This window comes from Panthera onca (genome assembly GCF_046562875.1).
Source record: "Panthera onca isolate mPanOnc1 chromosome E1 unlocalized genomic scaffold, mPanOnc1 haplotype 2 h2.Chr16_ul_1, whole genome shotgun sequence".
NCBI classification, from domain to species: Eukaryota; Metazoa; Chordata; class Mammalia; order Carnivora; family Felidae; genus Panthera; species Panthera onca.
Window position 1 is genome coordinate 379 of NW_027675808.1, and position 136,248 is coordinate 136,626.

Genomic DNA, 136,248 nt, shown 5'->3' on the forward strand with positions numbered 1-136,248 from the left:
AAGTTGATAGTCAAACATCAACCTGAACTGTAAAGCTTGTTAAACACACACACACACACGCACGCACGCACGCACGCACACATACACCTTGGCCATGATTCAGATATTCTGGGTTTTTAACAAATTCCTAGGTAGTTCTGATGTAAATCAGTCTGAGATCCAATGCTGTAAGTCCTACTGGACTACTTAGAGTTCCTTGGCTTCTCCATGAGCTTTGTTCTTCTGTACTTTGTACATACTGAACATTCCTTCCTAACTCCTTTCAGCCCCTTTCCCTGCACCTGCAATTCTTGGCTAGTTCCTACTCATATTTCAAAACTCAACTCCAACAGCATCTCCTCCAAACAGCCTCTCTGACTACCTTATCCAACCCTGTGTGGGTTAGGTACCTATTGTATACGTTCCCATAACACTCTGTTTACCTCTGTCGTGGTATTTAACAATTGGAATTCGCGTTGTTTGTCATCTTGACAGACTGTAAGCTCTTTTATCTTTATATACTTAGTGTCTAGCAAGCAACAGTGCTTAATAAACTTTCATTGAATGAATGAAATAGCTCACCTCTGAACTCTCATACAACTCACTATCATCACTTGTGGAGGAAAAAACTCAGTCCTCCTCCTGTGTTTCTTCTTTACTCTCACTCTACGGCCACGCTTACAGCACTCTGACACTAGATATGTGGGGGGTTTTCTCCCACCAAGCAATTCTCTGCAACACCAACTGAGTGTCATACAATTTAACGCAATTCTGACACTATCTACCTGGAGATGGCATCAGGTCTCACAGGTTAAGGGTTCAGTCCCATGAGACTGCTCCCCCTCCACTGCAGATGCCAATCACAAGTAGTAGGTCCCCAGGTTACCTACAACTTCTGTCCAACTTGGCTACAAATTGGAGGTTCCCATGACTTTCTCTCCCTTGGACTCAATTATTTCCTAAAATAGTTCACAGAACTCAGGGAAATACTTAACATTCATCAGTTTATTAAAGGATATGATAAAATATACAAATGAACAGCCAGATGAAGAGATACATAGGGTCTGGGAGGTCTGGGAGCATCCCAAGCACGGCAGCTCTGTCCCTGTGGAGTTGGGTCAGTTATCTTTCTGGTATGTAGATGTGTTCACCAACGTGGAAACTCCCCAAACCCCATACTATTAGGATTTTATGGAGACCTCCTCACATAGGCATAATCAATGATTCACTCCATTTCCAGACCCTCTCCGTTTTCTGAAGAATGCGGGTGGGGGATAGAGCTGAAAATTCCAAAGTTCCAATCATGGCTTATCCTTATGGTGACAAGTCCCCACCTAGAAACCAGAAGCCTTCCCAGAATCACCTATTAGAACAACAGATGCCCCTAGAGTTCTCATCACTTAGGGATTTGCCAGTGTTTTAGGAGCTCCGTGCCAGGAATGGGGTTGAAGGGCAAATATATATTTCTTATTATAAATCACAACACATCACATCACTATGTCCCTGGCTATTACTCAAGTACTGCCATATACCATTGTAAATTCACTAAACTTTTATCTCTTATATTGTTATATACCCTTTTGTTGTTTACAGCTTGCCTCACCAACTAGACTGAAAGCTTCCTATGAATATTTTATATTTACTCGATTATCTGACACATTACATGACCCCTTACATATCAAAGACACTCAGGATCAGGTCTGTCCCATAGTCATACAGGCCAGGCACTGCCTAACGCTGAAGGGTGCTGTTTACAAGCACCCATAAGTTGTGCTGTACAGCGGCTCCAGTCAATATGATTAATGAAACAATGCTTAAACCCATTTAATAATGGGATAAAGAAAATACTTTTAGGAACTGAATTTAAATGAATAAAAGAACCACATAATAATTGGCAAAATTTGAAAATTATACATTGTTTTCTCTGAAACCTCTTAGGATTCAATCAGTCTCCTCCCACAAATGTCTCCTGCAGAGGGGAGAAAGTCCTCCCTCAGTCTCTTCCTGGCTCAGAGCAGTTTCCCTTCAGCACAGCTTTCACAGAGAATGACCTTGCCTTCCCTGAAGATGCTAAAAACATACACACAGATACACTCTGATGGAATCAACACAGGATACTTCATGGGTCATAAAAAATCTTATTAATCTTATTCAAAGATTTTTCTGTCAAGATAAATCTATGATCTCAGTAGACACGCTCTCTTAGAGTACTTTTTCCATTAGGATAATAAAGAAAAAAATTATTGGGGAGTGATGAATGGAGGATAGGGAAGGGGAATGGAAAATTTGCTATCACTTTATTTGGAAAGTCAACGTAGTTATATATACCATCAACATCAAGCGTTTTCACTAACATCTGGTGTTCTTCAGGCTTTACAGAAACACTGAGGTCATCAAAAGCATCTTTCAAGTCACCAATCTGAATTCTGTTGCAGTTCATCAAGTTGACAGTTTGGAGGGCAGTACATAAACCTGAAAACACAGGGGGATTCTATAGGTCATATATTTCAATTAATATTATCATTATGATTCCAAAATTAATAAGCCAAACATCCCTTTATTCCAAGCATATTTCCCTGAGATGTTCAGTTATTTTTGTCTCAAACTAAAAAAACTAAGATGACTCAGTTTTGTTTTTGTTTTTTAACTTAACTGCCTTACCAATGAGTTACACAAATCATCATACACTCAAGGTATCAGCTTCTCAAAAGTTAAAATAGGCCATTGCATCTTTTAGGGAAATGTTTCATTGTATATGCATGAGACAGAATTTGGGGCTTACTTCTGTCTATATGAAATAGCCCAAATTTCAGAGTATAAAAATATTAGTCCTGAATTTTCTTCTGCTTATTTTGCTACTGCTTTCATTTTTTGCATATTCTTCATAACTTTCACTCTATTATTAGAAGTCCGCCAAGGAGTGTGGGAGTATTAAGGTGCCCCATTCCCAGCTCTTATCTAAAACCTCTAGGGATTTTCCCTTCTAAATGGGGTCCTTAGGATTAGAGCCAAGCCTCTGTCTGCCTTTTCAATGACTCCCACAAATCATGGTACACTCAAGGTCACTGTTTGGATTATAATCTCTAGTTTATCTAAGAGAATATTTAAAAGGAGGCAAAGTACTGGTACTCAAAAGAATTGCAGGAAAGAGTTGTACTATTTAGTAAGACATTATTAGATAAGACATTTTCCAACAAATCCTAATTCATGAGTGCCTTATTTCTCCAATAAATCCCAGCAGGGTTTTTTTGTAGACATTACAAACTGATTCTAAAATCCACATGGCAGTGTAAAAGTCCTAGAATAGTCAAAACAACTTTTTTTTTTACATTTTTTTAATGTTTATTTTTGAGAGAGAGAGAGCGCGAGAGAGCGAGCGAGCAAGCAGGGGAGGGGCAGGGAGAGAGGGAGACACAGAATCCGAAGCAGGCTCCAGGCTCTGAGCTGTCAGCACAGAGCCTGACATGGGGCTCAAACCCACGAACCATGAGATCATGACCTGAGCTGAAGTCGGACGTTCAACTGACTGAACCACCCAGGTGCCCCAGTCAAAACAACTTTTTAAAAGTAGAACAAAGTTAGAGGGCCAATACTACCTGAATGGTTTCAATGTTTATTGCAAAGCAACAGGAGTCAGACAATGTGGTTTGTGTAAAAACTGACAAAGATTAATAGAACAGAAGAGAGAATCCAGGAAATAAATATATATGTATATTTATATGATTTGTTACAAAACTACAAAGGAATTTCCGTATAGAAAGTATAGAGAAAATACAATCTTTTCAACAGTGGTGCTGGAACAAATGAAGGTCCATATGCAAAAACAAAACAAAACAAAAAGGAACTCTGATCCATACTTTATTCCACATATAAAGATTAACTCAAAATAGATCACAGAGCTAAAATACAAAACCAGAGGTGCCAGGGTGGCTCAGTAAGTTAAGCATCCGACTTCAGCTCAGGTCATGATCTCCCCGTGAGTTTGAGCCCGCCTCAGGCTCTGTGCTGATAGCTCAGAGCCTGGAGTCTTGCTTTGGATTCTGTCGCCCTCTCTCTCTGCCCCTCCCCCACTTGTGCTTTTTCTCTCTCTCTCTCTCTCTCTCTCTCTCTCTCTCTCTCAAAAATAAATAAAAATATTAAAAAAATATTTTTTAATGCAAAACCAAAACCCATAATACTTTTAGAAGAAAATATAATAAAACATTTGTAACCTTGGGTGAGGCAAAGATTTCATACATGTGACACCAAAAGCACAATATATAAAAGAAAAAAAAAACTAATTAACTGGACTTCATCAAAATTAAAACTAATGCTCTTGACACTTAAGAAAATGAAGACACTCAGAGAAAAATGTGCTCAGTAGAAGACTCGGAGAAAATATTTGCTAAGTATATATCTCATAAAGGACATGTATCCAGAATACAAACAGAAATACAAAAAAACCCATCCAACTTTATTTTTTTTTATTTTTTTTTAACGTTTATTTATTTTTGAGACAGAGAGAGACAGAGCATGAACAGGGAAGGGTCAGAGAGAGAGAGGGAGACACAGAATCCGAAACAGGCTCCAGGTTCTGAGCTGTCAGCACAGAGCCTGACGCAGGGCTTGAACTCACGAACCGTGAGATCATGACCTGAGCCGAGTCGGACGCTTAACCGACTGAGCCACCCAAGCGCCCCAAAACCCATCCAACTTTTTAATTTTTTTTTAACGTTTATTTATTTTTGAGACAGAGAGAGACAGAGCATGAACGGGGGAGGGGCAGAGAGAGAGGGAGACACAGAACTGGAAGCAGGCTCCAGGCTCCGAGCCATCAGCCCAGAGCCCAACGCAGGGCTCGAACTCACGGACCGTGAGATCATGACCTGAGCTGAAGTCAGACGCTTAATTGACTGAGCCACCCAGGCGCCCCCCCATCCAACATTAAAAAAGATCTGTACAGACACTTTATAAAGATACACAGATGACAAATAAGCACATGAGAAGATGCTCAACATCATTAATCAGTGAGGAAACACAAATTAAAACCACAATGAGATACTACTACACACTTATTAGAATGATTAAAATTAAAAAGACTGACTCCACCAAGCACTCCCAAGGATATGGAGGAATTGGACCTCTTCATACACTGCTGGTGGAAATGTAAAATGGTGTGGCCACTCTGGAAACCAGTTGGCAGTTTCTTAAAAAGTGAAACATACACCTACCATGTGAACCAGCCAATCTTTGGTAACTACTCAAGAGAAAGGAAAGCATATATTCATACGATGAATATTGTTGTACACAACTGTTCATAACAGCTTTATTTATAAGAGCCCCAAACTGGAAATAGCCTAACGAGCCGCACCAGGTAAGTAGATAAACTTCAGTGTATCAGCAAAATGGAGTGCTATGCCAGTAATAAATGACAATGAACTGCTGATACATCCTACGTGGATGAATCTCAAAATAATTATGCTGAATGAAAGCATCTAGCAAAAAAGAATATACCCATTTTATAAAAGTCTGGTAAATGCCAATGGATCTATACTGGCAAAAAGCAGATCAGTCGTTGCCTACGGATGAGGAAGAGGATGGGAAAAAGGCAGGAGAGATTACAAAGGAGCATGAGGCAGTTTTGCAGGTCAGGGATGTGTTCATTACCTTGATTGTGATGACAGATTTATAGGTGTGTGCATATGTCAAACTGTGTACTTTTAATTATAAAAATATACAGCTTTTGAATATCATTTATAGCTCACAATACTGTTTAATAATAACAAAAGGCAATGGGAAATATGACCCACCTTCAAATTCAGGAGCTGGCTTATTTGTGTTCAAAGCCTCCAAAATTTGTTTGAGACTTACTTCACTATTTTCTAAAAAGTAAAGTATAAGGATTATAAAATGGCAAGGTGTCAATATTAATAATCATCATTAAAATAACCATGACAGGGAATGGTGTGTGTGTGTGGGGGGGGGGGGGTGGGGGGGGGGGGAGGGGACAAATTTTGTTAATGTCTGAAAATTAGCCAGATAAAAACTAATCAATTTAAAATAATTTTACCACGAATCTATTCCCTTAAAACAAGAAAAAATTCTAACGGTATTATTTGTCTTAATTAAATATTGATGTATACATTTTACAAATGTGATGCCAGACAGAGGGTGACTCTTAAAAATATTTCCAAGAGTAAAAAAATATTAATTTTAATTTGTTCTCAGTATGCCTACATTCTCATTATGTTTCTAAGACCTAGTTTATCTAAAACATACATATATAAAACATATCCCAAGCACACAGTAAAACTAGGACTTCAACAGAGATTGTTCTTTTAAAAAGGACTCACCATCAATAGATGCTTGACCCAGAATTTCCTGGAACGTCTTGTTGCTTAATAGAATTCTAGCCTTCCGGAGTTGGGACCTCAGCTCATTTATAGGCATCTTATCATTTCTGATCTTATCAAGAGTTGTAATCTCTTTAAATAAATCTGTAAACATGTCAAGAATAGAGAAGTGATGAGGAAGTTGAGGCAAAGCCCTTTTTTAGACTTAACACCCTAACCTGCACAGAGTAGATGCATTACAAAAGGAATTCTGAGTTAGAGGGCTTTCAAAACATGTCAGTGGGCTCTGTTTTCAGAAGTCACTTAAACAATAAGCAAAATTTAACATACCCCTAGCCAGCTAAAAGTTGAGTTTCTGCAACATTTTGTAGAAGTTTGCTTTTATTTATTAACTATTTCTCCTCAAAGGTTTTTCTACTACATGCTCCAGTCTTTCATAGACTGTAAAGCATTTCAAGAACAGCTTGATAATAAATAGCTCTTAGAATGAAGTCAAATATCAAAAATAGAACCCAGCTAGTTGGCAAAAGGAAAACTGAAAAATATAAATCTGTTATACTCTGAAAAACAGTCACACCCTCTCCTAGGCATTAGAAAGCCTCTCTTTCTTGCTAGCCTACCTACTAGTATTACATGCAGTAAATCCTTTTTTTTTTTTTTTTTGTACTTTTTTTTAACGTTTCACTATAGGTGAGAAAAAGAAGCATATGGAAATTATCGGAGGTGAGAGAAAATTGTATTAGATTCACCAGGGGAGAAAATGTGTACCTTATACTGGAGCATATACTGAGACAAACTATTTTGCTTTAAGAAAGCATATTCTAGGAATGTAATTCTAAATAATTCATTACAGTCAAAGCACAGATTAAATATGATAAGGAATAAGAAAGCAGATTATAACATCTTGATACAGCAAAGAAAACTTAAGGAATTAAAAATACAGGGGAAAACAAACTATATTTTAGAAAAAGAATACCATTGAATGATCTTAGAAATTTACTTTTAATTTTCATTCTTTTACTATACTTACTATTGAATGGTGTTGATGGTTTAGGTGAATTAATGAAAACATCAATTACATCTTTTAAGATCTTTTTACTTTCTGCAAAGTTAAGAAATAAAATGGAATTTAAATAGATTTTAAGCTCATTAAAGCAGGGATCTGGTATTGTTTCAATTTCATTCAGCTTTCAAACTTCTGTGACCATAATGCATGGTAAGAAATACACTTAGATTATGAGCATGTGCGTGTGCGCGCACACACACACACGTACACACACACAAAAAGGGAATGCAAGGAAACACAATCTGGGAATTGCAAGGTACAGTTAGGATTCAGACCTCCCCATCCCCTGCCCCGAGGCAGGTCATAAGACACTCATGTGAGAGATGCCCTTGCTATACCCAGAGGGAGGGTGCATCCTTATCTCTGAAGACTGAGGGTTGGAGGGACACCAAGAGGAATCTGAACGAACAGACCTTACTAAGTTTCCCCTGGTTTACCACGCTCAGCTCATCTCATTTTGTCCTATCACAGTTTTCTACCACTTTCCACACTTCATCAAAGCTAACACCAAAACATTCAGCTTTAACAACTCCTTATGAATATTCCCCTTTCATGTAAAATTTATATTAACTTTGAATGCTTTTCTCTTGTTGATCTGTCTCTTGTTACAGAGCTCCAGCTGGGAACCTAGAAGGGCAGAAGGAAAAGATTGTTTTCCCACTCCTACAGAAGCCTGCTTCAGGGGTCATAGGCTGGTAGCCCACAGACTGAATATAGCTGAGAGTCAGTCATGTCCATTGTCCTAGGGAGTGGTGGGGTTTTCTTTCCATTTGAATTTAACTATCTTCATCTAGGACACATGCTCTCAAGTTACCTTACAGTCCACACCCCTTCCTTTTGTCTTACAGCCAACTCATTTTATTAATTTTGCATTACGTGCCTGGCTACCGCAGGCATTTGAGTTAGCGGACTCTGCAGAGCCTGATTCAAAAGTTACCCTTCTCTATTGAAGTCTATTGTAATTTATCTAAATGGCAAATATTGGAGCTATGGCACTATACCTTTTGAAGTGGCAGGATAATTTGACCCATCTTTCCTATTCGAAGCAGTTAGCTTGGCCTTAAATATTTCCTCACTCCTGAGATTTTTGTAGACTGAGAGTTTTGGTAGGGACTATGTTTGCAAAAACCTAGAATCATTGAAGAAAATATGCCAAATGCCTAAATAGAGAGGAAGAGTTTGTCTGGAGACAGAGACAGAAGGAAAGAGAGGGACAGGGAGGGGTTGAGAGACTAGAGGTTTGATGGGAAAGAGTGAGAATTACCCTGTGGGAGCTTCCCTTCACACAGATGCAGGATTACCACAGGCTCCAACAACAAAGCATCAGTAGAAACACAATGCAAGGAAGTTTTAAAAGCTCTTCCTCTGTCTCCCACATTATGGTGTGACTTTGGAATGGGAGAGGGTGCCAGTAATCAACCACCCTGCCCCCAGGGTCTGATTTAATTTAATTGAAAGAAAAAAATGATTTCAATTTCTGGTATTTAGTAGCCAGATATCTGGATCAGCCCTCCTACTAAAAACAACTAAAAATTCTAAATAAAATTATTGCTATAAAAAAAAAAATCTTGGGGCGCCTGGGTGGCTCAGTCGGTTAAGCGTCCGACTCCAGCTCAGGTCATGATCTCACAGTCCGTGAGTTCGAGCCCCGCGTCGGGCTCTGTGCCGACAGCTTGGAGTCTGGAGCCTGTTTCAGATTCTGTGTCTCCCTCTCTCTTTCTGACCCTCCCCGACTCATGCTCTGTCTCTCTCTGTCTCAAAAATAAATGTTAAAAAAAAAAATTTTAAAAAAATCTTGAATTCATCAATGTGTTGCCAAGAAAGTAAGAAATTCCCAGACCAAACAACTGATGAAAGGCTGTAATCCAGAAACACGGCGACTGTTTTTACCCAAAGAGTGTTTGCCAAAGACAAAACAAAACAAAATTGGATGAATTTTAGTTTGTAGTTTCAAAGGCTCAGACAAAGCCTAAGTTCCTCCCAAAGTGGAGGGGAACGTGGGGTGGTTATCCTCAATTTACAAAAATGTTTCTCTAGATTTCAAGACCCAGAAAAAAATATCAAGAATAAGAAAACGTTCCTCCTTTATAGATAATTTGACTTTTCTCTCTAGCTACCTTTAAGATTTTTCTTTCTCTTTGGTATGTCACAGTTTCATCATGATAACCCTATGTATGGATTTCCTTTCATCCTATGTGGGATTCACTGGAATTCTTGTATTGGTAGGTTTAGGTCTTTCTCATTCTGGAAAATTCTCAGCTATAGTTCTCCAAATATTTTCTCTGCAACCACTCTGTCTCTTCTCTCCTGTGTGGCTATATATCACATCTTTTCATTCTTTCTTTTTCTAGCTTTACTGAGATATAACTGACATGTAACATTATATTAGTTGTAACTAATATATAACGTAATCAGATACACATATATATTTCAAACTGATTGCCACAATAAGTAGACCTCTTCATTCTGCCTTCCTTTTAGCTTCTTCTTCTTCTTTTTTTTAATGTTTATTTATTTGGGGGAGAGAGAGAGAGTAGGAGATGTGCAGAGAGGGAGACAGAGGATCTGAAGAGGGCTCCATGTTTACAGCAGTGAGCCCAATGCAGGGCTCTAACTCACAAACCACAAGATCATGACCTGAGCAGAAATCTGATACTCAATCAACTGAGCCACCCCAGCGCCACTAACCTCTTTCCTATATTCCAACTCTGTCTTTCTATGCTGCATTCTGTATAATTTCTTCAAACTCCTTTGCACTTCATATTTCTCTCTTCACCTATGTTTAATCTGCTAATATTGTTGTCTGCTAATTAATTTTAATTATTATATTTTTAATTTCTTTAAGTCCTGTTTCTTTCTTTTCAAATTTTAGTTTCCCTTACATGTTTTCAAATTTATCTTTTTTTAGAAGAGTACAGAAAGAGTGAAATTAAAAGAATAGAAAATACATATATATCCAAAAATATACTGTATTGCATATTCGCAGGTTGCTCAGAGAGTAAATCTTAAAATTTCTCAACATAAGAAAAAAACCCCTTTTTAACTATGCATGGTGACGTGTTAACTAGATCTATCGTTGTGATCATTTCATTCTCTATGTGAAATATATATACAAAATGTCACAAAATCAATGGTAGAGAAGAAAATGATACAGATGAAAACATAAATTGAGGAAACAATAAACACGATAGAGAGGATCAGAAAGCCAGGAATTAGTTAAGAGTTATTAAAATTGACAAACCGCTAGCATAAATGACCTAAAAAGAAAAAAGATGGGGCGCCTGGGTGGCTCAGTAGTCAAGCGTCTGACTTCGGCTCAGGTCATAATCTCGTGGTCCATGAGTTTGAGCCCCGTGTCAGGCTCTGTGCTGACACCTTAGAGCCTGGAGCCTGCTTCAGACTCTGTGTTCCCTCTCTCTGACCCTCCTCCACTCTCTCTCCCTCAAAAATAAATAAAAACATTTTTAAAAATCTTTAAAAAAGAAGTATCTGATTTTATTTATTTTTTAAAATGTTTGAAACATCTTTTTAAACATTTTTAATGGTTATTTATTTATGTTTGGAGGAAGAGAGAGAGGGAGAGAACAGGGGAAGGGCAGAGAGCAGAGAGAGAGAGAATCCCAGGCAGGCTCTGTCCGTCAGTGCAGAGCACTGTGAGATCGTGATCTCAAACCGTGAGATCATGACCTGAGCCAAAATCATGAGTTGGACGCTTAACTGACTGAGCTACCCAGGCACCCCAAGAAGTATCTGATTTTAAAACCTGGATAAAAACAGTACTTGTTTCTACTAGTCTTCTCCAAATAAAGAAGAGTATCCACACACTTTCCAAAAGGGTTACAACAATTCTCAGTAACCAGTTTATAAACATAGCAGTCCCATAACAATCTTCCTAAACCTATGGTATTAGTATTCTTAAAAAAAAAAAAAAAAAAAAATGAGCCAGCATGAACACGTATAGTCTAAACAGGAAAACTGAGAGGTAACTCAAGAACTCACCATCTGTTTCAGAGTTCAGTAACACCTCAGGTTTTTCTTCATTTAAAGGTTTCTCCAGGCCCTCCAACGCAGATAAAAGGTCTGTAACTTCAACTTTCCTATCAAAGACACTATTAACAACGTTACATGCATCTTCTATTCCTAAACAGAGACATGACAAAATACAAAGATATCTAGTTGGTCAGTCTATCCAGAGAAGCACATAACAACTTGATTTGGGTGAGATGTATTCATTTTCTAGAATACCCAGTCTTGAGAGATTTTGCCTCTCTGAAATATTCTCCAAACTGAAAGCTCTACAACATTTATAGGTTTACAATGCTTATATCAGAAAACAAGACACACTGAAATAGTTTACCTTACTAGTTCAACACAGGAAGGTAAACAAAACAACAAAATACCAAAATTATCTCTAAGAAAATAGTGCCATGATGGGGAAACAAAAGGGGGCACTTGGGTGGCTCAGTCAGTTAAGTGTCTGACTTTGGCTCAGGTCTTGATCTCACGGTTTGTGAGCTCGAGCCCCACATCAGGCTCTGTGCTGTCAGCGCAGAGCCAGCTTCAGATCTTCTGGCACTCTCTCTCTCTGCCCCTTCCCTACTCATGCTCGCTCACTCTCTCTCTCTCAAAAATAAATAAACAAACATTTAAAAAAAGGCAGCCCTTTCTGTCTTTATCTAAACATTTGGAAAGAATGACAGTGTTGTTGATGACATGCCAATAATTTGTTGCTTTACTAACTCAAGTGTTATTCATTTATATCTTTTAATCTCCCTTGTATCCAAGTTACAACTGTCTTCTTTATTATGTCCTCCCTATTTTTTCCCCTTCATCATACTTCCTAAAGAGTTCTTTATTAGTCTTTTGAAAGAACCAACTTTTGGTTATATGGATAAGTGCGTGCGTGTGTGTGTGTGTGTGTGTGTGTGTGTGTGTGTGTGTTCTATTTCACTAACTTCAACTTTCCACTTTGTTAGCTCCTGACTAGCACTTTTCAGGGGGATTGTACTGTTCTTTTGTTGTTTATGCTGCTGGTTAGCTCTGTAAACTGAACGTTTAAGATAAATTGTTCTGGAGGCGCCTGGGTGTCTCAGTCGGTTAAGCGTCCCACTCTTCATTTTGGCCCAGGTCATGATCATGTCAGCTGCGCTGACAGCAAGGAGCCTGCTTGGGATTCTGTCCTTCTCTCTCTCTGCTCTTCCCCCCCGTCATATGCACTCTCTCTCCAAAAATAAATAAACTTAAAAAAAGATAAATTATTTTTGATATTTCTTGTTTTCTAATAAAAGCATTTAATGCTATAAAATATCCTGTAAGATTGTTTTGGTCACACTCTACACGATTTGATACATAGTGCTTTCACTGTCATCATTTCTAAAATCTTTCAGGTTTCTTTTATTCTTCCACCAAGGAATTACTTACAAGGCAATTTGTTTTTCATCTTAAAAGCAACACTTTTCCTTTCTTTCACAAATAATTTTAATGTCACAACATCATGGTCAGACTATGTGGTCTGAATGACTTCTGATTTTCAGAATTCACTGAAATTTTTATTTGTGGCTTAAATACATCATCTATTTTTGTGGATATTCCATAAGTATTTGAAAAGAATGTGTATGTTTTTAGCATACAGAGTACTCTAATCTGTTTCTGAAGTCAACTTTGTTAATATTGTCACTTCAATCTCAATCTCTTTCTCAATTTCTTTCAATCCGTCTATTTCAATCTTATCTATTTAGAATTCAGTGTTTACCTGGAAATAGATATAAATATGGTTGTGTTTTATGGGCATTAGTAGAAATCCAACTTATATAAAGCATTCTTTGTTATACACGTATTCCATTTTTTCCTTTCTTCATGGAACCGTATTATTACTGAGGTCTCTCTCTGGTGCAAATGTAAATCTAGTTTACTGTTATGACGTGTATGTATGGACCATATTTTATTCAACCATTTCCCAAATCATGGACTCATAGATTGTTTTCATTTCTTCCCTCCCATAATGTTGCAGGGAGCATCCCTGTACATGTCTCTACAAGAAACTTCTCTGGGCTATTTATCTGACAATAGAATTATTGGATCATAAGAAATATGCATACTGAATTTGACAAGTACTGCTAGATTGCAATCTGGAATGCTGTACCATTTTACCTACTCACTAGCAATTTGCGAGTATTGCCAACTCTCTTCATACACATATTTAGCTATGTGGGTTTCTCCTCCTGTATACTAAGTCTTATATCCTTACTTATTTTTCCAATTGATTTCTTTCTTTCTACTGTTGATTTGCAGAATTCCCTTATATTTGAGATATTAATTTTTTGTTAGTTATCTTGTAATTATCTTCTTCCAGTCTGTTACATGTTTTAGAGTCCTTCATTTACCAGAAATCCTTAATTTTGATGTGATCAAATCCTTTTTTACCCCATGGTTGTGCTTTTGGGGAGTAACATCTTTAAGAAGGCATCCATAACCACAAGGCACAATAGTTTTTCTTGCATTTTCTTCCAACAGCTTTATAGTTTAATCTTTGAGATCCATTTTAACATTCATTTGATTCTTTGAAGGTTATTTTTGTATATGGTATGACATAGGGATTCTACTTCATTTTCTCTGCATTGTAAGGCAATTTTCTCAAATCAGAAGCTAAATAATACATCTTTTCCCCCACTAACTGATGATGTCATTTCTATCACATTCCGAGTTCCCATTAATAGAAGTCTCTACTGGGTTCCATATTGTGATGCACTGGTCTATTTTCACAGGTCTATATTAAAACAGCATTATGCTATGTACTAACATGTGACAAAGCAAGATCTTTATCTTTTTTTTTCCCAAAAGGGTCTTAGCTATTCATAGATCTATAATCTTCTATAATGAATATAGCATTAATTTGTCAAGGTTCCCACCAAACTTATCCTGAGATAGTGAGTGGAACTGCATTCCAAGTACAGATTATTTAGAGAGAATCCACTTATTTCAATACTTCTTTTAAAACCCCAGTTTTAGGACTACAGTTCTCAATCTCAATGTCTGTGGTCCAAGGCTGTTTTTAGTGTCCCCATGATAGAACTGTGCTGAAATTTCAAAACAAACCGAAAAAAGTTAAGCATTTAGCCAGTGTTTTTCACAAGGAGATAGAGAGCAAATGTAAAAAAATATATATATGAAGAAATAAACAAGAAAGATAAGAATACAGAGGGGAAAAGTCATTAGATGTGATTTAAAAAAGCAAACCTGTTACTTTGATTATAAGATGGATAACCCCATCAGCATTAGTGAGGACAAAAGAAAGAATATAGCAATAAAACACATGACAAGGAAGAAAGAGAGACAACAGAAATTTTTTTAAATAATTCAAGAATATTACAGTATGGAAAATATGCATCTATGTGTGAAAACCTAGAGTTTACAACATGAACTGAGTTTAAATGAGAAAATGCATAAAAGGGGGGTTTGGTAGAGTATATATAAAGTCTATATACACACATACCTATACATACACCAACCCCCAAAAATGAAGTTTCTGTTCATATGCATTTTGAATTTCATACTTACTGTGGCACTCGATAAATTCATCACTGTTGTTCAATTCTCTGATGAAATCCTTAAAACTCACCACTTCATCTTTTTTTAAAAAAGAAAAAAAGAAAGAATTTAGGTATTATTGTAAAAAGGACCATTTGATGTTATAACACCAGAGCTATAAACACAAAAATAATGGAGAGGACTGGTAATCCTATTGTGACACATGTGATATGCAGAATAGACCTAAAATAAAGCTGTCAGAGATGCACTTTGAACATCAATTCCTCTGATAAAAACCCGTAAATTGATAGACAAGAAACAACTTTTAATTTCTCTTTTAAAAGATATATGGCAGTATATTTCCTTTGGCATTTAGAGTGAAACTTCTGAAATATGCAAAATTTGTTATTTTAAATTGAAATAATTACTCACCGTTAGGATTAGTGTTATCCAAAGTCTCCTTTATTTTATCATCTGTTAGATAGATTCCAATGGCATTTAAATTTTGCTGAAGTACAGGAATGTCTTTAAGTTCATTTTTGTAAATGTTGATGTTGTAAAATTGATTTTTATTTCCTGGGAAGAGATAATCACCTTCAGTTAGAAAGGAATTTTCATGTTTCTCCTTTATATTTTAATTTTTTTTAATGTTTATTTATTTTTGACAGAGAGAGAGAGAAAGACAGAGCATGAGCTGGAGAGGGGCAGAGACAGAGGGAGACACAGAATCTGAAGCAGGCTCCAGGCTCTGAGCTGTCAGCACAGAGCCTGACACGGGGCTCGAACTCACAGACCGCGAGATCATGACCTGAGTTGAAGTCAGACGCTCAACCGACTGAGCCACCCAGACACCCGTCTCCTTTATATTTAAAAAAAAGTGGGGAAAAAAATCTCCCAAGATATAAAATTATACTTAAGAGAAAAGGCAGTATTTGTATTTATTTATGTACCTACAATAATTTAAAATAGGTGACAATAGGTACACAGAAATGTATAAATATAAGTAAGGAAACTGGGGGAAAGAAACAGAAGAGCAGCAAAAATAAGACAAAAGAGAGCAACAGACAAAGTACATTTCATAAGGTCATATACATTAAATTTTGCAACAATATCAAATGTGCATGCATCTAACAAGAGCCTTCCAAATATAGCAAAAACTTGCAGAATTAAAGGGAGGAATGCATGAACCCATAATCAGAACTGCAGATTTGAAAATCTTGCACTTAGTAATTAATAGAACAACTAGAATAAACATCAGGAAGAATTAAGGGCGCCTGGGTGGCTCAGTCAGTTAAGTGTCTGACTTTGGCTTAGGTCACGATCTCACAGTTCATGAGTTAGAGTCCTGTGTTGGGCTCTGTGCTGACAGCTCAAAGCCTGGAGCCTGCTTTGGATTCTGTGTTTCCCTCTCTCTCTGCCCTTCCCCTGCTCGTTCTCTCTCTCTCTCTCTCTCTCTCTCTCTCTCTCTCTCTCTCAAAAATAAATATTAAAACAAAAAAAATTTTAATGTTTAAAAAAAATCAGAAATTAGAATATCCAACAAAACTAGCAAACAATCTAACCAAATGATATTTATAGAACACTACCCAACAACTACAGAATATACATTCTTTCAAGTGCACATGGAATATTCACCTAGGTAGACCACATGCTAGTCTTTGAACCAAATCTTAATGAATTTAAAAGAATTTAAATTGTACGAAATAAATTCTCTGACCAAGGTGTATTACATTAGAAATCAGTAACAAGATCCCTAGCACATGTCCAAATATTTGGAAATTAAATAATATAGTTCTTTAATTTTTTTAATGTTGATTTATTTTTGAGAGACAGAGAGAGGCAGAGCGTGGGTGGGAGAGGGGCAGACAGAGAGGGAGACACAGAATCCGAAGCAGCTCCAGGCTCTGAGCTGTCAGCACAGAGCCCGACACGAGGCTCCGACCCAGGAACCATGAGATCATGACCTGAGCCGAAGTCGGACACTTAACCAACTGAGCCACCCAGGTGCCCCTAAATAGTACATTTCTAAATAACTCATGTTTCAAATGAGATATCACAAGGTAAATTAGAAAATATTTTAAATAAGTGATTATCAAATCACAACATATAAAATTTTGTGAGATGCTGTGAAAGTGCTCAGAGGGAAATTTGTAGTTTTAAATGCTGGAAAGGTATAAAATCAGTAGTACAAAAAGTAGTGGTATGAAATTCTTTTTTCTTAATGTTTATTTTTGAAAGAGAGAGAGAGCGCCCGCGAGCATGAGTAGGGGAGGGGCAGAGAGAGATGGAGACACAGAATCCAAGGCAGACTCCAGGCTGGCACGGGGCTTGAACTCACGAGCCGTGAGATCATGACCTGAGCCAAAGTCGGACGCCTAACCGACTAAGTCATGCAGGCACCCCTGAAACTCCTTTTTAAAAAATTCTTTTTTAGAATATAATATATTGTATAATATATAATACTCTACTGTACATAGAAACTAAAGTTTATTCAACCAACCTTCAATGTTTACACATTAAGTATTTTCATTCTTTTGCCATCTCAAATAATTCTGTAATGAATAATCTTATGTATCTATATTTTCACATTGTTGGAAGGTATCTTCAGGGAAAATTCCTAGAAGCAGGATTGCTGGGTCCAAAGGTAAAGGCATATGTAGTTTTGTTAGACATTGCCAAATTCCCTCCATTAGACTGGTAGCATGTTAAACGCCCACCAGCTATAGGTAAACGTCTTTTTCTCTACAACCTAACAGTTGTGAAGGTTTTCAATTTTTGCCAATCTAATGGGTGAGAAATTGTATGTCCATTTCAATTTGCATATTTCTTATTATGAGTAAAATCAAACATCTCTTAATATGTTCATAAGCCATTTAAGATCTTTTTTATGATTTATATATCCATGACTTTTGCCCATTTTTCTATTTTTCTTCTGTGATATACATTATAGTTTCTACCATATTGTTATTTGTTCTTTGACTTTACCTATGATATTGTATTAATAGATAAAATTGTTTTTTTTTTAAATTTTTTCCAAGATGGATGTCAGAGAGCTTACTGCCTATGTTTTTTCCTAGATTTTTTTTAAACGTTAAAAAAATTTTTTTAACATTTTTCATTTGTTTTTGTGAGACAGAGAGAGAGAGAGAGAGAGAGAGAGAGCGAGCATGAGCCGGGGAGGGGAGGAGAGAGAGGGAGACACAGAATCCGAAGCAGGCTCCAGGCTCCGAGCTGTCAGCACAGAGCCCGACGCCCACAGACCGCGAGATCATGACCTGAGCCAAGCCAGACACTTACCTGAGTCACCCAGGCGCTCCTCTTCCAGGAGTTTTATGGTTTCAGGTCTTACAAGAGCAAGTATTTAATCATAGTCTAAGATAGGAATCCAGTTTCATTCTTTTGCATGTGGTTGTCTAGTTTTCCCAACACCACTTATTGAAGAATCTGTCCTTTCCCCACTATATATTCTTGCCTCGTTTGTCATAAATGAATTGACCGTATATGCAAGGGTTTATTTCTGAGCTCTCTGTTCTGTTCCACTGATGTCTGTTTTTATGCCAATACCATAGAGTTTTGATTACTATACTTTTGTAATAAAGTTTGGAATCAGAAAGTATGATGGCTCCAGCTTTGTTCTTTCTCAAGATTGCTTTGGCTATCAGGGTTTTCTATGGCTCCATACAAATTTTAGGATTGTTTGTTCTAGGTGTGAAAAATGCCATTGGAATTTTGATAGGGATTGCATTGAGCCCGTATATCGCTTTGGGTAGTATGGACATTTTAACATTATTAATTCTTTGACTCCACAAGCATGGAATATCTTTCCATTCATTTGCATCATCTTCAATTTCTTTCTTCAATGTCTTATAGTTTTCAGTGTACAGGTCTTTCACCTCCTTGGTTAAATTTATTCTTAGGTATTTTATTCTTTTCAATGCAATTGTAATGGGATAGTTTTCTTAATTTCTTTCTGATAGTTTATTAGCAAATAGAAATGCAACTGGTTTTTCTATTTGATTTCATATGGTGCAACTTTACTGAATTTGTTTATTAGTTCTAACAGTTTTTTTTTAATAGGGCCTTTAGGGTTTTCTACATATAATATTGTGTTATCTGCAAATAGTAACAGTTTTATTTCTTTCTTTCCAATTTGGATGACTTTGTTTCCTTTTCTTGCCTAATTGTTCTCGGTAGGACTTCCAATACTATGAACACAAGTTGAGTAAAAGTAGTGAGAAAAATTACGGCATAGGGAATATAGTCAATAACACTGTAATAACATTTTATTGTGACAGATGATAACTACACTTATCATGGTGAGACGTGAGCAATACATAGAATTATTGAATCACTATGTTGTATGCCTGAAACTAATATAACATTTTATGTAAACTATATTTTAGTAAACAAAACAAAACAAAAAAACTGGCAAGAATAGGCATCCTTGTCTTGTTCCTGATCTTAGAAGAAAAGCTTTCAGTTTTTCCCCATTGAGCATATATGTGGCCTTTCGTATATGGCCTTCATTAAGCTGAGGTATGTTTCTTCTGTACACACTTTGTTGAGAGGTTTTTTTTAATCATAAATGGATGTTATCTATCATAAATTGATGTTTGGCAGTTTCTATCAATTTAAATATATATCCCAGCAATCCCATTTCTAGGTATTCAACTAGGAGAAATGAAAATATATGTCCACACAAATACCTGTACATAAATATTTATAGCAGCTTCACTCATAATCACCAAAACCCAGGAAACTTCAATAGTTTATCAATTGGTAAATATACAAACATTACATTCATGTAATGGAATAATACTCATCAATAAAAATAAACACACTGCATGCAAAAAGTTGATGAATGTAAAGTATAATATGCTATGTGAAAGAAGCCAGACTCAAATGAGCTTCATATGTTATGATTCCATTTACATGACAACCTAGAAAAGGCAAAACTTTAGAGTCAAAGAATAGATCAGGGGTCACCAGGAATGAGGGTTAGCGAAATGGATGGACTACAAAAGGACACAAAGAAACTTCTGTGGTGATACAGTCTATGTGCTGTTTAGTAATGGTTACATGACATTATTTTTAAGAATTCAAAAAACAATATACCTAAAAAAAGGTGAATTTTACTACACGCAAGTTATACTGCAATAAATATAAATTTGCTCCTCAAAAATATAGTCAAGAGAGTAGTTGAGAATACATAAAAACAGAAAAGATAGGTATAAAATCCACTTTGCTAGGTTGGTCAAAAGTTTTAAAGTTGTCTTCTTTTTATTTTTCAAATTTTTATTCAAATTCTAGTTAGTCAACATATAGTGTACTATTGGTTTCAGTAGAATTTAGTGATTCATCACTTACATATGACACCCAGTGTTCAACGTAACAAATGCCCTCAATACCCATCATCCTTTTAGCCCATCCCCCGCCCACCTCCTTCCACCAACCCTCAGTTTGTTCACTATAGTTAAGACTCTTCATATGGTTTGCTTCTCTCTTTCCCCCACCTTCCCCTATGTTCATTCGTTTTGTTTCTTAAATTCCACATGTGTGAAATCATAGGTATTTGTCTTTCTCTGCCTGACTTATCTCACTTAGCATAATCCAGTCTGGTTCCATCCACATTGTTGCAAATGGCAAGATTTCATTCTTTTGATGGCTGAGTAATATTCCATTACATATACATATACATGCACCATAACTTCTTTATTCATTCATCAATCCATGGACATTTGGGTTTTTCCCATAATTTGGCAATTGTTGACAATGCTGCTATAAACATCAGGGTGCATGTGGCCCTTCAAATTAGTATTTGTATACCTTTTGTGTAAATACCTAGTAGTGAAATTGCTGGGTCATAGGGTAGTTCTATTTTTAACTTTTTGAGGAAACTCCATTATTGTCTTCCACAGTGGCTGCACCAATTTGCATTCTAAAAATTATTTTCTCATTGTTTATAATATTCTAATAAATTCAGGTCAGATATACCTAGTGAATAATCTCAGAGAACAGTATATAATCTAATATTTTTCTAGCACTATCAAAGTAAAACCACCCATAACTTTGAGTTTGGGGTAAATTTAGCAGTCTTTGCCATATAATTCAAACACAAGTTATATAAACTAATACTGTATTGTTTTATCTTTAAAAAAATTTAATGTTTGTTTATTTTTGAGAAAGAGAGAGACAGGGAAACCGAGAGCGAGTGGGGGAGGAGCAGTGAGGGAGGGAGACACAGAATCCGAAGCAGGCTCCAGGCTCTGAGCTGTCAGCACAGACCCTGATGGGGGGCTCCAACTCACAGACCACAAGATCATGACCTGAGCCGAAGTCTGACGCTTAAACAACTGAGCCACCAAGGTGCCCCTATATTGTTTTATCTTTATATTGTTTCTTACTTACCTGTGCTTTATCTAATCCTGTGTGTTTTTTAAAAGATGTTTTAAAAAACATCTTTTTTTTGAAAACATCTTTGTTTGTTTGTTTGTTTACTATTTTAGGGAGAGAGAGAGCACAAGCTGGGGAGAAGGATGAAGGGAGAGAGGAAATCTTAAGCAGGCTTCATACTCAGCGCGAATGGATGCAGGTTGAGCCCATGACCCTGGAATCATGACCTGAGCCGAAGTCAAGAGTCAGTTGCTCAACCAACTGAGTGACACAGACGCCCCAATCCTGTGTTGTTTTAACATGAAAACCACTGCCTGTCCTTCCACACAGAGCCAGTAGATACATATTAAGTGGAACTCACCTGAGGCTTTAGGCATGTTCAATGTATCACAGAACTTAATAAAAAAATTCTTCAAAGGTAATCTTGCCATTTTCTGTAATGCAAAGTAAAATGTAGATGAAGGAATTACTGCTTCTGAATTAATCTGTCAGCAGTTAATAGTCAAGTTATAACAAAGGTGAAAAGCCCGGGGGTCAGCCTGTACTGTTCCTTCTTCCTTAACTTCTGCATACATATGATTATCAATTTCTATTCAATTATTTCCAAATACTGCTTGAATATATCACTATATTAGTTAATGCCTATGCTATTACAATAGCATTGCTAAAAATCTATCGCATCAGTCTCATTTCTCTCCATTTATTTTAAACAATGCAAGAGAGGTCTTTCTCTTTAAAAAAAAAATCTGGTTACTCCTCTGAATAAAACCCTTCAGTAGCTCCTACTTGTCCAAAAACTACAAAAGCAAAACAAAACAAACACACGGTGGGCAGGCAAAGAGGCTATAGGCCAATATTCCTTACAAATGTGTTAACATCTAAGTGAAATTCTAGAAAATAGGGTTTAGCAGTATAAGCAGAAACTAAAGTTCTAGATACCTTTAGGACATGCATTTTCACTGAGGGTGATAGGCTTTCAGGAAGGAAAACAGGTTCTTGGAGGGGAAAAAATCTTAGCCATTACAATGGTTTGTGGCCACAGTACATAAGCAAATATTTATTTTTGGCATTAAACATTCATAGCGTGTGGGATGGTGAAAAAGACAAAAATGTCTAAAAAGTCTCCTTAGGGGAGTGATATTTTTTTTTAAAGGTTAAGAAACACTACTTTTAGGATAATGGTAACCACCTAAATTTACTCTGGAGAAATCTAAGAAAAAGGCTTAGAAATCCATAGGACCAAAGATGGCATCTTGATGTGGAACTCAGTGCACAGAATTTGGTGGTGAAGGAAAAGAAAGAAGCAGTTAAAGATGAAGTCCCTACTAAACAGTATCAAAATGTCAGAAGGCTCACTACCCCCACCTCCCACCCTCTGCCCCAAAGGTGCCATTAAAGTAAACGGACTTCATTTACTTCAGTAGAAACTGAAGACAGAGCTCCACACTGAATGTGCCACCCAACACCCTCAACTCTTTCAACAAATCAGGATAGAAATGGACAAAGGAAGATCTGAGATGGGAGCCAACAACTCAGAAAATAGACTGTGTAGAAAGACCAAGTCAGCTCCAAAATAAAGACTCAAGTAAAGTAAAGGTACACAAGGTAGAATGGATATGACAAACTATAGTAAGGGACATAAAGGATAGACATGAAAAGAACCAAAAGGAAAAAAAAAAAAAAAAAAAGGAGGGGGAGAGAGAAAAGGAAGAAAAAAAAAAAAAACCCAATGCAAAAAAAAAAAAAAAAAAAAGTAGAAAAGTTTACAGCAGAAGTGACAGAGCCCAGAAATAAACCCCACATATGCTCAACTAATATTTGACGAGGCAGCCAAGAACATTCAATGGAGAAAGGATGGTCTCTTCAACAAATGGTGTTGGGAAACTGAATAACCACTTGGGATACTCCCCAAAATTACCTCAAAATGAATTAAAGATTTAATTGTAAGATCTGATACTGTAAAGAAAACATAAGGAAACAGCTTTCAGACATTGGTCTTGGCAATGATTTTTTGGACATGACACCAAAAGCACAAACAACAAAAGCAGAAATCAACAAGTAGAACTAGATGCCATTTAAGATTTTTCTTTTTTTTAATGTTTATTTATTTGAGAGAGAGAAAGACACAGAGCATGAGCAGGGAGGGGCAGAGAGAGAGGGAGACACAGAAACTGAAGCAAGCTCCAAGCTGTCAGCACAGAGCCCGACATGGTGCTTGAACTCAAGAATCATGAGATCAAGACCTGATGTCGAAAGCTTAACTGGCTGTAGTCGGACGCTTAACCGACTGAGCCACCCAGGCACCCCAGAACTACATTCAACTTAAAAACTTTTGTACAGCAAAAGAAACAATCGGCAAAATGAAAAGGCAACCTACAGAATGAGAGAAAATATTTGCAAACCATATATCTGATAAAGGATTATTATCCAAAATATATAACAAAGAATTCACACAGCTCAATAACAAACAAGCAAATGAACTATTTTAAAAATGGGCAGAGCAATAGAATAGGCATTTTCCCAAAGAAGACATCCAAATGACCAACAGGTGCATGAAAAGGTGTTCAACATCACTAACCATCAGGGAAATGCAAATCATAACCACAATGAGATATTGCTCAAACCCGTTAGAATGGCTATCATCAAGAAGACCGGAGATAAGGATTTGTGATGATGTGGAGAATGGGAACCCTCATACACTGTTGGTGGCAATGTAGATTGGTGCAGCCACTATGGACAATAGTATAGAAATTCCCCTCAAAATTAAAAATAGAACTACGATATGAACCATCAATTCCCCTTACAAGTGTATATTCAAAGGAAACGAAAACAGGATCTTGAAGACATACTCCTGTGTCTATTTCAGCATTATTCACAATAGCTAAAATATGGAAACAATCTAAGTGCTCATCAACAGATGAATAAACAGAGGTAGTGTGAAAATAGACAACAGAGTATTTTTCAGCCATGAGAAAGAGAGAAATCCTGTCATTTGCAACAAGATGGTAGGATCTTGAAGTCCTTATGCTTAGAGGAGATAAGCCAAAGACAAATGTTGTATATATCGCTAATATGTGGAATCTAAAAAAGCCGATCTCACAGAAAGAGAGCAGAATGGTGGTTACCAAGGACTTAGGGGGTGGGGTGATTGGGGAGATACTGTTAAAAAGTACAAATTTGCAGTTAAAATGAATAAATTCTGGAAATCTAATGCTGTGCTGATCTAATACTGTATTACATAATTGAAAGTTGCTAAGAGACTAGATCTTAAATGTTCTCACCACAAAAAAAGAAATTGTGATAATTACGTGATGTGATAGAGGTGTTAGATAACATTACAGTGATAATTATATTGCAATATATAAATGTATCAAATCAACACATTGGACACTCTAAACTTACATAATGTTATTATATGCCCATTATATCTCAATTTTACAAAAAGGAAAAGAAAAACTCTGTGGAGGTGGAGTGGGGGGAAAAAAAAGCTCTAAGTCACTAATATTGAGGATGAAAATGAAGGTATCATTACAGATGAAGCAGAAATCAAAAAAGATAAAAAGCAGATGTCAAGGACAACTTTATCCAATACATTTGAAAAGTCAGATGAAGTGGACAAATTCCTATAAAGACACAGCCTGCCAAAATTGACAGGAAAATAGAATATTTTCTTGGTAATACCATACAATTTCAGAAATTAAATCAATAGTCCAGAATTTTTCCATAAATAAAACTCTAGGCCCATAAGGCTTCACCTGTGAGTTCTGCTTAACATTTGAGGAAGAAAAAAAATCTCTTACAGAGAATAGGAAAGTAAAGAATATTCCCCAACTCTTTTGAAAACGTAACAAAAATGATATTCAACAATACCAGTCATTAAAATAACGCAGTTATTTTGTACATTTATAAACATCTGCTTCCTTGAGCCAATGCCGCAGGCAACACCCCCTGAGGTATTCCTGGATATCAGCATAGTTTACCTTCCAAAGGGTTAACACGTGGCGAAGGGCCTCACGGACTCTGTTGTACTCTGTGCATGGCATTCTGACTGAATACTGCCCGTGCCAGTCAGTTCACAAAGTGACCTCATCTCCCAAGTACCACCACCCACAGGGATAAAGTAGGCCCAGACTCACCCATCTGTTCAGTTTCACAGAGCTCAGGCTTGGCACACTATGGTGGCACTGGTGCTCACCAGTCATCTCACTGCAGCGCCCCCCCCCCCCCCCCCCAGGGTGCCCTCCATTGCTGTATATCCCATCCATACATCTCCCATCCCCACTGGTAGATGATGGCCTTTACAACTAGATGCATTCAGACTACTAACCATGTTCAGGTCCATGTCTTAATACTTCATCAAGTAAAACATTAGCTGCATGAAAGTCATTGTTCATCAATAATGCCTTGAGGCTAGAGACATCAATTAGATCATTCTGGAGAATTTGAATAGTAATGAAGAGTAGCTGTGTAACTGAGAAAAAAAAAAAAAGAGCAAAAACGTGCTTCAACAGCAGAAATAAGAGTACATTGTTCACTTTCACTTAATGGGCTTGAGTTGCATAAAAGAACTTTACATGAAATTACTAGTAGTTTTAAAAACCATTGTGTAGGGGCGCCTGGGTGGCGCAGTCGGTTAAACGTCCGACTTCAGCCAGGTCACGATCTCGCGGTCCGTGAGTTCGAGCCCCGCGTCAGGCTCTGGGCTGATGGCTCGGAGCCTGGAGCCTGTTTCTGATTCTGTGTCTCCCTCTCTCTCTGCCCCTCCCCCGTTCATGCTCTGTCTCTCTCTGTCCCAAAAATAAATAAAAAATGTTGAAAAAAAAAAAAAAAAAAAACAAAAAACAAAAAAAACCATTGTGTATTGTAACAGCTAGCAGTTACTGAACACTAAGTGCTGGAGACTCTTCTGAGTACTTCTACTTTACCTACTTAAGTCTATTATTACCTATAATAATTCCAAGATAGGCATTATTATCCCCATTTTTCAGATGAAGGAATTGAGGTTAGTGAGATTTAAAAAAAAAAATTTAATGTTTATTTATTTTTGAGAGAGACAGACAGACAGACAGACCACGAGCGGGGAAGGGTCAGAGAGAGACAAAGATGCAGAATCTGAAGCAGGCTCCGGGTTCGGAGCTGTCAGCACAGACTCCAACGTGGGGCTCAAACTCACTAACCGCGAAATCATGACCTGAGCTGAAGTTGGGCGCTTAACCAACTGAGCCACCCAGGCGCCCCGAGGTTTGTGAGGTTAAGTGATTTACTAAAGAATACACTGGTATTAAGTGGCAGGGCCAGGATTCAAATCCAGGCACGATATTTCCAAAGCCCATGCTCTTAACTACTGTGCCTTTCAAGTAGACGTATGTAACTGGTCAACCATGATGCCTACAGCTACATAATACTTCATATGTGGACCCTGAAATAATTGTGAAGCATTACAAAGAAGTTTACATCAAAACTTTATTGCCTTATTTCACTTAAAGTTATGTTACAGAGACAAAATAAGAAGAAGAAGAAGGTGCTGTTTCTGTAAGTCGTGCTCTTTATATTTATCTTATAGCCCCACAAATCTTGACAGCCTTGGTCACTTTCCAATGCCTTCAAACAGTTGTGGTTGTTGATGCTGTTTAATTTAATCCACATTTTACTAGCTGTTCTCAGCAGGAGGGTTGGTTTCACATAAGCTACTCCATCATAGTCAGAAGTAGAACCAGGTAACTCAAGCTTTATAGGTAAATTTGATGCCCTGCTCTGGTTGAAAATTACTGTTTAGGTTATTACTTTACTACAAAGCTATAGTGATTAAGACCATGTGGCATAAGAATAAATAAAAATCAATGGAATGGAACTGGGAGTCTAGAAATAAATCCATACATTTCTGATCAATTGATTTTTTACAAGGATGGCAAAACCATTTATTTAAGGGGGAAAAGAATGATCTTGTCAACAAATGATGCTGGGGTAACTGGCTATCTGCATGCCAAAGAATTAAAGTGGACTCCCATCTCACACCACATACAAACATTAACTCAAAATGAATCAAAGATTGAAATTAAAAGGCTAAAACTATAAAATTCTTAGAAGAAAACATTAGTATAAATCTTAATCATCTTGGATTATGTTTAGACATGATATCAAAAGAAGTGACAAAAGAAAATATAAACTGGATTTCACCCAATTTAAAAACGTTTGTGCTTCAAAGGACACCACCAAGAAAGCGAAAAGACCCATAAAATTAGAGAAAAGATTTGCAAATCATCTATCTGATAAAGCTATAGTATCCAGGACATAAGAACCCTAACAACGTGACAAATAACCCAATTTTAAAATAAGCAAAGGGTACATATCTCTAAATGGCCAGTAAACACATGTAAAGATGTTCAAAGTTATTAGCCATCAGAAAAATGCAAAACAAAACCACGGTGAGATACTTGTGAGACTAGGCTAGAATAAAAAAGACAGACAATGTAACAAGTACTGACAAGGATTTAAAAACTTTTTTTTTATTTTTTAATGTTTTTATTTATTTTTGAGACAGAGACAGAGCATGAACGGGGGAGGGGCAGAGAGAGAGAGGGAGACACAGAATCGGAAGCAGGCTCCAGGCTCTGAGCCATCAGCCCAGAGCCTGACGCGGGGCTTGAACTCACGGACCGCGAGATCATGACCTGAGCCGAAGTCGGACGCTTAACAACTGAGCCACCCAGGCACCCCAGTACTGACAAGGATTTAAAGAAATGTACAATGCTGTTGGGAATGTAAAATGGGGCAGCTGCTTTGGAAAATGTTCCAGCAGCTCCTCAAGTTGAATGTAAAGTTACCACGTGACCCAGCAGTTCCATTCCTAGGTAGGTACCTGAGAGAAATGTAAATGTACGTCCACACAAAAACCTGTACTCAAAAAAATGTACACATGTTCATAACAGCATTATTCTTAGTGGCCAAAAAAGGGAAACAACCCAAATGTCTATGAACTGATAAATGGCCAAAGAAAATGTGGTATAACCACAGAATATTATTCTACCACGAAAAGGAATAAAGTACTCATTTATGTTATAATGCAGGTGAACCTTAAAAACAGTATGCTGGGGCGCCTGGGTGGCTCAGTCGGTTGAGCGGCCGACTTCAGCTCAGGTCATGATCTCATGGTTTCGTGGGTTCGAGCCCCATATCGTGCTGACAGCTCAGAGCCTGGAGCCTGCTTCAGATTCTGTGTCTCCCTCTCTCTCTGTCCCTTCCTCGCTCTCTCTCTCTCAAAAATAAACATTAAAAATTAAAAAAAAAAAACAAACAACAGTATGCCAAATGAAAGAAGCCAGACACAAAAAGCCACAAATTATATGATTCTAGTTATATGATGTTCAAAAATCAACACAGATAGAAAGCAGACTAGTGGTTGTCAGTGGCTGGGGAGAGTGGGGAAATAAGCACTACAGGGTACAGGGGTTTTTTTGACGTGATGAAAATGTCCCAGAATTAGAGTGTGATGGTTGCACAACTTTGTGAATATACCAAAAACCACTGAATTGAACACCTTAAAAGGATGAGATTTGGGGCTCCTGGGTGGCTCAGTCGGTTAAGCAGCCGACTTCGGCTCAGGTCATGATCTCGCGGTCCGTGAGTTCGAGCCCTGCATCAGGCTCTGTGCTGACCGCTCAGAGCCTGGAGCCTGTTTCAGATTCTGTGTCTCCCTCTCTCTCTGACCCTCCCCCGTTCATGCTGTCTCTCCCTGTCTCAAAAATAAACATTAAAAAAAATTTTTTTTTAAAAAAAGGATGAGATTTTATGGTACGTGATTTATATCTCAGTAAAAATGTACATTTGATAAATAATGCCATTGATTATAAAGGTGTTCTAATTTTAGAGATATTCAAACGTGAAGAAAAAAAGACATTTGTTTCCCCAACGCATTTAGAAATACATTGTTGGCAGGGGTGTCTGCATTTGCGGAGAGTTCTTTGGTAGGTGTTCTCTGTAGACATGGGCGTTTAGGGAAAGATGCTGGTGTTGAAATGGTTTCCCTAATTTCAAGGAGCACGAGAGGAACTTTGGGGACAAAGACCAAGCAATTGTCTTTATGCAGCAGGGGCAAAATGATGTGGTTAGGCCACAGAAATGACATGGTAGTAAGAATGATACAGGGATTAATGGCCCAAGCATTTAAAGAAACTAGATAGATGAAGCTAAGATTTCTATAAATGAAATCAATGGCCAGTCCATTTGGGTAAACCTGAAAACTCCAAAGGCCTGTCTTGAGACAGCACAGAGGGTAGTGGTCCTTCACCCAATTTCCACACCTGATTTAATTCATAGATCCAGAACCCCTTGAGTGAAGAAAAATTTATCTCCTCTTGAGGAAGGACTTTATATTAACAGCAAAGGTATTTACTGTGTATCTTCTTCGACCCTGTTTTATTTCTTTTCCCTCCTTTATAACTTTGTCCCATTTTCACTTGTTTTTTTTTTTTTTTTTTTTATATCGCATAAGCTGCTTGAAATCCTTTTTGACACTATAGAGACTACAAATTAAACACTTGAAATCCATTTAGTGATTTTTTTTAAATGTGATTTCATTATCTTTATTTTACAGTCACTTCTTTAAACTGGAAGTATTCACTTACCTACGGACTCTTTGAAAGGTGGACTTCCTTTAATTCTTTCAAAGAAATCTTTTAAATTCACCTCATTATTATCTGGAAATATCAAAATCAAGCATATTGTCATTAAAACCCTGATACTCAGTCAGTACACAAAATAAAGGCTCTGATTAACAATACCTAAAATCTCATTCTACCTTATTTTCTCTCTCAAATGGCTGAAACTATTTCAATGTAATTTTTCATACTTTCAGGAACCACACCTATTGATCAGTTAATGATATTAATAGTTCACTTTTTTTGACTTCTTACTCAAAAGTAAGAACTTAAAATAACTTTTGAGTTCCTTATGTATACTAAGTATCCTTTTATGATGCTTCACATTTATTAACTAAAATATGCACAAGAATTCATTCTATAACATGCTTGATGTGCCTATCCTTAAAAGATGAAAGCAAAGAGAAATTAAATAACTTGTCTAGGTCACAAGAGCCAGAAAGTGCTCGAGGCTGTATTTGAACTAAGGCAGTCTAAGGCCAGAGGTGACAATGTTAACTATTGGGACACACACACACACACACACACACACACAGGAAATAAAATGCAGTAATGTAACCACAGCAGAAAATATAGGGCTATACCTACAATGAAAAGACTTTAACTTATAACAAAATGGCAAGCTGGGTAGCACAGGAATGATTACAAATTCCTAAAGATGCTGTATGAAATACTTTATTCTATAAATGCATTATCAAGTTGTATGAAAAGGAAATAATAAAACGTTAAGTGGGCACAGAGATCCAGAGGGGAAAACCAAGTGAATACTAAGCCTACAGCTATTTGGGGATACATATTAGATCCAAAAGCAGCAAGGTGCTTGATTTAAATGTTCATGCATATTCATAAAAGAAATCTTGGGTCCTGCTACACGGAGAGTTTGAATTTAGATACCAAATGAAACTGGGATGCTTAAAGAATTTCAATCCAGTGAAAGGGAGATTAAAATATTATATTCACTGGCCCATGTAAACACCAGGGTGACCTAAATCTTCCCAATTTTGAGAGGCAGTGGGTAAAAAAGATCACCTGTGAAAAATCTCCTGCAACTCATGTGGGCTTAGGGTCTAAATTTATACCACTCTCATGATATGAAAAACTCCAGGTCAAAACATAAAAATTGATTGAGGTCAATAATAATCTATGGCAAAAGCAATAACCAATCAATGCTGGGGAGGTACTCTTAAACCTAAGACATGCTCATGGGATTCCCATAGAAAAAACAAGCTGGTTAAGATAAACCCCAAATAAAAAGCCACCTAAAACTGGTAAAACTCACCAGCTTCTAGAAGTATTCCCACACGATTTGACACTTAAGAGTGGATGTAAATAGGAAAGGAGATCAAGTTCACAATACATGAAGTCAAAGATGGAAAACAAAGATAAATATGTGACCACTTGGAAACAATGATCAAGACTAAATAATTATTCTTCTGAGATGTAATGAAACCTTGGGTATTTCCTTTGGTTAAAAAAGCAGAATGGGACAAGCAAAATAAAAGGTGAAATTGGGTCTCCTCTGAAGAAAGACTGCAGATCAAAATGAAGCTGCTGATGTCATGTCTTTGTTTTATTACATAATGGTATTTTCCCACCCATGCTTACAAGAAATGAATGCTAATTATCTAAATAAGCATATGTAGAGTATGAACAGATAGATACGGTCAGTAAATAAATTAGCAGACTATTTTGGCTCTAATTTATATCAACCTAGGCCTCACTGCGACTGCCTTTAGCATTTTACCTCCATATAAAACACTCTAAAACTGGTTCCTATAAACAGGAAAAAATGAGCAGAATCTCAAGCCAAAAAAAATGCTCACCACCGATGTCACAATATTTAAGGGCTTCACTGACGTCCTCCTCAGCTAAATTAACATTCAAACTTTTCAGGGCATGCTCCAAGTTACGTATGCCAATCTTGCCATTATCAACACTTGTCAAGATATAAGCAGCTTCTTTAACTGCTACAAAGATAAATAAATATATATAAGATACTATTATTTTAAAAAATGCAAAATAGTTTGCCCAGAGTCCACTATAGGTGAACTCTCAATTTAACTATATATATTTAACTAAAATCTCTGCAGAAAAAAAGCAAAGTATTTTCTACTTGTAACTGACAACCTATTTATTTCAAGCAGCATTTAAAAAAATTAAGGGCGCCTAGGTGGCTCAGTCGGTTAGGCATCCAACTTCAGCTCAGGTCATGATCTCATGGTTCCTGGGTTTAAGCCCCGCATTGGGCTCTGGGCTGAAAACTCAGAGCCTAGAGCCTGCTTCAGATTCTGTGTCTCTCTTTCTGCCCCTCTTCCACTTGTCCTCTCTCCCTCTCTCTCCCTCTCTCTCTCTCTCTCTCTCTGTCTCTTAAAACTAAACATTTTAAGAAAAGAAAAAATTAAACCAAAAAATTATATGCAGAATATGATGGGTTACCTGAATCCACTCATCCATTAAATACTGAGTAAGCTGTGACCCTTTCTTAAATAATAGTAACATCCTGTACATGTAGATCTAAAGACTTCTATCAACTGATGAAATAAACGAAAAAAAAATGCTAAAATTTGAGATTAAAGCTCTTGATCTCCAGGGCCACTACCAGTCTATATTGTGCTTTTGTGTGAATTGAAAAAAGGCACCCCTCTCTATGTATCAATTACAAAGAGGCATACCTTCCTCTAGGTAGCTGCAATCTAGCATTGGTGGTCCTAGCCTGGAGAGCACAGTGGAATGTAGAATGCATTTCAGTCTCTACTTGTACCCTCTCAACCAGGCATCTTTGTGCAAGCACAACCCATACAACCAAATGTAGTCCTGTTGATACCACACCAATTTAAAATATAAAACATGATCATTACTGGGAGTTTCAATTTTTTGTCAATACCATTTCTCACCCCATTTCTCTCTCAACCCCAAAACGAAGTTGTCATGTATGTTTCCACAGTCCGAAAATCGTTGCATTATACTAACAGATCTAAACCTTCAGTTGGAAAGAATACCATAATACCATTTTAGACCTATATTCATTTTTACTAACATTTATCTTATAGCTACTAAGACCAACAATGAAAATTTCAGCCCTCTTAAAGAGTTTCCTTTAAATTCCTTGAAGACAGGGACTGAATTTGTCATGTCTGTAAATAAAATTATAATACATTATATAGTTGGTACTATGAGAAAAATGTGTGCCAGATATGAGCACTGAGCACTCAGATATAAAGCACTGAGACAGTTCACCTAACCTATAACTCTGAAAAGTCTTATGGGTTGAGGAGTGATGTTTGAGCTGAGTTTGGGGGGAAAATGTGAATTTGTTTGACAGAAAATATACAGAAAGGAAACAGCACATGCAAATATATGGAACCAAAAGCACATGGAAGATATGGAACCAATTTAAATTATAATAAGTAATATGGTTACAGAATAAATACAAATGCAGAAGTGATGAGAGATGAGGCTAATGAGATAAGAAGACAGATTTATTGTCATTCTTTAATTCCATAAATATTCACAATTATATAAGTCAATAATATAAAAGATTTGAAACAATGCCTAGCACAGTAAATATCATCTAATATTAGCTATTCAATTAGCTATTAATAAGGGGCTTCTGAAAGCCAAAATTGTGCTAGGATCTGGAGAAACAATGCTAGGACTTGTAGCAAAATGGAAACATGGTTCTTGGCCCAATGATGCTTCCAGGCACGTAAGAAAAAGAATCATTAACCAAATAATCAAAAATGTGACTAGAAAACAACCAGATTTTAACATGGGCAGAAGACCTAAATAGACATTTTTCTGAAGAAGACATACAGATGGCCAACAGACACACGAAAAGATATTCATCACCAATCTCAGGGAAATGCAAATCAAAATAACAATGAGATATCACCTTACACGTGTCAGAATGACTAAAATCAAAAACATAAGAAGTAACAAGTGCTGGCGAGGACGTGGAGAAAAAGCAGCCCTTGTGCAATGTTGGTGGAATGTAAATTGGTACAGCTGATGTGGAAACAGTATGGAGGTTCCTCAAAAAGTAAAAACAGAAATACTATTTGACCCAATAATTCCACTACTGGGTATTTACCCAAAGAGAACAAAAACACTAACTCAAAAAGGTATATGCACCCCTATATGTTTATTGCCGCATTATTTACAACAGCCATGATATGGAAGTATCTCAACTATCTATCAATAGGTGAATGAATAAAGATGTGGTATATTATGGAATTTGACAAAACCATGGAAAAGAATGAGATTTTTTTTGCCATTTGCAACAACATGGATGGACCTAGAGGGTATTATACTAAGTGAAATATGTCAGACTGAGAAAGACAAACACCATATGATTGCACTCATATGTGGAATCTAAAAAACAAATAAAAAAAAGAAAAGCAAAATCAGACCTATAAATACAGGAACAAACTGATGGTGGCCGGAGAGAAAGGGGGATAATGGGTAAAAGGGGTAAAGGAGAGTAGGAGATACAGGTTTCCAGGAATGTAATGACTATGTCATGGGAATAAAAGGCACAGGAAAGGGAATATAGTCAGTGATATTGTAATATTGTTGTATGGTGACAAATAGCTATGTTTGTGGTGAGCATAGCAAAATGTATAGAGAATCACTACACCTGAAACGAATATAACATTGTGTGTCCACCGTACTCAAATAAAAAAAGTTTAATGAGAAATTATATTATTTTGGTCTTAATGAATTAAGATAATTCAAAGTTCTCTAATATTTTTGCTACTTTTTTTCCTAAGTAAGCTCTACACCCAACATGGGGCTTGAACTCATGACCCTGAGGTCAAGAGTTGCATGTTCTACCAACTGAACCAGTCAGATGCTCCTACTTTTGTCACTATATAAGCTAAAATATATTGAGCATTTCTAGTGTCATTTAAAAAAATATTAATGGGTATTTATAGTATGAAGTAAATGCTATGAAAAAGACATAGTTTAATGAAAGCTTATAATAAAAGAAGCTGACCTCGACTAGCAGATAATGACAGGCTCCCTAGAGGAAATTGACATTCATTCAATTTTTTTTTTAATGTCTATTTTTGAGACAGAGAAGGAGACACAGAATCTGAAGCAGGCTCCGTGCTCTGAGCTGTCAGCACAAAGCTCAGCACAGGGCTCAAACTCACAGACTACGACATCATGACCTGAGCCAAAGTGAGACACTTAACCAACTGAGTCACCCAGGCACCCCATCACTCATTTGAAAGATGAGTAAACATTAACTAGGCAAAGAGTGTCAGGGAAAACTATTCCAGGGAACAAAATACGCAAAAGCTTTGTAGTTGGAGTTCTAAGGAAATGAAAGAAAGCCATTGTACTTGAAAATGCAGAAAGCAAGGGTAATGGTACAAAATTATACCAGAGAGCTAGGACATGCAGGATTTTGATCTTTAACAACAATGAAAAATGTTTAAAGAGTTGAAAATAGGGGGACATCACACAATCAGATTACTTTTTTGAAAAAAAAAAAATTACTCTGGCTGGAGTGGGAAGAATGGACTAGGAATCCATTGGCACCTGGCAATGATCCTAAAAAATAACTCCTTCATAGGGAATGCTTTCTTGTATACATATATAAAGTCCTTACCATCTGCTGTTGGTAGTTTCAGATTTGAAGACAAAGCCTCTTTCCTAAAGTCTGCAAATTTAAATAGAGAGATTATGCCATAAGGAACAGCATCCTGATTTTACCCAGTTTGGAAGAAAACCAATGGATAAATTACATACTTCATTTCTCAATAACATTTAGCATTGACCATCCCCTTCTTCTCAAAATCCTCCACTAGCTTCCAGAATAACGTTCTCTACTCATCTTCCTCTTACTTCTTAGACTCCATGGATTCGTCAAGCTCCACCAAGCTTCTTAACTGTGGCTGAGATTCTAATGTTACAAATGCTTCCTTTATCCCTAAGAGAACAGCTTAATCCCCAGGCTCATATATTCAATAACGTGTTTAATTATTAGTCTGAATTGTCCTTTTTTAGTCCTGCCTGCCTACCTATCTATCTAATTCTGGAGCTTTTCCTAAGGACAAGGTGCAGTTATACGCTTCATCCTATACATTTTCTACACAAATGCAAATTGATACAGAGATCTATTTGAGGGACAAGTGATAGAAACAAAATATGTCCATTTGCATAGATGGACCACATCGCAGTTAGAGAGCAGTTTAGAATAACTCACAACTAGTACAGGTATTACCTTGAAGCAAAAGGAGGTTAGAATCAAGATACATTATATTTACATTAATTTTTAAAATGTGATCCAAGCAGGATTAAAAAAATATAACTAACCTATTAAAAAGTACTTTCAAAATAGTAGGTTTGGCAATTTTACAAGATAACTCTAAAACAGAATTTCTCAACCTGAGCAAAATTACATTTGGGGCCAGCTAATTATGTGGGGGAGTGCTGTCCTATACATTATAGGGTGGTTAGTAGCATCCCTCACCTCTACTCACCAGATCCCAGCATTCCTCCCCCATCAGTTTTGACAATCTAAACTGTCTTTGCAGATTGCCAGTTTTCCCTGAGACACAGATCTGATCTCATTTTTTAGCTGAAGTTAAATTTAAAGGCAGGGGATGGCTTTCCAAGTATTGATAAAACCCATCTGGGTATATCCCAGGTAAGAATATGGATGGATCAGGTAAATTCTTTGTAAATAGAGCAAATAGCCAGATCAACACTTACACAGAATGTTATATAGACCAATGGTTTAATTGTTCAACAATAACTTGTATTTTTCAAAGAGCCTGTCACCTAAAAGAAAAAGAAAGCTAGACAACTATTAGGACCTCTCTAAAATTCATAAAAGGAAAGGGATTAACTTTGAAATGAAATTACTCTAGAAAGAAACATTTTAAAGCCATATGACAACATATATAAATACTTTCAGACCAAGTTTACAATGCAGTCCAAGAGATCATCCAGGAATTTGATACTGTAATAACTAAATCTCCGTGAATATAGAATATAAGATATATCTCTAAATCTGATCTGTAGTAAATTGCATTTCAATACATTTACAGTAGTATTTAGGAACTAAGTATTAAGATTTAATTAATTAGTATTTGGTAAAATATTTTAAAACCTTGGATAAAATTTTAGAAGAAATTTTTATTACAAGTTGCTGGTTATCTGCTCAATCAACTCACCGTCGAGCAAGGAATCATCCAACACTTCTTGAAAACTATTATCAGTGAAATAAATTCTATTGGTGTTTCCAAGTACATCTGCATAGTTGTCCTTGCCAGACTGATCACTTTCTTCCATACATTCCAATGTACCGATGATGTCATTCAATACTACAAACACAGAGAATATACATGCAACATGTAATTCAGTCCATGGATCTAAATTTTTGGAACATAACAGTAAAACTGATGGATTCTTCCAGTTTTGCACTGTCCAAAATGGCAGCCACTACCCACATGTGGCCATTTAAAAAGGTAGAGCAATCCGTTCTCCACTATAGTTTTCTATAGCCCCTTATCTTTATTCTTAAAATTATTTTGTTAAAACTCTGGGTTCTGCGTGGGCTATTCCTTTATGAACAAAAAAGTATGCCAAAGTTTCTCTAGGGATTCTATTAACGAGCTCACCATTTCATAAAAAATACCCTCCATTCGTCACACCTGCTCCCAAACTCCAATCCTTCCCTTTCTACTTTCTTTCCCTACACCCCTTGCTCCTGTCAGCTCACTTTACCCAATTTAGAGAATCAGCAAAGCCTATTATGTTTAGCATGATAATATCAAACATCTGAACTAGGAAATCCATGACTGACCACCCCCCCCTTAATTAAAACAAACAAAAACCTCTTCACATTTCTAAAGTACATGTCTAAAAAAATAATCTTTCAGAATTCATTAAGAGAAATATATAATAAATTACTTTAAAATTAGCTAATTTATGTGAAAGTATAATTTAATATATTATGTTGTTCCATGAGTTAGTCATTAGTCATTGGTAAGAAGTTTCAAAAATAGGCCATGTGAGGAATGGTTGAAAGGAAATCTGAGTCCAGAGAAAAGATGATTCAACATAAAAGAAAGAAAATATAAGAGCTCTCCTCCCATCCCTGGAGGGCTACTGACGGGGAAGAGTCCAAATGTTAAGTTTGGGAATGGAATTATAAGGCAGGATTTCCATCAAATATGTGGAACAATTGACTAGTTCTACAGCTGTCCAAAAATTATGGAATGCGCTGCTTCAAAGAGTCATAAGGATTTCCAAGACAAACAGTAGGATGAGTGTCCCTTACGATTAGCCTGTCCCTGAAGCCCACTAATGTGTTTTTTTAATTTTTTTTTAATGTTTATTTCTGAGACAGAGAGAGACAGAGCATGAGTGGGAGAGGGGCAGAGAGAGAGGGAGACCCAGAATCTGAAGCAGACTCCAGGCTCTGAGCTGTCAGCACAGAGCCCGACACGGGGCTCGAACTCACAAACCGCGAGATCATGACCTGAGCCAAAGTCGGACGCTCAACCAACTGAGCCACCCAGGCACCCCTAATGCGGTTTTTAAATAAACATGTAAAAATCGAAAAAACTCCGTATCTAATTAACACAGAAACTATCAAATCCTCTACTATAGACCTCATTCTCTGACCACAGTAAACTAAAAATAAACAACAAAGAGAGGACAATAATGAAATTCAAATTCAAATTTAAAATTTTTAAATTCATTTAAAATTTTTCAAATAATTGCTTTCAAATTTAAGGTTTTTCTCTTAGGCAACTCTTACATCAAGGAGAAAATCAAAATACAACTGAATATGCTTAGAAAAAAACAAGAATAAAGACTTTGATAAACCAAAGTCTTACTGAAATGAAAATTGATAGTCTTAAACATTTATTTCTCAGTAAGAAGAAAAAAGTAAGTTCATAATTTAAACAACTTAGAAAAACTACAAAATGGACAAAAGGGAACAATAGAAAGGACATCCTAAAGATAAAAGCAGAATTTTTTTTTTACTACAAATAGAAACACTAAAGATAAATCTAAGATGTAGAGCTTTAAAAAGAGAGATAATTAAAAGATCTGCTAGGAAATCTAGAAGAAGATATATATATATATATGTGTATATATGTGTGTATATATACACACATATATACACACACACACACACACACACAAATATATATATACAAATTTAAGAATGAGAAAATAACCAGACACAAAAAAATCAAAAGAATTATCACTGCATAGGATTGTACTAATATTCCCAAAAAACACTTGAATAAAATAAATTTCCTAGGAGAATAAAAATTACCAAAACTGACAAAATAAAACAGAGGATGGCAATAAGCAGTCCACCAAAATCAAAGTCAAAGATGAATAATAAACTAGAAAAAAAATGGCAATAGACAAGACAGAACATTAATGTCCCTTATATATAAAGAGCTATTTAAAAAAAAAAAAAGAGCTATTTATAAATTCATATGAAAAAGACAATCTAATTAAAATAAAAGAAAAGCATATTCGACAATCATATGAAAAATGTTTTACCTCACTAGTCATTAAAGACATGCATATTAAAACAATAATAGAATTCTTTTACCAGCAGAATTTTCAATAAATAATATCCATTACTGATAAAAGTGTGAATTTTTACAAACTTTTTGGAGGATAATTAAGCAGTAGCTGTTAACATCTCACATCTGCATATATTTCAGTCTAGCAGTGTGACTTCTGAGGGTTTTATCCCCCAGGAGAACTTTATGCACATATATACATACAACAATGCTCATCAAAATGTTTCAGTGGTGAAAAATTGGCAAATTTTCAGATTTTTAATTGGCAAATATCATCAAAAGTGTTGTGGATAAAATGACAGTACATCCCCCAAATGGAATATTATTGCAGTCTTTAAAAAGAATGAGGTTGCGGGGCGCCTGGGTGGCGCAGTCGGTTAAGCGTCCGACTTCAGCCAGGTCACGATCTCGCGGTCCGTGAGTTCGAGCCCCGCGTCAGGCTCTGGGCTGATGGCTCGGAGCCTGGAGCCTGTTTCCGATTCTGTGTCTCCCTCTCTCTCTGCCCCTCCCCGGTTCATGCTCTGTCTCTCTCTGTCCCAAAAATAAATTAAAAAAAAGTTGAAAAAAAAAAAAAAAAAAAAAAAGAATGAGGTTGTTTATGATACAATGGAACATGGAACAATATCTAAGATACACTGTTAATTTCTTTAAACCTGCAAGTCGTGGAATATTATGGACATGGTAATTTTATTTTAAATTTTTTTTTTAACGTTTTATTTATTTTTGAGACAGAGAGAGACAGCGCATGAACGGGGGAGGGGCAGAGAGAGAGGGAGACACAGAATCGGAAGCAGGCTCCAGGCTCTGAGCCATCAGCCCAGAGCCTGACGCGGGGCTCGAACTCACCGACCGCGAGATCGTGACCCGGGCTGAAGTCGGACGCTTAACCGACTGAGCCACCCGGGCGCCCCCATGGTAATTTTATTTTAATTAATTAATTATTAATTAATTGATTTATTTATTTAGAGAACAAGCAGGGGCAGAGAGAGAAGAAAACAGAGGATCTGAAGTGGGCTCTGTGCTGACAGCAGAGAGCCCAATGTGGGGCTTGAACTCACAAACCATGAGATCATAACCTGAGCCAAAATCAGACATTTAACCAACTGAGCCACCCAAGTGCGTCTAATTTTTAAATAATATCAGAATACACAAATATTCATAGATTCAAATAAAAAAGGCTAAAGGGATATTTACCACACTTTAACAGGGATATTTCCAGAAGGTGACATTACATGAGCCTTGCACTTTATATCTCTTACATTTCTGGTCACTAAATTTTTTTATAACAGTTTCAAAATTACCATTATTATATAATAAAATGTCCTTACTTTAGCTATTGGAAAACATCATAACCTTGTCATTTTCCCAATCTTTTCCATTCAAATACAAATTCTTAAATGAAAAACAAATGTAATCAAGTTTGCCATAACTGGAAGAGTTCAAATGTAGATGAAACAAACATTTGGCACAGATACTACAAAGAAGATCTGAGCACCAAATATAATGTTTGGCTACGTGACCTCTGAATGAGTCCTGTGTTGTTTGCCATTCAACAGTTTTACCATAAAGTTCTTACCAACAAAAGTGGAAAATTTCTGAGTGTCCTTCAAAGCCCTCATACAGTCTTTAACATTCACCACGTTGTCATCTGTAAGAGAGAGAGGGGAGGGGAACAGACAAGAATCCCTGGAAAACGTAATATTAAAAAGCTCATATGAAAATCAAAACCAGCATACAATTTCTTTACTTTACATACAAGATACTTGGGATTCATTTTCACCCACTGTGCCTTGCAATTAACCTTACAAGATTGTAGATACGCTAGTTCTGATTCTACCTGTAAGGCAACTAACCTACTAAGAAAGTTGTAAGTCCAATAACTTTACTTGGTACAAACCAGCAAAGCTAGGTTTTCTATTCACAGAGCTGGAATTTCCAAACTATGTGTTAGTCACTAAATCAAGATCTATCTAAAGAGAGTGGATACCAATGAGCCCACTCCCCCACAAAATTTCTACCTGCTTGCTAAGAGTATTCTCATTAACTGTAAAAAAGGACTTTAAAAGAAAGTCTCCTCTTTAAGGACATTTACAGCAATACAAGCAAATACCTATAGATATTAGCTCAAAGGAGCCCTATTCGCTTGAACAAAAACCTTGCACACTTTCTTCAGTTACTCCTACCCAAAACAAAAAAATGGATAATAATATTTAAATGCTTACCAGAAACAAGATCTGACTGAAGAATTTTCTCTACCTCTTCTTCAGGTGACTTAATCCCAATATTGCCTAGAAAGCTCTCCAAGTTCTTCCCAGATATCATGTCACCTTCAAGCCCATCAAGAGCTAAGACAATGTCTTGTAACTCTAGAAACAGAAAAAAGTGATTCGGTAATTGAACTAACCTCTGACTTAAAAAACAACAGTAGCCATCACTCAAGACTTTTGTCAGTGGTAGTCCATGAGTTATGATCACCTCTTGAATAAGAAATCTCAGTGAAGAATCCAGCCCTCAGGAAATTCTAAGTCCAGCAAAACAATATGCTTGGTCTGCCATGTTTCTTTGGTGCTAATATAAAATTGGCACAACCAAAATGGTTGCTATGGCTGAATTTTTCACTGCAATGACACAAAGTAGTTATTTTAAACTAGAGCTCTAATGGTAGCAAACAAAATTAACTCATCCTGGTGGAAGTGAAATAGATTTCAGAATCATGAGAAATGTAAAATTGTAAACACAAGTATCACAAAGACTCACTCACCTTTTCTTTTCAATTCTACCAAGATCCAGTTGTACTCTGGCATCTGGAATTTTGCTTTATTTCCAGCCCTTTCAAAGGAGGCAGTGTTAAGTACATTCAAATCCTGGCTCCAGGATTTGTGACCTGAAACTATCTGACCTTGAGCAAATTATTACTATTTAACCCCTCTATCAAATTCAGTAGTCTTATATCTAAAATAATTTAATAATACTATCTACCTCACACAGTTAATATGGAGATTAAATATATGATGTATGAAAAACACTTAAAACAACATTAGGTATATAGCAAACACTAAGTGTCATATTAATAGCAATAAAGTTACTATTATTATTATTATTATTATTATTATTATTAAGCCTTCAGGAATAGCTGCAAACAGTAATCACAGCTTCTTAGTACCTTCGATCCCGCTTCACTTTCTGTCCCCCTAACATCTCAGCGAGGCAACTGCAAATGACAGTCACCTAAAAACCTGTATCAGCTCTGCTTGTTTTACCTAAAGCTTGGTTCCCTTTAAAATATGGTTTCTTTGCACAGACACCTTAAGAGGAGTCTGCTCATCCTCCCATGCTCCACATAGGACCAGGAAGCAGAGAAACACTCCTAAGATTCTGCTGTCTGGCTATTTTAGTTCCACCTTCAATCAAACCTATCCCTCCCCTGAGATTCAGGCCTGTCATTGACCTACACTACCCTCCGGACACCATCATCTACTGACTTTCTGATCACTCTTTCACCTTCTTGGAGGATCTTTGGTCACCCTGCTCATAATCCTCCCTCAGCCCCATTTCCCATTATCATCTGATGACAATAAGAATGACCTTGACCTCTCAACTCCAAAAACTTTCACTTCCTTTCCAAAGTCATCCAGATCAATGGCTATCCTTAATCCTCATCAATACCTAGAACTGCCTGCCCAACCTCTAAAATCTTCAACTACAAGATCAGACACTGACCATAATCCCTTAAAACTGTGTGTATACTGAAGGAAAGCATAGAACTTGATCCACAATATGCCTGTTTTCTCAGCCCCTCCAAGTTTGTCAACAAATAGTCCAGGCACAGTGAACTAACCTTATCAGTCAGTAATGAAGGGAACAGTCTGAGCATATGACAGTCAACCTTGCAAGGAGACTTTTCTAAAAAGAGCAGTTTCAGGCCTGCTATGTTAACACTTTTCTTCCAGGGTGGCCCTTCCTCACTCTTCCCTGTAATTATTGGCCTTTTCTTGCACTGGCTGACAGATTCCAGTGTCAACCCCCAATCATTATGACCAGCTCCCAGATTCAGGTACCTAAACTACACCTTTCTCCTTTTTCACTGTTCTCCTTTCTCAATGGTTTAGTTTCCATTTTTTTTTTCCTTCCTCCACATAAAAAGTTATCTGTCCTGAATACCAGTCTTTCTGAACTCTGTTTTCTGATTTCAAAATTAACTACCATTTACCAAGTATATAGTATGTGCCTAATAATTAGATTATGTGCTTTATATGTGTTTTTGCAGTTGATCCTGACAACTCTAGGAGAAACGTGATTTTATTAGCTTCCTTGTTTTAAAGATGAGGAAACCAGAATGACCTACAGAGACTACCCAGCTGGTAAGTCAAAAACCCACAAACCACCATGTATCAAACTCCATAGCCCATGTTCTTTTCTACCTGTGTGCATTGTTTCCTATAGCACGGCTAATCTATTTCACTATACTATATTGATGCTAATTATGTTATGTGACCCAGGTAACATATTTATATGTCAACAGGGAATTATTAAGTACTTTTCTTAACCTAAAAGAGAAACAATGATGTTAAAAATTTTATACCAGGGCAGAGTGGTTATGAAAAATCTGAAAAGTATCTATCTACTTCTTTACACCCAGAAATGACTCCGCTTCCGTTTTCCTAAACATATACCTATGTTGTTATTCTTCTCCTGACAGCGCTCATTGACCAAACAGTCATTTGAATGTTATTCAAATAAATTACCAGTGATAATTAAGTTTTAAACTTATTTTCCCAATAGAAAAGTACACAAACTCCATGAGTATGATCTCCATTGGTTTTAGGTCTATGATTTAACTTTTAAGCAAAAATGGAAGTCAAGTGGTAGGAAATAGCCATGGTACCAAAATGCACATGGTCACTCTTGTATGTTAACAAAATCCAAAGAAAGGAACATGAGGAATGTCTACTAAAGGAAGAGGTAGAAGATTTCTGAGAAATTCTATAATATATAAGCCTTTACACAGGGTAGAGTCCTAAGTCTGAGGCTAAAAATGGTATAGAAAATTTTCATATCTGAAAAATTGTAAAGCTAGTATCTGACTTTACATAAAGTCCAGAACAAAACACACACACACACACACACACACACACACACACACACACACACACACAAATAACAACAACAAAAAAAGGGATTTAAAATAGGTTACACAGGCCCCATTCCAGAAAAAGGCATTTTTCTTTCATCATGGATGCTGCCAACTTTTAATCAAAATCAAGTTTTGCCTGCCTTAAAACAGATCAATGCCAACATGGTAAGCAGAAATTAACAGAACTAGAAATTCTAAAAAACAAAACACAAAGACATCCATTCAATAAAAGTAAATTTAACAGTCACAAATAATTTACTAGTTACCTTTTAACCTGGAGGCATCACGAATATCCTTTACCACTTGTCCAAATTCTTCTATTTGTACTTCATCATCTTCTGCAAGAAAAACATTTTTTTTCAGTTTATTTATTTATTTTGAGAGGGGGGGGGAGGGGAAGAGAGAGAGGGAGAGAGAGAATCCCAAGCAGGCTCCATCCTGTCAGCACAGAGCCAGACAAGGGGCTCGAGTCAATCAGATTCTCTATCCCAGCCCCTTGGACTCTGGGGCTGAGACTAGCCAGTCTCCATGACTGCTCAGAACATTAGCCCGTTAACTTGGGGGCAGCCACAGTCTGTCCTCTGGAATGGGGAGCAGAATATACTGCTCTACAAAGAAAGTAGTGAAGGAAATGCACGAGGAGGCAGAAACTTGTCAGGAAAGCCACACTGACAGTTCCCAGCTCCGCCTCCGTTCTCTTCCAGAGAAGAGACCCCTTGGGTAAGCTCGGTGAGACACCTTGTCCCCTCCGAAGCCATCTCCCTCAGCTAACTCAAGTTCCTTTGCTACTGTGTCCAAAACAGTTTTAATACAACATCAGAGAAAGACCCAGATCCCAAGTCTTGTAAGTCCCAGTTCCAAGCCCGCCGCTCTCCCACATTTTTCTAGATGGTTAGAAGGGGTGGAGTCCTTGCCTCCTGTCCCCTCCTGTCACTACATCCTTCTTGGGGCTCTGCCTGCTGACTTAGTCCCACAGTGACCTCCTCACCAGTTCTTCATTCCCCCTGCTCCAGACACAATCTTTTTCACACAGTTGATGGTTGAGAGAAGATCGGGGCTCAGCAGTTCTGAAGGGGAGACAGAGAATACCTGTGAGAACACAGAGGACAGTCCCAGAGACTGAGGCACACACCGGCTCTCCCCGCCCCCCGGGGGCTGAGTCCTTCCAGATTAGGCAAGGGCTCCCTCCCAGAGGCCCATGGAGATATCCCTACAATGGCTGCTAGAGGTCAAGGGTGGCTAGGGGTGGGGGCAGGAGGGGCAGGAGTAAATGTATGTTTACTACCACACATCCTAGCTAGGGTACATGCTGGTTCGCGCCACGTTTGAGGGTTTCTAGGGAAAGGAAATGTCAAAACAGGCAGCACAGAGGCCGAGGTAAACCTTGCCTAATGAGAGAGGCTCTTCAGGTGAAGAGTGCAGGGATGTTGATCAGAGTACGAAAGAGGGAGTAAGGGGCAAAGTCATGGACCTGTGGAGCCTCCACGAGTGGCTCTGAGGTGGGGAGTTTGCCCTTGGCCTCGAATCAATCAGGCCATTGACCAAAGTCAGGACTTGATGGTTAGAGCTGAGCCTTCAGGGCCACCAGTCTGGCATTCAGCACTGGTTCTATGAGCCTCAGTTTGCTCGTCTGTAAAGCGGGGATCATAATAGTTTCCACCGCATGAGAAGCTGGCATGTGAAGTGCTCAGCATACAACACACTCTCGCTAAATGTTGGCCGCTGCTGTCCTCTGTTACTGGGTGTGCAGAGCCTTTCTGGAGCCTGCACCCCGGAGAATCTCCTAACCGGAGGGGCATCGTAGCCACTAGTGAAATCCTCTGCTCAGCAAAGGCACTCCTGGGTGCATTCCCAGGCTTGGAGTGGGACGAGAAGTCCTGTGAGTAGACCCCACTCATCCTCTCCCCTCTCCCACCCTGAGACCCCGGCCAGACCTTTGCAGTCCTCGTGGCAAATGTTTTCCGAGTGACTCTTGTGATCATTGCACCAATAGTGGCTGTTGATCTGGAAGACGCCATAGTCGAAGCTGCCGTCTGCATTTTCATTTACCTTTGATAGGTTGAAGTTGCTCTCCACAAAAGCCAGGCACAGCCCTTAGAACAGGGAGAAGAAGGTTTTTAGAGGGCTCTGAACTGAGGGACAAAGGACACGGAGGAGAAAGGGAGACGGGGAAGCAGAAGAAAGGAACAAGGCCTAAGAGGCTAGACGGGGCGAGCTGGCCGGAAACACCCATTAGCTTCTCTCCTCGCCCTTCGGTCCATCCACCTGCCCCTCAGTACAACCGCTCATCATCCCGCTGTCCATCCGCATCTCCTGCACTTGATGATCGCCTACTGTGTGCCATGACCCGTGCAAAGCCCAGTGAGGGACATTCAGCTGGGGCAAAGGCAGCTGGTGCCTTCAGCAAGAACGAAGACGCACCCCTTAAAGGACCACAAGACAAGATAAAACGAGAAGGACGGCACAAGACAGGTGTGTGCAAAATCTGGGCAAAAGGAAGCTAGCCCCACCAGGGAGGAGGACGAAGCCTTTGCACTGCCTGCTCCCTCTGCCTGGAATGCTCTTCCCCAGACATTTGGGTGACCCGGTCCTTTGCCTCATTCAGTGCTGCTCAATGTCACCTCCTCAGAGAGGTATTCCTTGACTTCCCCTTCAAGGACAAGGTTACCTCTCACTCCCCTGGCTTTATTCTGCTGCATAACATTTATCACCACCAGGAAGTGCTTCATATGTTTGTGTGTTTGTTTGGGACTCGCCTCTCCCCCTAGAATGCGAACACTGTGAAGGAAGGGGCTTTGTTGATGTCTCTGTCCCCAGCCCCTAAAATAGTTCCCGGTACATAGTAAGTGCTCAGTTAATAATATTCAGTGGAAGGAATATAGAATGTTGGGAGGGGCTTCTCGGGGAGGGCTGCTTTTTGAACTTGGCTTTGAAAGATGAATGATGGAAAGATGGCCACATAGGAGGTGACCAGGAGCAGAAGAGGAATGGGGGGGCGGGAGTGTGAGAAAGCAGCACTCACAGTCACTCAGGGAGTAGCCCTCACACCTATCCAGATCCTCCTTGTGCAGCACTCTGGCCAAGTCACAGCGACTGATGAGCTTGGCCTCATTTATGGCAACGAGGCAGCTGACCAAGGACATGAGTAGCATCCTCATCATCTTCGGAGGGGAGAAGGTGCAGCTGAGGGCCTGTGGTCCCGAGGATCTCCCAGACGTGCTGCTGGTCTCCTCTGAGCACCTGAGGAATCTGGAGACAGCAGCCAAATGTCCCGGCTCACTCACGGCTCCCCGCCTGGCTATTTCTCTTTCCTCTCACCATTTTATACTTTCTTTTACTACAGAAACTTTCAAACATTTACAAAATAAGAGAGAATAATATCATGAATCTCCATGTAGCCACTGCCCAGCGTCAACAGTGAAAAACCGAGGCTGATCTCCTTTCATCTATAGGTTTTCTCCTGTTTTAGCCATTCTCACTCTTGTAAAGGACACCTGGCTATGGGCAGCATTTGGGTACAGGGGTGGGGAGTGAGGCTGGCAAAGGAGACTGATGAGCACTGGACTTTACTGGTACTTGCGTGTGTGGGTTTGAACATGTGCTCTCGTAGGAAGGGCCAGGCCACTGGGTGTTGGTCTGCCCTCAACCCCACGCTCCCAGACGCATGATATGTGACTTTTCCCAAGGGTATACCCTGCCATGTGCAATTCCTGAGAGGCTGTCTTATAAGCTCTACACCTTTGTTTCCACTCAAAACTGGGGTCACTCAAGTAAAAGTGACCTTGTTGAAGAAATAAACTTCACTTTCACACTCTGTGTGTGTGTGTGTGTGTGTGTAGGGGGAGGTGCAAGGGGCGGGGACTCTGGATTCACATCGCCTGCTTTCAAAGGTTGGGCTGCAGTGTGACCTTGGGCAATATACTTTACCTCTCCGGGCCTCATTTGTAAAAGGAAGATATGCCAGTACCCACTTACTAGGGTTGTCATGATGATTAAACGAAATGATAAATGCCTAAATCTTGGTTTTGCATTCCCCCCCAAAATAGGAAGCAAGACTTCTGGGACAAAGGTTGATTCCTAGGCTGGAGTTAGGAAAGAGTATAAAATAAGTCTGAATTATCTTGTGCTAGAAAGTAAGAAAGTGCTCAAAATATGGATTGGGGCACGTCAAATGGACATGAGAGCCAGCTCAGAGGGGCACCCGCTGGCCAAATCTGGAACACTTTCTTGGTAACAGCTTTATTGAGATAAAATTCACAGTACATAATTCACATACCGCACAATCACTTAATTTAAAGCGTGCAGCTCAATAGTGTGTTTGCAGAGCCGTGCGACTATGATCGCGGTCAATTTTAAAACATTTTCATCAACCCAACAGGAAACCCCATACCCATTAGCTGTCACTAATCCACCCCTCCTCCAACCCCTGCCCACCACAAGCCTACTTTCCATTTCTCTAGATTTACCTAACCTGGACACTGCACACAAATAGTCACACCATAGGTGGCCTTTGAGCCCGGCTTCTTTCGCTTAACGATGTTTTCAAGATTTATTCATGTTGTGGCAGCCACTGGGATCTCATTCCTTGTGATGAATCCTTCTTTTGTCTCTCTATTGATCGTTTTATAGACTTTTGGGCTACTTTGGGGCTATTATGAATGACGGTGCTGTGAACATTCACGCACAAGTGTTTGTGTGGACAAATGTTTTCATTCCTTCGGGCATATACGCCAAGGAATGGAACTGCTGAGCCATAGAGTAACTTCAAGTTTCAACTTTGGAGCAACTGCCTGACTTCAAAGTGGCTGTACCATTTTACATTGCCATCGGCTTTTCCACATCCTTACCAACACTGGTTACTTTAAAAAAAAAAAATTATAAAGTTTATTTAGTTATTTTGAGAGAGAGAGAGAGAGAGAGAGAGAGAGGGTGCACAAAAGCTAGGGAGGGGCAGAGAGAGAGGGAGAGAGGGAGAATCCCAAGCAGGCTCCTCACTGTCAACGCAGAGCCCAATGCGGGGCTTGAGCCCACAGACTGTGAGATCATGACCTGAGCTGATATCAAGAGGCTCAACTGACTGAGTCACCCAGGTGCCCCAACGCTTGTTTGTTTTTTTAATTCAATTTACTCTTTTTTTTTAAGTAGGTTCTGCCCATGACCCTGATGTTGAGAGTCACCATGCTCTATACCAACTGAGCCCACCAGCACCCCCCCCACTAACACTTGCTATTAACTGTCTTTCTGATCAAAGCTCTCCTAATGGGTGCCAAGTCGTACACATGATGGTTTGGATCTGCATTTTCCTGGTGGCTAATGACGCTGAGCATCTTTCTATGTGCTCTTTGGCCATTTGCATATCTTTGGGGAAATTCAGTATTCAGATCTTTTGCCCATTTTCTAGTTGGGTTATTTGTCCTTCTTTATTGAGTTGTAAAAATTCTTTATCAGATGGGAATGCAAGCTGGTGCAGCCACTCTGGAAAACAGGATGGGGGTTCCTCAAAAAACTAAAAATAGAACTACCCTACAACCCAGCAATTGCACTACTAGGCATTTATCCACGGGATACAGGTGTGCTGTTTTGAAGGGACACATGCACCCCCATGTTTATAGCAGCACTATCAACAATAGCTGAAGTATGAAAAGAGCCCAAATGCCCATCGATGGATGACGGATGACTGTATATATATATACAATGAAGTATTACTCGGCAAGCAAAAAGAATGAAATCTTGCCATTTGCAACTATGTGGATGGAACTGGAGGGTATTAAGCTAAGTGAAATTAGTCAGAGAAAGACAAACATCATATGACTTCACTCATATGAGGACTTTAAGAGACAAAACAGATGAACATAAGGGAAGGGAAACAAAAATAATATAAAAACAGGGAGGGGGACAAAACAGAAGAGACTCATAAATATAGAGAGCAAACAGAGGGTTACTGGAGGGGGTGTGGGAGGGGGGATGGGCTAAATGGGTAAGGGGCACTAAGGAATCTACTCCTGAAATCATTGTTGCACTAGATGCTAACTAATTTGCATGTAACTCTTAACAAATAAAAAATAAAATTAAAAACAATAAATTAAAAAAAATAAAAAATAAAAAATTCTTTATGAGATACATGGCTTGCAAATATTTTCTCGCATTCTGTGGGTTGCCTTTCACTTTCTTGATGGTATTCTTAGAAACAAAAGAATTCAATGATGATGAAGACTGTTTTCTCTATCTTTTCTTTTGTTGCTTACGCTTTTGGTATCGTAGCTACAGAATTAATACAGAATGGTTTCTAAGGTAGTCTGGGACAGTTTGGCCATCGACACAAATAAAGATAGTGACAGGGGAGCTTGGCCGGCTCAGTTGGTGGAGCGAGCGACTCTTGGTTTCAGGGTCATGAGTTAGCACCCCACCTTGGGCCTAGAGCGTCTTTGAAAAAAATAAGGATAGGGACAGATTATAATCTAGTGAAAGAGATAGGAATCCCTGAGTCCTTAATAGTAATAAATAGACAAACAGATACATAACGGGGATGGGGTTGGAGCTCTTCCTGACAATAAGATGGTGAGTGATAAACGTGGAGGTGGTCATGAGGTTGGAAAATCATCACTCTGCAGCCATCATAGATTAGTTTGGGCAAGAATCATCAATGGATATTAAATCTAAGGTGGTGGGAAGCTTGGTGAAGAACTGGATGGGGCACCTGGGCTGGCTCAGTCGGTTAAGCATCCAACTTCGGCTCAGGTCATGATCTCGTGGTTCATGGGTTCAGGCCCAGCATCGGGCTCTGTGCTGACAGCTTGGAGCCTGGAGCCTGCTTTGGGTTCTGTGTCTCCCTCTCTCTCTCCCCCTCTGCCGCTCACACTCTGTCTCTCTCTCTCTCTCTCAAAAATAAATAAACATTGGGAAAAAAAAACTATCAATGCCATGAAAACACAGAATGGGGCTATTTCTGTCACCGTGTGCATGTGTGTGTGTGTGGTGGGTGTGTGCATGCGTATCTTTCCCCTGAAAGCAGGTGTATGTTCCTGAGAGCAAAGGCCTAGGTTCCTCCACCCACAGGCTGCTGCTTGGGCAAGATGGCTGCCCTAATGGCCTTGTTTCCTCACAGATGTCTTCTAAGCTCACTCCGTACCAGCCCGACTCTTGATTTTGGCTTGGGTCATGATCTCACAGTTCCTGGGATCAAGCTCTGCATCACGCTCTGCACTGACAGCGAGGGGCCTGCTTGGGATTCTCTCTCTCTCCCCCCGCCTCTCTCTCTGCCCTTCCCCCACTCATGCTCGCTTGCTGTCTCTCTCTCTCTCTCTCTCTCAAAACAAGTAAATAAACTTGAAAAAAAAGTTTATCATGTTCTACCTATTAGATGAGCAAATATCCAAAAGTTTGATAATACCTTCTGCCTACAAGGCCGAGGGGGCACAGGTACATTCCTGACAGAGTGTAAACAGGCGATTATCTATGAAAATTGTAGATTCATTTATCCTTTGCCTCAGCAATTCTGTTTCTGGGACTTTACTGAACAGAGATAGTTGCATAGAATTCAAAGATCACATACACACGGTTATTTACAGAAAGAGTGAACTCCAGTGTCCAGGAAATACAGGGCTGGTCAAATAAACTAAGGTACATTCATACAATGGAAACACATGCCATAGGGGGGAAAAAAAATTAAGAAACTGATATGAAGCTCCAAAACAAAAATCCTGATCTCTTCTAAGACAAGGTATCAAACAGTATATTTATAATAGCTTTGTGGGGATGGGGCAGAGATAAGAAATATAAAAGACATTTAAAAGTCTATTACAGATCTATTAACAGATATTAACAGTTATTAACAGATCTATTCATATCTGTTAGATGCATTTAGAAACATCAGAAAAAGACATGTAAAGGGGGTGCCTGGGTGGCTCGGTCAGTTAAATGTCTGACTTCAGCCTAGCTCATGATCTCACGGTTCGTGAGTTCGAGCCCCACGTTGGGCTCTCTGCTGTCAGCACAGAATCTGCTTCAGATCCTCTGTCCCCCTTTCTCACTGCCCCTCCCCTGCTCATTCTCTCTCTCAAAAATAAATAAATAAACTTTAAAGAAAAGAAAAAGAAAGATGTAAGGAATTAATAATTATGGTTACAAAGGTGGAGAAGACGTTTCACTGTAGGTAGACTTTTTTTTCTTACCATAAAAATAAATCTATTAAAAAATGAGTGTTTAAAAAGGGCCTGAACGAAGAAGGCTCTGCTGGGGTGAGCATGGTACAACATAGAGAGATGGTGACTCACTACCTTGTACACCTGAGACTAATGTAACACCGTGTGTCAACAATACTCAAATAGAAAAAAGTTCTTTTAAAGAGACAGCTCTGCCCAGCGTCCCTTCTCTAGTCAAGTTCATTGCTCCCTGTGCTCTTCCTCCACTCACTCGCTTGGCCCCTTTTGTGCACCACCTCCTCCAGGCCTCATTCAGGGTCTGTGTCCTTCAGAGGCCTTCTGGGAGGTCGCAGCGGAGCACCCAGACGCGCTGGGCTTCACTGCGTCTTTTGGAAGTTGTATATCTAACTCCGAACCGTTGGTTTCCGCCCTAGAGGCAATAATATTTTACACGAAGCCTCAGAGAAATTAGGTAACTGGTCGAAGATCAGCCAGGGGCAGAGCTGGAGCCTGATTCAGCTCGAGCCCTCCCTGAATCCATTCTCCTCGCTGCCCCATGTTGCCTCCAGTTACAAGTCCCAGCAACTCCAGTCCCTGAGGAAGAGCCACGATCCCCTTTTCCTTTATGCCCTTAGAGAGGTCAATGCTCAGTGACAGGCAATCACATGCTATAGGGAGGGAGAGAAAGAGGAAGAGGAGAAGGAAGGAAGGCAGGGGGAGGAGAGGAGTGGGGGAAGGACACTCACTCTTGCAGAGACGGGTCTGAATCATCGGCATTTGCTGTCCCCAGGTCGGAGTCGTAGGACATGGGCTCCTCGGAACGGTCTGGACTCTTGGAGCCATTCTCTTGGAGTAGGCAGCTATCAGAGTTTAGGCTGCAAGACAGCTGGGATGAACCGGCGGTGTCCAGGCTGAGGGAGGAGGCCGTGAGCTTCCGGTTCCGTCGGATCTTATGGCCTGAGTGCTGGACTTCGATGTCCTCCGAGCCTGAGGAATGGGAAATTGAATCCAGAGACTCTTTCCGCTGTAGTTCTGTCCCAGAGGTGGTGAGGGGGTCGAGCTCAGAGAGCGGGCAAAGCCCAGAGAGAGCCAGCGGGGTGAGCGTCCACTCGTTTAAGATGGCGGACTTGTAGGAGGGCTCGAAGGATAAGGACGTCAGTCCCTGCAGGAAGCTGAGGAGGAACTCGCCCTCCTCGGCGTCTCGAAGCAGGGCTGTGGGCTGATAGTACTCGCACAGGCGGGCGGGCTCCTGGAGGAGCAGCTTCAGGTAGCACTCCATCAGGCCGTCATTGAGGGCCAGCCTCAGCCAGGCCCGGCAGCGGCCCACGTCCGTGCTGACAAAGATCAGGTGCTCCAATTCCGAGACGATGTGCCTGGGGGTGGAGAGGACAGGCTTGTTTCAAGAAGTGAGTTCAGATCACAGAGGATCATTTTATCCACTGGTGAGCAGGAGCCAGTAATAACGACTGCAAGTATATACAGGCTTGGGAAAATATCTCAGATAGCAGTGTTCTACAGGGAATTGAGAAATATTTAGCTACAACTCCCCACTTTTTCAAGGTTACTGTCATGCAGGATAATTGCCATTTTAGTTTCAACTCCCCAGGCGCCCTTGACATCACCTGCTCATCCGGCATACATGTGATGAGCCCCTAAGTGCCAGGTCTTTGGAGCTGTGAAGATACAGGATACAGACATGGTCCTGCCCTCAGTCCAGGTTACTACCTTTCAAGGGCACACGGAAGTGAACCCTGTTGTCAGTAGAGCTGGGGTGGGGGGAAGGCAATCACTTCCAGGTTGCAGTAAGGACAATGCCTTAGGCAAGGCATTGCGGGATTAGGCATAGGGATTAGGCACAGGCAAGGCATTGAGCTGGGCCTTGAGCGATTTCAAGCCGCAAAGATGGAAGGGGAACCTCAGGCACCAAGGACTGACAGAGAAAAGGCACCAAGGGTAGGGAAGCAGCAGCTGTGTATCAGGAGTGGTGAGCACTCCCGTTACAGCACGGGGAGGAGGAGGAGTGGCTGATTGGGTTGCAAAGTCAGGTGATGCAGGGTCTTGAGCATCCAACCGGTGAGGCAAGGTGGGGCAAGGGTCCCCACACCTGGCTGTGCGTCAGAATCACCTGGGAACCTGGTCAGGATACAGATTCCGGGGCCCCAACGAAGTGAATGGAACTCCAGGCTAGCACTGGGGAGCCTGAGAGTTTTTACACCGGGAAATGACTTGACCGCAGTCGCGCAGACTTCTGGGTGGGCTGCTCGGGATAAGATCATGTACCCAACTCAGTTCCCGAACCCTTGGTCTGATGTAAATGCCCTTCCTCTGACCATCACAGTGCCCTGAGCACGTCTCGCCCATAGGAGTGCGTGCGCCACAGGGCTCAGGGAATGAGCTCGGGTTAGCTTAAGCTCAATAAATGTTGACCAGCTGCCTGACCTAAGGACAGACACAATGAGATAAGGGGGACAATCAGAAAGCCACTGCCACCTAGGAGTGAGGTAAGAACCTGAGATAGGGCGGTGGCAGTCAGCATGAAAAGGAAGATACAGACTGACAAGGCACCTTCAGGCTGAAGGTGGCATTTAATAGCCCTTAGAGGCAACGTGCCAGCAGCTGCTTGCTCCAAAGCCCAGGCAGTTAGGGCCAGGGCCGCAGAGGCAAACGTCCCAGGGTGGATATTCAGATGATCTGGATTCCACGTCTTTAAAAAATGCCATAGCCTGTTAGGATATAATACTTAGCATAGAGATGTTCAAACATTCCAAGGCAGGGTCAGCAAACCTCTTCTGTTAAGGGCCACTTAGTAAAGATTTTAGGCTTTGCAGGCCACACATTCTCTGTTCCAACTACCCAACTTTGCCACGGTGTGGCAAAAAGGCGGCTCCTGCTAAAGGCGACCAGCCAGGGGCCTGAGCAGCCCCAGGCCATTGCCTGTGCGCTGAGGGGCTCTTGAGGCTTGGTCTAACAATAACCCCTATCTCACCCATCTCCATTCTAGAACACAGAGCATCTCTGCTGCTTTCCCATATAGCTGTAGAGGGAGAGCCCAGGGTCACCCACACTGAAGCTCCTCCCCAAAGCAAAGCCTCCCCTGCTGATCTCACTTGTGGGTGACAGCTTTCAGGAGGGGCCAGAAGACAGGCTGAGGCAGAGGCTTCTGGTGGGCGCTCTTCTTCCTTTTCCCTCCGGCCTCGGCTCGGATGTGCTTGGCATGCAGGCCGTGGATAAATACGGCCTCCAGGGCACTGCACATGGTGTTGGCATCTCCGTCTTCGCTAGTGACCACTGTGTCCGAGGACACGTACTGCTTCTGCAACGCCTTCACAGATCCCACTAGCTTCTTCTTGATGACCTAGTCGGTGTCAGACATAACACAGGCCTTTAGAAGATCCTGCGGTGACCCCTGGAAGGTAAGTGCTTATCACCAAATACACGCACACCCACACACGTGCTCACGTCTACCTGTGGGTGTGTATACAGCAAAACTAGCACAAGCTAATCATAGAAAACAAAGATGGGCGCCTGGGTGGCTCAGTCGGTTGAGCGTCCGACTTCGGCTCAGGTCGTGATCTCACGGTTCATGGGTTCGAGCCCCACGTCGGGCTCTGTGCTGCCAGCTCAGAGCCTGGAGCCTGCTTTGGATTCTGTGCCTCCCTCTCTCTCTGCCCCTCCCCCACTTGCACACGCACGCACGCTCTCTCTTTCTCTCAAAAATAAATAAACGTTGGAAAAAATTTTAAAAAAAGAAAGAAAACAGAGACAAAGCATAGAGGAGAAAAGGAAAATTACGTACTTATACCACCCAGAGATAGTTATTTTTTTGCAAAGATATTTGTATATTTTTCTTTTGTTTTGCTTTTTAAACCGAACTTCAGTGATTTGATAGCCATAGAAATCTTGTGTTTAAATACCGGCTCCATCATAGTTACAGGTGTGGGAGCCTGGGTGATCCATCTAGGGCAGGGGTGAAGCTTTCCACCTTGTTTAGGGGTCTACGATTCCATGAAGAGGCAACAAGTGCCACTTTAGAACCATAAAAACACCAAGAAAACAGGAGCATGGTCCACATTAAGAAAGATCGTAGGGGGGCGCCTGGGTGGCGCAGTCGGTTAAGCATCCGACTTCAGCCAGGTCACGATCTCGCGGTCTGTGAGTTCGAGCCCCGCGTCGGGCTCTGGGCTGATGCCTCGGAGCCTGGAGCCTGTTTCCGATTCTGTGTCTCCCTCTCTCTCTGCCCCTCCCCCGTTCATGCTCTGTCTCTCTCTGTCCCAAAAATAAATAAAAAACGTTGAAAAAAAAAAAATTCAAAAAAAAAAAAAAGATCCTAGGGGCACCTGGGCGGCTCAGTCAGTTAAGCATCTGACTCTTGATTTCAGCTCAGGTCATGATCTCACGGTTTTTGAGTTTGAGCTCCGTATCTGGCTCTGTGCTGACAGTGTGGAGCCTGCTTGAGATTCTCTCTCTCTCTCTCTCTCTCTCTCTCTCTCTCTCTCTCCCTCTCTCTGCCCCTCCTCTGCTCATGCTCACTCTCCCTTTCAAAATAAATAAAATAAACGTTATTTATTTAAAAATATCTTTTTAATGTTTATTTTTGAGAGAGAGAGAGAGAGAGAGAGAGAGACAAAGTATGAGGAGGGGGGAGGGGCAGAGAGAGAGGAAGACACAGAATCCGAAGCAGGCTCCAGGCTCTGAGCTGTCAGCACAGAGCCTGATGCAGGGCTCAAACCCACGAGCCGTGAGATCATGACCTGAGCTGAAATAGGACGCTTAACTGACTGAGCCACCCAGGCGCCCCTAAAATAAATAAATAAACTTTAAAAAGAAAGAAAGAAAAAAGGAAAGATCCTTGACCTGGCAGTCAGAGGCAGATGTTAGTCTCAGCTCTGTTGGTCAACAGCTGGGTCACTACAGACATTTCACTTAACCTCACTGAGCTTAATTTCCTCATCTGTTAAACGGAACGAATACTTCCTGACCTACAGCACAGGAGTTGGGGGGCGGGGGGATTACTCTGAGGGCAGGACTTGCTTTTTTTTTTCATTCTTGCATCCTCAACACTTGGCTTGGTTCCTGACACATGTAAGTATTCCGTTAAGGTCTGTTACATAAATCAATTATAAAATACATATATGTAAAATCCTTTGGAAAGATAAAGACAGTTCTGTCATAGTATAAGCATGTCAAAATTACCTATGTGTTTTGGAAAAGGATTGGGAGGGAATACAGAAAACCTGGTTTGAACTGTTAGCTGATAGGATTATGGATAAATATTTTACTGTTTTATTTTTATCTTAGCCCAAACAGTTCATGTTAATGTTCTTTGAAAAGTCGAATGTTCTTTTTTTTTTAAAAAAAAAAATTTTTTTTTTTTAATGTTTATGTATTTTTGAGACAGAGAGAGACAGAGCATGAACGGGGGAGGGTCAGAGAGAGAGGGAGACACAGAATCTGAAACAGGCTCCAGGCTCTGAGCGGTCAGCACAGGGCCCGACGCGGGGCTCGAACTCACGGACCGTGAGATCATGACCTGAGCCGAAGTCGGACGCTCCATCAACTGAGCCACCCAGGAGCCCCTGTTTTTTTTTTTTTTTTTCTTTATAACAGCTTTAATGAGACACAATTTACATTGCCTAAAATTCACTCATTTAAACTATACAGTTCAGTGATTTTTGGTATGTTCACAGAATAGTGAAACTACAGCCACTACCTAATTTTAGGACATTTTCATTGTCTCAAAAAGGAACACTGTGCCCATGAGCAGTCACTCCTCTCTAGTCCCCTCTCCCTCAACCCCTAGCAACTACTAATCTACTTTCTGTCTTTATGGATTTGCCAATTCTGGACATTTTGTGTAAATGAAGTCATACAGTATGCAGTCTTTTGATGTTAGACATCTTTTCATATGACTTATGGGTCATATACTTCTTTTATTGTTTGCTTATTTGACTGGAGAGAGAGAGAGAGAGAGAGAGAGAGAGGCAAAGAGAGAGGAGGACAGAGGATTCAAAGTGGGCTAGGGAGTGACAGCAGCAAACTCCCAAATCGTGAGATCATGACCTGAGCCAAATGGACGCTCAACCGTCTGAGGCACCCAGGCCACCCTAATGCCCTCTTTTCTTTTTTTTAATGTTTATTTATTTTTGAGAGACAGAGAGAGACAGCATGGGAGGGAGAGGGCAGAGAGAGAGAGGGAGACCCAGAATATGAAGCAGCCTCCAGGCACTGAGCTGGCAGCACAGAGCCCGATGCGGGCCTCCAGCCCATGAGCCGTGAGATCATGACCTGAGCCGAAGTCGGATGCTCAACCGACTGAGCCACCCAGCTGCCCCTTCTTTTAATGTTTACTTATTTTTGAGAGAGAGAGAGAGAGAGAGAGAGAGAGAGGGAGAGAGAGGGAGAGAGAGAGAGAGAATGTGCATACATGTATGTGCCTGTGGGGGAGGGGGCAGAGACAGAGCGGACCGAGGATCCAAAGCAGGCTCTGCTCTGACAGCAGAGAGCCCAATGCAGGGCTTGACCTCACAAACTGCAAGACCATGAGCCGCTTACGATCATGACGCTTAACCGTGTGAGCCACCCAGGCGCCCCATATGTATGACTTCCTTTGAGAAATCCTTGGTCTTCAGGCAGCCCCTATTAAAATCCGTTGTTTTTTATCAATTCCCATTCTATCACCAATAAGATGTTCTAGAAAGGGCAGGGTCTCCTCAGAGCCTGCTTCTGCTATAACTCTTTCTCAGCCCGAAGCCTCGCTTTCCAGACAGTACTCATTCATTTCAAAGTGAGGAAGACCAATGACATGGCTGTCCCGTGCCCCCTTCCCCACCCTTGAGCCTCTCCGACTGCCTACCGGGATGGCAGCCCGGGGGTCCAGTCCATTCTCCACCACCGAGAGCATTTCCGCTCACACTGCAGCTCCCTCGGAGAATCACATGACACCTGCAGAGACAGACGGCGCGGCCAGATGAGCAGGTTCCAGCTCACCACCCCCAGCCAATTCTCCCCCTCCCCCCAGCAGGCAGCGGGTCAGCCCATCTTCCTCAAACTGCAATGCAAAGGCCTCTGAATTCAAAAGTAAAAGCCAAGAGTGGATTTTAAGGAAGGAAACAAGGGAAGAGAAGAAATCTGAGGGCTCGAATCTCAGGAGGTGGGGAATCCTATGTGCCGTGGGTGGGTCCACCCTAATCAGGGCATGGAGAGGCCTCTGTATGCCACACCAAACGCTGGCACAAAAAAGCAGGGAATGAGGGGCCGATTTGGATACAGAACTAAGGGTGCGAGGGGGATGCTGCCGCTGGAGGTGCCAAGAGCCCACGTGGACCAGGAAGCAGGGGCTCACAATTCACATTCGGAGCCTCTGACTCCTGTGCCAGCCCGATGTCTGCCAGCTCGGCAGGGACAAGCACAACTGAAGGAAGTTTCCAAAGGGAGGGCCTCTTGCTACATAGCTGCTTCCCCTCCAGGCACGAGGGTCCAGCTGGAGCAGCACAGGGACACGCCTAAAGGGAAACAACACGGGTTCGAATCTCAATTTGCCACTAACCACTTAGGCATGCTAGGTGGGGCACCACGGCAGACGTCTCAAACGGAGGTTATGAATGTGGAAAACGCCCAGCACAGTGCCTGACGGTACTAAGGATAAATGGTATCTATTACCCCGGTTGGATGTGGCCAAGCCTTATAGGCAAAGGCCACTGTCTGAATGAGTCCGCTCAACTACCTGAAGTCAGTACACAGGTAAATCCCTCAGGGCACTGGCTTCCCCCCCACCCCCCCGGGGGTGGCTTAGGTGGGGGGGGGGGGGGGGGCTCAACCTGAGCCTCGGGGGGTGGCTGTTGGCTCGCCTGGACCGCCCCAGCCACTTGGACGGACCAGGATTGGGCAGGCACATTCCCATCTAAACAGATCTCTAGTGACCACGCTGCCGAGCATGGAGGGACACCAAAAAATAGGTCATCGCTGTCTCTGTTCTCAAAAACCTATGGCCCAAAGAAGTTATCAAATGGAGGCATGATGAATGGATTTTGTACTGTTTACACACATTGCTTCATTCATTCCTTGTAACCACCCTAGGCGAGCTCTTTTATTATCCAGATAAATCAAAGCTGACCCAGGTCAGGGAACTTCCCAAGATCCCAGGGCTGATCAGTGGCGGGCTCTACCACCTTCGGCCAGGATGACATCCACCCTTCTGGAAGAGGCGGGTGTGAGCTAGGGCTAAGGGGTGGCTGGGGAGGGGGCAGGGAAGTCTTGGGAGGAGGGCTCTCCAGCTGGGGGCCCAGGTGGCGGGATGCAAGGGAGCATCAGGGTTGAGTCTGGCAGGAAAGGTTTACAGGCGAACAGTGAGGCATGGAGAACGGCAGGGTGGCCCTAAATGATGAAAGACGCTCTGATTCAAGCCCTGGCCTCTGGATCCGGCAGAGGGTGAACAGGACCCAGCGCCGACCTTCCTAAGTAAGGACATGCAAAGGCAGATAGGTGTGTGGAGGACGGCCCCCACGAAACCAGCTCTGGTCAGCGCACAACAGACTGACAGGAGGAACACTAGCCCCTGGCCACAGCCCATCAGACTGTCTCTCCCTCCACCACTTTCCCAGCTCCTACCCACTGGGAATCCTCAGGACCCTTCGCTGGAGACCAGCTCCATGCTCTGGCCACCAGGGCACCGGGAGAAGGGGACATACTATAGAGTCGGTCCTGAAACCGTGCCTGATCCTAGAGGCTGGGTTTCTTCAAGGCTACCCTACGCAGCCCTGCAGGCCACGTTCAGGCTCGCTGGCTTTGAGACCCTGGCATCCAATCCCCTCTGGCAATTCCGGGGGCCTGCCCTTCTAGACAGAGCCTCAAGCCCTAAAACTGCCCTTCCCTCAGCCGGCCTCAAGGCTTGGGCCTCAGCAATCTGAAGAGGAAGACCATTGAGGCCTCATCAACTAATTCACTGAATATAATATTCACTGGAGGGAGGGAGGCTTATCATTAAGTGGGTGCTCTGGCCAAGTCAGGGTCTGCTGAAAAAACAAAGTAAACTGACACTGAGGTCAGAGCAGGGCCAGACAAGAGACAACTGTGACCTAAAACAGTGTCGGGAACGTCACAAAAGGACAACAGTGCAGAGAAACCTAGAAGAATTGCCACTTGACAATTCACAAAACAGAACTGAGACGTGGGGGTCAGGCCAAAGTTCCGGGCACATCTTTCCTTGCAGGAAGCCAAAGCTCCCTACATAGGCCTGTCGGTTCTAGAACGCCTCAGGAAGGCAGGAAATGGCTCAGAGGCAGGACCACGACCATCTACGATGTGAGATCTCTGGGCTCTGGGTCTCCTGACTGCTAGGTCAGCACTCCAGCAGGCTCCTTGGGTGAGCCAGACCCCCATCTACCATGCTATGGGACTGGTTTCACTTTCTATCTTCAGAGCTGTCTTCACTGACACCAAGAAGCAAACGAAAGAGGGGTGGGTCTTCAGGAGACCCAGAAGAAAGAGAGCAAGTAGAGAGTTCAAACATCCCTGATACAGTGGAGCAGAAAAGGTGAGTGCCGTGTGCCTTTAGGAAACTCTTAAGTCACCCTTCGTCTACCTCTGCCCCTCTGTATTGGTTCACTCTGGCACAGGATCTCATTCTCTATCCTCATTTAATTCTTAAAACAATCCTGTGAGAGAAGGATGAGTATCCCTCATTCACAGAAGAGAAAACTGAGGCTCAGTAGAAACATGCCTCAGGTGAGGGACAGAATTTTCTCATTCCAAGCTCTGTGCCTTTCGTCAGTTCATACTGTCCCAGGTCCTTGGTTCAAAGAGTTTCAGGCAAACTTATTATTCACAGACTCTTCAGAAGCTCCACCTTATCAAAGAAGGCCTAACACTGACAAGAAACAATCTTGCCCATCAGATCTGTGGCCCCAACTAGCTGACCACAGGTCCTTTCCATGGCAGCCAGGTTTCCGAGCTGTCCCTCCTCAAATGTTCCAACACACAGGAAGGAATCGTTGGGGTTGATTCTCTTCGTGATACTGCCTGGCCTTCTATAAACATCCAATTTCACTTCCTCCAGAGACTAAGGAAGAACGAAAAGAGGAGAAGGACTCAGATGAGACTTACATTAGAAGAAGAAATGGATAACCTGGCTTCACCACTTTCGAAACACTCCGTTCATCAGTAAACAGCAACCTCTTCTTCTTAGAGACTTCCCCGCCATCCGCGACAGCCTCGTCTCTACGGCCTGACTCCGATCCTGCACCTGGCTATGCAGGACAACAGGCCGGTGTTTAAGCCCTCCAGCTGCTGTACCAGGTGATGAGTCAGGGTTTTCAGCTGGAAACAAATGACAAAGTTATCTTCTGATTCAGAAAGACAGCTGATACTTCAGACATGTGAGTGCTGAGTAAACAGCACCTCCTTCTACCTGAAGAAAGTTGGATTTCTAGACAAGAGCCCTGTGGGGGGTGGGATGGGTGTGGGGGGGGGGGGAGTGGGTAGGGCGACAAAGCAACTGAATATCAGCTGGAGGGCAAGCAACTTCTGGCTCGTGATTCCCAGTCCAAAGGCTAGTGGGTGAGGCCAGAAATGTGAGGTCTAGGAACACTGGGTATCTTTCTTTCCTCCCTCCCTCCTTCCATCCAACAACACCCATCTCTCCCATATTCTTGTCCCAGATCCCTTAAGATTCTGGCAAGGACCAAACTCTGAGTGAATGAAAGCAGGACCTTTGCCTGACTCATTCACCATTGTCTTTCTAATGCTTCAAACAGTGCACGGCACACAGTGGTGCTCACAAAATACTTGCTGAATGAACAGATGAGTAAAATAAAAAGGCTCAGACCGTTTCAGACTGTAAGAAGTTGAGGTATACAACTTCTCAGTGGTGGGGTCACTGCAGAACTCCTTCCATTACACCAAGCTGCCAACAGGCTGAAACCCTTCAGAGATCACACCTTAACGGAAGGGGATATTGAAGGTAAAAGGACATCCGATTCTCAAAGGCGTGAGACTATAAATGCAAGCAAACACAAGGGGTCTTCTTTGGGGTCCTTTACAATGGCTGTCAAGTGGCCAATCCTTTGGAGTTTGGTCACCAGAACTTAGAGGGGATGTGCACCCCCAAATCCCAGGAGATTATAAATGTTAACCATGGAGCCTGGGTGCCTCAAGAATGTCTAGCTACTCTGAGATAACTTGACTCTCTGTGTTCATGGGTAATCAAAATGGTCAAAACTCAATGATCCAGCACCTGCAAAAAGAGGAAGCAATTCAACAGCCTCCACGGAGGCCTCGGCGTCCCCAGGATCCACTCATCTCTACTCTTCACAACATGTAACGTCACCTCTGGCACATTCGGTAGCGGGACTAATCTACAACCAGTTCTGGCCAGGAGGAGCACTGGGTGAGGGTCCTTTCTGAGCGGCAGGGCAATGCACATGGACATGATTCTGTGACCACAGCCAACCCCACACAGTGGAACCGCTTGAGTTTCTCCAGATCGTCACCCAAAAGGAAGTGATAAGCTTCCACTGCCCCAGCTGAATGAGTAGCTCCCTCACCTTCCAGGTATTTGGATGATACCTATCATTCCAGCAGCCAACGCGAGTAATGTAATATGGATGCCAGGAATACAATCCTTAAGGACAGGTACAGGGGGCCTGACATCCAGGAAAAGCACTTGACCCACGGGAGAAGGATCTCTACTCCTCCACACTTACTTACCATCTGAGGCCCTGCCTCAATTGAGGTGTTCGGCAAGTGCCTGGCTCTGAGAAAGCAGGTGGGGTTGGCAGGGGACTGCACTAGGTTCTCAGATCAAATGGGGACCACATCAAGGGAAGAGTGGGCACAGAGCTGGGATGAAGAGTTGAAATGGGGATAGGAAGACGTCAATCTAACAAGATTGGGTAGGGGTGGTGGGAACTAGGGCAGCAAGAGTTGGGGGGTGGTTTAGCAAAGACTCAGGAATGAAGTGTCCTCAGGCTGGCTGGGGATGGAAAGAAAGTATGCGGTGGGCTTGGAAGTTAGGGGTTGAGTGGGTGAGGGCAAGAAGATACATACAAGACTTGAGATAGGGCTGAGATCAGAGTTATCAAGAAGAGGGGGGTAAGCGCAATAGGGCATCTACTGTAGTGGTAGGTATTAAATGAGTGGGGGGAGGTGGGTGTTTTGGCTGAGCAGACCTTGGGGGGCTGAGCAGGGGGGCTGGGATAAGAAAGCTGAGCCTGAAAAGGGGTAAGCCAGAAAGACGGGGAGGGGGAGGGGGGGCTCGAGGAGGTTTGCGTGGAGCACTGGGATTGCCAAAGGGGTTGAGGGGTGAGAAGGAGATGCGTTAGAGGGAGGCGGAGGGAAGTGGCTGTCCTAGGGGTTGGAAGTGGGCTACCGTGGGGTCGAGTGTGGCTGCACTTACGCAAGACCAGTGGTGAAGGGGTGAGGGTAAGGGCTGGGCTCGGGTCACGGGTGGAGAAGAGGAAGGGGACGGGTCAGCACTGGCTGTTTGGGCTGAAGGCTCGGGTCCGAGTGGGGTAGGGTGCGGGGCTCAGGCCGGGCAGGGAAAAGGCTCTGAAGCAGGACAGTTTCAAAGCAACCAAGGGTTTGCGATCACGGACAGGGCTGGTGACCCATCGCCCGTTCTCGTCTCGGCCCCGCCGTCCCCTTCTCACCCTCCTCGCCCTCTGACCCCTAACTCACCAGAGGGAGCGGGGAGGGGGCGCGGGGCACTCCTGGCCACTGCAGCCCCTAAGCCTCCGACCAGGCGCTGCGGCCTCCGGGCCAGGGACAACAGGAAACGGCGCTCGCGGCGCCTGACGCCATCACGTTGGTTCGGCGTCCGGCCCCGCCCCCGGACCGCGGAGCCCAGCGCAGGGCCGGCGGAGCCTCGGGGCGGGGCCAGCGCTCAGGAAAGCCCAAGTTCCCAGCTCCAGAGCAGGTGAGTGATCTGGGAGGCTGGGGACTCTGCGACCCGAGATGCGCACGAAGAGGCGAGGCCACCAGGCTAGCCCACCAGTGTCGGGCGGAACGTGTCCTACTGCCCGCCCCCAGCAGTGTCTGCGTCTCACTAGATCCCGGCCGCCTTCTGGGTTCACGACCTTGCCTGGGCACAGCACTATCTACCGTGCTGTCTACCGAGGCTGTCTGTTGGCCTCCTGCCCGGAAGGTTCCCACTTGTAAAATCGGACCAATAACGTCTACCCTAGTTTTGCCTCCCTGAGGGCATCAGTGCAGTTGGTGCTTCCCGCCTGGTGGTTCTCAGGACAAGCATACAGGTTTTGATCACCCCTATCACCAAGGGAGCACCTTTAGGTACCCGTCAGCCCCCAGGCATGAAGCTTAAGGTTCTGGTTATTCTCATCTAGCCAGGAAGTTGTTTGTTTCCTTTACTTGGTAGAGTTGACATTTCTCTTTCACATGGACCCAGAACAAAAGGTCAAGAGTGTGTGTTGGTGGGGGTGGGGACAGATGTCTTGTGCTTTGGACACTTCATACCTGCAGGCTCAGGTCAAGTGGGATCTTAGGGCCTGAGTGTGGGGTGAGTACTGGGGTGGAGAGGTACTGCTACCTGCAGGTCCAGGGGGACTTTGGGGGTGTCTACAGGGCTGGTCTGGGAACGGGACAGTTCTTGGAAGAAAGCTCCACTGATCTGGGCCAGGCTCTCCATCAGCCTTTCTGGGAAGGGGAGAAGAAGGGGTCCCAGTGCCTGTTTCCATTTATAAAACCAGCTGTTGGAGATGTGGCACCTGAGTGTGTGCGGGCTGCCTCTTCAATAATTCTGTCTCTAGGAGCGAGAACCACCTCTCCTCGATTTTAGACTAGATGAATCTGAGTACATTTAGTATGGTTAACAGTTGAACAGAAAGTTAGAAATAAGGACACGGAGGGATGCCTGGGTGGCTCGGTCGGTTAAGTGTCTGACTTCGGCTCAGGTCACAATCTCACAGTTGTGAGTTCCAGCCCTGCATTGGGCTCTGCGCTGACCGTGCAGAGCCTGCTTGGGATTCTCTCTCTCTCTCTCTCTCTCTCTCTCTCTCTGCCCCTCCCTCGCTTGTGCTCTCCCTCTCCAAAGTAAATAAACGTTAAAGATAAATAAATAAGGACACAGAAGCAAAGCATTATCTTAGCGTTAAACAACTTGGAAAGTAAGGAATTTACTGGGAAATCCAGTTTCCTGGGCAAAAGGATAGTGTTTCTGGTTATAATTATAGCACATCAAGAGCATCAGTGTCTTGATACAAGCATGCCCTCCCCCAGATGGAGCCAGCAACATTCCTCAGTTCTTCCAATGAATTTTTGCGCAGCCGCTGTCTGCAAAAGCTGTGGGAACCCCGCATGGTAATCTCTTATCTATCTTTTCAGGAGCCCCTGTCTCCTGGTCTTCTCTTACTTCTCAGGCCTCTCGGCCCCTCTGCAAAGTCTACGGGCTTGTCCTCCTCTCTCCATCTTACTCTGGCGCACATTTCCACCATTCGTGGGCCACGAGTCCACCAGGTAATCTGAGGCCGGAAAAAAAAATCTCCCATTACCCTGTTATTTGAGCAATAATAAAGGTACGTGCAAAGTGCCATGGTGCCAGGGAAGAGGCCTTGAAGGTTATCCTGGCGGAAGCAACTTTTATCTGAGCCTTCCGGGTGGACACAGGAAAGGGCAATGCCTGCGAAGAGACTGGTAGAGAAACGGCCGGTGGGTAGGAATGCAGACTGAGCTCAGGGGAGGGTGCACGGAGAGGTGGAGAGGAAGCTAGGAAGTAAGGCTAGAGTAAGGGGAGGGGGCTTAGAATGGAAGGGGGAGATAAAGACAGATTGGGCAATGGGGAAAGGGAGGAGGCACAGACAGAGCTGGAGGCCAGTGCAGGAAGGGCTCAGACGCTCACAAAGGCACTGGTCTGTCAGATTTCAAGCACTACGCATAGTCATTCAAAGCCAGGCAGGAGGACTGCAGGCATCTGAATTTCTCGGGGGTCTAAGGTGTAGATTCCTGAACCCCGCCCCTGCCCTGGAGAGTCACTCTGGGATGAGGTCCAAGTATTTAGCCTTGACCCAAACCTTTTCTGTCTCTTGCCCTACCACCCGTGGATCTGAAGGGTGAGAAAATGTGAGAATCTCTCCTTAACCTAGGAGCTGAAGGGCAAGGCATTTAACAGGTGTGGAAAATAGAGGCTCCTATTTGCCAGATAGGAATTTTGATTTATCCTTAGCAACCACCCTGAAGGTAAGCACCATTGTTATCCCCATGGCATAGATGATAAAACAGGCTTAAGAGAGGTTAAGGAACTTGGGGGCCCAAGGCCATACAACTCATAATTACTACAGGTGGGATCCTCACCCAGCTCTGATTCTAGCTGGAGAACTAGCATAATTCAGTGGCCGAGCAAGTGGGCTTTGGAGCCGGGAATGCTTAGGTTTGAATACCGGCTCTACCCCATACTGTTTTCTAGGCCTTCCCTAAGACAGCGCAGGGCCCAGCACAACCCAGCAAGTGTGGGCCTGAGACCACTGCCACAGTCAGTGGTTTTCATAGGCCCCTCGAGATGGCACCAGAGATAGAAACTTCTAAGTTTGATTGGTGGTTAGAAAAGAGAAGTAAATCACAACACGCTGAGGCCCCTCTGCCTCAGGCAGAGGGGCCAGAGTGTGTGACTTCCGGGAAGTTCCCCAAACTATCTGAGCCTCAGTTCCTCATCTGTAAATTGGGGAAAATATCAGTTGCCATGAGGATTAAATAAGATAATATCCTCAGGACGGTTTCTGGTCTGAAGTAAGCACTTGAGGATAACTAGCTATATTATTATTATTATTATTATTATTATTATTATTGTTACAGTTTTGGCTAATTCGTACCTACCCAGTTCAGTCAGATCTCCGTTTTCTAACTGGTCTTTGAGCACTGGAGTGAGAGCCTCTCTTGTTTGAACCCCAGATGTATGCTTACTTGGTCTCTGACCGAAATCATCTAAGCAGAACTAATGCCACCATTTCTTTTGAAACCGGAATAGGTAATGTTCTCATGGCTTCTGTTGCAGGAAGCTGGTTCTTCCCACTCTCTTTAAAAAATGGATTTAAAGGGTTCGTAAAAATTATGTGTCAATTCTATCTCAATAAAGTTGGACACAAATACAGCTTTGAGGTGCCGTTGACAAAAGAATGGACTCTTTAAGCCTCCCAAATGTTATCACACATAGTTTACAGTTCAAATAGTACGAAATGAAGTGGTGAGGAAACAGAATGACCCGCAGCAGCTTCTTGCCTCGACCATCCCCACCCTCCTGGGCCAGCTCGCCAGTCCTCGGTCCTCCTTACCTCTCGCTGGATCTTCTGGTGCTTATCTCCACCTATCTTGTGTTTCTAGCTCTTAATTCTTCCATTTAAAAGAGTTTTTTAATTTTTTTTTTTTTTTTGAAAGAGAGAGAAGGAGAGAGAGAATCCCAAGCAGGCTCTGCGCTGTCAACACAAAGTCCGATGCGGGGCTCGAACCCACGAACCGTGAAATCGTGACCTGAGCTGACGTCAGACGCTCAACCGACTGAGCCACCCAGGTGCTCTGATTCACCCATTTTAGACGCTATCTGTGGACTTCCTAGCAACACAGGCAAGGAGTTAGGTCTTTAACACCCCCCACCCATTCCATTCTTGGGGTTTAGTTTTGTCACTCTTGCCCCATGATTGATAGTGGTTGCAGAATTGTGACTAGGTAAGCATTGTTCACCGCAGAGCTTGCTCATGTAGTCCGATGGCACTCGTTTCTGTCCCCTGACCCCCCGGGGTTTAATTTCTTCTCCTTCTCTTTCTGTGCTGCCCGCCACGATCACTCCTCCACTCCGCTCCAGTGCTCTGGCATGACAGTTAGTGCCGTTTCCCTCGGCTACCTCCTTGACCTGTCATACGCTGCTGTCCTGGAACCTTCCTTCGCTGCTTCCTGGGCTGGGGTTTTCCTGGCTCCCTTCTCTTCTTGCTTTCTTTACTCTCTCTCTTAATCTGCAGTTAAGAATCCCTTTCTAATATTAAAAAATAGAATGGTCTTCGGACCTGCTCGTGATCGTAGGGATCCTTTCGATATCTATTAATTGGGACAAAAAATACAGAAAGACCAAAAGTTACTATGAAGGCACTCCTGCTCTTAAGTGAATTTGTGTTTTACTCACAATAGCATCTATGAACGTGTGAAAGCCTGTTCAAAGTTTAGGCTTAGGGTTAGTTCAATCTAGCCTCAATGTCTGGTCTTCCATTTGTCACCTCGCCCCCTCAACTTGCCGTGAGACAACCCCCTCTCTTGACTTTCTATTCAGTTCCTGTGCCCTAGCAGAGACTTAAGTACTGGTTTAAGGCCCACCTTGCAGGTGCACGCTGACCATGGCTGGCCAATCAGGGTCTCCTCCTGCCAGATACAGGGTCCAAGCAGACCAATCAGAGGCTTTTTGAAGACTGGCTTTCCTTTATGAGGCTTGCTCAACCTCAGTGGAGAGTTGGAGTTACTAAGGACTATCTTTGCAGTCTTGGGGCATCCATCCTGTGGCCTGAAGCCGTCATGGAGGAAAGCACAACTGAGGGATAGTTGGGGAGAGAATGACGTTTGAGCGCTAGATGCGGCCAGCTTGAAGATCTTAGGCTTCCCGGTTATGTGAGCCGATACACCGTATGACATTTTTGGCTTAAGCATATTTTAGTTGGATTTCTTTCACTGGGAGCATAAAGAGCGGCGACTGATATCCTGTCTTTGTGAACTTGGGCAGGTTATACAAGCGGTGCGTACAGACTTGGACCGTGACAACGCAGCTCCCACTAGGTCCCCTATGGCTGCCCTGTTATCAGCCTGAGCCTGAGACAGCTTGACATTGAATAGCCCGTTTTAGGGACTGGAGGAAACGACTTACCATGAGTCACTGCCCTAAAATATGCTTTCTACCCACATGCCCGGTGCCTGGAATTCTGTGGTGATGGTGGCATTCGTCAGGGTTAACCATGGCTCTCTTCAAACGGTTCTCCTTTGGAGTGTGAAGTCTGCGATATTTAACTTGTAGAAGTCCTTTCTTCTGGAGGTCCCTCTGGCAGGCAGTGGATCCAGGATGCGGTGTAGACAGACCTAGGTACACATCTCAGTTCCCAATGGCACAGTCCCTTTGCAGCTTTGCGGGCAAACCCCTAGCACTGTGTGCTGACCTTTAGGAGGTCAGTCTGTATCACATAAGGAATCCGACGCAGAGAGTGAAGAAATGGTCTCAGATTCACCCAGTAATCTCCCTGAGTCAGCCCTGAGGGCAGGGCCTGGCCCTAGGCGTTGGGAAGAGGAAGGAGATGTGATTCTTGTCTTGTCAGGGCTCCTGACCTGATAGAGAACTGCGGTTGAGTCTTCACATGGACGGACGCTGTCTTTCACTCTGCGCCATTCGTAGGTGACGCCTAGAAGAGCAGGGCCACCGTGTTGTAGCCTCTGACCCAGGACTCTGTCACATTCTGGGAGAGAGAATTATGGGCCCTCCCCGCATCCCCGCTCCTGCTGTGTCTCCTCGTGGCCACAGTGTACTTTCCCATCCCCTGGCTTGGGGCTGGGGGCTGGTTCCGTGCTTAGGCTCGAAGAGGCCCGATGGCTCTTTTGCTTGCTCTCTTACGCTTCTCTTGGGTAGCCGCTGCCTCTTCAGCCTGGGTCCCGGCAGCAACACAGGGAGAAAAGACCAGCAGTGAGAAGCAGCGCCGATCCAGCCAGCAGGGCATTAAAGTACAGCGGTAACGGCCAACCTGTGAGAATCGGTTTCCCAGCCTCCTCTGAGTTTTGAGGATGGTCTATTAGTTAGCACTGTTGTGGCAAAAGATAACAGATACATGGATTCCCTCCGTTATCAGGTTACGTACAGGTTCAGCTGCTGCAGTAGAGACCCAACACAACAGTGGTTAAGTGATTTTTTTTAATTCTTTTTTTTTAATCCTTTTTTTTGGGGGGCGGGGGGGAGAGTGCAAGCGGGGGAGGGGCAGAGAGAGTGGGGCAGAGGATCCAAAGCGGGCTCTGTGCTGACAGGCTGACAGCACAGAACCCGATGTGGGACTCAAACTCACGAACCCCGAGATCGTGACCTGAGCTGAAGTTGGATGCTTAACCGACTGAGCCACCCAGGCGCCCTTTAATTCCTTTGTTTTTAAATGTTTATTTATTTTTGAGACAGAGACAGAGATTGAGTGGGGGAAGGGCAGAGGGAGACACAGAGTCTGAAGCGGGCTCCAGGCTCCGAGCCGTCAGCACAGAGCCCGATGTGGGGCTTGAACCCACGAACGGTGAGATCCTGACCTGAGCCGAAGTCGGACACCTAACCGACTGAGCCATCCAGGCGCCCCAACAGTGGGTTAAATTAAAAAACAGCTTCTTGGGGGCACCCGGGTGGCTCAGTCGGTCAGGTGTCTGACTTTGGCTCAGGTCACGATCTTGCCGTTCATGGGTTCGAGCCCCATGTCGGGATGTGTGCGGACGGCTCAGAGCCTGGAGCCTGCTTCACGTTCTGTGTCTCCCTCTCTCTCTGCCCCTCCCCTGCTCATGCTCTGTCTCTGTCTCTCAAAAATAAGTAAACATTGAAAAGAAATTTTTTTAAGAAGCAGCTTCTTGATCTCTCATATGATAATCCGGTTAAGTACTGGATCTGGGGCTGGTTCGGTGGCTCTTATGTCAGGGAGCCAGGCTCCTTCTGTTTTCCTGCTCTACCACCCTGGGGTGTAGCCCTCATCCAGACGAGGCCTTTGTACCGTTGAAATCTTCATTTCCTCCACAGTGTGGCGCCAGACCGCTCTCTGCCGCTGCCCTGGAAACACACGCAGCCTAAGCACCATTCCTGCCTCTGCTCTGGGCCTCGGGACTTTTCTTCTTCTTGAATGAGTGTGCTCCCGCCCCCCAGCTGGTGCTCCACGCCATCCCCCAGGTCTCAACAACATACCCCCACCAGGACCACAGGAGCCAGAGCTGGTCGTGCCTGGTGGTCCTCAGGACTGAGAGGCCCTGACCTCCGTGGGGGCAGGAGCCGGCCAGCATGACCAGTCGGGACTCCCAGGTTAAGAATCCAGTTGAGCCTCCTGGTCATCCTCAATCTGCTCTGCCCTTCGTCTCCCACCCCCAAATCCCTGCCGACCTCCAGCCCTGAAGAAGCCGGAGAACCTCTGCTTCCCCCACCTCCCCGTCCGCCTTGTCCTACTTCAGTCGTTTGGTGAGCATAAAAAGGCCTGTCAAAGTGGTCCCTCTGTTTGGGGGATGGGCTCAGGAGGGGTGGGCATGTGGGTTCGGAGGGTGACAGATTCTTTCTCCAAATGCTCGCCAGGCTCCTCCGAGCCCTCTTCTTGATTCGACCTTGCTTGGCCTGTGAAGGCGAACAAACACGGACGTGGTTGCTGGCAGCTCGTGGCCGCATCCCTAGTAGGACCCTAGCCTCCCTTAAAGTGCCTGCCTGCAAAACTCCCGGCTGTCTAAAGGATTGGCTGCTGAGTCCAGCCAACGCCTGAAGATCGGGCCCCTGTCTCCCAGCTTCTGTGAGAGGGCAGGAGCTTAACTTTGAGAAGTGTCAGCAAAGCCAGATGGGTCTCATATGGGCCAGCGTCCCTTCCTGCTTTTTGTCATCTTTCACTTCTGATTATAGAGCCCCCCACTCATTCCCTTCCCTAGTCCCTCATTCTCCCTGTGAAATACCCCATCACCTCTGTAATAATCCCAGTCGGGTGCCTGCTCACGATGAACCCTTTCCCCTACGGCACTGCAATACTATGTTACTGACTGAAATCTGTCTGGATTACTTTAAGTAGTGTCTGCTTTTGTTTGTTTTCATCAGGGGAGGTGTGCAGGATCAGCCTTTTAATTTTTTTATTTTTAATATTTATTTTTGAGAGAGAGGCAGGGTGCAAGCAGGGGGGTGGGGGAGGGGCAGAGAGCGAGTTAGACACAGACTCCAAAGCGGGCTCCAGGCTCCGCGCTGTCAGCACAGAGCCCGACGTGGGGCTCAAACCCAAGAACCGTGAGATCATGACCTGAGCCGAAGTCGGTCGCTCAACTGACTGAACCACCCAGGTGCCCCAACAGCCTTTGAAATTAAATTATTTTCAGGATCAGCTTTTTAAGTAAGCATCCCAGGGATGTTTGCGTATAGAGGTCCAAAGGCTGTATTTTGAGAAAACATGTTTCCCTGTGGAGATCTTTTCTCTGGCAGCCCTTTTGAATGGGGGCTATGTTTTCTCAGATACTGCATTGCCAATAGTCCATCCAGCTTTAATTCCAGTGAGAACGTTCCAGAGATGAAACTAAGAATCAACTCCAGGCGCTTCTCCAGTCACCTCTGGGGATGAGTGTATGTCGTCAGCATCCAGCGCCTCACCTGCTGCCCAGCTAGAATGACACCTTTCAGGGTTTCCGACTTAGAAACACGACCACCAGGTTACTCCACGTGGACACCACCCCCCTTTTACAAAGCCTTTGAACACCCCCCCATCAGGAGGGGTTTGCTGGATGATGTTGGTTGGCTCTTGACACCCATTTCTAGCCCCTTCTTTGCAGGTCCTGGAAACCCACGAACCATCGTTGACAGATTCCCTCGACAGCAGAATTGTGCCAATAAAGCGTACCTGTGTGAAATTTGGAAGGCGGAGGTGGAAGGAGGTGGAAGCCATGCTTTTCTCCTCTGTAGCAGCAGACATGCGGGCCGAATGTTGGAGTCCATACTCCCCACCAGTCAGGCTTGGGGCCATGGGGCTGTAGTGACCCCGGCAGTGGCTTCCCGAAGTTTCCTGACCGAGTGGCAGCAGCAGCTTTGAATCTATGGAGAGCAACTGTGGTAAAGTAACCTGAGAGCTAGTGGTGCGATTCCCCCCTGGCCCTGACCTTCACCACCGCGAGCCCCACCAGTGGTGAGCACCAATTGCTTGTATGACCTTTGTGTGTGTGTGTGTGTTTGCAATATCTAGAATGGTTTGTTTTCCTGGCTATGGTAGTTTTAAAATATGTTCACAAAACTGACGGTTGATGGGGGGTGGGAGGGAGGGGAGGGTTGGGGATGGGTATTGCGCCTGGGTGGCTCAGTTGGTTGAGCGTCTGACTTTGGCTCAGGTCATGGTCTCACCATTCATGGCTTCGGGCCCCGCATTGGGCTCTGTGCTGACAGCTCAGAGCCTGGAGCCTGCTTCAGATTCTGTGTCTCCCTCTCTCTCTTGTTCTCTCTTCAAAATAAACATTAAAAAAGATGTTTTTTGAGGAATAAATGTTTATTGTTGTTTTTAAAAAATTTTTTTAAATGTTTATTTTGGAGAGAGAAAGAGACAGAGACATAGAGTGCGAGTGGAGGGGTGGCAGAGAGGGTCATAATCTCGTGGTTGGTTCATGGGTTCGAGACCCGCATCGGGCTCTGTGCTGACAGCTCAGAGCCTGGAGCCTGCTTCATATTCTGTGTCTCCCTCTCTCTCTGCCCGCATGCTCTGTCTCTCTCTCTCCCTCTCTCTCAAAAATAAACATTAAAAAAATTAAAAGAAATACGGCAAGGTAGCATTTGAGACTGATAAGTATTGTGCAAATTTGAGGTCGTGTTATAGAAACAACATTTTCTAAGCTTCACTTTATGAACCACATTTGAGCTAATGGAAATATTCCAAAATAGGAGAATGGAGTTGCCTGGAATCCCGGCCCACACTTCGGGAAGCCCAACTATGCACAGATGGGTCTTCTTGGTTTCTCGTCAGCTCTGTCTCTGTGTCCACCTCTCTTCTTCAAAAAGTCACCACCGGCCCCCGCTCCACCCAGCTCATGAAGGAGTTTGAGCTGGCATGAGGAGTTTCTGCCCTTGTGACCTAAGAGTGACTAAAGGGCCTAGTACTGCGCCTGGCTCAAAGCAGGTGCTCAACAAACAGTAGCGGCCACCATCCTCATCGTTATAATTATTGATTCTTTGATGGTAACCATGGCTTAGACGTCTCTGTACCCCTGCACCCTGCAGCAGGGCAGTATAACCGTCAGCAGGCTTTGGAGTTAACAGGCCTGGATTAAACCCCTACCTGGCAGTTTTGGATTTGCGGCCTTGGGCACCTGAACAGGGTACCTACATCCTTTAAGCCCTGTCCCCTTATCTGCCAGATGGGGATAATAAAGTATGTTTTCACGGACTGTTGGGCTAAATTAAGACTGCAAAACACCCAACCCAGGCCTTGACACCAAGTAAGCAAATAGTAAACTAGGTGCTGCTGCCGCTTCCGATTACTGTTACTCTCTAGTCTTGTGCTTTCAACACAGTTATTTGTTGGCTGACGTCACCACACAGAGACAGACACTTGGTGGCCGTTCTCACTAAAACGCTGGGGGAACGGGAGCAGGCACCAGGAGAACAGGTGTCCTTGCCCAGCAGCAGCAAACTAATAAAGCCGAAGAGGCACTGATGGGCCAATCACCCCGCTTGGAACCGTTCCTACCAACCCTGCCAAACCTGCTGGGCTGTGCCCCAGTCCTACTGTCCCCTCGGGGGACTCTGTTGGTGGCCAGCGGTTGGTGCCATATTCCATCACCTATCGCTAAGCCACCAGCATTTATTTGGGGGCATTTAAAGAGATTGTCAGGGGCGCCTGGGCGGCTCAGTCGGTTAAGCATCCGACTCTTGACTTCAGCTCAGGCTGTGATCTCACGGTCGTAAGATCGAGTCCCTCGCATCGGGTTCCACACTGAGCACACAGCCCGCTTGGGACTCTTTCTCTCCCTCTCTCTCTGCCCCTCCCCCCTTGCTCTCTTTCAAAATAAACAGACATTAAGAAAAGAGATTATCAAACCTTGTTAATTCAGGATTTCTTTTATTCACTACTGTATTTTGACTCTGACGTCCTTTTTCTAAAACCTGTCATTCATGTACTCAGAAAGCATAGATGACTTCATTATTTTTAATGTTTATCTATTTTTGAGAGACAGTGTGTGAGCTGGGGGGAGGGACAGAGAGAAAGGGAGACAGAGGATCTGAAGTGGGCTCTGTGCTGACAGCAGAGAGCCCAATGCAGGGCTCAAACTCCCACACCATGAGGTCATGACCTGAGCCAAAGTCGGATGCTCACTGGACTGAGCCACCCAGGCACCCCGACTCCTCCCAACATCCTAAATGTGACTGGTTAACGCCCTCCTCTGCAGAAGTGGAGGGATGTTTGCGTCTTCTGCACGTTGTGCTGCATTATCTCTTGGAATCGTGCAGCCCTGATCTGAGCTGGGTAGGAAAGCAGTGGTAGGTGTGGTGCTGGGCTGAACTGGAGAGAGCCCAGCCGCACGCATCCGACCCTCAGTGGGGTCAGCAGAGGCTAGTGGGGTACAGGTGAACAGTAAGTGCCCCCACCAATAAGTGTTCTGAAATAAAGGCCTGAGCAGGGCAGTCCTGGGTAATTACTGCTCTCACACATTCTTTACTCTAACCCTCCAGCATCTCCCTGCTAGCTCTCTGAGGGTGGGGACTTTTTTTTTTTTTTTTTTAAAGAAAACAAACAAAAAAACCCAATGGGAATTATCTACTAGCTTGTAAGGTTGAGGAACACCCTACTTCCAACTACACATTTTGTGTCTGAGTTTGAGCTCTTGGGAAGAAAGACAGGCCTCAGCCCTACAGTGGAGGTCGGCTCAGCGATCCAAATATTCTGGCAACCCCAAAGACCTCACAGAGGGGCCAGAGAGAGATGATCCTCTATGGGCAGGGGGTCAAGCGCGTTGTGAATAACTGGTATTTGGTGAGCCAGGGGAGAGAGCACCAGAATAGGCTGTTAATTAACTTAATAGTCTAAGCCCCTTGAAGATACGTTTTCCAGTTTCCAGAGACTGACCGTATCAGGGAAATGACGGAAAGACGCCCCGTTCACCCTACTTTGCCCATACTGTGTCTTGTGGAAATACTGGCTACCACGAGGGACTCTGGCTTCAGTCCTGCTTCTCTCGCCTGTGGCCCCTGTTGTCTGTAGATAAATATTTAACCGTTTACGTTTTAATTCCTTACCACGTGGCTAGAATTGGTTATGGATTTATACATTTTAATATGAGAAAAACAAGTATTTTACAAGCAATGCTGAGAAGCCAGTATCGGAAAGTAAACTTTGTAGGTGGCCTGAGGCAGGACGGCGTTCACTCTGTGACAATCTCACATGCTGTCTCACTCTCGTCACCCAGCTCTTCAGTAGTGGAATCTGTGGTCCGAGTCTTCTCTGCTGTGGCTTTGCCAGCCTCCCTGGGAAAAGGAGAAGAATGCCAAGGCTTTGACTCTCGAAAGGAACAATTCAACTCTTCATAATTTCCTCGTTTTAGAGAAAATCTTCCCCAATCACGTACCCTAGTTCCATGTTGAAAATCTCATCTTCATCAGAAGAATCCTTGTCGTGTAGCTTCTGTGCCATGTTTTTCTTGCGTGTGGCATTGAGGGGTCTGTACATGTCCCTAAGCCAAAGTGGCCGCCTTCTCCAGAAAAAGCCCTCCTAGAAAACAGAAAGGACAACGTTAGGTCTGTTTCCCCTGCCTTCTCCAGCCACGGTACTTTATCCTCCTCAGATTTACCTGATTGTCACTTTCCTCTGAGCATCTCTTACGCAGCAGAGATCCAAAGAAGCCCCTTGAAGGAAACACACACACACAGACAATTAGTGATTCGTACCATTTTCCATGCCTCTCACAATGTATTTCTCCAGTCTTATTAGCAAGCAAAATCAACACAGACCTGGGATCTCAGAAATAATTCCATACATGCTGGGCTTTCAGAATTTTCCTGTGTCTGTCCATAATGGCCCCACAGTGTCCCTGGGAGACCTTTGTATGTAACTTGACATGAAGTATAGGCAGGATTTTCACCCTGCTCACCTTCTGGCCCTTGGCCAAGTGCCCTTGTACAGTCAACAAACTGGGTGACCACACGGCAGAAGCACCAACTCTCTCCAGAAGCATTTTACATCAGTCCCCGCCAGGCTTAGCCTCACAGGCATCATTTGCTGGCGGGTGGGGAGGTGTTTCTATTTTCCTAGCTGCTTTACCTTACAAGATGAATCGCACCGAGTGAATGCCTGAGTCCAACCAGCAGTTATCTAGCTCACTGACTTTCACACTGCAGGCAGATGAGTGAGTGAGTCGTGAAATCACCTGAAAACACACGGCTAGCGCTAAAACACAAAATACTCTTTTTGAATACAAATGGAATAGGGGGTACCTGGGTGGCTCAGTCAGGTGAGCAGCCCAAGTCTCGATTTTGCCTCAAGTGATGATCTCACAGATTGTGACATCGAGCCCTGTGTCTGGCTCTGTGCTGATAGTGTAGAACCTGCTTGGGATTCTCTCTCTCTCTCTCTCTCTCTCTCTCTGCTCCACCCTCCCCCCCAAATAAATAATAAACTTAAAAAAAACAGAACAGAAAGAATCAGAGTGTATGGTAAGTTTGTTTTAGAAGGTACTTATGTCTATACGGTATGTGTGCACTGAGTTGTGACATAAAATGCAGTTCACAGCCCAAGCACAGTGTAGTCAGAGACGTGCCCAACTGGAAAGGAACCATCTTCTTTCTGGTTCTAGTGGTACTAGTGATACAACCGTCCGGCAAGATATCTTCCTTTTCTCCTTCTCCATCTCATTATTATAAAAGGAAGAGATAAATGATTATCTAAGGTCTCTCCCAGTTCAAATTCTATTGGGTCTGGATAAAGGGAATGGAGAGCGGGGCCTCGAAAACCAGAAGGAGGAAGAAGGAAGTTTTCCCCCTACTTTACGGGAAGGACTCATGTATTCTACCTTCCATCATGCTTGAAGACTAGCCCCTTTACCCCACGACTTTTGGCCCTCCCTATCCCTTCTCCAGAGCCTCTGAGAAGGTCTGTGGCCAGGCCTGATGCCCACCGCCAGCGGGAACGGGTCTGAACATTTCTACCCCCGTCCCCCCACGATCTTTCTTTAAAGGTCTAGTGAGCAGGTGCTCTGTGCCAGTCCCATTCTAACTCGGGTTTGGCTGGGCAGCTAACTTTGCTGGATCCAGGCAAAGCATTAGGCCAAATATGTATTCTTTCTGCCTTTGGTGATTTCCTGGCTGTAAAACAAGGGGATTGAAATAGATGAGTTTGAAAATCTAGTTCTAAAATTCTACTTTAACGATTGCCAGACTAATATTTACCTTGAGCTTCCTTCTTTACCTTCCTTGGCTGCTGTTCTATGAGAATAAATCTGTTTTGGAAGAAAACATGATCACAGTTACCCATCACAATAACCACTCCCTCCACATCTTTATTCATTCCTTTGCATTTTAGGTCTTATCTACCCAGTGAGATGATAACTTTTCCTAGGACAGGAATTTGTTGAATAGTCCTTTGACTCTTCAATAACACCTAACTCGCGTGCAGCTGGTAATACATTTTACTGACTGCCTCAGATAACATTCAACAGGTAATTCCTAATAAAAATTCTTGGGAGGAGGAAAAGAAAAGTGTCTACCAGAAACCTAAACAGCAGCACTGTTTTAAAATCAAGGACAAGAGTAGGATGTCTGTTATCACTGCTGCTATTCATTGGTGTTGAGGAGGTCCTAACTGATGCACTGGGAAAAAATGGAGTCGTGGAAAGGAAGAACTAAGACGTATTTGCATATGAAATTACAGACAAACTAAAAGGCCCAAGAGAATCAACTAAAATTTTGTTGGAAGAAACATGAGAATTCAGCAAGATGGCTAGATATATATAAAATCAAGAGATCAACATGTAAACCTCAATGACTTTCCTATGTTCCATAAATAATTAATCAAAAGATGGAAGAATTATCCCATTTACAATTATCAATAAAAAGGCATAAAGTACCTAGGAATAAACTTAGCAAAGAATGGGTAAGACCTATGAGATGAAAACACTAAAGCTCTTCTGAAGGACATTAAGAAGAAACGAATACGTGATGTGAGACACTATTTTCCGAGAATAGTGTAAAGATGTCAGTTCCCTTCAAATTAACCTACAAATTCGGGGCAATCCCATTCAAATCCCAAGACAGTTTTTCAAACAAAAACTGGCCAGCTGACATTTGGTAGAGAAAATGTGCAAGCATAGCTACAAAATGGATGAAGAAGAAGATCACAGAGCAGACGTTAAAATACGTTCTTACAGAGCAACTGCAGTTAAGTATGTAGCGTGATACTGATACAGGAAAAGAAAACCAGGTTGATAGAATAGAGTCCAGATAACACTAGTATTTTGGATCCATGAAGAAAGAATGAACCATTCAATAAAAGATTTTAAAGTAACTGGATCTTTATGCAAGGGAAAAAAGTTAGATCCCCTACCTCGACCGTACCAAAACACCAGACAGATTCCATACAGATTAAAAATAAATAAATCACAACAAATATTATAAGAGTACAGAAGAAAATATCAGAGACTATTTTTATACCATGAGGCGAAAAGGCCTTGTTAACGAGGCCCATGTCCCATAAGCCATGAGGCAGATATGGTGACGGACTGTCCACACCCCCTGTTCATCGTAGTCCTTGCCCCCTTGATCCCCTGGATTGTTTGTCCTCTTCCTGTTGATTTATAAAACTCTCTTCATATGAAATATATTAATCCTTTCAAAGGCTTTCACTGAATTTCAATGTTTCAAATATTTGTCAGTGTTTTTATCGTGAAGGAGACGGAACAGTGGGATAGGAGCACAGGCTGACTGCAGGCACAGCTGGGTTCTGCTTTGGGTTTTGCCACAGGGGCCTTAAGCTGATCCCCTTCTATGTAGGAAAGAAGGATGGTGATATCATCCTCACAGGACTGTGGGGATTAAATCAGATGTCTGGTTTATTCCAAGCAGAAATCAGACAAGACGATCAAATCTATCAAATGTTTCTGCATGTGGTATCAGGTCACAAAGCTTTTTCTCACCACAAGATTATAAAAGTATTGATTCTGTTTTCTTCTAGCACTTTGATGGGTTCCTGTTTCTCTTTTGTTACATGTACTGAAATATGTTTTTTTAAGGTGAGAAATAGGGATCTGTTGTTATTTTCCTCCCAAATAATTAAGCAGTTGTTCTATTACCATTTATTTATTTTCTTCCACTGATTTGAATACTAAAAGGTAACATTTCAATGTTTATTTATTTATTTTTGAGAGCGACAGAGAGAGAGAGTAAGAGTGAGAGAGGGGCAAAGAGAGAGAGACACACACACAGAATCCAGAGCAGGCTCCAGGTTCTGAGCTGTCAGCACAGAGCCCAACACAGGGCTCGAACTCCTGAACCATGAAATTATGACCTGAGCCAAAGTAGGACGCTTAACCAACTGAGCCACCCAGGCGCCTCTAAAAGGTAACATTTTAAAAGTCCTCGTCACCCACGGATCTGTCTATTGCTGGACTCTGTAGGCTACTTCACATAAATATTACGTTGCATTATTCCTCATTGTGAAATTGACACAATGCCTCATCTCTTCCTTTGAACATCATTATTGTCCACTACAGGAAAAAAACTGCATGGTCTCTGACCTCAAAAAGTGTATCATCTAAGTAGGGAGAGGAAATAATGAAACCACATAAAAAAATATAAACACAAGGTTAAACCACATAGGAATTTAAAACAGCAATAGGAGTTTATAGAACTTCCCAAAAGCAAAAGGCTGCAGGCCACCTCAAGATGCAGAGTACTGACTGGACAATGGCCAATGATTTCTCTTCCCAGAGGTCATGGTAAGTTGACCCCACGCTAGTTCCTAGGCTCTTAGGCTGAGAAATCAGACTCTGATCTCATCAAGAGAGAACGCACTTCTTTCTGCATGGAGGCAATATCACCTTACCAATGTCACAGGATTGATCAAAATCAGAATGTCAGGTCATGACTTGACAATAAGGAAAACATCCATTCCACAGATAGGGCATCTGTGTCCACATGATTGGGCATCACCTCCTGTGGAGACAGGCCTCTGTGGCACACTGAAGTATAATCAGAAGGCTATTTGGTGAGAAGAGAAGTGGAAGAAAAGTAATTAGCTGAATCCAGTGTTTCATGGAAAGGACGGAGGTAGCTAGATCCATCCATCTGCCCCGCGGGCACAGCCCGGCTGGTGGGCCTGACTCTCATCTGCTGCCTGAGGTGCCATCTCTACTCTTAGGCAAGGCTAGGTGGGCACTGCCCATGTTGGTCTCTTCCTCACCATTTCTATGCTTTTACTACTGACCAACCCTCCAGAAGACAGACATGTTTCTCCTTAGCAGTTAATACATCCAGTCAGGTTTTACTCAAATCTGATAGACCAGGAAGCCTTACATATCTCTGCTCTGATCCATGACCTTGATATTTCTCTCTTGAGGAGCTGCCTTTTAACAAACTGTTTAGCATATTTTTGTTATCAGGGGAGGGGAATGCGTCACTGTAGACCCTAAGAAATGGTGACAATCTCACAGAAGGACTAGGTCCAGGAGTATTACAGTATTCGGGGAAGGCTTTGTGAAGAAAGATGAACTCGAGTTGGCTTTTGAAGGCTCACGGGACTTCCACCAGCAGAGTGAAATAAAGGAATTTCAAGTGGGCAAAGTCACCAACAAAAGTAGGAATGGGCATGGTCTGACTAGGGGATGGTGAGGGGCTGTTTTGGCTGAAATGGAGGGTTGCCATGACAGATGGCAATATATATATATCTATATATATATAGATAGATAGATAGATAGATAGATATAGATATAGATATATAATAAGCATATGTATATTTGAATAAATATATTGAATATATATTCAATTCATACATAATTGAATAAAAGGTAAACAGGCAAGCTCCAGGAATAGGCAACTGTAATTATGACACGCTCTGAGTAGCCTGATGCAGGATTTTAGCTGCAGGGTTTTAACTGAACCTGTTTACACAATGCCTTGCGAAGTGGGGGAGAGAGCTGTAGGCACATCTAATTAATCAACAAGATGACACTTTTATCTCTAAGCCATGCCCTTTCTTCCAAGATGACTGATAGCTCCATGAAGGTGAAGACTATTTCTCTCTCATCATTTTAGCCAACGAGGAAAGAAATCAGTGGTAGTAGGAGGATGACTGGTGAGTGCATCGAATCGACATCATTTTTTTGAGTTGAAGAAATTTTACTATCATGTCAACTGTGGCCTTCTTAGACCTAATGTCTCAGAACAAGCTAATGGCTTGTTATCTTGGTTACAATCCACAGATGTCTCCCGGCAGTGGGGTTCCTTTTAAAATCCCTGGAATATACTTTGCAATAAAAGGACAAAGCATATCTCAGTCCTCCAGACTGAAGAGGGATATCAAGTCGTGATAGGTGGGAAAGTGGCTTTGATTTTCAGTTTGTGGGTTCTGAATCTATTATAAAGAAGGAATATAGTCTGGGAATCTGAACTAATTGTTGTCCTTACCTCAATGAGACAGAACACTATGATCAAAATCATCACTACTACAGTCACAGATATTGCCAAGATGAGTTTGTTGTTATAGCCATAGCCTGGAACTTCTTTTGTGAGCTAAAAAAAAGGGAAAGAACAATTTTTTTAGAAAACAGAGATAGGATGAAAGTTAACTATTCTTTAACGACTCTAAAACCCCATTCTTTCCGATGAATCGCTTATAGGTTCTTAAGGAATATACCAAATCTAATGTGATATGTAATCTTAATCATTAGCATTTTCTTCAAGACTTGATGTATCTTGTATGTTAGGTCCTCTTTTTGTCTCCTCTGGGAACAGCGGCACTGTTTCCTAAATGAGCAAAGTGGCAGATCACTGCCTTAGCCAAAATTATGTGGCCAAGACAAGACCCGGACTAGGAGCCCCTGGTCCTTGTGCTTGGGTCCATGTCCTAAACCACCTAAATGTCGAGACCCCACATTTGGGGATTTATCCTCACCTCCCTTGACTCCTGCCCTCTCTGTTCACTCTGGACTTCTGTGCTCTCATTGATATAATTCTCATTTTTCCATTGGTCCGTATCCCACTCTGCCTTGGACACCTTTACTTCTTGCTGCTCGCTGAGAAGCTTCATCAGGAGGCCTGTTCTGGAGATGAGCTTGGCACAGGCCAGCTGCACCTGGGTCTCAGAGCAGTCCATTTTCAAAGTCCGGATAACATGAGAAATGAGCCTTCTCACGTCATTGCTGGGGATGAGGGACTGTAGCTGCTGGTTTAACTGAATTTCAAACAGATCACCTGGGGACGAGAGCTTTGACACAGTGAAGCCTGTGGCTTTTGGGGGCAAGCCAGTGCCCGCATTGTGGTATTCCCGTTGTGTATCATTGGTTTGTTTAATGGTCGGCATAGAGTTGTCTGCAGTAACAGTAGAATTAGCAGTGGAAAGATTCTTACGGTCTGTGAATTCAGGGAGGGTTTGTTCTGGCACAGTAGTGTTTCCTGTAGAAATATTTTCTTCAGAAACATTTTGGGCAGTAGTGTTCTCTACAGTAGTGTTTTCTCTGTAAGTTCCTGAAGGAGCAAATAATTCTGGAAAAGGATTTTTCTGAGGACTCAGTTCTCCCGGAGATGAAAAATCCTCTCGTGAAGGGGAATTTATGAGGCTCCTGACTGCAGAGGATGGAGGCCTCTTTGCAAGCAGCTGTCTATTACTGAGTGAACTTTCCTTTCTGGACTTTCGATTCAGTTTGGCCTTGGGTGTTCTGTGGACCACACGGGAGCGACTTTTATGAAAGCGGTGTGTCTTTCTGGGGAGTGAGGCTGGTCTGAAAGCCTTCATATTTCTAACTCTAGCATTTGCATCTTCTAAAACAAAAATGGTGTACGTTAAGTCTTTTGATTCTTTTTTCACGTCAGGTGGGGATTTTGGAGCGGGGGTGGCAGAAGGCCTGCCCAAAGAGTATTGCTTCAGGAAAGAAGAGACCGCTGCCTTGTGCTCATCTACGAACGAAGGCTCTGTATTGAAGGAGCTTCCCACTAATTTGCTGGGCCTGTGCGCCACGGGAAGCTCCCCTGGGGATGGTCTCCTGAGCCTTCTTTCCTTGGGAGCGGGGGTGGCAGAAGGCCTGTCCAAAAAGTATTGCTTCATGAGAGAAGAGACCGCTGCCTTGTGCTCATCTATGAACGAAGGCTCTGTATTGAAGGAGCTTCCCACTGATTTGCTGGGCCTGTGCGCCACGGGAAGCTCCCCCGGGGATGGTGTCCTGAGCCTTCTTTCCTTGGCCATGTTCTCCACAGATGGCTGGGCGCTCTGTTTCCTCTGGATGTTCTGACGTCTCAGTTCTTTTAAGTGCCTTTTCCGTATGCCCTTTGGGCCCTTGATGACCTTGTTCACTCTCAGGAACTTTTTCCCCACACTCTCAACCTCGTCTAGGCTCTTCTCCTGCGGTTGGGCAGTTTCCAATTTCTTTGGAAAGATTTGACGTTTAAACTTGGGACCTAAAAGGCTGGAATGTATAAGCATGGCCATTTTTTCTTTCTTTTTCACGTCATCAATTTTTTCCTGAATTTCTGCATCTACCAAATTTTCCAGAAAGTAGAGTTTTCTCAGTTTATTCTTGTAAGTTGAATTGTTGGATCCAGGTTTAAGAGAAGGGTCCCCTGTGTCGTTCATCGAGTGACCCACGGGCTTGTCTCCCTCTTGCACATTTGAAAACAGAAGTTTAATGAACGGTAACAGCGTCGATTCTACGTCTTCTAGATTGCCCTCCGAGAAATAAGGCAATATGTAATTCAGTGCACTAATGACATCACTTTCGTCATTGAAGTCTAGCTGCTCGTTCATAAAGGCTGACAAACTGACACGATCTATGTCTGAGGACGCCTTCTCTGGCTCAATAGTCAGCTCCGTGCTGGCGCTCTTCTTTCGAGCTGTCAATACCTTCATGAATGATCCCTCTGCCTTCCTTAGGTATACTTCCTGATCTGTCGAAGAAGAAGAAGAGATGAGTTCTGATAATGGAAGACTGACAGCACAGCTCTTTGTCAATGCACAGTCATACGTCCCAGTCAAGCAAATTAAGAATCAGCAAATACTCGAGCGCCATTTAGAGAGGAGACGAACTCAAACTTGGACCCACGATTGGCAACAACAAAAGGACAAAAAGATGTGTTTTGAAAAAGTAGCTATTTCCTCAGAACATTCCACAGTGTGAATAAGTATATTTAGAGTTATTCCATTGGTCCCTAAGGGCCGATTGCCCAGGCCTCAAGAAAAGCCAAGGCCGGAAGATACTCGGCTAAACTGTGTGCAGCTCTAGTGCGACTCCTGGCATTCACATACCCCACCCTGTCCTGCTTCGGGGGCAGAGGGAGCGCGAGTCTTCCTCCTTCTACGTCTTCAGTGGGCTTGAGTTCTTGCTACCATCACATATGCACGGGACAACACCCGTCACCAGCAGGCCCTCATCTGGACACGCCCTCTCCGCCCACCCACCAATTCCTTCGCTTGGTCCCTGCTCCCATATATCGCACCTCCCGTAACATAAGCTCTAGACAGAAAAAACTAAACACAAGACCCGCTAAGTCCACCCTGGTTCTTTGCTTAAATTTGGGCAGAGATGTGGGGTATAGGTTAAGAGATTTTCCAGCTATGAGAGAGATGCCACTGTGGGGCATTCAAAAAAATCAACGGAATGATACTTGAGGTTTTAAAATGCAGAAGGGATAAAGAAACTTTGGTCAAATGCCTACTTTGCTTTCATTTCCTTTCATTTCCAGATTTCTAGCTTTACTGAGAGAACCATCCAGAGCTTCCAACTACATGAAGGTCAAGCGTACAGCTTGTGTACACTGAACAGCACTGTGCAGCTGGGTTTTTCCAGAAGAATTAAAAGTATTTTTAGTGGTGCTGGTGAGAATCGGAGGAGGAGGTGATAAAGGTCACGAGAGAGGAGGAGCAGCGGGCTGGCGGAGCGCCCAAAACGGGAGAGGAGACTCGAGTGCTAGGCTAAGGCACCTCTGATCTCATTTTTCCTCGCCTGTCAAAGGAGATAAAAAAAAAAAATGCCTATTCTGCCCACCTCTAAGGGAGAAGGGAGTAAGATAATTGGTAAAACATTGTTTTGGAAAACAAGCAACACCACTTATAGAAGTAGCAAAGTGTAATTTATGCTGTGCCCTAGACCATTGACAGGGACCCATATTCAAGCTATCCAGGTGCAAAAGCACATTTTGGAAGTCACCAAGTTAGTGCCAATAAAACCTAAGAACAGAAAAATACCTAAAAGCACCTGTGTTTTGGATAGAAAAGCTTAAGATTCAGAACAAGAGTTGGACAGCCCAAGAATAGAAGAGCCCTCTCATCTGTTAGAACGGTTGGGTAGCAGCTTCTGGTTAGGGCACAGAAACACAGAGGCTCCAAATAAAACTTTTTCAGAAATCAGCATCACTTGTACTCTTACACACTTATAAAAACAACAAAATAAACAAAAAGGTATCTCCACCTGTCCTATAAGACAAAGGGCACCTGAGACCTAACGCACGTAAAATCAGCTTATAAGCTGTGATGCACTATGTGAACAGGTTTTCATTTGGGGGTGGGTAGTTGACTTAATAATGTAACTGAGAATCTGACTTTTAACAAAGGAATAGTTCTTAGAAATTTAGGGATCTGAACTCTGAATGAGTAAAAATAATGCAATGACATCATTAGTTTAAAAATTTACCATTGTTAGGGTGCCTGGGTGGCCCAGTCAGTTAAGCATCCGACTTTGGCTCAGGTCATGATATCACAGTTCAGCCCCGCATGGGGCTTGCTGCTGTCAGTGTAGAGCCTGCTTCGGATTCTCTGTCCCCCTCACTCACTCTCTGCCCCCTCCCAGCTCACGCACGTGCATGCTCTCTCTCTCAAAAATGAATAAACATTAAAAAAAATTATCATTGTTGATTAAAAATAAAAGTTAAACCACAAATAAAATAAAAATTTACAAATTTATCATCAGGCAATTAGGACTTACCACAACGTGTGCCATTTGTCAGACATGCACTGTCACAATGTAGCTTGACTGTCTTACAGACAACCTCAATAGTATTTTTAAATTGGCAGAGACAGCAGGCCATACGGCTAGGTAAAATCCTATAAATGGAAACACAGACAATTAAATTAGTGGTAAAGGAGTTACTCGAGCAGGTAGAAGAGGCGGGCCAAAGTCATCACAGGGCTGTGCAAAAAGGAATTCTTGAGGCACATGGCCTGGATGGTTGGGTAGGGACCAGTTGGCCAACTGCTGCTCTTGAATATTATAAATACACAGATAGAAGGACAGAGGTGCCCAACGGAAAGGTAAGGATGACATGGGGTATGGTACCCTTAGAATGAGATAGAGATTAGAACTGGGTGACACTGATCAGTAGTTTAATACACAGGTAACTCCTTCCAAGCCAAAAGTCTCACTTCGGGTTGAGAGCACACAGAAAGAGGGTAGACTTCTAAGAGTTTGAATAAATCTGAAATATGGCCCATACTGAGGATAAAAAGCAATCAACTTTGGCTCAGGTCATAATCTCGTGGTTCATGGGTTTGAGCCCCACATCAGGCTCTGTGCTGAGAGCTCGGAGTCTGGAACCTGCTTCAGATTTAACTTCCTCTCTCTCTACCCCTTCCCTGATCACTCTCTGTGTCTTAAAAATAAACAAATGTTAAATTTTTTTTTTAAAAAAGCAATCAATCAAAAACTAATCCATAATCTACACAAATGCTACAATTAGCAGACAAGGGCATTTAAAAAAGTTATTATAACAGTATTTCATATATGGAAAAAACCCCATGCCTCTCCTTAACTCAATGAATTGTGCAACAACTTCAAGTGGCCTAATATATGTATACTTAGAGTCCACGAAGGAGAGGAGATATAAAAAAAATTTGAAAAACTAATAGCCCCCACATTTCCAAATAAGTAAACCCTATAAACTCACAAATCCAGCAAGGTCAATGAAATCTGAGCACAACATGGATTAAACTACATGTTTAGTTTAATCCATTAAACACGGATAAAACTACACCACGGCACATGATAATCAAACTGGTCAAAGCCAGCGATAAAGAGCAAATCTTAAAAGCAGCCAAAGGAACAAAACCACACATGACACACAGAGCAACAAAGATATAACAATGACAACATATTTCTTGTTGGAAATAATGTAAGCCAGAACTCGGTGGGGCAACATCTTTCAAGCAGTGAAAAGGAGAGGGGGACCAAATAGCTATCAAGCTAGAATTCTATACCCAAATCTTTCAAAAATAAAAGCAAGACAGACTATCTGAGACATACAAGAGCTGGAAGAATTCATCATTAGCAGGCTTACACTGTAGAAATGCCAAAGGAAGTATTTTTTTAAATGTTTATTTGAGAGACAGAGAGAGAGGGCACGTGCAGTATGCGTGTGCAAGGGGGAAAGAGCACTGAGGAGACAGAGAATCCCAAGCAAAGCCCAACGCGGGACTTGAGCTCACAAACTGTGAGATTATGACCTGAGCCAAAATCAAGAGTTGGATGCTTAACTGACTGAGCCACCCAGGTGCCCCTAAAGAAAGTATTTTTAAGCAGAAGGAAAAGGATAGCAGACGGAAATGTGGATCCACACAAAGGAATGAAGAACATTAGAACTGGTAACTATATAGGTTATGATTTCACTTCACTATATGTATGTATATCATTTCACTATATGATTTCACTTATATGTAGAATCTCAGAAAAAAACAAACAAACAAGGGGTGCCTGGATGGGCTAAGTCGATGAAGCATCCTACTCTTGATTTCGGCTCAGGATCTCAGGGTCGTGAGATCGAGCCCTGTGTCAGGCTCCACACTCAGCATGGATTAGATTAAGATTCTCTTAAGATTCTCTCTCTCTCTCTCTCTCTCTCTCTCTCTCTCTCTCTCTCTCCTCTGCCCCTCTCCCCAACTTGTACACTCTGACTCTAAAATTAAAAAAAAAATACACCAAAAACCATAAGATACCTAGGAATAAACCTAATCAAAGAGGTAAAAGATCTGTATGCTGAAAACAATGGAACGCTTATGAAAATAAATTGAAGAAGACAGAAAGAAATGGAAAAACATCCCATGCTCAAGGATTGGAAGAACAAATATTGTTAAAATGTCTATACTACTCAAAGCAAACTACACATTCAATTCAATCCCTATCAAACACCAGTATTTTTCACAGAGCGAGAACAAACAATTCTAAAAGTTGTATGGAACAAGAAAAGACCCCGAATTATAATGTTGGGAAAAAACAAACAAACAAAGCTGGAGGCATCATGATTCTGGACTTCAAACTGTATTACAAAGCTGGAATCATCAAGACAGTGTGGTACTGCACAAAAACAGACACATAGATCAATAGAATAGAATAGAGAACCGAGAAATGGAGCCACAAATATATGGTCAACTAATCTTCGATAAAGCAGAATATCCAGTGGAAAAAAGATAGTCTTCGCAATAAATGGTGTTGGGAAAACTGGACCGTAACGTGCAGAAGAATGAAACTAAACCACTTTTTTACACCATACACAAAAATAAATTCAAAATGGATGAAAGACCTAAATGTGAGACGGGAAACCATCAAAATCCTAGAGGAGAACACAGGCAGAAACCTCTTTGATCTCAGCTAAAGCAACTTCTTAGTAGAGACATGTCTCCAGAGGCAAGGGAAACAAAAGTACAAATGAACTACTGAGGAGTGCCTGGGTGGCTTAGCGGGTTGAATGCCTGACTCTTGGTGTTGGCTCAGGTCGTGATCTCAGGGTCGTGGATTGAATCCCGCATCAGGATTCTCTCTCCACTTGAGATTCTCTCTCTCCCTCTCTCTCTGCTCCCCCCCATGCATACATGTATGTGTGTGTCCATGTTCTTAATTAATTAATTAATTAATAGGGGCACCTGGGTGGCTCAGTTGGTTAAGTATCTCACTTGGCTCAGATCATGATCTTACAGTTCGTGAGTCTGAGCCCCGTGTCAGGCTCTGTGCTGACAGCTTGGAGCCTGGAGCCTGCTTCAGATTCTGTGTCTCCCTCTCTCTCTCTGCCCCTCCCCTGCTTGCACTCTGTCTCTCTCTCTCAAAAATAAACATAAACAAACAAACAAACAACATTTTTTTTAATGAATTATTGGGACCTCATCAAGATAAAAACCTTCTGGGGCACCTGGGTGTCTCAGTCGGTTAAGCTTCTGACTTCAGCTCAGGTCATAATCTCACGGTTTGTGAGCTCGAGTTCCGCATCGACTCTCTGTTGACAGTGCGGAGCCTGCTCAGATCCTCTGTCTCCCTCACTCTCTGCCCCTACCCCACTCTTGTGCTCTCTCTCTCAAAAATAAACATCCATGAAAAAAAGATAAAAAGCTGTACAGCAAAGGAAACAATCAACAAAATTAAAAGGCAACTGATGAAATGGGAGAACATATTTGCAAATGACATAATCTGATAAAGGGCTAGTATCCAAAATATATAAAGGACTCAACACCCAAAAAATCAAATACATAATCCAGTTAAGAAAAGGGCAGAAGACATGAATAGACAGTTTTTCAAAGAAGACATCCGGAAGGCTAACAGACACATGAAAAGATGCTCAATATCACTCATCATCAAGGAAATACAAATCAAAATCACAATGAGATACCACCTCACATGTGTCAGAATGGCTAAAATTAATAACTCAGGAAACAACAGATGTGGAGAAAGGGGAACCCTTCTGCGCTGCTGGTGGGAATGCAAACTGCTGTAGCCACTCTGGAAAACAGTATGGAGGTTTTTAAAAAGTTAAAAATAGAACTACCCTACAACCCAGCAATTGTACTACTAGGCATTTAACCAAAGGATACAAAAATGCTGATTTGAAGGGGCATGTGCACCCAATGTTTATAGCAGCACTATCAACAATAGCCAAAGTATGGAAAGAGCCCAAATGTCCATTGATGGATGAATGGATGAAAGATGTGGTATATATATACAATGGAGTATTACTTGGCAATCAAAAAGAATGAAATCTTGCCGTTTGCAACTACATGGATGGAACTGGAGGGTATTACGCTAAGTGAAATTAGTCAGTGAAAGACAAAAATCCTATCACTTCACTCATATGATGACTTTAAGAGACAAAACAGATGAACATAGGGAAGGGAAACAAAAATAATGTAAGAACAGGGAGGGGGACAAAACAGAAGAGCCTCATAAATATGGAAAACAAACTGAGGGTTACTGGAGGGGTTGTGGGAGGGGGGATGGGCTAAATGGGTAAGGGGCACTAAGGACTCTACTCCTGAAATCATTGTTGCACTATATGCTAACTAATTTGGATGCAAATTTTAAAAAATAAAAAATAAAACAAGGTAAAAAATAAACAAAAAATAAACAAAAAACCAAATGAATGAATAAACAACAACAAAAAAGAGAAAACACTTGTAAATACGGAGAACAAACTGGGGATATGGACAAAATGAGTGAAAAGGGTTAAGAGGTACCAACTTGCAGTTATAAAATAAATAAGTCACCAGATGAAAAGTACAGCATAGGGAATATAGTCAATAATACTGTAATATACTTATTGTGGTGAGCATTTCATAATGTATATAATTGATCACTGTGTTGTGAGCATTTCATAATGTATATAAAAGATCACTGTGTTGTACACCTGAAACTAATTTAATATTACATGATCTATATATACTTCAATAAAAGAGATAATTGAGGGGCACCCAGGTGGCTCAGTCAGTTAAGCATCTGACTTCAGCTCAGGTCATGATCTCATAGTCTGTGATTTCAGGCCCCACATCAGGCTCTGTGTCTACAGCTCAGAGCCTGGAGCCTGCTTCAGATTCTGTGTCTCCCTCTCTCTCTGCCCCTCCCCCACTTGCACTCTGTCTCTCTCAAAAATACAAAAATAAAAAAAGATAACTGACTATTTAAACAAAAAAAATAATATGGTGTGCTAAAAGTAAAATGTATGAAAACAATAGCACAAAGGTCAGGAGGGGAACAATGGAAGTACACTATTTATTGTAAGGTTCTTATACTATTCATGAAATCATATAATATCATTTGAAGATAGACTGTGATAAGTTAAACATGAACACTACAAACCATTAAACAGCTACTAAAATAACAAAACCTGAGTTGTAACTATTTATCCCCCCACCAAAAAATAATAAAACGTACTAAATCAACCCAAGAGCAGGAAGAAGAAGAAAAAGAAAAAGAAAAGAAACAAAGAACAGATGGGATACATAGAAAAGAGTAGACAGTAGCTTTAAATGTAAGCATATAAATAATTACATTAAATATAAATGGTATAATCACCTAATTAAAAGATAGAGTTGTCATACTGGATAAAAAAGCAAAAGCCAACTATATGCTGTCTATAAGATTCATCTTCAATACAAAGATATAAGTAGGTTAAAAATATGGAAGAAATTATGCTTTGCTAACACTAATCAAACGAAACCTTGAGTGGCTATATTTACTATAGGACAAAGTCAATTTCAAAGCAAAGATATTACCAGGGATAAATGAGGTTATTCCATTGTGATAGAAATGTCAACTATTAGAAAAGACATAACTTAAGAATTTATGTATCTGATAATAGAACTTCCAAATATATTAAGGAGAATAGGAAAGAGAGACACATAAGCACTCAATTATAGTTGGAGATTTCAATATCCCTCTCTCAATAATTGACAGAAAAAATATATAGAAAATGAGTAATGATACATCAGACTTGAAAAATACTACCAACCTACTTGACCTAGTTGACATTTATAGAATACTCCACACCAAATCAGCAGACTACATATTTTCTTTCAAGTGGACACATAATATTTATCAAAATAGGCCATATTCTCATCTATTACCAGAATTCATTGGCTATAAAACAAGCCTCAATAAATTTAAAAGGATTTCAGTCATCCAACATATTGTTCTGTGACCACAATGGAATTAAATAACAAATTAACAGATCTGTAAAATCTCCAAATATTTAGAAACTAACCAACACACTCCTAAGTAACCCTATTGGTCAAATAAGTCAAAATGGATATTAGAAACTATTTTGTACCAACTGAAACTGAAAACACAACATGTCAACATGTGGGATGTTGCTCATATAGTATTCATCTTCCCCAGTGTCCACTTTTAAGAAACTAGAAAAAGAAAAGGAAATTCATCACTGAGTAAGGAGAGAAAATGGAATGATAAAGATCAAAGCAGAAATTTTTGAAAAGGAAAACAAAAATAGAGAAGTCAGTGTAATGAAAAGGCACTTTTTAGAGAAGATAAGTAAAACTGATAAACTTCTGGCCAGATTTATCAAGAAAAGACAAGAGAAGACCAAATTATCAATATCAAAAATGAGAGGAATGACATCACTACAATTCTACAGATACTAAAAGGATAATAAGGGATTATTATAAAATACTTTATGTCAATAACTTCAAGATGAAATAGATTCCCTGAAAGACATGAACTACTCAAAAAAATAAAGTATGTAATTTAAGTAGCACTATTACAAAAATAAAATCTGTAGTTTAACACTTTCTCACAAAGAAAGCTTCAAGCCCACATGGCTTCACTGGTGAATTCTAGCAAACATTTAAGGAAAAAATAATGCCAATTCTGCACAAACAGTACTAGAGAATTGAAGAGAGGGGAATACTTCCCAACTCAATTTTAAGGCCAACATTCACCTTATGAAAAATAGATAAAGACATTAGAAGAAAGGATAGATAGAAGATCTCATATACTGCTGGCTGGAATGCAAAATGGTACATCCACTTTAGAAAACAGGTAAGCAGTTTCTTAAAAAGTTAAATATACACTCAGCATATGATGTAGCAATCCTGCCATTAGGTATTTTACCACCTCCCCCCTCCCCCAATGAAAACATATGCTCACACGAAGACCTGCATGTAAGTGTTTTAAGCAAATTTATTCGTAAAGGCCAAAAAGCTAGAAACAACTCAAATGCCCATTAACTGATGAATGCATAAACAAACTGGTATATCCTCACAACTGCAATACTACTCGGCAATAAAAAGGAAATGAACTACTGACATGTGCAAAAACATGGATGAGTCTCTGGGGTGCCTGGGTGGCTCAGTCACATAAGTGACCGACTTTGGCTCAGGCCATGATCTCATGTTCCGCAGGTTCATGTCCTGTATTGGGCTCTGCGCTGACAGAGCCTGGAGCCTGCTTCGGGTTCTGTGTCTCTCTCTCTCTCTCTCTGCCCCTCTCCTGCTTATGCTCTCTGTTTCTCAAAAATAAATAAACGTTAAAAAAGTTAAAAAAAAAAACATGGATGAATCTCAAAAGGATTATGCTGAAAGGATCCAATCACAGAAGACTGCATACTGTATGATTTCATTTATTTATTTTTTTTAATGTTCATTTATTTTTGAGAGAGAGAGAGAGATGGAGTGCAAGTGGGGAAGGGGTAGAGAGACAGGGAGACACAGAATCTGAAGCAGGCTCCAGGCTCTGAGCTGTCAGGACAGAGTCCGCTGCAGGGCTTGAACTCACAGACCGCGAGATCATGACCTGAGCTGAAGTCGGACGCTTAACTGCCTGAGCCACCCAGGTGCCCCTGGTATGATTTCATTTATAAGACACTGTGGAAAAGGCAAAACTATAGGGACAAAAATTAGGTTGGTGGTTGCCAGGGCTGGTGGTGAGAAAAGGGGATTGGCTGCAAAGGCACATAGGGGCCTTTTGGGGTGACAGAAATGTTCTACGTCTCAAATGTGGTGGTGGTTACATAACTACACGTTTGTCAAAACTCATCAAACTGTATGCTTAAAAAGAGTAAATTTTATACCTCAATAAATCTGACTTAAGAAAACAATAAAACAAATCTAAGTAAACAACTAAGTGAAAATACACATAAGAAAAATCAACTTACAGTGTTTCCAATTCAAGGGTCATCATGAGGAGGCTCTCAACTGTTGTAAGTGACACCTGTGTTGATCCCATGTCTCTGAAGGAGAAAGCCCAAACATGCGTGATTTGAACCCAAGGATAAAAATTCTGTACCTAAAAAGATACTTAACAACATGTGATTACTTCAATTCTGGCTTCTTTGTCAAGTCAGCTCAAGAGTTTTCTTGCTATGGACAATAATTTCAGAAAGCTCCCAATGAAGACATTTTATGTGCATCATCAAATTAATCACCTTGGTGCTCAACAGTACAATCCTTTTTACTCTTATCCTCATTTTCATTCTCAGTTGCATCCACCTCTCTTGATTAGTCTTTTTTTCTTTTAATATACACCTTACTCCACTTTCCACTTTGAGATAAATGGTATTTCTACCTACATCTACAAGTCCCATGTCTGTTATGTGTTCTTCAATACTACTCCTTCCTCTGCAGGCTATCTTGCCCATATACGTTTTTTCTTTGCTAATAATGCTTATTTCAATAACCCAGTTAAAATTTAAATTACGACTTTTTAACCAAAACGCAAAATACTTAATCTTTTGATGACAACAAAAAAGATCAGAAATCATCTCATGAGCCATGAGATTGTTGCAATACTTACAAATATTTTAATGCTGGCAACTTAAAAAGATAGGAATCTTCAACAGTTGACAGAGGGTTACGACTGATAATTCTGAAAAATGCAATGGAATTAAAATTATCTGCATTTCCAGTAATGACTACCATGAAAGTTTATGTTCATTTTGGGTGTATGGAACTGGAAGGTGAAAACTAATCATTTTCTGCCTTTGCCTATAAATCACCCTTAGATTCTGTAAAGCACTCTTCCTTTGGGAACTACCCAGCTCTCTGGACGATAAAGTGGAGAACAGAAAGAGGAAAAAAAAATTTTTTTTTTTACGTGGACAGCAAAGCAAAGATATGCCAAAGAACTTTTTGGGCTGAAAATCCTAGAAGTGACTATGCTGGTAGGAAGCCCAGGCTCTGTAGGAAAGACTGTTTCTAGTGTCCTCTATAATTCTAGGTGCTTTTCCTTTATCTCTAGAAATGTAAAAAATTCCACAGTTTAAAACACCCGGTTAAAGACAAAAATAGGACCAATTTCTCAGTTTGGGGGCCAAAGACAAAGGGATTAATCTAAGAGGAAATGGTGAAAGCTATACCCCCACCATGTGTATTCTCCTATGACAGCCTTTGTTAGGTGGCATATGATCCCGTTTCCTTATCCATCTCCTGGACTGCCAGCTCCTTGAGGGCAGGGACCATGCTCTATTGTCATTTTTGTCCCTGTGCCTGACAGAGTGCTTGTTATTTACTAGTTACTTAGTGAAGGCTTGTTGAATAAATAACATTTTGTCACTGTTTGACACAAGTTTTTATTCCAAAATGCCGAGTAGATTTTCTTCTCAATTCTTTACAGCAAAAATAAAGTGAAGGAAACAGGAAGAAAGAAAAGAAAATCTGCCTTTAAGTTGACTCTGCTCAAGAATCATCACTGTACTTTTGCAAAATTATAAGGATAATCATCACAACCAATACTATTGAGCTATAGGGCATCTGTGATCAGCATTTCACATTTAAACCTCACAATAACCTTATGTGATAGATACATCATTACCCCATTTTACAAGTGAGGAAACTGAAGTACAGAGAGGTTGTATAATTTGTCCCAGTTTGTCAAGCCAGTCAAGAAGCAGAGCTGGAATCTGAACTCAGTTCTGACTCCAAAGCCTGTATTTAACTTGTATGAAAAAAAAAAGGGGGTTTAAAATAGCCGTTACCTTAAACTTAACTTTGAGAGCATTAAATATAGAAACACTTTGCTGAACTTCATCTCTCCATCTGGGAGAGCTTCTCTAAGAATTACATTTTCTATTTTTATTCCTTTCCTCTAATCATCTCCCATGATTAAGTATTTAATTAGCCTGTGATCATTGAGACTTTAGAGATTTCATTTTTTATTTTTGTATTCTATTTTTTGAGAGAGAGAGTACAAGAGTATGAGTGAAGGAGAGGCAGAGGAAGAGAGAGAGAGAGAATCCCAAGCAGGCTCCATGCCCAGTGCAGAGCCTGACATGGGGCTTGATCCCATGACCGCAAGATCATGACCTGAGCCGAAATCAAGAGTCAGGCAGTTAACTGAGCCACCCAGGTGCCCTGAGACTTTAGACATTTTAAAGCCCTGTTACAGGTGAATCAGTGAAAATGAGAAAGGAAGGACGTCTGAAAATTCATCCTTCCGTAAAAGCAACAACAACAACAAAAACTAGCAAAAATGGTCAAAATCAACTTTCTCAGAACTTTGGAAATTTTAACCAATGGGCTTGCAGCAACCCGGAGAGCATTTATTAAAGAAAAAATTACTAATTTCTATGAGAACAGTGAGCTCTGTTGTTTTAACTTGTCCTCAACCTCTGCTCTCCATCCTGATGGTAGCCTTAAAAATTGCCCACATCCCAGGGGAACAGAATGGAGCTGAAGTTCCTTAAAGCCTCATTCCCAAGGAACAAACTGTCATTGTTTTACCTGTCTAGTGGGGTCCCTAAAAAACTTCACTTGAAAGCCTTGCCCTTGACCTCACTGAGAACTGCACAGTGCTAAAATAGCCTCTTCCCAAGGGGCATTTTTTGAAAACAATTATAGATAAATGTTTTAATCTGGCAGCTATGTGAGGCAATTGATAACAAGACAAAAAATAGCCTAAACAAAAAGCCTAAAAGGAAAAAGCTGAGAAATGAGATGTCCATAGGGACTTTGAAATGCTCCAACATCTTCCTGGGTAACTAGAAGACCACAAGACATATTCCTGGGAATGTAGAAAAAAAACCTTAGCACTAATAAATGAGTTCAGCAAGGTTACAGGACACAAGATCAATATGTAAAAATTAGCTTTATTTCTATACATCAGCAATGACTATTCCAAAAATGAAATTAGGAAAACAATTCCATGTATAACAGTACTCAAAAGAACAAAATACTTAGGAAAACATTTAACCAAAGAAGTGCAAGAATCACACTAAAAACCACAAAACGTTGTTGAAAGAAATTAAAGAAGATTGAAATAAATGTAAAGATATGCCATGTTCACGGATCAGAAGACAATAGTGTTAAAATGGCACTATACCCCAAATTGAACTGTGGTTTCAGTATAATCCCTATCCAAACCCCAACTGACTTCTTTCCAAAAATTGGCAAGCTAATTCTAAAATCTGTATGTCAATTCAAGGGACCGAGAATAGCCAAAATGATCTTTTTAAAAAAAAAAAAAGTTTATCTATTCATTTTGAGAGACAGCGAGCATACACACCCGTGCAGAAGAGCAAACATGAGCGAGTGTGAGTGGGGAAAAGTGTGAGCAGGGGAGGGGCAGAGGGAGAAGGAGAGGGAGCATCCCAAGCAGGCTCCATGCTGTCAGTGCAGATTGCAACACAGGGTTCCATCTCACAAACCATGAGGTCATGACCTGAGCTGAAATCAAGAGCCGGCCACTTAACCAACTGAGCTACCCGGGTGCTCCAAAACGATTTTGACACAGAACAACAAAATGGGAAGACTCACATGCCCTGGTTTCAAAACCTACTTCAAAACTACAGTAATCACGGTGTGGTACTGGCAAAAGAACAGACATGTAAGTTGATGGAACAGAACTGACAGTCCAGGAACAAATCCTCACATTTATGGCCCACTGATTTTCAACAAGGGTGCCAACACCATTCAACGTGGGAAGACTAGTCTTTTCAAATGATGCTGGGACAACCGTATATCCCCATACCAAATAATGTAGTTGGATTCCTACACTTCACACCATATATAAATATTAACTCAAAATGAGTCAAAGACCTAAATGGAAGAGCTCAAGCTATAAAACTCTCAGGAGAGAAATCTTTATGACCTTGGATTTAGGCGCCAGTTTCTTAGACATGACACAAAAAGCACAACAAACCAAAGGAAAAATAGATAAACTGGACTTTATTTAAAAATAAAAAAACAACCCAAAACTATCATATGTCTGATACAAGTCTAGTATCCAGAACATCCAGAATATATAAAGAACTCTTAAAACTCAGTGAAAAGACAAATAATCAAATGTTTAAATGGGTAAAGGATTTGAAGAGACATTTCGCCAAAGAAAATACATGAATGGCCAATAAGCACATGAAAAGATGCTCAATGTCTTAGGTCATTAGGGAAATATAAATCAAAGCTACAATGAGATAGTACTCTACACTCACTAAGATGGCTATGATCGAACAGAGAGACAATGATAAGTGGTAGCAAGATTTGGGGAAACCAGAATCTTCATACATTGGTGGGAATGTAAAATGGTGTAGTCACTGTGGAAAACAGTTCGGCAGTTCCTCAAAAGGGTTAAATATAGAGTTACTACATGACCCAGCAATTCCACTCTTAGGTATGTACCCAAGAGAATTAAAAACATATGACCACACAAAAACTTGTACATGAATACTCATAGCAGCATTATTCACAATAGCCAAAAAGTCAAAATAATCCAAATGTCCAATAACTCACGAATGGATGAACAAAATGTGACTGGAGCACCTGGGTGGCTCAGTCGGTTAAGCATCTGACTTTGGCTCAGGTCGTCATCTCACAGTTCATGAGTTCGAGCTCTACATCAGGCTCTGTGGTTTTGGATCCTCTGTCCCCCTCTCTCTCTGCCCCTTCCCTGCTTGTGTGTGCTCTCTTTCAAAAATAAATAAACATTAAAAAAAGGAATGAAGTACTGAAACATGCTACAACCGGATAAATCTTGAAGCCAACAAGCCATGTGAAAGAAACTAGACACACATTTCTATGAAATGTCCAGAATAGGCAAATCCATAGGGGCAGAAGGTAAATTAGTTGTTGCCAGGGGCCTGGGAAGAGGGGAGAATGGGGAGTAAAGGCTGATGGGTATGGTATTTCTTTCGAGGGGGGCGATGACAATGTTCTGGATTAGCAGTGATTATTGTCTATCAAAGTATACCATTGGACTATATACTTTATAATGTTGCATATTCTATTATGCGGACTATATCTCAATTTGAAAAAAAAAAAAAAAAAGAACCATGTTGTGATAAATAGAGAACCAGTTGCCAGAAGATCAAACACGTTAGTAGGTGGAGAAAAGGGGAGCGAAGACTCAAACTCTTCCACGCGGAGGTCAGAGGGAGTTAGCGGTGCGGCTGGGAGCCATGCATTTTTGTTCTTGCCTTGGAAACTCCCCTATTCTTCCTATTCCAGCCCCTTCTTCTACGTTTTTTCAGGCCCATTAACATGTCGGGTTTGTGTAACACTAGTTAATATCCAGTCAGACAATGTTATGAAGAGAAAGAACGTGAGTGTCACATGTCTGGTTAAACACAGTTCCTCAACCTTGAGGCTCCGAATGTCCTTTGGCTTTGAAAACATAAAAATGGCATTAATACCTACAAGCTTACTGGCGGGCTCTGTGCAAGTAACCTCTTCCACGTGTGTGTCTTCCCCTGCCCACTTCTCCCCCCCCCCCACCCCGCCCCCCTGGCTCCCTATTAAGAAAGACTATGAAGAATTATGCAGCCAAAACAATTTAGTAGTTTGTTATCCTTCCCCCCAACTATCTCAGTGCTCTACCCCCACTGTCCCCCCCTCTTTCCTGGTAGCTCACCCATGGCCTTATACCCATCGGCTCGGTGCTTCCTCTTACCCAGGCAGCCCTCCTGCTGAGATGAATGCCCTGTGTTTATCTGTAGTGAAAACAAAATACAGGCCACTCCAAGTTATCCTATCTCCTCCTGTCTTTAGTGCCGCCTTCTCTTCATGGAGCTATTGTGCCCGAGCCAAGGGGAGAATGAGAACTGACCCGACAGGTTACATCTGCTGGACCGACAGCAATTGTCTTTCCACAGACTGCGATACGCACGAACGGTGGACGCTGCACTAGACATCATCTCCATTTCCGTTCAATTCCCTCATTTTACAGATAAAACGTGTGCTGACTCAGTCTATTGGCTTTTGGATATTCGTGGGCTTATCTTTATGGGAGTAAAACATAACAACAGTTATCCTCAAAGACTGTCTCATAATCAAAGTTGAAGAAATACTGTTCTAGATATTTTTTTGTTTTTTAAAAACTCTATCTTATTTGAAGAGGAAAACTCAAGTATTTTTGCAAAAGCTTTCCGTTGCAGAGCAACGGGACAGACTAAAGGTAGCTCACAAAATAAGGGAACATTTCTTACGTGTTATTTTTTTTTTCTCCAAATTCTTCTACAGAGGTCCAGACAGATGGGCTACGTTTCCTTTCTATTAACTGAGGAGACAGAGAAGACTTGAGGACTGAAGCTTGTCACCACTGTCCTGAATGTACTGAAATCCTAACAGCTTTGGCTGAAAAAATGTCCAAAGCAGGCAGTGAAAATACATTTCAAATAGGACAGACTCCAAACTCTCTATGCTGGAATCCCAAGGCATGGAGGGAAAACTGGCTCCTTGGAGGAAAGCAGTTGAAGAAATAAGTAGAGTGATCTAGACCCTATTCCAGTATGTTTGAAGTACTTGGGGATAGAATAACCCCTTTCCTTTATTCATCTACATAGGTCCATGAGCCATGAGAACATGACTCCCCATGCGAAGCTCCTCAATACAAGACATCTAACGGCATCACGTAGATCCTCTCTCAGGGGTTGGGCGGGGGGAGGGGCGAAGCCTAAAGAATCTGAAATGGTGAGCCCATGTTTTAATTCAAGTTCTGAGAACAGCCTTGAAGAGGAGTTTCTGGCAGTGAGGAACAGCCCAAGAAGCAAGGGCCCCGGAATCAGGCAGACCTAGGTCTGAATTCTGGCTGTCACTTCCTGGTGAAGGGACTTAAGTAACGAACGTCTCCGAGTCTTTTTAGCAGCATTTACCTCATAAGGCAACTTGAAGATTAAAGGAAAGAGCATGTGCAAAGCACCTAGCATAAGGCTGGGCACAGAGTGGGTGCCTAGCAGTGACGATGTGATATTTGCACCAGGCGGTGAGCAGGAAGCCTGGGGATGCCCATAGGTGGCATGGCCAGGAGCTCCCGAAGCATAGGGAAAAGGAGCTCCCTGCTCGAAAGGTCCTATTCCAGTGAGAAGCTGACTCCAAGGGACGACGCCCAAAAGGCCGGTTGTCATTCAGGTCCTACCTAGTGCCAGGGAATGCGGAATTGTATTACTCGCGAAGCTTCTTAAGTGGTTCTGTCACTTATTGACAGTGTGAACCTAGGCAAGTCACCCGATGTCTCTGAGTTTCAACTTCCTCATCCCCGAAATGAGGATGATACTACCTGTATCACAAGAGTTGCTGGAAAAACGAAAATGAAGTGGCGTGTGAGGGGCCACGTCCGGAGCATTTCCCACGTGCCAGGCTCTATTCTAAGAGTTTAAGACACACTGTCTTACTTGCAGCACAAGCGAAAGGTCTTAGCGTAGTGCCGGAGCGCAGTAAATACCTAACAGAGGTAGGTATTAAAGAAATGATATGGGGCAGAGGAGCAACTACCATGCTTCCCAGAGAAAGAAGATGCCTTGGCATATACGTGGGAAGAATCAGAGGCAGCTGGGAGAAGAAAAGTAACAGTTGGGTATGACTATCGCAAAGCTTCTGAACTACCACACACGGAAAATAATAAAAGTTACCCTAAATCACCCCAAAAGGACAGCCCTGAGTTGTCATCTTCATCCTTAACGTTGATGCCTTTCTGAATCTGAGAAGAAGCTGCCAGGATTTCCAGTACATACCAAAAAGCGATGACAATATCCTGAAGTGTGTCAACTTGTGTGGGCACGCAGCCGTCTAAAAGGAAGCAGATGCCAGTTGACTGGGGGAGCGTTAGGGCGTCAATGTGACTGCGGCTCGACTTTGCCTTCAGAGGGTGGCCACACCTACCTCAACGATATTCTCAACAATAATTCAAAAGGGGTAAGGCTTAGATTTTCCTTATTCTCCCTTAGAGCTTATGTTCTTGGCACAATACTGATGCGCCACAGACGAGCCAGCATGTGAATGTGCTCTATCCCGATAAGGTACAGCCTTTCTACATCGTAGAGTCCTTCGGCTTCTAAACTCATGGAGCTCGTACTGTTAGAAGCAATGAAGTGAATTTTTTAAAATAAGCCATCGGTCTGCACCTGTGTAGGTGAATGAAGGAGAAGCACTTTAAAGTCAGGAAAAAAAAAAGTATACTTAACATTTAGGATTATCAACCACTGTTGGTTTTCCATAATATATTTCATTCCTGATTTCATCTGAAAGAAATAGGATTATTACTACCATTCAAAAAGTGGTACCTTATTAATAAACTCTTGGCATGGCTTTGAGGTGGATTTCAGATTCAAAATAGACTTTACCACACCGCTAACGTGTTCACTCAGTGTTTATCAATAACTTAAGAGGCTTCATTCAAAAAACTTACTGAGATAGAATTACCTGAAACCCAGGGGTGTATCGAGGCCTTGTAGGGTCTGAACCTCATCTACTTTGGGAAATCCTGCCTCATCAAAACATGCAAAATTATGCGTACAGGAACTGCGAGGGTCCCTCCCAAGACTTTGGAAGGGGCCTATGTAAGTGAGAAGACCTGAAGTTTAAGCTTCAGTCAGTTCAAGATAAATCCACCTCAGCTGGGGCCCAAAAGGTTTACAAACTTATTTAATGCTGGAGAAAATATTGTTTCAACTTATAAACACCCCAGTAATTAAGTCACATAGGTAATAACGTGACTGAATTCACGGGATGGCATCTCCCTTGCGCATGCTCTCTTTCTCTCAGAATAAATAAATAAACGTTAAAAAGAAAAAAGAAAAGAAAAGTTTGGCCCCAAACAAGGAGCCCAACCTCCAATACACACTTACTGTACTGTGATAATTTTTTGGAAGTTAACTGTGAATTCGTTTTAGTAGTACAGCTCTATTCAAACCACATTGAAAGGGCGGGCCTACGCCGGCTGACTCCATCTTGTTCTGTGTCCTTCACCTTGACCACACCTCCTCCCCTTGAGTAACCCCCCCCCCCCACCTGCCTAACAGCACTCTTCCCCAGGACCCTTCCCCAGCCAATCAGCTGAGGCCACAGCCATTACCTCACCAACTGCCCCTAGGCCCCCATAAAACCTTTGTCCTTTTGAAACTGGCTCTCTCTCCCCGGTATCTCACCTCTGCATCAGTGCAGGTAGGGGATTGAGCTCGAGCTAGCTCGAATAAAGGCTCTTTTGCTTTTACATCGGACTCGGCTCCCTGGCGGTATTTGGGGATCACGAATTCTGGGCATAACACACATGACATGAGTATTAATTTATTCTCAATACCAGCTAGCTCTGGTTCTTTAATTACCTTTTTCTGTCATGTAAGATTGATGAGGGAGCATGAGGCAAGTTGAGGGCAAGATACAAGTTAGCACATGCCCCTGCCCCAGGTGGGATATGTGTGATTCTGGCTGCTCGAGGACAAAGGAAAGGAAAGAAAACAAATGGTTAACTGATAAGAGATCTCAGTCGGGCAAGATAGGAGTTTCCATCAGTTTACAAATATCTTAGTAAATTACAAGAAAAAGGCAATCTTATCAATAGCCTAATCGCCAGAAACCTACAGAATCAGCTTCCTGGAGACCCCACATCACCCCTCCATAGTGATATGGGGAACAAAGGCAAGAAGGAAATCTCAGGTAAAATTAAATTTCCTTATAACCTGCAGCCTATTGACAGATACTTGAGGCAGGCAAATAAAATATTTCTCCAGGAACTCCCTACTGTCTTAATGCTTTGCTAGACGGAAAAACAACCTTAGCTTGACAATAGCAAGGCCTCTGGTATCTTAGGAGTCCTCTTTCACATATCACAGTCCCTCTGGAGACTTCCCTTTTGACTTGACCTCCCAATTCCATAGCATATAACCTGTCACTCTTCACAACCCCAGCGCAGTTCTTTCTGCCCACGGTCCTGTCCCTGTGCTTTAATAAAATCACCTTTTTGCACCAAAGACATGTTCAAGAATTCTTTCTTGGCCGTCGGCTCCCGACTCCCCACCATCTCCCCAAAACTTCATCAAGATGAACGTGGAAACTCAACACAAGCAAGTTGTTGCCTTTTCCACAACAAATCTTTTCTATTCCACAACCATCCCCTACTTTGTCACCCCCTAGCTCGTTACCCTGCTGCACTGATGCCAGCATGGCTCACATACGTTTTCCCATCAACGGCCATCTTTTTCTCCTTCCAGTATGAAAGATTCTTGGGGACAGTCCCTGTGTATTCTTTGTACCCCCAGTACTTAGTACACTGTCGACATAGAGTGCGCGTGGCACTGAGTGTTTTTCAATGAATTCATTCATTGTTATCAACGGATTCCACCCTATTTTGTCCTGTATTGCCTACCTAACTATGAAATTCAGATTCTTCGAAGAGACTCTCGGTGTTATAAGATGCTTAGTAGAGGTGGTGAGTTTTAAGACATTATATTGACACCACTAAAACCTCTTGGTGGAGAAACTCAATGAGCCCGTTCTCTGGCATGCCGGCAAAACAAAAAACTGACCCTCAGTATTCTTTCCCCAAGTTAGGCATCAGCAAATTAATGAGAGGAGAGAGGAGGCCCCTGCTCTTGGGCACCCGCAGGAACTTACTCCAGCTCCGGACACACCGTAAACACTTTCATCTAACGGAAGATAAGTTGTGAAATCGGATTTCTGAACCACAAGACAGTAAGACAGTCTTTTCCAGCGTCTGCTTTAGAGGAGGGTCTTCAACCTTGAGTCTAAAAATCCCCCTCAGGCCACTGAACATGTCCAGTATGATTTGCTTTTTTACAGAGAAATCACAGAATTTTCCGGCTGAAAGGGAATAACATACTTCTTAATTGAAGAGTGGTCAGGAAAGAAAACACATGGAGAGCAGTGCCCTGTGGCAGGCATTCAGGAGTTCTTTCTGCTTTCCTGATGGCTCAAGAAGCACCCACACCTTTTGCTGCCTGGAAAACTCTGTGCTAAACTTAGTTCTTTGAAGTTCTCTTTTGCATAGGAAACTTGCACATGAGCAGGAATCAAAGTTAAATTCAAAAGTGGATTTCAAGGACCATGCACACCTTGGGGAAGCATCACTGTCACGAATTCCCATGATAATACTGACTTGGGTGTTACTTGCTTGGGGCTTTCATTGCCCACACAAAGCTGGGTACGAGGGAGGGCAGAGAGTGCCATTTAGGAGTTAAGACAAGTCTCTTGGCCTCTTTGTACCTTAGTTTCCTCATTTGAAAAAAAAAAATGGATTTTAAGACCTACTTTCCAGAATTCATACTGGGTTTATTAACACACACCTAACCAATCACTGTATGATATTTTTACATGTAGTTTTTTTTTTTTTTACATGTATTCATTTTCTATTTCACTTACAGCTTGTGTAAAAACGGCATTCCATGCCAGGCCTGAAATGTTCCAAAGCTCAGTTCGGTGAGTAAATTGCAACCAAGATTTCTACACACACACACACACACACAAAAACAAGACAAACAAAGAGAAAAAAAAGATATTCTTTCAGAATATTTATCCTTTGGCAGTGATTCTAATTTATAGATAATGAAACATAACCACAATACTCTCTCCATACACTAAAGAAATCTCACTAGGAAAGATACTTGCCTTTTTAAAAAAATATTTGCATGAAAGATTTATACTTTCATGTTTATACATGTGGTGCATTAGATACAAATCAGTAAATGCTCAATAAATACTTGTGTTAAGTAAGTATTTTTTTCTAGAGAAGTAAGTTTATTTCTCTAGAAAAACGTTTCACAACTTTAGCACTGTTGAGATTTATGGTTGGATAATCTTTGTTATGGGGGGGGGGTGCTGCCCTGTGAACTGTAGGGTGTGACAGCAGCCCTGGCCTCCACCCACTAGATGCCAGGAGCACATCTACAGTCTGACAATCAAAAATGTCTCCAGACACTACCAAGTGTCACCTGGATGCAAAATCACCCTGGCAGAGAACTGCTGCTCTAGAACGATTCACTCTGATCTCTATAATAACTCTCACACCAAACTTTGCCACAGACAAAAAAGATTTGCTACATAATTTTAGTAGCTTTCGACTAATAAAGGTTCATTCATTCCAAATGAATAACAAAGAGGTTTACAATTAAGTTTAATACAAATTCCAAATATAATGAAATTATATTTGTAACTTACATAAACTTCAAAAAAGGTAGTGATTCAAATGTACGTCTTTCAATAGATTGTATTTTATTGCAGGATAAATCTCTAGGAAAAGGAAAAGGAAAATATTGCCTCAATTAGCTATAAGATATCTAATTAGTAGGATGGTAGTATTGAATAAGTAGCTTTTGGCTAAACTCTGAGTATTAGGAATTGTTAATTGAACCTTCCAGAGCCCCTAACCCTGTCCTCACCTTTCTTAAGAGTCTCACCTTTGTGATCTTCATACATAAAATATACAACTATAGATCTTGATAGATCTTGGAAGTAATGTTTCCTGAGAGCAGAAGAATTGATTAAATGACTTTTTGTGGCCTCATCAATTTCTAAATTATGAGCTCAAAGTTGTGATCGCCACATATAATTTCTTTTTTTTTTTTTTTTCAACGTTTATTTATTTTTGGGACAGAGAGAGACAGAGCATGAACGGGGGAGGGACAGAGAGAGAGGGAGACACAGAATCGGAAACAGGCTCCAGGCTCCGAGCCATCAGCCCAGAGCCTGACGCGGGGCTCGAACTCACGGACCGTGAGATCGTGACCTGGCTGAAGTCGGACGCTTAACCGACTGCGCCACCCAGGCGCCCCTATAATTTCTAACATTAAAAGGGATATTCTCACATTAGCACACCTTCCTGGTTTAGTTCTACTTCTTGACACCAAGTCAATACCAGAAGAGGTAAAAGATACCTTTTCATTTAACTTGAAAAGAAGTTACTCCTCTAATCAATACCTAACTTTGAACGAACTCAGAATTATATTATCATATTAATAGAAATTTATTTTTGGTTGTACGTTGCCTAAACGGTCTATGAATTTATCAATTGCTTCAGCTGCAAGTGGGGCCAACAAAAAAACAACACGGTCCTGGATTTTTATTTGGAAACACCCATTCTTGATTATGGTTGACCCTCTTATTTCCATGGATTTCAGCCGAGTCCCTCACTTTCCACCTACATGGGTACCACCATCTTCTGACTGGCATTTTCATCTCTGGTCTCTCCCATTCTAATCTATACTGCACACAGTCACCAGATTAATTCTCCAGGAGTGGTTCTCAAATATCAGAGTCACTTGGGAACTTACTCAAGATGCAAATTCTCAGCTCTACTCTGGACTGAGTGAATCAGGAACTGTGGAGGTGGAACCTGTGTTCTGACAAGGCCTCCCGGTGACCCTGGTGCAGTCTAAAGTTTGTCCTAGAGCACTGCTGTGATAACACGGTAGCGTGGCATATCATCCAAGGCCTTCAAAATCCTAAATCCGGCTCTAGTTTCCTACTCTACAGATACCAAAGAAATTTCTCCTGCATTTTGCCTTTCACTCACTCTATCTTGCAAGCATATTCTTCCCAAGATGTCTATCTGATGATACGTCATAGCCATTCAAGGTTCTGTTCAAACAGTATTTCTCTAGTAACTTCCCTGATCCAACTTGAAGTCTTCCCCCCCTCTTCTGTGTTCCAAAAACAACTTATACTTCTCATTGCCCAAATCCATTTCTTCCCCTCCCCCTCTCCTCCTCCTCCTTCTTCTCCTTCTTTTAATTTTTTAAAGTAGACTCCACGCCCAACCTGGGGCTTGAACTCACGACCCTGAGATCAAGAGTCGCATGCTCTACTGACTCAGCCGGTCAGGTGCCCCAATTTCTTCTTAATATAGTTATTCTGGCATTCCATTTCCTCTGGGCATAAACTCCATGAAAGTATGGACTAGTCTTGCTCATCTGCGTTGTCTACTGTGTTTAAAACTGATGCATGGACAAAGAACAAACTCAAATATTTATAAAATAAATTAACAGCTGGGTAGTGAGTAGAAGGAGCAAAACGACTGAAAAGAAATGTGGTTTTACGACTTTGTGGCTCCCTCTTCTGCACTTTGTCAGTGCTTCATCATCCATTTAGTGCTTAGGCATTATGGTTTAAGCTTCTGTTTATTTTCCCTGTGAAATCATGAGTTCCTACAAGGGTGGGAAGCCTGTCTTAACCATCTGCGTGCCTATGGTACTGGGCATAGGGCCTGTCACATTCTTTTTTAGGTTTTGATTCACATTTTTTTTGAATGAATGAATGAGAACACTTCACCTGACATGAAATAATTGGCTTACAAAGTACCTCATAGTAGAAATAATGAAAGGCCCTATCCATTGCGCAGTTTGTCTCTTTTGGTTTTCTCCAAACTGTGTTTGTAACGTTTGGAGCCCAGATGGCAGAGGTAGCCAAGAAGACCAATACAAAGTGGTTGTCCCCTAAGACTTGGAAGGTTTGATAATTTGAAGGGCTATTTTTAGTGTCATATGAGATTCTTTTTACTCACTACCCTTAAGCCTTCCACATTTGCAAGAAGAATCTATTTTCTAAAGCACATCATTAATAAGGATTAATGAGGGGTGCCTGGATGGCTTAGTCGATTGAGCATCTGACTTCGTTCGGTTCAGGTCATGATCTCACTGCTCATGAATTCGAGCCCCGCATCAGGCTCTGGGCCAACAGCTCAGAGACTGAAGCCCGCTTCGGATTCTGTGTCTCCCTCTCTCTCTGTGCCTACCCTGCTCATACTCTGTCTCTCTCTCTCTCTCTCTCAAAAATAAATAAACATTAAAAAAATTTTTTAAAAAGGATTAATGAAATACACAGCTTTGCATGGCATGGACAAAGAATAAACACTGAACCTCCATAGCAAAGAACATTAGTATCTCTGTATGTCTAATGTACAGAGATATATGCAAACATTTCTTCCTTGACAATGAGGCTGGAGAGATGTTTATTCTGTAATTAGCGAAGTTAGAGGCATTTCTGATGTTTGTTTAGTGTAAACATTTCTAACTATACCACTTAACCATCATTATATTTTTAAAGATTTCATTTTTTTTAAGTAATCTCTATACCTAACATGGGGCTCTAACCTACAACCTCGAGATCAAGAGTTGCAGACTCTAATGACTGAGACAGCCACGTGCCCCTTAGCCATCATTTTTTTAATGTTTATTTATTTTTGAGAGAGACAGAGCATGAGTGGGGGAGGGGCAGAGAGAGAGGGAGACAGAATCTGAAACAGGCTCCGGGCTCTGAGCTGTCAGCACAGAGCCCGACACGGGGCTCAAACCCACAAACTGTGAGATCACGACCTGAGTCAAAGTCGGACGCCCAACCAACTGAGCCACCCAGGAGCCCCAACCCCTTAACCATCATTTTAAACATCTATTTTTATGGTGGCATAAGAATTTCCACACTGATCACAGGAATCTACTCCTGAAGCCAAGTGCACATTGTATGTTAGCTAACTTAACAATAAATGACATAAAAAATAATAATAAAAAAATAAACTAATAAAATTTCCCACACTGAAATCCTTAATCTCTTAATAATTTAATATGTACTTGGTAATACTGCTTACATAATTCACCTGCTTAGTTAAATATTTAATATTTAAATATTTAATTTAGATTAAATTATTTAAAAATTCTGGGTTAATGGCATTCAAATTAATGTAAGTGTTCTATATTTTCTTGTCTTGTAGGTGACAATTTGAGGTTAACTTCAATTCCTCTCATTTTACTAAGCCAACTTTTTCAAACCTTTTCTGTAAAGGCCAGACAGTAAATATTTTAGGCTTTGCAGGCCATATACGGTCTCTGTCACATATTCTCTGTTTCTTTCTCTTCTTTTCTCTTTTACAGCCCTTTAAGAACATGAAAATCATTCTGAACTCATAGGTTGTATCAAGACAGACCATACACAGGATTTGATCCATGGGCCATAAATAATAAATATAAATAAAAGCAGATGGTATATGAACACTTACATAACAAGGTTCATATGGGTGTCCATAATTGCTCAGACTTCATTACCCCTTTTCCTCTACAACTGAAGGGCTTTTTCCTATATCTTGTCTATAAAATTAAAAAGTTGAAAATGCATAGGAGGTATTTAATGCTAGAGATGGGCTGGGTCCCCACAGACTTACAGAGTTATAGAATTTAATAGAGAGAATTATAGAATTCCACTATAGAGAATTATAGAATTCTACTGTTAGAAGAAATTGTTGCAATTACCCAATTTGAACCCTGTATTTTTTAATAAATAATATAACTAAAAACTCATAATAAATGATGAACTGATTAACTTACAAATACTGGAGGGATAGCAGGCCTTCAAATGTGTCTTTATGTAATTCGGTCAGATAATTGTCCCTGAGAATTCTGCAAAATGAAAAGGTCATTTCTGGGTCAAAATGCAAAAATAACTACAACTATTTGCTACACAGGACCGCTAGATGTGAGAGAAACCTGGGTAATGGTGCCACCAAATACACTAATTCTTATTTAATGTAGGGATGGTGATCTCTGCTGTTTGATTCAAATCTTTTCTTCTCACATACTCCTTTGTCTCTCCCTCTCTCTCTCTCTCTCTCTCTCTCTCTCTCTCTCTCTCTCACACACACACACACACACACACACACACACACACACACACCCCTATCCACTCTTCACACCAAAATGTACATTTAATGCCTACTCTCTGGATCACAAAATCTCTGTTAGAACCCAGCCCTGAGTGGCAAAAACATGGACAGAACTGCCACTTCCTCCTCTCTTTTCCCAAATTTTATTGTGGAAGCCCTATTTATAACCATATCAGTGCTACAAGTAAAGCCATCTAATTTTTTTCCCCATCTAAAAAATATCTGTGAGAACTAAAAATGTGCATAAAATGCACATAACATAAATGCTCAGTTTAATAAGTATAGAGTAAATACCCGTGTAACACTATTTGTTCATTCTACTGTTGGTGGATACTAGATTTTTCTAATTTTTAGTTATTATAAACAGTGCTGCTTTGGACATTTTTCTGTTTATATCCTAGTACACATTTGCCTAAGTTTCTCCAGGATTTAACAGGGGTACAAAATTGTCTTCCTAAGAGGTTGTGCTATTTCAAGCTGGCAGATTGAAACATGCCAAGTCTCTACCAAACTCCAAACTCCACCAAAGTCCCTAAGGATGATTAGAAAAGATACAATTAGAAAATCCACAACCTTAGCTCAAAGCCAAGGGAGTAGCTCTACAAACACTCCCCACCAGAAATGCCTTGGAGCCACCTACAGGGTGATTAGCTGGGATACTGCAGTAGGACCAAGGACAGCACATCAACCCCACATCCTTCCTCCTTGGATCTGGCAGCAAAGGGTGTTTTCTTCCAGGCAGGAGCCATTGGTGTTAGAAGGGGGCAGGGTCCCAGAACCCTGGAGGAAGGGTATACACTCTGACTAGCCATTAGAAGTCACCTCCCACCTCTTCTTTAACTCTCAGGGGGACCTGTCACCAATAACAAGCCCCGTGGTTCATTTCACCTCTTCCTTAGGACCAGAAAACAGAAGCAAGTCAAATCTCAACTACAAAGATAAATTGCACTCAGGAATGACCAAATGGAGTGAGAAAGCCAATTCTATTCAGGACAGAAAATAAAAAACAAATATAACAGCTTATAGTCAATGACACAGTTAACAGAGAAAACACAAAAGGATTTGAGAATACCAACATTAATGGGGCACCTGCGTGGCTCAGTCGGTTAAGCATCCGACTTCGGCTCAGGTTGCAGTCCATGGGTTCAAGCCCTGCACTGGGCTCTGTGCTGAAGCTCAGAGCCTGGAGCCTGCTTCCGATTCTGTGTCTCCCTCTCTCTCTGCCCCTCCCCAACTTGCACTCTGTCTCTCACTCTCTCTCTCTCTCAAAACTAAACAGTATACAAAATTTAGAATGGCATCATTAATATATCCTCAGACAGAGGTAAACAGTACATCTAATAAAAAGAACCAACTCAAGATTATATGAATGAAAAGTATTATCATTAGTAAAAAACTCAGTCTATGAGCAGCAGAAACGGTCGTTGAATAAATTAGAAAACTTGAGAGATCTGGCCACTGATTTCTTACCAATACTTGAAATTCTATGTATTTATTATATTTACATATTTGTTTTTATATTATATATTTGTAAACCCCTTGACAAGTGGGATATTTGGTCAGTTTTGTTCTTGGGCTTATATCCCTGGCATGTAAAACAGTTCCTGGGACATAGGAGATGCTCCATAAATATTTGTTGAATGAATTCAGAAAGTGACAGGTATCAATTTGCAAATATACTACTTTTAATTAAAACAAATCATTCATTTATCATCATTTATGAGAATAAGTACAACTTCACAGGAAAACAAATGTCTTTCTCCACCTCCGCCCCAATTTGTGACTCAATCTTTTGAGACAAGAACCTTTTGAGAATTTCATAAAAGCTATGGAATGGACCCTTTCCCTAGAAAACTGCACTTTCTTGAATACGTGCAAAGGTGTGCATGCGATTTCAATTTGCAGACCATCCCTTTAGGGCTCAGGTCCGTGAATAGAATGGACTGAATTTGTGGGTGCCAAACTTGGATGGGAAATAGAATCACATCTCTATTTTCACAAACCTCTAACTAGAATTAGCATTTCCTTCCATTATGAATGTAGGCAACAAACCACAGATTAGTGTAGTTAATTTGGTCCCCAGCAGAAATCAGATATTTTCATATCACATATTTGGCGTGGATATCTCAAAATATCATTTATTCTCATCAGTACCTTGAAGTTATAATAGTTAGTAGGCGTACCATTATATTTTGTTATTTAATATTCTAACAGAAGCAGATTTATTGCTATATCACTAATCTTTTTAAAAAATTTTTGAAAACTCTATTTCCACATAATTTCCTTTTCCTATATATTTTAACTTATTATACATTTGAAAACATTATCCCAAGAACATAAGCTTCTGCAGATCATCAATACATATATAGAAGGGTGCCTGGGTGGCTCAGTCTGTTAAGTGTCCAACTTCAGCTCAGGTCATGATCTCACGGTTCGTGGGTTCGAGCCCCACATTGGGCTCTCTGCTGACAGATCAGAGCCTGGAGCCTGCTTCCAATTCTGTGTCTCCCTCTCTTTCTGCCCCTCCCCTGTTCATGCTCTGTCTCTCAGCAATAAATAAATGTTGAAAAAAATTTTTTTTAAAATTTGATATATAGAAAAAAAGGTTAAAAATCCTGCCCCAGGGGACTATTGACCCATAGTTAAAAACTTCTGTCTTACAAGGCATAACCCTCAAGCTGAATTAGAAATCATCAAATCTTGGGGCACCTGGGTGGCTCAGTTGCTTAAGTGTCTGACTTCGGCTCAAGTCATCATTTCACAGTTTGTGGGGTCGAGCCCCACATCAGGCTCTGTGCTGACAGCTCGGAGCCTGGAGCCTGCTTTGGACTCTGTGTCTCCCTCTCTCTCTGCCCCTTCCCTGCTCACTCACTCTCTCTCTCTCTCTCTCTCTCTCAAAAATAAATAAACATTTAAAAATTTTTTAAGAATCATCAAATCTTACCAGATTCATCTTCTAGTATATAAACTACCAAATACACGCTTTTCAAAAAATATTTTTTTAATTTCAGTTTATTTTTTTTAATAGGTAATATATATTTGCATGGCTCAGAATTCCAAAGGTATATAATACACAATTCAAAGTTTTTCTCCTACCCCTGTCCCTCAGCCTACCCACTCTCTCCACTCTCTCTTGTTCCTTGTGCCAAATTACTTTCATTTTTCTTACAAGTTTGGGAAATAAGATCTCCAAGTTAGATACTATCATGAGAAAATATAAACTATATATAGTATTTAAGAAATTCATAAAATTCATAAGAAAACAACTACCTTGTTCTACCATTTGTCCCTTACCAGTAAGGTTATCAGACTAAGGGGCAGGGGGGAATCTACTTTAGGGGGATCATAATCCCTACATTTAGATTACTATGACTGTTATGTCTTTTATTATTAATTCAGAAGTCATTTATGACTTATCTACCCAAGTTGAACTAATGATATGACACACAATCTGTCATGAAAAATGCCAGTCAGTTACTTTGAGTATAATATTGTTTCCAAAATTACTTGTGTCTACACTGACTTTTTCTACAAATCAATTTAAAAAAAAGATAACAACAAAATTGGCAAAGGACAGAAAATTCAGACAAGAAACACAAATGCCCAGGAAACATACAGAGATATTTAAATGTATACGTAATCAGAAAAATTCAAATTCAGAAGGGACCCATTTTATTCACCCACCAGATCAGCCAAGAAATGGAGAATATCCAAGAGTGGGAGGGTAGGAGGAAATGAATGCTGTCATGGTGTATGGATTGGTGTGTAAATTGGCACACCTTTTTTGAGGGCAATTAAAATTGTATATATCGACATCGTCTTCATCCCAACAGTTCCATTTCCAGGGATCTATTCTACAGAAATACCCACCCACGTACACAAAGATGCATGTATGAGGTGGTCCATGCAGCAATGCATGTAATAAGAAAACTGGACACAGCCTAAACATCCATCAGGAGGGGAATTACTAAATCGTAATACACTCATACTATGGAATATTATGCAGCAGCTTGCATGGATGGGGTAACCCTCTATGTACTGGAAGAAAAAAAGTCTAAGACATACCACGAAGCAAAAGAATCGAGTTGTAGGATGTTACAATTTATGTAAAAAAAAGATAAGAAACTCACACAACAAACCTATTTTGCTGTAAATATGTATGTAGGCAAATGCATGGAAAAAGGTCTGGAAGGATATATACTAAATCCAGAGTAGTGGCTATCCCAGCAGTGGGGGGATTAGAACATAAGGCAGGTGTTCACTAGATCTGTTATTTCATCAAAAAAATTTTTTTTAATGTTTATTTATTTTTGAGACAGAGAGAGAGAGGGAATGAATGAGCAGGAGAGGGGCAGAGAGAGAGGGAGACAGAATCCGAAGCAGGCTCCAGGCTCTGAGCTGTCAACACAGAGCCCAACGTGGGGCTTGAACCCACGAACCGTTGAGATTATGACCTGAGCCGAAGTTGGACACTTAACCGAATAAGCCCCCCAGGTCCCCCTGTTATTTCATTTTTATATATTGAGACTATAATCACGTATTCCTTGTATAATGGAAAATAAGTTGAAATTGATTCTAATTTTAAAGGGAACCTGCCAAATTTAATTTTTAAAATAAACACAGATGGGGCGCCTGGGTGGCTCAGTCGGTTAAGCGGCCGACTTCAGCTCAGGTCATGATCTCGCGGTCCGTGAGTTCGAGCCCTGCGTCGGGCTCTGTGCTGACAGCTCAGAGCCTGGAGCCTGTTTCAGATTCTCTGTCTCCCTCTCTCTGACCCTCCCCCGTTCATGCTCTGTCTCTCTCTGTTTCAAAAATAAATAAACGTTAAAAAAAAAATTAACACAGAATTGCAATCGGTAGAGGTCGAGTTGGGATATGGAAGGGGAAACACCTTTCCTCAGAGCTACTGACTTCAAAGTTCTGGACCAAGAAGGACCTTAGAATGCAGTTAGTTTTTTTTTTTGTTTTTTTTTTTTTTGTATTCGTATTTGGAGAGAATATACTCACAGTTTCTCAGCCCAACGGTATCCCTTCCATACATTTTCATCAATGTGAGAAATAGAGTTTCCTTGGAAATTTCTGTGAAGAAACACAGTTCAGATCCTTGAATAGGTAGGAAAGGAATGAACAGAATAAATAAAAGAATCACTGGCAACCTTGTGGGGAATATTCCAATGCAGTAAATGCCAACTTTCTAATTTCCGCGGCTATCAGCATCCCAGGTGGTGCAATTAATAAAGAGATAGCGTGGGGCCACTGGCACAAACAAGCCAGCTCCTTAGAACCTGAACTTCCTATTTGTTCCATTCCTTGGGTAGATAACGCCTGTTAATTACTCTGGAGATAAGTATTTTTTTTCCCCAAATCACTTATGTGTCTAAAATGGTTCCTTCCACAAATCAATGAGAAAATAATAATTCAACGAAAAAAATGGTAAAAAATTTACCATTATCAGCAAACAAATGTAAAGAAGCCCTCTACTGAAACCTCTCTAGGTGTTAGAAGGATAAGGGAAGTTAGAAATTAGAATAACTAACATGGAAAGATTTCTTAGACATATTGTATAGGGAAAAGCAACAAATCACTGGGCAAGGAATTAAAAAGTATCCCCTCATTAGGAAATTAGGAAAAAATGCAAAGGAAAGAGATGGGAAGGAAGGACACACACCAAAAAGGTGACAGGAGTTATCTTATGAGTGGTAGGGAGGGTGGGGTGGGATTTTCACGTTTTATCCTCTATACCTGTGACATTAAAAACAAAAAAAAGTATCCATGATAATTCATGTATCCATGAATTACACATGTTTAAGAGAAGCTATTAAATGCCTGAGGTTCAGTTTCAACCGCTAACTCTGCGTATGACTTTGAATCTTTACCTTTAGTTTTGTCCTCTTCCCTCAGCAACAGCTTACCTGGTCAGTTTATATACACATTTTTTTCAGGGGAGTCAGGAATAAATTCAAAACAGATACCCATCTGCCCATGTGCCTGGTGGACATTTCCAGTCAACCTGAAGCCTTCTGGTTGCTCTGTGTTCCCTGGTAAAAGATGCCTCAACTTCCATCATTCTCCTTATCTGGGACAGAAGTTTCAGAGTAATATCTGAGTTTTCTCTTTCCCGTGCACACCCCACCCGCGACTGTCATCAGTTAGTCTATCTTGTCACTTCCTCCTTTGCAGTGCTCTCAAGGCTTTTCTTTCTACTCTTTTCAGCCACTCTGAGTCGGCCCCTTGTTACTTTATTCCCAGGTTTTGTTAGAACATTCTATCTGGTCTCGCTGGATCAAGCTCTCCTCTCCAGATCGGCCTATATGGGGAACTGAAAATAATCCTGTTTCAGCGTTCTGTATATCTCATGCTTGAAAACTTTCAATGGCTCTCTATAACTCAGAATCTAACGTTCAAACCTCTCTAGCTGATAGTCAAGGTTTCTCGTAATTGGATCTTTAACTGCTTAACCTAATTCTTAATTCCTGATCATTCCTGCAGCCGTGCCTTTGCCTAGACTTATACCCATTTTTTCTCTATTTAACACATCAGAGCCACTCTTTAAGTCTCAGCTAAAGCGTTAGCTTATCCATGCAGCTCTCCCTGACCTCCATACCCCGCTGATTACAGAGTCTGCTGAATTCCAACACCCATGGTACCTCTTTTAGTACTTAATTACATGCCACCTCCCTTTTTATGACCATTTCCTTTCTTCCCACCTGTCATTTCATGTTCTGAAGACGATTTCATCCTAGTGTGGCGCCCATAGTACTTACTCTTGGGTTGGGCCCAAACTGAGTACTGTATGTGGAAGGCCGGGCGTCAAAGATGAGGTCTGGGGAATCAAAATAATAACAGCGAACACTCATATTTCGCCAGGCACTGATCCAAGTGCTTCATATGTATTACCTCATCTAGATCTCACCATAATCCCATGAGATGGTAACTATCATAATTTCCATTTCACAGAAAAGGAAACTGAGTCACAAAGCTAATAGATGACAGACCTCGGCCCAAACGCAGGCAATCTAGTTCCAGAATCTCTACTCTTCACTACTCTGTTGTATCCTATTATAGAGGATGGAGCAAAAATGGGAGAGTAGAGGTTAAGGAATGAAATAATGGGGCTGAAAATTGGATAAGGAAAAAGAATAAGGACAATTACAAGTAAAAGATTGCAGAAGGGCGAACAGTAGTAAAAAGGAAAATGAAGATAAGGGATAGTTGACAAAGAAAAGGTAAAAACAGAAAGTCAGTCAACGTGGTTGGGGAGATGAGGAAGGCCCAGGGCGACATTGAGGAAGAGACTGCCATGTCAAGCAGGAGGCAGAGAACAAACAAGTAAAGGCGATTCTTACAAGATGGTGAAGGTGCCGTTGTAGGTGTCGGGCTCCAGCACGGGCACTCTGCGGAGCCTCTGCTGTGGGCTGAGACCAACACACGACAGTGTCTCCTCTTTGCAGGTACAGCGCTCACATATTTTGAGGTCTGTGGTGGCATTCTGTTCTGGTTGCCAAGTTAAAGTTGTGTATGCCTTTTCTGAGGTATACTTTACAAAATGCACCACAGGATGTTCAGTTGTTGGAGGAAAACCTGTCTCAAATGACTCTGGTTGCTGACTTACAGGAATTTCTAGGTCCATAGGTGGAACCGTGACTTCAGTCAGGTTTCGATGTTGACTCTGAACCTGTTTTGGATGTGCAAGTGTCACCTCAAGGTCCTTTGGGGGAGGAGTTGTAGTCTTCTTCAGGGTTGTCGAATGTTCAGCCTCTGTAATAGGTTCTGGAGTTATAGTAAGCTCCACATGACGAAATGGGATGATGGGTGATGCTGGATGCTGACCTTGATCCTTACTTGGAGTTGGAACTGTCACTTCCTGCTGGAATGGATATTGAACTACAACCTCCTTAGGTGGCTCTGGAGGCTGAGTTGGGGTGTCTCGCATGGTTGGAGAAGGTTCAGTCTCCACACTGGATCCTGCAGTTACAGTAAGTTCCAGGTCCATAGGTGGAACTGTGACTTCAGTCAGGTTTGGATGCTGACTCTGAACCTGCTCTGGATGTGCAAGTGTCACCTCAAGGTCCTTTGGAGGAGGAGCTGTAGTCTCCTTCACGGGTGTAGAATGTTCAGCCTCTGTAGTAGGTTCTGGAGTTATGGTAAGCCCCAAGTCCACACGATGAGCTGTGACACTGGGCAATGTTGGTTGCTGACCTTGATCCTTACTTGGAGTAGGAACTGTCACTTCCTGTTGGGACGGATACTGAACAACCTCCTTAGGTGGCTCTGGAGGCTGGGTTGGGGTCTCTTGCATGGTTAGAGAAGGTTCAGTCTCTGTAGTGGATTCTGGAGTTACGGTAAGCCCTGGGTCCAAAGGTTTAACTGTGACTTTAGTTAAGGTTGGATGCTGAATGTGCTCTGAATGTGGAAATGTCACCTCAAGGTCCTTTGGAGGAGCGGTAGTCTGCTGCAGGGCTGAGGAATGTTTAACATCCGTAGTGGGTTCTGTAGTTACAGTAAGCACCAAGTCCAAAGGCTGAACTGTTACATTAGGTGACGATGGATGACGAGCTTGATCCAGACCTGGAGTTGGAACTGTCACCTCCTGAAACAGTGGAGGCTGAACTACAACCTCCTTAGGTGGCTCTGAAGGGTGACCTGGGATCTCTTGCGTGGTTGAAGTTTCAACCTCTGTAGTGGGTTCTGGAGTTATGGTCAGTTCCAGGTCTAAAGGCTGAACTCTGACTTCAGTCAAATTTGGATGCTGAGCCTGGACCTGCTCTGGATGTGGAGGTGTCACCTCAGTGTCCTCTGGAGGAGCTAGAGTCTGCTGCATGATTGTAGACTGCTCAGCCTCCACAGTAGGTTCTGGAGTTACAGTAAGCTCCAGGTCAGCAGGCTGAACAGTAACATTGGGCAAGTTTGGATGCTGAGCTTGCTCTTGTCCTAGAGGTGGAACTGTCACCTCATTATGGACTGGAGGTTGTGCTACAACCTCCTCAGGTGGCTCTGGAGGCTGAACTGGGGCCTCCTGCTGGGCTGGAGGAGTTTCTGCCTCCTTAGAGGGCTCCGGAGGTTGAGTTGGAGACTGCTGCAGAATTGGAGATGGTTCTACCTTCTCAGGGGCCTCTGAAGGCTGAGCTTGTACCTCCTGTTGTGTTAGAGAAGGTTCTATCTCCTTAAGTGGCTCGAGAGGTAGAGATAGGGTTTCCTGCTGGACTGGAGATGGTTCCACCTTCTCAGGAGGGTCTGAAGGCTGAGGTGGGGCCTCCTGCTGTGTGGAAGGTTCTACCTCCTTAGGGGGCTCAGGGGATACAACTGGGGCTCCCTGCTGAGTTGGAAAAGATTCTGCCTCATTACCGGGCTCTGAAGGCTGAGCTGGGGGCTCCTGAGGTGTGGGAGAAGGTTCCACCTCCTTAGGGGGCTCAGGGGATATAGCTGGGGACTCCTGGAGGACTGGAAACTGAGCTGGGGCCACCTGCTGGGTTGGGGACTCTGCCTCATTAGGGGGCTCTGAAGGCTGAGCTGGGGCCTCCTGCAGTGTGGGAGAAGGTTCTACCTCCTTAGGGGGCTCAGGAGATACAGCTGGGGCCTGCTGGGGGACAGGAGACTGAACCAGGGCCTCCTGCGGGGTTGGAGAAGATTCTGCCTCATTAGGGGGCTCTGAAGGCTGAGCTGGGACTTCCTGCTGAACTGGAGATGGTTCTACCTTCTCAGGAGGCTCTGAAGGCTGAGCTGGGGCCAGCTGGGGGACTACAGACTGAGCTGGGGCCTCCTGTTGGCCTGAAGCAGGGTCCACAGCCTTAGGGGGGTCTGGAGTCTGAGCTAGGACCTCTTGTTGGCCTGGAGAAGACTCATCTTCAGGGGACTCTGGAGACTGGGAAAGATGCTTGGACTGAGCTGGAGCAAATTCAACTTTCTCAGGGGGAATAGGAGATTGAGCAGGGACATCCTGCTGCACTGGAAGATGTTTAACCTCCTTAGTTGCCTGGGGACTTAGGAAAATCCTCAGATCCACAGGTTTACCTGTGATATTAGGCAACACTGGATGCTGATCTTCACCTGGACCTGGAGGTGAGAATGTCACCTCATGCTGTACTGGAGACTGAGCTACAACATCTGTAGAGGACCCTGGAGGCTGAGCTGGATGCTCATACTGAACTGGAAAAGACTCGACCCCCTCATTGGGCTTTGGTTGCTGAGCTGGGACCTCTTGCTGGATTGGAGAAGGTTCTATACTTGCAACAGGCACTTGAGGCAGAGCTGAGCTCTCCTGCTGGCTTGGAGAAAGTTCAATTTCCTCAGGAAAATCTTCGGGTGGAGTTGAGACTTCATGCTGGACTGGAGAAGATTCCACATTTTCAGGGGCGGCTGGATGCTGATGTGGGACCTCCTGCTGGATTGGAGAAGGTTCCAACTGCTCAGGGGACACTGCAGACTGAGCTGAGGCCTCTTCTCGGAGTGGAGAAGCTTCAACCTCATTAGTGGATTCTGAGGTCATGGTAACTGAGGAATCCACAGGTTTAACAGTGACATTAGGCAACAGCAGGAGCTGAGCTTGATTCTGACCTTGAGGAAAAACTGTTACCACCTGATGCTCTGGAGAGTGAGCTGGGGCCTCCTGTTGGGTTGGAGAAGGTTCAACCTCACCAGAAGGCTCTGGATGTTGAGCTGTGGCTTCCTGTTGAGTGGCAGAAGGGTTAATTTCCTCAGAGGTCTGTGGATGCTGACTTGGGGCCTCCTGATAGGTTGCAGGTTTAACTTCCCCAAGGGGATTTGGATGCTGAGTTGTGGCCTTTGACTGGGCTGGAGAAGGCTCAGTCCCCTCAAGGGGCTCTGGATACTGAGTTGGGGTCTCTGGTTGGGTTGGAAAAGGCTCACCCTCCTCTGATGCCTGAGGATACTGAGCTGGAGCCTCCTGCTGGGTTGAAGATTCAACCTCCTCAGGGGTCTGTGGATGCTGAGCTGGGGACTCCTCCTGGGTTGTAGGTGGTTCACTCCCCTCGGAGGCCTGTGGGTGCTGACCCTGGCCCTCCTCCTGGAGAGGGGAAGGTTCACCCTCTTCCTGGGCCTCTGGAAGCTGAGTCGGGGCCTCCTCCTGGGTTGAGGATGATTCACCCTCCTCAGGGGCCTGTGATTGCTGAGCTAGGGCCTCCTGCTGGGTTGTAGAAGGTTCAACTTCTCCAGGATATTCTGGATACTGAACTGGGGTCTCCTGCTGTGTTGGAAGTTTCTCCTGTGTGGTAGATTCTGGAGATTGCGTTGGAGTCTCCTGTTGGACTGGCAAAGATTCAACCTCAGGGGACTGTGGAGGCAGAGTTGGGGCTTCATGCTGGGTTTCAAAAGGTTCCACATTAAGAGGCACTGAGGGCTGAGCTATAGTCTCGTGCCGAACTGCAGAAGGTCCCACCTCTGTAGTGGGTTCTGCAGTCATGGTAAGCTGCACATCTGGAGGTTTCACACTGACATTGGGCAGGTTTAAATGTTGATCATGGTAGTGACCTGGAGGTGAAACTGTCATCTTATGATGCCATAGAGGTTGAGCTGGGTGCTCCTGCTGGGTTGGAGAAGGTTCCACCTCCCTGGAAGGCAGCTCTGGAGGCTGAGCTGGTTGCTCTTGCAGGGTTGCAGAAGATTCTATCTCCCCTGGAGACTGAGCTGGAGTCTCCTGCTGGGTTGAAGATTCTGCCTCATTAAGGAGCTCTGCAAGCTGAGCTAAGGCCTCCTCCTGGGTTGGAGAAAGTTCAGCTTCTCCAAAACGGTCTGGAAGCTGAGCTGGGGGTTCCTGTTTGCTTAGAGAAGGCTTACCTTCCTCAGGAGGCACTGAAGGCTGAGCTGGGGTCTCCTGCTGCCTTAGAGAAGGATCAATCACCCCAGGAGGCTCGGAAGGCTGACCTGGGGTCTCCTGCTCACTTGAAGGCTCAACCTCCTCTGGAGGCTTACCCGAGGTCTCTTGCTGGGTTAGAGAAAGTTCTGCTTCCTCAGTATGTTCAAGAGGCTGAGGTGGGGCCTCTTGCTGGGCTATAGAAGATTCAACACCTTTATCAGGCCCTGGAGTTGTGGTAAATTCCACATCTAAAGGCTTACCTATAACCCTGGGAAACATTAAATAATCTGGATACTGACCTAGAGGTAGAGATGTCACCTCATCACTTACTGCAAGTTGAGTTAAATACTCGATAGGGAACTCTGGAACTAGAGTTGGGGCCTCCTGCTGGACTGGGGTAGGTTCAACCTCCTCGAGGCGCTCTGCAGGCTGAGGAGGGGCCTCCTGCTGGACTGGGGTAGGTTCAACCTCCTCGAGGCGCTCTGCAGGCTGAGCAGGGGCCTCCTGCTGGACTGGGGTAGGTCCAGCCTCCTCAGGGTGCTCCGCAGGCTGAGTTAGAGTTATGGTAAGATCCAGAGGTTTAACAGTGACATTGGGGAAGCTTGGCTTCTGAGCTTCACTCTGACTTGGAGATAGCACATTTACTTCATGATGTGCTAACAGTTGAGATATGATGTCCTTAGATGGCTCTGGAGGCTGAGCAGGGGCCTCCTGGGGGGTTGGAGAAGGTTCCACTTCCTCGGGGGCCTCTGTAGGGTGAGCTGAGGCTTCCTGCTGGACTGAAGAAGGTTCGACCTCTTCAGGGGTACTTGAAGGCTCAGCTGGGGCTTCTTGTGGGTTTGCTGAATTTCCATCCTTAAGGGACTCTGGACGCTGAGATGGAGCCTCCTGCTCAAGTAGAGATGGTTCTGTCTCTTCAGAGGGCTCTGGATGCTGAGCCTGAGCCTCCCCTTGGGGCAAAAAAGATTCAGCTTCCTCAGGGGACTCTAGATGATGTGGGGTCTTCTGCAAGGGTGGAGGAATTTCAGCCTCCTCAGAGAAGTTTGGAAGTTGATCTGGTCCCCCTGGGAAACCCATAGGTAGGTTCTCCTCAGGATACAGGAGACCCATATTGGAATCAAATGACTGGTGATCTTCGGCCTGATCTAAACCTACAGTTTTAGTCTTACTTTTGAGATGAGGAGGCGGAGCTATGGTCTGATTCTGATCCCAACCTGGCACTGGAACCACCTCTGGGAGCCTTTGATGCTGGGTTAGCTGGTCATTCAGATCCTCATCTGGCCCTGGGGGTAGTTCTCCAAACGAATCCGTGTCCAGCAATGGAACCAAAGTCTCGGTCAACTCCTTAGGCGGGGCCAACATCTGGGCTGGAGCAGAGGACCCCAGGTAATTAAAGCCCCCCGGCTCAGCTGGGGGTGTAAGTGCCTGGGGCGATTCGGGCGGGGGATCAGAGGAGTGAGAAGACCAGGGCTCAGCCGCCTCCAGGGGGTCGGAAGTCAGCTGGGCAGGGTCCAGGGCCCACTCCGGAGGCTGAGCTGCCTGGACCAGCAGCCACAATGGTTGCCACATAAAGAGAAGCAGTGGGGCCAACAGGCGCAGCCGGGACATGACACGCGGAGGCTCCGGGGTGCAGCGACCCAGGCGAGTGGGGTACTGGCGCTGGGCCCTGAGCGGGAGCCAAACCATTATGGCAGCCCCATGATGCGCACGCGCAGTTAGCAACTGTGCGCCCTCCCCGCCCACGTCCCACCCTTTATTTATGATGTCTTTATTTACGCCACCTTTATTAGCTCCCTGGAGATGGGCTCCGCACCAGCAGAGCGGGCCCTTTTCCCAGAATCACTTGGGGCCCAGGCCTCCCTCCACCCTGCAAAGGCCACCACTCCCCCCCCACTCCCCCCCTCCCCCCTCCCCCCCCCCTCCCCGGCCCGGGGCTGCTCACAGCAAGGTAGTACTTGGACTCAGATCTGGGTGGCCCCGCACTCCCGCAGCTCTGAGGGGTGGAAGGGTGGGGGAGTGGAGCAGAGCTTCCAAGGAAGCCACAGGACCTGGCATCCTGGGAAATTAAAAAATGCTAGTCCAGCTCTAGCAATTTGAACTCTTGCTCTTCAAAGCTTAAATCCGAGAGACGTTCTTCCTCCCCCTGGCCATACTGCTTCCAAGAAAAGTAGCTGACCTGCAAAATAAGCACCAGTTAGGGCGATGGGGAGGAGAACACACTTCACAGTCAGATATTCTAAAATGTTGCCATTTCCTCTAAATTCTCAATACCCATGGCTGATTATTAATTCACCACGCTGTTAGATGGGGGCCTACCACTGAATCTGCGATGGCCCCTAAATGTCTGTAGGAGGAGTTTGGGGGGAGTGCTAAGCAATTCATTCTGGGAAAGAGGGCCGGAAACCAATTCTAGCCCTTTATTTACACTGGGTGGGAAAACTTCCCCCATCTCATCTTGACTGGACATAGCCATTGATCTAGAAAAAGTAACAAGGCCACTTTTCAGAGGTCCACTCTGTGCGCCCACATGGAGAAGGCACTTAGGATGTTATAGTCAGCGTGTTAAACAATTTTCTTGAAATACTGCAACTAGCACTCAGTTTACTTCCTTCACAGCCCCTTTTCTAATGTATTTTTAGTCCTTGCTTATGGTCTGGCACAACCTCTAGCATGTAAAATGCAAGAGAGAGGGGGTTTTTATCTTAATCCCAATGTCTAGCACACAGGAATAGTTTTTATATGGAACTGATTCCAAGACTGGCCTCATGCAGGAATGGATCTGTTGCTATAATCAGGTTTCTGAAATCTTTAGCATCAATGCTGAATCTTTTTCTCATCTTTTCACCTTTTTCAGGAAGCTAGACTTTTTTTTTTTAATTTTTTTTTTCCTGAGAGAGAGAAAGCGTGAGCGGAGGAGAGGGACAGAGGGAGAGACAGAGAGAATCCCAAGTAGGCTCCACGCTCAGCACAGAGCCCGACGTGGGGCTGACCCCACAAACTCTGGGATCGTGACCTGAGCCAAAATCAAGAGTCGGATGCTCAACCTATGGAGCCACCCAGGCACCCCAGGAAGCGAGACTTCTCAAAGCCTAAACTTGGAAACGTCTGAAGTTTCCTCGACTGGTTTGATTTAGATTCAATTAACATTATTATTTTGCACGAAAAATCTTCCAGTGCTTTTTCAGAAAGTAACCATCTTCTCTTTCTCCACTCTCTTCCCTTCAAAACAAACTTTGCAACTGTGGGGTGAGTGAAATATTCAGAAATCGAGGGGCGGCTGGGAGGCTCAGCTGGCTGAGTGCCTGATTTCGGCTCAGGTCATGATCTCGCAGTCTGTGAGTTCGAGCCCCGCGCCGGGCTCTGTGCTGACAGCTCCGAGCCTGGAGCCTGCTTCAGATTCTGCGTCTCCCTCTCTCTCTGCCCCTCCCCAGCTCAAGCTCTTTCTCACTCTCAAAAATAAATAAACATTAAAAAAAAAAATCTAAAAAAAAAATTCACAAATCTAGCCCCAAATTAAGCTCTCAATGAGCTGAAACACATTTTTGCTTTTTTTTTTTTTTTTTTTAACATTCTGTATGTGGCACATTACTATTTTCTTTTAGAAATTATTTTGGCGGGGCGCCTGGGTGGCTCAGTCGGTTGGGCGGCTGACTCCGGCTCAGGTCATGATCTCGTGGTCCGTGAGTTCGAGCCCCGCGTCGGGCTCTGTGCTGACAGCTCAGAGCCTGGAGCCTGTTTCAGATTCTGTGTCTCCCTCTCTCTCTGACCCTCCCCCGTTCATGCTCTGTCTCTCTCTGTCTCAAAAATAAATAAATGTAAAAAAAAAAATTTTTTTTAGAAATTATTTCGGCAACTTCATCCCTAATTCAGGACATCCATGTGAGTGATTTACAGAAAAGTTCTTCAGCAAGATATTCACGCAAGATATATATGAGATGCCGACATCTGGGTGATACATCCTATTTGAATGGCATAATGGTTTCAAACGCTGTAGTATAATCACATTTAAGGCCATAGTTACTCTGTTCCCAAATCCTTGAGATTCTGTTTGAGGGGAGCTCTAAAAGGCTTGTGTCCTCTCCTATGTCCACAACTGTGGCAGTGCTCTGATGAAATTTGCTCTCCAAATTTCAAATAAGGGGTCAGAGCCAAGGGTCAGGACTTCAGGAAAAGCCCCAGAAATCCCCTGCAGTCAAAAGCAGTTTTTGAGTTTCACATTTCCCAAAGGATGATAGAGCTAATGCCAAAGTCTTCCAAATTCTGCTGGTTGCTTTACATTATGGCTACAGTGGCTATGTCACCCTTGAACTTTAATCTCCACATACTTGAATTAAATCCTGCAGCTCGTCTTCAGTACTGGCATCTGTGATCTCTTCACAGGGTCTGTATTCCACAGCTATTTTACCACTTTCTGAAATAAAGTGAATAAGGATTGGAAAAAAAAAAAAAAAAAAAAAGAGGGCGCCTGGATGGCTCAGTCAGTTAAGCGTCTGACTTCAGCTTAGGTCATGATCTCATGGTTCATGAGTTCAAGCCCCATACTGGGGTCTCTGCTGTAAGCACTAGAGCCCACTTCAGATCCTCTGTCCCCCTCTCTCCGCCTCTCCCCTGCTTACTCTCTCAAAAATCAACATTTAAAAAATAAAGTTAACAAGATCAATTCAGAATTTTCCTTGTTCTAAAACTAGCTGTATACAATGATAGCACCCAATAACTAGACATTCTTTTTATTTATAAAAGCAGAAAATAAAAGCATTTCCCTAGAAGTTTTCTCATCTCACACTTCAGTTTTTAATCATAACTATGTGTGAAAAAATACACATGAAGTTAACAACTGTGTAGTTCAAAAACGCTATCATCTTAAGAGATAGGAACTAAGGAATAATGACACAGGAAGTTAAAACTATGGAAACAACAATGTTCAAAATCAGATGACTAGACAGTAAGGCATTAGGTAGAGGTCAGTGTGAGTTCTGGAATACAGACCATGGACTATAGCTGATACTTCATGTTAGAAACAAGGCAAGTGTCTACTCCCCGGAAACAAAATCCCACCAGATACGATGAACAATGCTTTGGAGGGAGAGGGAGGGGGAGGGGGAGGGGGAGGGGGAGGGAGAGAATGCGCTTGGACAGTTTATTGGCAGAAATGGCCCATGTCCCTTATAGACAATACAATTCCCCTTAAGGCAAAGTACAGCTACAACATTTTGATCGTGTACAAGGGATACCATAGCATGTTAGGGAGAGGTCAGCAACCCAAAGGTTTAGTTTGGTTCTTAAAGGTTGTTACTCAGAATTGACAGCTAATGGAGATTCTACCTGATGACCAGGGAAGTCAACTTTCACTGCAAGAGCTGTCCAGGCTGGAAGCCTGAGACCAATCCAGGGTCAACTCTTATGGGCAAATAAGGCCTCTGAAACTTAGCTAGGATTTCTCAGTCTCTAAGCCTGCAAGACTGTGAAGCGGCGAGGGCGGGGTGGGGGCGGCAATTGTTTGGGGACTCGTTACTAATTATAAAATTCCCTTGGAGCACAGCCTGTAACATTCACACCATCGTAGAACTCAATAGAGAACACAATCGATGCTATTCAATAGCCTGACCACTTTCAAGGTTCACAAAAATATAGCTGACCCTAATATAAGAATCATATTCATGGCACAAAAACAGACACATAGACCAATGGAATAGAATAGAAACCCCAGAACTAGACCCACAAACGTATGGCCAACTCATCTTTGACAAAGCAGGAAAGAACATCCAATGGAAAAAAGACAGTCTCTTTAACAAATGGTGCTGGGAGAACTGGACAGCAACATGCAGAAGGTTGAAACTAGACCACTTTCTCACACCATTCACAAAAATAAACTCAAAATGGATAAAGGACCTGAATGTGAGACAGGAAACCACCAAAACCCTAGAGGAGAAAGCAGGAAAAGACCTCTCTGACCTCAGCCGTAGCAATCTCTTACTCGACACATCCCCAAAGGCAAGGGAATTAAAAGCAAAAGCGAACTACTGGGGCCTTATGAAGATAAAAAGCTTCTGCACAGCAAAGGAAACAACCAACAAAACTAAAAGGCAACCAACGGAATGGGAAAAGATATGTGCAAATGACATATCGGACAAAGGGCTAGTATCCAAAATCTATAAAGAGCTCACCAAACTCCACACCCGAAAAACAAGTAACCCAGTGAAGAAATGGGCAGAAAACATGAATAGACACTTCTCTAAAGAAGACATCCGGATGGCCAACAGGCACATGAAAAGATGTTCAACGTCGCTCCTTATCAGGGAAATACAAATCAAAACCACACTCGGATATCACCTCACGCCAGTCAGAGTGGCCAAAATGAACAAATCAGGAGACTATAGATGCTGGAGAGGATGTGGAGAAACGGGAACCCTCTTGCACTGTTGGTGGGAATGCAAATTGGTGCAGCCGCTCTGGAAAGCAGTGTGGAGGTTCCTCAGAAAATTAAAAATAGACCTACCCTATGACCCAGCACTAGCACTGCTAGGAATTTACCCAAGGGATACAGGAGTACTGATGCATAGGGGCACTTGTACCCCAATGTTGATAGCAGCACTCTCAACAATAGCCAAATTATGGAAAGAGCCTAAATGTCCATCAACTGATGAATGGAGAAAGAAATTGTGGTTTATATACACAATGGAATACTACGTGGCAATGAGAAAGAATGAAATATGGCCCTTTGTAGCAACGTGGATGGAACTGGAGAGTGTGATGCTAAGTGAAATAAGCCATACAGAGAAAGACAGATACCATATGGTTTCACTCTTATGTGGATCCTGAGAGACTTAACAGAAACCCATCGGGGAGGGGAAGGAAAAAAAAAAAAAAAGAGGTTAGAGTGGGAGAGAGCCAAAGCATAAGAGACTGTTAAAAACTGAGAACAAACTGAGGGTTGATGGGGGGTGGGAGGGAGGGCAGGGTGGGTGATGGGTATTGAGGAGGGCACCTTTTGGGATGAGCACTGGGTGTTGTATGGAAACCAATTTGACAATAAATTTCATATTAATTTTTTTTTTAATTTTTAAAGTTGTATTTATTTATTTTTAAGATTTTAAGTTGATTTATTTATTTTGAGAGAGAGAGAGAATGAATGGAGGAAGGGCAGAGAGAGAGGGGGACAGAGGATCCAAAGTGGGCTCTGTGCTGACAGCAGAGAGTCTGATGTGGGGCTCGAACTCACAAACTGTGAGATCATGACCTTAGTTGAAGTCAGATGCCGTATGAACTGAGCCATCCAGGTGCCCCTTAATTTTTAAAAAAACTTTATTTAAATCCAAGTTAGTTAACATATAATGTAATAATGGTTTCAGGAGTGGAATTTAGTGATTCATCACTTACATATTACTCTCAGTGCTCATCCCAACAAGTGCCCTCCTTAATGCCCATCACCCATTTAGCCCATCCCCTGCCCACCTCCCTCCATCAACCCTCATTTTGTTTTCTGCCATTAAGAGTCTTTTATGCTTTGCTTCCCGCTCTCTTAAGAATCTTTTATGGGGGCACCTGGGTGGTGGTTAAGTGTCTGACTTCAGCTCAGGTCATGATCTCAAGGTCCATGGGTTCACCCATGTCCGGCTCTGTGCTGACAGCTCAGAGCCTGGAGTCTGCTTCAGATTCTGTGTCTCCCTCTCTTTCTGCCCCTCCCCTGCTCACATTCTGTCTTTCTCTCTCTCAAAAATAAATAAACAATAAAAACTTTTTTTTAAAAGAATCTTTTTATGATTTGCCTCCCTCTCTGTTTCTATCTTATTTTTTCCTTCCCTTCCCCTATGTTCACATGCTTTGTGTCTTAGATTCCACATATGAGTGAAATCCTATGATATTTATCTTTCTCTGACTTATTTTCCTTAGTATAATACACTGTATCTCCATCCACGTTGTTGCAAGTGGCAGAATATCATTCTTTTTGATTGCTGAATAGTATTCCATTGCATATATATTTTGCATTTTCTTTATCTATTCATCAGTCGCTGGACCTTTGGGCTCTTTCCATAATTTGGCTATTGTTGACAGTACTGCTAAAAACATTGGGGTGCACGTGCCCCTTTGAATCAGCATTTTTGTATCCTTTTGGTAAATACCTAGTAGTGCAGTTGTATCATAGGGTAGTTCTATTTTTAATTTTTTGAGCAAACTCTACACTGTTTTCCAAAGTGGCTGCACAAGTTTGCATTCCCACCGACAGCACAAAAGTGTTCCCCTTTCTCTGCAATGTCACTAACATCTGTTGTTTCCTGAATTGTTAATGTTAGCCATTCTGACAGGCGTGAGGTGGTATCTCAGTGTGATTTTGATTTGTATTTCTGTGATGATAAGTGATGTTGAGCATCTTTTCATGTGTCTGTTAGCCATCTTCATTGGAAGCCATGTCTTCATTGGGTAAGTATCTGTTCATGTCTTTTGCCCATTTCTTCACTGAGTTGATAAGTTGAGTTTGATAAGTTCTTTATAGATTTTTAGGAGCTGGTTCTTTTAAAAGATCAGCAAAATTGATAAACTAGCCAGACTCATCATCAAAAGAGAGAGAGAGAGAGAGAGAGAGAGAGAGAGAGAGAGAGAGAGAGAGAAGGACTCAAACAAACAAAATCACCAGTGAAAGAAGAGAAATAACAAACACCACCACATAAATACAATTATAAGAGAATATTAGAAAAAACTATACACCGACAAATTAGACAACTGAAAAGAAATGGATAAATTCCTAGAAATATATAACCTACCAAAATGGAAGCAGGAGGAAATAGAAAATTTGAAGTGAATGATTACCAGCAAGGAGATTAAATCAGTAACTAAAAAACTCTCAACAAACAAGAGACCAGGATCAGATGGCTTCACAGGTGAATCTTATCAAACATTTAAAGAATAGTTAATGCCTATTCTACTCCAACTATTCCAAAAATAGAAGAAGGAAAAATTCCAAATTCATTTTATTAGGTGAGTATCACCTTGATACTAAAACCGGATAAAGACACCACTGCCAATATTTCTGATAAACATAGATGCAAAAATCTTGAACAAAATACTAGCAAACAGAACCCAACAATACTTTTAAAAAATCATTCACCATGATCAAGTGGGATTTATTCCTAGGATGTAAGGGTGGTTCAGTATTCGCAAATCAATCAACGTCATACATCACATCAACAAACGAAAGGATAAAAACCATATGATCATCTCACTAGATGCAGAAAAAGAATTTGATAAAGTACAACATCCATTCATGACACAAGCCCTCAACAAAGTAGTTTTAGAGGGAACACACCTCAACATAATAAAGGTCACATATGAAAAATCCATGGCTAACAAAGACAAGGATGTCCATTCTCACCACTTTTATTCAACATAGTACTGGAAGTCATAGCCACAGCAATTAGACAACATAAAGAAATAAAAGGCATCCAAATTGGTAAGGAAGAAGTAAAACTCACTATTTGCAAATGACATGATACTCTATATAGAAAACCCCGGAGCCTTGTAGTTTTTCATTGCTGAGGAGACCCCAGGAAAGACAGTGTGCAAGCTAATTTTGAGCTGCCTCTTTTTGTAGTCTTAAGAGAGCAGAGCACCTGTTGTCTGACTATTACCCTCTATGTTTCTGTAGACAAGTCTTATCTATACTCCTCACCATGGCTCAGCTCCAGACACGCTTCTTCATGCTTGTCTGGATTTGTTCAAAATCTCCAGACACTCTTTTGAACAACTTTTTTTTTTTTTTTTTTTTTTTGGATGGGGGTGGCCAGGGTCTGCAGTCTTTCCATTACTAGCAGATATTGTTCTTGATTCAGAGATATCCACATAGCATTTGCCACAGGTGCTTATCTTTACTTCATCTGTTGATGTACAGAGATTCTTTTTTTTTTAAAGTTATTTATTTTGAGAGAGAGAAAGAGCAAGTGGGAAATGGGCAGAGAGAGAGGGAGAGAGAATCCCAGGCAGGCTCTGCACCATCAGCACGGAGCCTGAGATGGGGCTTGAACTCCTGAATCCTGAGATCATGACCTGAGCCAAAATCAAGGGTCAGACGCTTAGCCCGCTGAGCCAGCCAGGTGCCCAAGAGACTATGATACATAGTTACTTCTAAATTACAAGATTGTCATATAGTCTTCTTGTTGAAAAAGTCTTTGAACTAGAATAGGAATTATTCTTGTAATAAGAGCTTTGCAATACCAGTATATGGATGTTTGTTGTTACCCAAACAGTTGTATATTTTTCTAAATTTGTAGACTGAACATTGATTTCTTTTTGTATAAATCTAATAATTAAGTCATTGTTCTTAAGTTGAAGATGTAAGTAATTCAGATTTCAGATTTTTAAAAAGTAAAAATCCAAATAACTAGTGAGAGAATTCTTTCAGAAGTATTTTAGTTAATAAATGCAGGAAGAATGAAGAATTTTTACCATTTTGCAACTCCAAGTGAAATAATGGGTTTAAGTAGTGATTATCAATAGCTGCTAAAAACTATTAATTAGGTAAAAGGCTGACAGAGAATATTATGATGGATGGGATCAGAATGACATCATCAGAGTCCAGATGTAGATTTTCACATCATATAGAAAGAGATACAAAAAAAAAAAAAAACAAAAAAACAAAAAAACAAACAAAAACAAAAAACAAAAAAAAAAGAAAGAGATATAAGCTAATGCACTTCCTCATGTGATGCAATATGAAGCACATGATACTAGGTGTAAATATTCTTTCTGGGGAAAAAAAGCAAACCTGAAATCTAATCAAGTGTTTAGGTCTGCCTAGTGTACAGAATGTGTAGGTGGTAGAGGAACATTTAAAGAACTCCCTGGAGGGCTGCCTGTGTGGCTCAGTTGATTGAGTGTCTGACTTTGGATCAGGTCATGATCTCACAGTTCATGGGTTCAAGCCCCACATCAGGCTCTGTGCTCACAGCTTGGAGCCTGGAGCCTGCTTCGGAGCCTGTGTCTCCCACTCTCTCTGCTCCTGCCCCACTTGTGCTGTCTCTCTCTCTCTCTCTCTCTCTCTCTCTCAACAATAAATAAAACACTTAAAAAAATTTGAGGAACACCCTGGAGATATAATCAATGAAATCTAGAATGTAAGAAATATTAGAACAGATGACCCAGTTTCTTTAATAAATGAATGGCAAGAAAAAAGGGAGGGGGAACTGTT

General features: G+C 42.3%; 3 protein-coding genes and 2 long non-coding RNA genes across 13 annotated transcripts; 2 read left to right on the forward strand and 3 right to left on the reverse strand.

Annotated features, from left to right (window-relative positions):
* Positions 1-21,657: 21,657 nt before the first annotated feature.
* Positions 21,658-45,415, reverse strand: LOC144615212 (EF-hand calcium-binding domain-containing protein 13-like). The gene is made up of 10 exons (XM_078442077.2): positions 45,295-45,415; positions 44,924-44,995; positions 41,746-41,889; positions 41,100-41,171; positions 37,142-37,291; positions 35,572-35,622; positions 31,778-31,921; positions 29,922-29,993; positions 25,625-25,768; positions 21,658-21,731 (listed from the first exon to the last, which is right to left on the reverse strand). The coding sequence occupies exons 1-10, from the start codon at positions 45,413-45,415 to the stop codon at positions 21,694-21,696; spliced, it is 1,008 nt and encodes a 335-aa protein (XP_078298203.2). The 3' UTR covers positions 21,658-21,693.
* On the reverse strand, positions 45,194-65,604 carry LOC144615217 (pleckstrin homology domain-containing family M member 1-like). Of its 4 annotated transcripts, none has more exons than XM_081794701.1 (8): positions 65,471-65,603; positions 62,900-63,042; positions 59,652-59,740; positions 55,906-56,153; positions 53,545-54,171; positions 47,680-47,906; positions 46,592-46,750; positions 45,194-45,746 (listed from the first exon to the last, which is right to left on the reverse strand). In XM_081794701.1, exons 3-8 carry the CDS (start codon positions 59,697-59,699, stop codon positions 45,622-45,624), a joined length of 1,434 nt encoding a protein of 477 aa, XP_081650827.1. In that variant the 5' UTR covers positions 59,700-59,740; positions 62,900-63,042; positions 65,471-65,603; the 3' UTR covers positions 45,194-45,621. The 4 variants fall into 4 exon arrangements, with proteins under 4 accessions (XP_081650827.1, XP_078298218.1, XP_078298215.1 ...); XM_078442092.2 differs by having other exon boundaries at positions 45,194-45,724; positions 65,471-65,600; XM_078442089.2 differs by lacking the exon at positions 62,900-63,042 and having other exon boundaries at positions 65,471-65,604.
* Positions 65,605-77,749: 12,145 nt separating this feature from the next.
* Positions 77,750-126,692, reverse strand: LOC144615216 (uncharacterized). Of its 6 annotated transcripts, none has more exons than XM_081794673.1 (15): positions 121,932-126,692; positions 120,604-121,574; positions 118,265-118,336; positions 112,923-112,994; positions 97,187-97,258; positions 96,549-96,623; positions 88,613-88,731; positions 86,302-86,579; positions 85,834-86,034; positions 84,595-85,662; positions 84,108-84,212; positions 79,878-79,927; positions 78,284-78,338; positions 78,062-78,204; positions 77,750-77,960 (listed from the first exon to the last, which is right to left on the reverse strand). In XM_081794673.1, the coding sequence occupies exons 1-15, from the start codon at positions 126,675-126,677 to the stop codon at positions 77,858-77,860; spliced, it is 8,130 nt and encodes a 2,709-aa protein (XP_081650799.1). In that variant the 5' UTR covers positions 126,678-126,692; the 3' UTR covers positions 77,750-77,857. The 6 variants fall into 6 exon arrangements, with proteins under 6 accessions (XP_081650799.1, XP_081650794.1, XP_081650795.1 ...); XM_081794668.1 differs by lacking the exons at positions 84,595-85,662; positions 85,834-86,034 and adding exons at positions 107,974-108,054; positions 108,769-108,840 and having other exon boundaries at positions 86,536-86,579; XM_081794669.1 differs by lacking the exons at positions 84,595-85,662; positions 85,834-86,034; positions 112,923-112,994 and adding exons at positions 107,974-108,054; positions 108,769-108,840 and having other exon boundaries at positions 86,536-86,579.
* LOC145715108 (uncharacterized) lies at positions 90,182-102,877 on the forward strand. Its single transcript, XR_014137120.1, has 2 exons — positions 90,182-90,264; positions 102,841-102,877. It is a non-coding gene; the product is annotated as an uncharacterized LOC145715108 (long non-coding RNA).
* Positions 107,007-112,659, forward strand: LOC145715104 (uncharacterized). The gene is made up of 3 exons (XR_014137116.1): positions 107,007-107,286; positions 107,976-108,030; positions 112,313-112,659. It is a non-coding gene; the product is annotated as an uncharacterized LOC145715104 (long non-coding RNA).
* Positions 126,693-136,248: the final 9,556 nt, after the last annotated feature.

Coding starts and splice junctions, on each gene's coding strand:
- LOC144615212 (XM_078442077.2), bottom strand. CDS start 45,415: ATGGCTTCGGAGGGGACAAGGTGTCTCACCGAGCTTACCCAAGGGGTC. Junction 44,996..45,294: donor TGACAAGTTTCTGCCTCCTC/GTGCATTTCCTT, acceptor TTTTTCTTGCAG/AAGATGATGAAGTACAAATA. Junction 25,769..29,921: donor ACCTTTCAAAGAGTCCGTAG/GTAAGTGAATAC, acceptor TTTTTTTCTCAG/TTACACAGCTACTCTTCATT.
- LOC144615217 (XM_078442089.2), bottom strand. CDS start 59,699: ATGCTCTCGGTGGTGGAGAATGGACTGGACCCCCGGGCTGCCATCCCG. Junction 56,154..59,651: donor ACCCCCGGGCTGCCATCCCG/GTAGGCAGTCGG, acceptor GACACCGACTAG/GTCATCAAGAAGAAGCTAGT. Junction 54,172..55,905: donor CTGAAAGCTGTCACCCACAA/GTGAGATCAGCA, acceptor CTCCACCCCCAG/GCACATCGTCTCGGAATTGG.
- LOC144615216 (XM_081794673.1), bottom strand. CDS start 126,677: ATGTCCCGGCTGCGCCTGTTGGCCCCACTGCTTCTCTTTATGTGGCAA. Junction 118,337..120,603: donor AACGGCACCTTCACCATCTT/GTAAGAATCGCC, acceptor GTTTCTTCACAG/AAATTTCCAAGGAAACTCTA. Junction 88,732..96,548: donor ACCCTTGAATTGGAAACACT/GTAAGTTGATTT, acceptor TTCCATTTATAG/GATTTTACCTAGCCGTATGG.